The sequence below is a fragment of the Hirundo rustica genome, chromosome 1, assembly GCF_015227805.2.
Source record: "Hirundo rustica isolate bHirRus1 chromosome 1, bHirRus1.pri.v3, whole genome shotgun sequence".
Taxonomy (NCBI): Eukaryota; Metazoa; Chordata; class Aves; order Passeriformes; family Hirundinidae; genus Hirundo; species Hirundo rustica.
In genome coordinates, this window is record NC_053450.1 from 44,321,964 (window position 1) to 44,463,352 (window position 141,389).

The window sequence follows — 141,389 nt, forward strand, 5'->3', positions numbered from 1 at the left end:
TTCTTGGAAATTTCCATCACAGATTTGGTTTTGGAGAAGTTATCAGCATTTTCTGGGCCCAAACTCTGCAGTGATTATTATCTCATATAAACAGCCTTTACAGTCATGTTATTGATTTGCTAAATCAAACATGTAATGACTACAGAAGGACAGGAACATTCCCTATTGTTGCTATTTACTGCTATGCTACCCTCCTTATGAATAATAAAAGCAGATCTAAGAAGAATTGTATGTCATCTGAGGTAAAACCCACAAAAACCAGAATTGTGGCATGCATTGTTATAGAAATTGCAACAAACTATGTTCCAGCAAATGTGAAATCTTGTCAGTCAGAATCAAATCAGTGAATTTCCTCTGACAGCTACTGGTTTCCTTCAGTATCCAATAAATCATGAGGAAAATAGTCATACCATGCCACTGCCTGGACTCTAAATTTGTCTATTAGTGCATTACGGTTGGTGTCACTTGGTTAAGATTTAGATTTGAATTACACCCAAATTCAATTTCTTTGCATATGACTGCATTAATAATCTAATATGATAAAAGGTCATTAGCCACTCTAAGATAATTAAATGCAAAGATTATTAAAAAAATCAATCAGGGACTAAATCTGTAGGGTTTTTGTTCTGGTAAATCACACATGCATTTAAAAACTGACTTAATGTAAGAATGAATAATATATGGAAAGCATTAAATCAGTTAGGTTAAAAGTAAAGAGCTTTAAAAAGAAAAAATAAAAAGCAGACCAACAAACCAACATTAAAATACTCAGCAAATAAGCCCTTAAGTGCCTGCCAGTAATATGTGAAAACAGAAATGGCATTGTTATTGTTGACGTGAAGAATGGAAGAATGGAAGTCTCCTAAAGATAGCGGTAAAACTGCATTAGAGATTTCAGGGATTAATGATGATATTTTTCCAGTACTTAATGGATGGCACACATAGAAACCTGATCGTGGTGGGAAGGGCTGGAATGAGCACCAGGCTCCAAGATTGTGGTGGCCTGAAGACACAATGCTCACAACCAATTGCATCAAATGAGGTCACACGGAGAGCAGGCTCAGCCAAGCTCTGTTACATGTGTTTACAGTTGAGTAGGCATTTACGGAAGTGTTTGCATTTACTGGGATACACACATACAAATAAATTCTACATATGCCTGATTAAAAAAAAACAAACAAACAAACAAAAAAACCCCACACACACAAAAACAAACAAAAAAACCCAGTTAAAAAATAGTTAAGAAATAATGAAAACTGAGAATGTCTTAGATGAAAAAATTAACAATATTAATGAAAATTAGGTTGTATATCAGAAGACTTCAATATATGGTGTTAAGCAGTATTTTAAATATTAAAATGAACAATTTTATTTAAAGCCTTTTCTGGAAAAGGAAGGAAATACAACAAAAGTAGATAGCAAACATAAATAAAAATTACCACACAAATCCAAAGAAAATTCAAGCTGAGTAAAATGAGGGACAACAGAAGGAAATCTAAAGTAGAAACAAAGGAAGGTAAAACTGCAGGTAAGATTTGGTGCTAGACTGATAGGAGAGTGCTAATGTTAGCTACAGTATTTGGTAAGGAGCAATAGGATGTATTTACATCTGATCAGGGGACTGGATAATTTGCTAGGCCAAAATGGAAACTTAAGTTCTAAACTGCATTAATAAAAACTCTAAAAAGAAATAAATATTCTAAATGGAAGGACGAGAGAACTTTCATGCAATAACCCCAGATGAACTGGCTGAAGAGTATTCTGTCTTGCCGTTAACCATTGCTAATCATTCTGAGCATGCAATGGAAGTCCTCCAATCCTGGATTCAAACATGTTTGACTCTATCAAAAATGTAAAAGATGAAGTACCATCAATAGAAATATATTGAAATAATATGGTTTTAGAAACAGGACTCAGCAAGCTCAATTCTGGTTGAACTCTGATGAACTTCAGTTATAATTGGCTTTTGTAACTGTGCTGATGTAATACACTTCTGTAGGGTATTTAACTAAGTCTTTCATGGCCTTCAAACTAATATAAATTAACATTATATAATAGAAATGAGCTACTTGGGAAACAAGAAATGCTGTATGGCAGATCTTACAAAGTAGCATCAGAAACATACATACCTGACCTTACCATAGGTAATGTTTTTATGGACATTGTGGAAACAAATATACAACCACCAAGTGACTGTATTTGCAGATGCTAGAAGCAGAGATGAAGGGATAAATCATGATGGCAATGTAGATTGCACAGCACAATCTGGATTCCAGGATAAATTGGACCCATTCAGAGAAAGCAGATACTAAAATGTCAAGTGCAATCTCATATATCCGGGGGAAAAAAATGTGTGCTATACTTCTGGAAGATTAACTAGTGGGTGAACACAACCTGGCAGACAAGGTTGAGAAGTAGCTTGCACTTCCCTAGTAGCTCTGCTATCAATGAAGCCAAATGACTTCTGATGGGAAAAACAACAGTATAAGCTGAAAAACAGGATATTTATTCCATTGGATCCACTGCTCTTAAATGCAGAGCAAGTGAAAGAAACTCTGCTAGTGCAACTTGACTAATATTTTTTCTTACCCGAGGCATAGCATACATCAGATAACCTGTGCCCACAGATAATCTGCACAACAACAAGGGGATAATCGAAGGGGATGAAAAACAGGGTAATGTTTCCCAAGCAGAAGATCTGGGATACATTCTTCTGGTGTAAGCTGAGCATGCATTTGATGAATGCTACTGTTAAACCACAGGGCATTTTCCCAACCACACAGAAGCCATGGTTTTACAGTTGAGGATACATGTTGAAGTACAACAAGGGATGTTTGTTGATCGACCTGAAAAGATCACACCAAGTTGCCTTTCCTCTTTGTTCCCTTGTCCTAGTTGAAAATGCTAGGGTTGTAGAGGATTTCCTCATATGCGTTTCCTGTCATTTATGCAAGTCAGAAAGAGGCAAGGATTTCCTACTCCCAAAAAGGAGACGTTACAGCGTGCATGTATGTCAGGCAGCAGTGCTGTTGCCTGGAAATGTGAATTTTAATTTCATTGAGCTTATTTACATCATGACCCTTCATCTATTTACCTGATTTTAATGACACTATTATATGAGAAAGTAATCTCTGGTAATTATATTATTTGGTGTAACTTTCTAAAATCTTAATGTCTTAACCTTTGTTAGAGTGAGTCATACTTAAGTAATTGGGTAAGGTCAATTGAAGTAGACTCATGGTGCCTGGTGGAAGCATGTGTTGACATGAAACTGGTTTTATAAAATCATGGCGTAATTTCTAGCTTCTGCTTGTACCTTGAGAAACTATAGTTCCTCCAGGGAAAAACCTCTGTGAATAAGAAAAGATGGCCGAAAAGATTAGCCATGCAAGTACCGGTATCTTTAATGGCTAGGGTTTTAAGAGAAGGTTTAAAATCCTTTTGTTAGTTTATGAAATCATGTTTTTTTATGGCAAAGTGGCAATACAGTGCCCAAAATTTACTTTTTGGTATCAACATATAGGAAAATTTTGAAACTTACTTCGGTATTTTGATTTCCCCATTCCTTGTATTTGCCTCAAGCTCTGATCCTATCTGTAGCTGTGGCTTCCACACAGATTCATTGACCACCTCGCTGCAGTCATGAGGACCTTACCTCCTGACTGTCTTTCACTTACCCCCAGAGTATTGCTCTGTCATCCTCATCTAGCTGAGGTTTGAGGCCAATGTTTTTCCTTACAGTATAGTCCTTCCAAGTCCAGCTTTCTTTGTCGGTGTATTTTTTCCCCTACCCATGTTTCTTTGCAAGTTAGTAAGCCATGTCTGCTGGCTTAGCTTTCTAGATTTGTCTATTGTTTTGCCATGTAGTATTACCTGACCAGTAGCACTCACTACTTTTCTGATAAGTTTGAAGTAGAAATTACTTGCAGTGAGTAAATTATTTTCCTTCACGCAAGAATGCATGCTTGGGTGAATGTTCCAATTTTTCTCTTTACCTACCCTGAAGTTTCCTCCGAAGAAACTTTTCCTGGGAAGGAACCAGCAGGCCTGAGTTGGTGCCTAGCTGAGGGATCTGGGCGGTTCGATTGATCCACCAGGCTTGGCTTTTGGAAAGTGAACCAGAGTGAAAAGAGGCCCTGGGGAATCATGAATAGGAGGGAAAGGGGAAGCAAGCTATCACAAAAACTTCAAATTGCCTTACAAGGGCATAGCCACATCAATTACACTCAGATTAGTGCCATTACACCTCTTTGCCAGCCTCAGCTCAGAAGCATTTGATGACTGATGAAGTATAGTAGGTGTAGAACTAACAGTTAATTTCTGTTCCTCAAGAAATGATCTCATTAATTTTTCCCCCCTTAACCTGGAACAAGAGTTGAAATTTCGAAATCTCCTACCAGCTGGCATTTCGGAGGTAGAAAAAGTCAGGAATATGAAAAACTTTTCTGAATTAAATAGAATTTCTAAATGCAAAAGTTTAAGCAGGCTGTTTAGAAGTGGTTGGAAAGTCTGGATTTTACTTTGCCATGCCTAGTACAGGACACAAGACATGGAAGAAGAAGTGATTGTATCCTCTGGTCAGGGCTTTCCAATTTGGGAACCAGTATTGTCATCCCTAATCTACCACACTCCTTTCCTTCCTCTATTTCCATTTCCTTTCCAAACAGCAAAAATATAATTATGCATTCAGTTCTAGTTCTTAGTAGGGAGGATGGTTCTCTCATGTGCTGCATTATGCCGTCTGGAAGCTGCTGGAGTGGAGTGCTCTGATGTTTTATTCACTTTGACCCCCTTCTCTCCCCAAGCTGAGGTCTATATCCCTACAAAAAATTTAGGAGTAATCATGTCTTGTGCACTAAATCCAGTGGCTCCTGATATAATTCAGATCAGAATTAATTCATTTGTGCTTCAAATTATAAGCAGCAATTATGATGTTGAATAATATCATAGACTAAAATACACATGATGGCTTCTAAGATAAATAGTATTTTTTTAATGCTGATCTTATTCAGCAAGCACTATGGTTGAAAGCTATATTAAAATGAGGAAAACGTATAGATTTTACAGGCTATTTGGACAGTTTCATATTTCCCTAAGCTTCCCAGGCACAGAGAATATAAGGAAAATGTAACTTGAATTTTTCCCAAGAGCATTTTTGATAATGCTATTGGTAAAAAAATAATAAATCTCTTGAGTAGCATTTCTCATTTGCTTTTCCATTCTTTTTCAAACTTTTTTTTTTTTTTCCCAAAAATAATAATTTGCAGTGACAAAGAGTCTAAACAAGGCACTTTCTAGGAATACAGTGAATTCTATTAACTTGAACCCAAATAACAAATTATTTGTTTGGAAGTACTACTTCTCACACCTTTAAGCATACAGTAAAGATGGTTTTAAAAATTTCTGTCTATTCAATCCTCCTGTGATGTGATAGATGAATCACATCTACTTGACTATTGCAACTGGTAAACTCTGTCAAGCTCAAAATGGTCCTTCTATCCCTACCTATTGTTTCTAATGCATTGAAATACATTTTGCAGTGAAAATCTAAACTGCTGATTCAAAGACAAAATTTTCTTAAATGACAAGGAATATGTTTAGACTTTTTTATTTGTTGGTCTCTTAAATGTAGTAAAAGAAGTATGTTTGTGGAAGGACTGAGAGGTAATTCTAATCATAGGAAAGACAGGAAATCTCAAATTGGTTTTATCCCCTGGAGTAATATCTGGTGAACAATGGAAAACTGATGTTATCATCTCACAGCATTTTATTATTATTTTATGACTTTGCACTACGTAGCACTGTATCAAAAAAACTCAGAAAAAATACTTGTGAACCAGGAAAATACTGATTTCTAAGTGAGAAGCTACTCTGGTTCATTTTCATCTTCTGTCTCCAAGAGTAATTACTTAAATATGTTGAACATAGAAGAGAAAATCTGGTTGGATACAATAGTATTGTGCCATGACTCAGTTTTAAGGAAAAAGATAAGAAAAAACCGTAGTACTAAAATGTCTTGTCAAATTCCTCTGCATAAAGCACATTGCCATTTGAGTTAAAAAAAAAATTATGTGGATTCACCTCAGGTGAGCAGATGTAGTATATTCATGAAATCACATATACATTTGCATTTCCACATTCCCGGTTGTCATTTCTCTAATTATTGCTTCAGTGATGGCTTTTCCCCTTTATATTGCTCACATATAATATCACTCTGATAGCTAAGCACAATGAAAGCAGAGTGGAATCTGAGGAATCAGATTTAATTAATCAGTTTTAATTCATACTTTCAGTTATTCGTCTATATTTCTGTGTATGCATACTGTAACCAGTGCTTGCCTCCCATCCGCTAAAATGTACCTGCTTGCTTTGGATCACCTGCAAATCAAAGCTGCACACTTTACACACACACATACTGTCATGAATACTGCAGTAGATACCTTGTTATAGGGACACGTTACATGTAGGGCTTCTGCATGTGACCAGGACTGCAAAAATGGAAGTGCTTTGGAGAAATTGGTACAAATGCTGCCTACAAATGAAGAACTAGTTTGTTAATCCTTTGTTAGTTTAGTGACTCAGTTCCAGCAAGGGACAGGAATTTCCCTGACAAAGAGACCCCCGGAATCAGAAAGATTATCCGACTACAGTTGAATAGAAATGAGCAGCAAGGACGACAGACTCTAGGTAGAAATCTCTGAGATAATTAGGAAAAAGGAAGTACGAGAGTATGTGAGAGAGTGAGCATGAGAACTTCACTTCTTCTTACAAGGAGAGCGGCAATATTTATTTATATGTGCAAGGTTTTGTGGTGAATGGATCCAAGGACTGTGTTGCTGAGTTCTCTCTCTCTTTTGTTACGGGCAAAGAATAGAAGATTGCTGCTAATCCTGGGCTGAGTCAGGGGAGTGGTAGACTGCTGGTTCTGGGGAACAAAAGAGAGGTTATAGAGAATCATTACTTCGGAATTCCCAGTCAGAGCAGGGTCATCAGGAGCTACTCCTAGCTGTCTCTAAATACCAGGAGCTGTTCACTGGAAGAGCTGTATTATCATGCCTGGAAGGATTACTCCATGATCACCCATTCACATACCGTGCCCATCGATGGCATTGGAATCCCGAATAGCCAGGGGGAGTGTACCATTGATTCAGGAAAGCTGGAGTTTGACCCCAAGATGACTACCTCGAAACATGGCTGGGCAAACCTTTCCCGTTAATCCTCACAGCTTCAGATCTGACCTTCTGCTTCAGCCAGCAGACTCTGTCCAGAGGATCACCTGGACCATGGCCCAGGCACTCTGGCCTTGAGGTGCACACTCGAGGCCCCTGGAACAGTTCTTACTTCTTACTGCCTTGCTGTCTAAAATCTTCCTTCAGAACTGGGTTTTTTCCCTGTCTCTTGGGAAAACACAAAATGTGTTGATTCAGCTTAGGAGGAGTTCTTCTTTCTTCTGTGCACTTGTTGTTTTTCCTCTGTCTTGCAAGCTGCAGAAGGGCATTTCAAGAGTTTTTCCTGATCTGTGGAAGGCAGTGAAACTTAGAGGGCTAGTGATGCATGGCAGACTGCAGGAACCACAGCTTCACTCTGGCAGCAATTCATCTTCCATACCAGTGACTGCTGACACAGATGACCACATTGTTCAGGGCTGTGAAGGTCAGAAGCAAATCCGAAAGCTGAGAAAGCAGGGTCCGAGATTAACCTTGAGGAGTTACCACACAACACCTAACTGGTTGTAAATCTGTGTTGGTGCTGAATTTGAAATTATTTGTATTGCTGTGGTTTATTAAAAATAAACAACCCTTAACCAACCAGCTCCACCCTTCCAATAGACAACTTCTTGTATGATTTTAGCTAAATCTTAAAATTTTCATTTCAAGTTATGCTGCAGAGGGTTGCTGTGAAAGACATTAATTCTGCAACTCAGAAATTGGAACTGAGCATAAACTCAAATGTGCAGTTGAAGTTTGCAAGGAGCTGGGAGTCCATGTTGCAAACTTTCAAGGACATAGTTTAGTCTGCAACTGCCACAGGGAAACAACTACATCCCATATTTAAATGACTGCAAATGAAAGTATTGGATTCAACCTGAGATTGCAGCTCTTGCAATTCTATATTCTTTTCCTTCTGTTTTAAAGCTGCACAATAATACAAATATTTTATTAACAGATGGAAAAACCCTTTCAAGTGAACTTCCTCAGTAGCAGCTGAGTTCAGCAGAAAGATCTAGCTTGGTTATCTGCATAAAAGAATTGCAAAACGTACAAGTTCAGGAAGCTTCCAGTCCAAAGGACTACAAAAGCACAACTAGCAGCAGCAAAGAAATAGCAAAGGGTAGAGACCAAGCAGTTTCAGCTCCAAAATGTACAGTTCTGGCTATTCCTACAATTGAGGCAGTGGACTTATTTTTGTGTCTCAGTGATGTTTATGCTCTGATCTATTCATGACACTTCCTTACTATTTGTTCTCTTTTTCTATTCCCTGAATAGGCCTCCCCTTGTCCCTGTCCATCCTATACCCTCTGACTTCTGTTCAGATACCATTTCCTTTGATTCACTGCTTTCTCTGTAATAACAAGTATTTTCAGTTAAATAATTCAGATGGTTAAAACATGGATCCATGACATTTTATTATCCCTTTGTACTTCTGTACACTGTCTGTCCTATCTATTTGTGCATTGTCAGAATCTGAAAGCAAAATGTTATGAACACATTGCCAGACTTAGGGTGCTACAAGTCATTACTAATGATATATTCCTTCTAATGAATCTTCTGCCTTGTAAATAAAGGTATTTGAATCCTAATTGATTACCCCATTTTTTAGTAACAGATCTGGGATACAACACCCTGAACTGCTGTGTTCATTGAAGATGGGGTTGTTCATCCCTCCTCAGTACTCCAGGCAAGTCCAAGGCTGCATCAAAAGGTCCTCAGTCACCATCAGTGGAGGTGTTCAAGAAATGACTGGACATGGCACTTGGTGCTGTGGTTTAGTTGACAAGGTGGTGTTTTGTCAAAGGCTGGATTCAATGATCTCAGAGGTCTTTTCCAATGAACTCTGTGATTCTGTTACCTTGTCTTAGGAGAGCAGTCCATGAGATGGCAGAGCAGCATTAAACTAGCATGACAAAACCAGTCCTGTAGACAGAGACATTCTAGGCACAAAATTTTTAATACTGGGTAAAAAGGAGATGTGTACAACACGTTTGCATTCACAGAGAATAAATTCTGAACACACAAATATAAGTTTAGAGCTGCTATAATAAATAAAACCCTCCAATACAATTACAATTAAAATGAATGATTTGTCATTCTGTAGTAGCTATCCAATATTGATAATAGCCACATTGAATTTGAATCTCTGCCAGCAATTTAAATAAATAATTGCACCTCTGCCAGAAGGACATGATGATGGTCAGAATTTTAAAATAATTTTTAATCTCAAGTCATGCGTGCACAGGGACTTCTGATCCACTTCACTCCACTGGATATAACTCATGAAGTGTTCAGAAGTAATCTGATCAAGAGGAATGGGAGAGAAGCGCCATTCTCCCAAAGTGTCAGTGTGGAGGTCCTAGTTTAAAGTATCTGTGAAAACATGATATTGGAATAGCTCTGGGGAATTTCCAAATGTGGATAAGCCATAAATATTATGGAAATTTGCCTTCCCCTTGTTCTAATGATCTATCAAAGCAAAGAAACTTTTTTCTGCAATATTTAGTAGCTTTTAGATAACATTCCCAGGACCCAATCCTGAACCATAGCAACTTGTATGGCCTAGTAGATTTTTTTAGCTTACTGTTTACATTAAAAACTATCTTTTCATTCACTGAGGATCCTTTTTTTATTATGTGTGCAAGCCTTGTCCCAAGGACTGTCCCTGGCAGGGTGTCAAAAGTCAGCCCTACTACAGTACTCCTTTTTTTTTTGTAAATAACATGTTTAAAATTACTTATTTCATCATGGATGATCACTGTTGTCTTTCTTCCGCATGACTTCCTTACTCAGGTGACAAATGCAAAAGGACTTTGGATGATGATCCTGCTTTAACATGCAAATCTCAAAAAAAAAAAAAAAAAAAAAAAAAGAGAGAGAGAGAGAGAGAACAGAAGAAGAAAAGAAAAGAAAAGAAAAGAAAAGAAAAGAAAAGAAAAGAAAAGAAAAGAAAAGAAAAGAAAAGAAAAGAAAAGAAAAGAAAAGAAAAGAAAAGAAAAGAAAAGAGAGAGCTATTTCCCCCCATTTGAATTTCATGCATACAACTGAGTAAGCAGTGACAGGTCTGCCAGAGAACACCCAAACAGCTCCTTAATTTTAACAGAATCACAGAGTGGGACAGGTTGGAAAGGACCACAGTGGCCATCTGGTCCAACCTCCCTGCTCAAGTAGGATCACCCTGGAGCACAGGACACAGGATTGCATGCACACAGTTCTTGCATATTTCCCGTGAGGGAGACAGCAAACCTCTCTAAAAAAAAATCACACCAGATTCACCCACACAGTAAGGTTCTTCCTCATGTTCAAGTGGAGCCTCCTGTGCACCAGTTAAGCGTTGGGGGGGGGGGGGGGGTGTGTGTGTGCTTTGTGTAGCTTTTTGGTGGTTTTATTTGGGTTTTTTTTGGAGGGTTTTTTCCCCCTGCTTTTTTATTGCTTTGGGGCTGCCTTTTTTTTTTTTTTTTTTTTTTTTCCCTCTCCCTTTATTTTGTTTTGAGGTAATTTTTCGCCCTTTTTCGTTGGGATTCTTCCCCCCCCCCAATTTTCTTGTTCTGATTTGTTTCGTTATTTTGGCGCTTTTCTGAAGCTTCAGGCTTTTTTCCTCCCCTTTTTCTAATTTGGGGGCAATTTTGGCGCCTTTTATTGTTAATTTTGGGCTTTTTGTTTGTGGTTTGTGTTTGTTTTGTTGTGGTTTCGTCGTTGTTTTTTTTTTTAACTAAACGCGACAGCAAAGCTTTTCCCGTTCGGCGGCCAAACCCTCTTCCCGGCGCCAGGAATCCCCGGGAGCATCCCACGGCCCCGCGCCCCCACCCTCCCGGACCGCACCAACTGTGCCCGGGGGAGGGGGGAGCACAGAACCCTCCCCCCTCCGGCCGGCCACCGTCGCCTCCCCCTCCCCGGCCCGGCACCGCCCCTCTGGCCAATCACATGAGCGGGCGCGGGGGCCGCCGGGAGCGGGCGCTCCCCGAGGGGCTCGGCTGAGGAGGCGCAATATGGCGGCGCTCGGCGGGCGCTGAGCGGGGCCCGGGCGGGAGCCGTGGACAGGCGCCGGTCAGGGAGGGAATAATCCGGAGAATCGCGGAGAAGGGTGGCGGCGCCGTCTCGGGCGGCCCCGAGCGGCGGCGTCGGCGGCGGCGATGGCCCAGTGCGTGCAGTCGGTGCAGGAGTTCATCCAGGACTCGTTCGTGCCCTTGGTGGCCGCGCTGTGCAGCGAGGAGGCGGAGCGGCTCACCCGCAGGAACAACCTCAGCTTCGCCGAGCTGGTCAGGCCCTTCTGCCGCCTCACCTCGGAAGGTCGGTGCCGGGAGCGGAGCGCGTTGTTTACACGGGGCGGGGGAGGCGGCGCCGCCGCTCCCTTCCGCCCGCGGCCTCCGGGGGTCCCGCAAGGCTCTGCCTGCCGGGGCTGCGCCGGCGGGACGGGCCCGCACCCCTTCCCGGCGGCCGCCCGGTGTCACCGGGTGTCACCCGGAGCCGTGAGAGGCTTGGCGGGACACGCGTTTGCCGGGGTTGTCGCAGGTGACAGCTGTTAAGTCAGCTTAATTACGTTGGGTCTGCAGAACCTGGGAAGTTTGGCTTCTCCTGGAGACATCCCGCGTCTGAAGAGGAAGGTGTCTGTAAATTCAGCTCTTCCAGGCGGATTTTTGTCTTCCATTAAAATCACGTTGCTGTTGCCTCTCTAGTACTTGTACCTGACTCTTGCTGTAGTCTCTACTGGATTTCACACTTGCGGTAGCCAGGCGTTGAAAGTAGGGCCAGTCTTTCAGAAACATTAATCGTAATTTCAGTTGCAGGACTTTCCTTTCTCTCGCCTGTAGCTTTATTCTCTGCTTTATTTTTTTCTTTTTTTTTTTCCCGTTTCTTTTCCCGAGCTGTTTATGTGGCATCGATAAAATGACTACATGAAGCAGCAGGAAAACTGGAGATTGATCACTTAAGAGAAACAATAGAATTATTTAGCTGTGATGCTTTAACTTACTGTCCGAAATTTGTTTGTTTGTTTGTAATTTAGATAAGCTATGCATTTTAAGTTGCTGCTCATTACAGTGGCATGCAGTTTGCAGAGAGCTGCTTGTCAGAATAGTGATGCAATGACATTTGTCAGATTTGGGTTCTGATAGACATGTAGCTCAGACTGCAGCCTCTGCATGTCATGTGTTGAAAAAGGAGTGCAAGAAAATTAAGCCTGTACTGTCATTCTCGTTACATTTTTGCATTTCTCTCTTAAAAATGGCAACGGCTTAAAAGCTACTTTGTGTTAAAAATCTGCCTTAATTTTCAGGTAACTCTTAGTAACTTATCAGTTGTAACTTGTTTATAAATGTTTTTCATTTTGTTCAGCAATGCCCATGAACTATGTGAGAATGCAGCAGAGATAAAAATAGTAAATGCAGATGCTCACATCTTTAGAGTTCTGAAGTTAGTTATCTTTCTTTTAGTGAAAGACTCTCAAAATGCATCTAGCAAACAAAACCAGGCAGAGTATTCAAAATTAAGCATTCAGTTGGAAGGTTAATTGATTCACTTAATTGCACCTATTTTGGTCCAATTATTGTGACAGTTAAGGAACTTGAAAACCTGAATTATCCTCAGTGTTCCCTGAGTGAAACTTGGTACAGTGGGTTTTGTTGCTGCACTACTCTGTGTGTATTCTGACCTAGGAGGCCACAAGCCTGACTCCAGTTCCTCACTCCAAGAGTGACTTCCTTTTCCTGCTCCCTGGAAAAAATGTTACTGCATGCTGACTGTAAGTTCTTGTGTTAGAAGCAGCATGTGTAAGGGTAAGGACAGAGGGGAAGAAAGGCACGATTAAATTATCTGATTGTGGTACAGCAGAATGTCTGTACATGACATGCTGTGTGCTTTACTGCTTATGATTATAATAGTATTGTTCTCATATTATGTATAGTTTTGATATTGTGGTAATAGCTGTTTTGGGATTCTGTGAGGAGCAGTGGCCATAAGCTAAAATACAAGGAGTTCTGCTTCAACATGAGGAAAATCTTCTTTCCATTATGGGTAGCAGAGTGCTGGAACAGGCTGCTTAGGGAGGTTGTGGAGTTTCCCTCTCTGGGAGACATTCCAAACCCACCTGGACAGTTCCTGTTACCTGCTGGAGGTGATCCTCCTGCCTTGGCAGGGAGGTTGGAGTAGGTGATCTCCAGTGATCCCTTCCAACTATAATAATTGTGTGATTCTGTAAGTCTATTTTGGTGTCTTCCTTTCTAAGCACAGTTTTTCTTCAGGGAGTGTGAAATGCTGTCCATTTAAAATTAAATCATCTCTCTTTACTCGGTGTCTATTTAATTGAATTTCTAACATAAAACTGGCTAGATTAGTATTTCATCCCTTTAGAAATAAGCTGTCCCTTATGCAGAAATTTAAAGTACATGCATTGCTTCTTGAATTCTTCTGTATCTTGAAAAGCTCAGTCCTGGATTTGCTACTGCATTTTTGGAGTCCTGTTACAATACATACTTTTGTCTGAAATTAGGAGTTATGTGGCTTATGAACCAGCCGAAGACTCTGTGCTCATCAGCCTTCTTGCTTAGAGAAGCAGTGCAGTTATGGAATTCATTTACTGATACATGTGCAGAACAATTCTGTTAAACAGGAACTTACCTGAGCTCTCTGCTCTGCACATATCAGTCACCCTTCATGTGCTAACAGAGATGTGAAGGACCAGAACACGGTGTGGTAGTGTAAAACCACACACTGTTGAGGTTGCTCAGTCCAAGGAGGCCAGATTCTATCTAATTTCAAGTAGAACCCCACAAAAATATGCAATGTAAATGCAGTGGGCCCACCCTGTGCACAAATCAGTATTTAATCCCCTCATCAGCTTTGGTCTATCAGTGACTTGGTGGTTTAGCCAAAAATACCCTTGCAATATGCAGCAAAGTGCGATGGTAGGGTGTCCTGAGCACAGATTCGGGGTGTGCTGACTTGTAATTCTTAGCTGCTTGGCTTCTGTAAGTTAGTCCTGTTAGTGAAGGAGAAATGTTTAAAAAAGTGAAAGGACAGCTTTACTATCCCCATAAGTCTTAGAGAAAAACAACCCCAAAACTCTACCCAAAAGTATACTGAGGATTTTATACCTTCATATTTACTCTCAAAGTGGCTGCCTTCTGTTTTGTTTGTTAGTAACAACTGATGCCTGATTTGACAAGTGTATGCATTGTATATATTGGTAGGCATATATTGTGTCCTTTAAAATAGGATCCTGCTTTTAAGCATCTTTTAAAATACTCTATGAACTAATATTGTCTTTGTGGGAAGGAGAATTACAGTGTAGATGTCAATTAGCAAGTATCACTTTAAGATAGCATTGGTTACTCTTAAACCAAAGTGTTTGACCTTAAGAAAAAAAAAGGAGACCTTCTGATAATCTTATCTTATTCTAAGCCTTAAATATGTGCAAGATGTAAGGAAGTATAATGGGAACACTCTGCTAATTTGAGCTTAGTATGATGTTAGGAATTCCTTGTTCGTGGGTATCTTAGCATCTGATTGTTTTCAGCTTCTGATGAGAAAGATACTGTTCTAATACATGCTACCACTGCCACTTTCATCAAAGTACTTTCTGAAATGATCTTATGAACACTTGAAGGCAATATATAACACTAGACATGTTGTTTTTTGGTATTAAGACAAGCACTCTTTGGGGTTTCAAGTATGTCTGTTATTTCAGTCCTTAAAATTAAAGACGCCAGAGATGTCATCTGTGTTCTCTGTGGAAATGTGGTTGCTCATCATTGTTATGGCTATTACATATTTCAGGACAGACAGCAAGGATATGAGTTGTAGTGTTATAGCTGTGCTGGTGAAGGTAAACTAGTTTCCTAGTTGTTAGTTCCTGCACTTCCTTTACATTTCATAATTTCAGTAATTGCATGGCAGTAAGGTTGATAATTTACCAATATGATAAGATGGAAAAAGCCCCATGCAAAACAACTTCTTCAGCTTTCTGATAGAAATGCTGAACTGAAGTAAGTAAAGTTTAGCCAGCATAATTGCCCTTTCTGCCTTATGATGTATAAGTTCAATCTGAAACTTACAGCTGAAAAAACCCGCACATTTTTAGGTTGTTTTTGGCTGGATGAGTTTTCTAACCTGCTTTACTGTTTTCCCATGAGCTTGAGTGCTGGGTAAAGCTTGGGAGTGAATATGTGATTGAGGAAGGTAGAATTACACCAATCAAGATTTTGACAACATTAGAAATCTGTTTTAACATTTAAAATGGATTGTAAACAACTAGTGTGATCTGACTTTAGCTATGTACTTGCTACTTCCATAGAGGCTTGTGGAAAAGGTGTGGAGTGCTTTCCAGGCTGGAGCAGATTGAATACTCAGTTTCAGACCTTTACGGTGTGAGTCCTGTAGTTAGTTGAAAGATGAAGAAGACAGCAAGGAAAGAATTTTCCTTTGTGCTACCTTTTATATGCTATACAGTAATTTGTGAAAATAACATGCAGAGGAGTCAAGGGCTGTGCTGTGTGGCATGTGGTAGCACCACGTGGCTTAGGCAGCTGTAGTCAGTGTGTTGTACCTGCACTCACAGTCTGGCTTGCTTGGTGGTGGTTGTGGTTTGAAATAGGGTGAAATTACATGAAAAATCACAGCAGGCTCAGAATTGTAATGAGTGTTGAAAATGTGAATAGTTTTTTAAAATCAGATGGCTTTAGGGAGCAGTTTTCACAGAGATTCTACAAAGGAAGCTATAGTGTTAAAAACCATAGAATGGTTTAAGGGGACCTTCAAGAACATCTAGTTCTAACTTTACCCTGCCATGGTTAGGGTAACTTTTCATTATACCAGGTTGCTCGCATCCCCATCCAGCCAGGCCTTGAACTGTTACAATGTTGGGGCATCCACAGCTTTTTTGAGCAACCAAAATGCCTCACCATCCTCACAGTAAAGAATTTATTTGCAGTATCGCATCTAAATCTGCCCCCTTTCAGTTTTAAACCATTCCCCCTTGTCCTGTCACTACATGCCCTTGTACCTCTCCAGCTCTCTTGAAAGCCTGGTTTAGGTACTGGAATGCTGCTCTGAGGTCTTCCCTGCTACTCCAGGATGATCAACCCCAGCTCTCTCAGCTTGTTTTTTAGGATATGTTAATTTTGGATGAATGAATACTGTGTTATCCATGTCAAGTTTCTTAAATGCTATATATTTGTGTATGGGGAGGTTTCTTGGAAACTGGTGATTCCTTAAAACATGATGTATTGTGTGAAATCCATGCATGCTTCCTATGGCTTTTTTGTGAAAGTTCATATGTTCCACAAGGAGCATCAGTGTAGGATGTGCACATACTATGTTAGATGGAGTGGGTATTCTTACCAGCTAAGATCCTATGCTGTTCTTTAGTCACTCTGCCTAGATGAGCCTAATGTTGAACATGAAGTAATTTCTTGTTAAAATTCCCCCCTTCCCCCCGCCATTTTTCATAGTCAAGCATTATGGACTGTGATCTAGAATTGATGATGGAGAAGTTTAGTGGAGCAATCTTTAAAGAAAAAGTGTGTTGGAAAAAAACTAATTTATGACAACTGTTTTAACTGTCTATTATACGCCTCAACAAATCCTCTTATTTTTCCTTTTTAGTTCACATGAGAGATCCCAATAATCAGCTTCACATCATTAAAAATTTGAAGATCGCTGTCAACAACATCATTACTCATCCACCTCAGCCTGGTGCCATTCAGAAACTTTTGCATGACGTTGTGTCTGTCAGTCAGCCTGCTGAAGGACTGGTAGCTAATGTGATCACAGCTGGAGATTATGATCTCAATATCAGTGGTACGTAATGATATTGTATTTTTCATAATGTAAACTGGAATTGGCTGAGAAGTTTCTAGCCCTCATTTCATGGCAGAGTTTATCAGTTTTGAGACATTGCTTTTACTGAGACTTTGGATTTATCAAATAGTTTTGCCTTTATATTATGCTGAAAGAATGGTTGAGCTTTATTAATAATATTAATTTTCCTAATGTTGTAGTTCTTCTCAACTTGTGTTAAATCATTATTTTAATGTAGCAGTTACCAATGCTTTGGTTGTGTAATTTTCTTGTTACGAAACTGATCGGGTGACTTCTTGCACTTGGCTGAATAAATATCAGAACTTAGAGTGCTGGTACTAATGTACAGCTTTATCTTGAAGTTAGTTATCCTGGCTTCTTTTATTTTTTATGATCAAGTCATAAGAAGTTTAAAGAAAAAAGACTTTGAGGAAAGGTGTGTGACTCCTTTGATTCCTTCTCTTTTTATTTTTTTTATTCTGTGGAACTTGTTCTTCATATTTCACTGTCAAAATGACTAGAGGATTCTAAAAAAGATTTTTTTCTCAGAACTCCAAGGGATGAGGCATAGTGAATAATGCTAAGTGAGACCTGATCTTAGGAGCTGAGAAGATTAAACTCCTCCCAATTAAGACCCTAATCCATTAAAGCCTCTGAGCATGTACTTAGTTCAAAGCATGTATTCACTGCCCTATTTAAACATGCATAATTTACTGTATTTAAAGTTCAGCCTGCAGTGAAGAGTTTGGCTCTGCTATAGCAATAGACTGATAAAACTTCATGAGGATTAGTAACTGATGTTGCAGTAGTAAATTTTTTATGTTGATGATGGAAAGATGGCACAATTCTTACATCTTCGATACCTAATATATGAGTTATGTCTTCAGGTTGATGTCCCGTGTTGGTTATGAAGCAAAAGACCTGAGCCTGGAAACCGCTTGTTTTTGGGATGTGTTGAAAATCCCATGTATTTTTCAATTTCTGTGCCCTTGTTTATAGGTCACATTTGTGAATTGCCATTTTGGTATGAATTTTTTTTCAGATGGAATGTTTGCTTCAATTCTAGAGATGGAAAGACCTTGAGAAAACAGAATGGTTTCACTGAGGAGACTTTTCCGTGAGATTTCTAATGGCCTTAGTTTAGAAGCGTGGTATTGAAAGAAGGGAAGAAAAATAGTGGCTATATTAAGCAATGCTTTGTAGTTACAGAAGCAAGTATCTCTCCTTTTGTTTTCCATATTTGCTGCCAGAGCCTTGGATGTAGATATTACCATGTCTGACTATCTTTTGTCTGTCAGTGATTAGATTCTTATTTCCATTCAGACTGGCTATATGCTTATTTGACAGGAGGAGAGATGTATAAGCTGTTTAAGATCACACAGAAGGGCAAATTTTTGTTAAGTGGAACCCCATTTCAGGGGTTTATCACGTAACACTGACAGTGTTCTTGACGGAGGAACTTGTATCCCATTACAGTGCAAGAGAATATGAGGAAGTACCAAGTAAGGTTCCTTTATGCTTGGATGAATGAGTATTTACTAAGAAGTTTAGGGCTTTTTTTTCAACTTTCTTAGAGCATTTTATTCAAACCAGGGGATGCATTCATTCCTTACAGCAGAACATAATCATTTGGCATGTAAATGGAAAATAGTCTCATTAGTTCTTCAATTTGTTCTTTTTTGGGGGAGTGAATTAGTTTTCTAGGATAATGATATTAAAAGGTATTTTCTTAATTTTAATGATGGTCAAGTGCAGTCTATTTTGTAGAAAGATAAACATTAAGAGGCTGAGGTATGATTGTTTCTGGCACTGGGGTCATAATACTGCTCTTTTTTTGGGAAGAATTTTGGAACTGCTGTGTTGTATTGGTTTAATTGTCTGTAATCCTTCTTTGTTACAGTTTTGTTTAATATTCTTATAGTTCCATAATCTAGTGCTGAAAGACTCATTTGGTTGCTGAAAAGTTGCTTCTGTTCAGCCGTGCCTGCTTCTCCCACATACTGGTGCATGTAGAAAGTGAAGAAAAATAATCCCACTAAAAAATTAAGTTATTTGAGAAGTAAAATTATTTTTCAGCTAGATCAGTTCCCTGGCTATGTTTGTTCAGGGCTGCATGATATAAATGCTGGCCTGAGGCATCGGAGGAATATGATTGAAGTGAAGGAGAATGTTGGGGCAACCACCTCCACCAGCTAATGTATCAGCTACTTTTAATTAGTACTGTAGGCTGGGAAATCTCACAAGTTAGTGGCTTAGATTTTGAGTATCTCTCAGCTAGTAAAATAGAAATAACATCTAGATACAACTTAAATCTTTGCTACTTGGTAGAATTTCCATTTCTGTTGGAGCCTAGAATTTGGGCTGAACTAGAAATCAGTATTGATTTTTATTAAAGTATGCTGGCAAATGTTGAGAAGCCTGAAATATTCATTATTAAGGTTAGCTGGAGTCAAATCTTTTCAGTGCCCCTCATGGGCCTGCATGGTGTAGATTTAAAAACCAAGAGTGTTCTGCATCTGACCCTTTTTAGTATAATAATATCATGTTTTTTCTATCAGATCGCTCAGTTAAAGCTAGTGTTCCTTGGTACAGTAATTGGAAAGAGACACTGATGGAACTGAACACATCCACGTTTTATTCAGGTATTTTTTTTGTGGTTGGTGCTGATTTGCCAAATTGCCCTTTACTCCTTTTTCATGTGCCCCATCCACCTTTCCTTACCATCTGCTACAACTGTTCAGCACTTTTCTGGACGTAGATGTGTGTTCCTCCATTTTTTTCCCCCCCTAACTGAAAAATCGTTGGTGGTGGTTGTTTTAATTTTTCTTTGAATCACATTTCTACTCTTGTTAATCAAAATCATTTGGTCCTTCCATACAATCAATAAGGGTGGTGGTGGTGGTAGTAAATTACCTGATGCTGTTAAAAACGCTGGATTGTTTGATCCTATGGAACTGTATACTGTCACTGTGCTGTATTTCAAATGTACTTTCTGCTTCTTCAGAGAACTTCTTTCTCAGGGGATAGTAACACCTTTTAAGTTGGAACTCAAATGCTGACTGTGCTATATTTACATTCTTTCTGGAGTATGACCCTTAAAAAAAAAGAAAAAGCTTTCTAATACATTTTTATGTAGTTCATGGGACTTATTGCTGACTTATTGCTACCAAACCACATTGGTTATTGACCTCTCAAGGCTCTGCATTTGTGGTCTATAAGAGCCAGGTTTTGATATTTTTCAGTTTTATATATTAATATAGTTTGTGCCTTTGGTTAATACTAGCTATCCTTTCAGTAGTATCTGTTCAGATCCTGCTAAATGCCTTAAGGGTACAAAACTTCATGAAGTAGACTTTCCATTCTTTAGCTGTTAGGTACAAATGTTACTTTTTTTTTTTCTTAATAAGTTCTGAACATGTTAGCAAGTTTGCCAAAACTTCAGTTCTGTTCCAGCATACTGGGAAAATGCGAAACATACAGGTCTGGGTACCTAAATGACAATGTTGGTCTGCACTGCTGTAGCATGTTATGAGATGTTGCAGTTGCAGATTTTTTTTTTTAATAATGCTTTTGTTTTGAATATGATGTGTGTGTTTATCAAGTATCTATGATAAGTGATTACAGCTCTGTAAAATGCTCAAGTGAATCCTGTTAATGTTGTTGTGTAGAAGGAAACTAGTTGCCTTTGAGGCTGCTTCCAAGTTTTTTAATAGGCCTAATGAAAAATGAGGGCAGGGGAACCAATCCACAAAACAAAGTAGTACATCCATGTTTGTAACGGTCAGATTTTAAAAAGCACATGATTTCTTTTTTCTTTTGCTGTGATTCAGCTGTGAAACAGAAGTGAAAATTTGAAAACAGTGCTTGAAAGTACAATGCAGTTGACAATTTTGCCTTAGGTTATTTAGCAGTGTTTACCAGAGTTACTGCATGGCTTGTTATACTTGTGAAAAATGTGTACGAGTCACTTTCTTATGGCTTGTTTTTAATAATAACAGGCTGTGTTTTCCTTAATTTAAATAGTTGGCATGTTTGCATGTAGGACTCAGTAAAGCCAAGAGCTTTTTATATCCTAGATGAGTACTCAGAGAGCAGTTTCTAGAAAGGCTGTAATCAAAAACTGGAAGTTTGTCTCCTGTTAGGCTTTTTATTTTATGTGACATGTGCTGACTGCTAGACTGAATTCAAGTGTAGCTATATCTGACTTCTTTGTGTCTGAAGCCAATCTAAGATGGCTTGACAATGTAGGATTAAACAAAAATGCATTAAATGGATGCCCTACAAGAAATTCCAGTGTAAAAGTGAACATGTTTCCTAAAGTTAGCTTCAGAAATCAAGGTGATGCTTTGGCTTGGTTTTTATGAGGAGGTGCATGAGAGCTTTACAAAGCATTAGAAATTTTTATTTACTTTTATTTTTATTTACTCAAGTCTAGCAATGTGGGGGTTTTAGGGTCATATAAAGAAAATACCTTCACATTTTCTTGATAATTTTTTTCTCCACTAGTCACTGTTTTCTAGTTTGCAGGTAAGATGACACTGGATTCCAGTTACTTCACTGTAAAATCAGGTTATTGAAAGTGGATTTTGCTATGGGGTCTGTTTGCCACTCAAGGGAAAGGAGTTGGAGAATTAATTTGACCTATAGCTGGAGTGGAAAGAAATGGACGACATTAAGTTCATATTTTTTTTTTTATGTCACAGACATCCTTGGTTTCCCTTTATTTGTTACTCTTAGGAAAATGAAATCCCTATTGAAAAGGGGCATTGAATTTGGCAGGTTAAAATTATTAGGCATTAATGGTACAACTTGGATCTTTGCCAGCTGAACTGTGTATTTTAGAAAGGCATGGGAAGGGGACTGCTGTCAAGCCAAGTCAACACTTGTAGAAAAAAGGCAGCGTATGGTTTTGGTAATCCTTAGCTCTTCTACATACTCAAAAATGAATTTTGTTTCTTGGTCAATTCTTATATCCCTAGCCCAGAAATTCAATGACTGTTAGAAGAATTTATTTATTTCTTTGCCAAGTGTATGGATGTTTAAAGGGGTGGAAAAGAGTAGTCTGTTTAACAAGGTCTGAACACATGAGCCTTCACTGGTGAGAAATGTGGTGCTTAAGGTGCTATTCAGTTTCACGGGATTTGATTCAAGTGTTACTGTTTCTCCTACTTGTGTAGCATCTAAAATACTTTCTCCTTGGACTGTTCCCCCTTCTTTCCCCTGCCATACAAACCTTGTCAGTTTGCAGGCTTCACTTTCAGGTGTAGTCTTTCATGCTTCCTTTTCATTAATGAGTAAACAAATTTCACTGAATAGTCTAATTTGTCCTGTTTTATTGTGTATTTCAGCTACTACTCCTTGGTTTGAGTCTTACAGAGAGTGCTTTCTTCAGTCCATGCCTGCGTCTGACCATGAATTCTTAAACCACTATGTTGCCTGTATCCTTTGAATGTTACAGACTGCTCCGGGGAGGGCTGTTACAAAATGTAATGTAGGAGACACTGAAATTTTGCAGTAACACTTTTGCAACTATGATTTGAAGCCTATATATTTTTCCACTATATCTGACTATGCAGATTTATTTCATAAGGCTGTCAGGGTTTTCTTTGTGACTGTTTGGCCTGAATTTTTTGTGGTGTCCATATTGGGGTTTTTTCCCCTTCTCCACACACCTTTTGTGTCAAAGTGAGCTCATAGCCAGTACCTGTAAACAAAACTCCCATCATCCTAAGACACTTTCTGCTGTAGCTCTTAAGGACAGTCTGTTGACTGTCCCTCATCTGCAATGGAGGAATGTGTGTTTGGGATGTGTCTGCTGCTTTTTAATAGCTTTTTGTAAGTAAATGGAATGGTGGAGGTTGGGGAGAAGTTGTTATGGAAATAACTTTGAGCTATGCTGGACAAAAAGTCTGGAAAGACTGGAATGATGCCTGAATGCTTTCACCTTTTTCTTTTTTTTTTCCCTACCAAAGCTTAGGCACAATATGCTTGTCTACAGGGAAATTGAAAATGATCTGTGTTTCATGATGTAGCTGGTGTTTAGCTTTACAGTAATTACGATGCTGCAGGTTTTATGACACTATATTCCTAATTCTGTACTGAACATTAGAATTTCAGTATAGTGGAAAGGTATGTTAATGGCCACACTTGTGCAGAATTAACTTTGCAAAATACTGATTCTGACTTCTGAACTTTAATAACATTTAAAGTATAATTTTGCTCTCTGGCGTCTCTGTATTAATATCTTTTGATTTGGTGAGTTGATGTAGCAGAGTGGGATGTTTCTTATAAATGATTGTGTAGTTGCATTGAGGTAAAAATCTGAACACTTCTGCATTTTACTCAGGCAGTGTTGCTGTGTTTATGAATGCTGGTCATCACTGTTGTTCAAGTGATAATTTAAAGCCCCAGCTCTCCTTGGAAGCTGAAAGCTAAAATACAGTGGGGATGAATTTCAGCTACATGTTTGCTGTGAACATCTGGTCTCTATCTAAAATCTTAAATGAGCTATCATGTAGCAGCTTAAACTTAGAGTCACTGTCAGAATAGGAGCAAACTCCTGTTGGGTCTCATTTTACAGATATTAGTTAACTGATTGGGGTTTTTTTGAGACTTAAGGCCAAATTGTAGTTGCATATACTTTTGTGGTAGCATGTTTTACATGCTTAAGTATGGTACTCACCTCTTCTTTACATTTTATACACTTCCTAATTTATTCTATGATCAGTGATTGTCCCTGTGTTCTTTGGGTGTGTGTCCTTAATAGTGAATTCAGGTATGCTGGTAGTTTCTTCTAGTGAACCTGACCCTGTGGAGCAGTTCCTGAAGCTGTCCCAAGAACAACATCGGATTCAGCACAGTAGTGAATACTCATATCCCAAGTGGTTTATACCAAACACGCTCAAATATTATGTCTTACTGCATGATGTAAGCACAGGAGAGGAGCAAAGGTGGGTCATCTGCCTTCACTGAGCTTACAGATGAGCTCTTTCACTGAAGTGTTTGTGCTGATAAATTCTGTTGAGATTAGACATGCAACAGGATCCATTAGTCAGTATGCTGTTATCGAGGCAGATATTTGAAAGTACTATTTTTAGATCATCTTGTGTTCCTGCAAAATGAAATTAATTTGTCCCAGATTTTGGGGTAGATGCTTTCTTTGCTAGTTGCTGATTAATTTTCGAAGATTCTTAATTTTACTCGCGCATAACAGATTGTTTTAAAAATAGGAGAATTTTCCTTTTAAGCACTATGGATAATAACCTAAAATAGTTTGTTGCATGACACGCTCTAAAGTTAGTTTGATATCAAGATAGGATAAATGTTGTTTTACTGTTTCAGAGCTGACTCCATTTATGAAGAGATGAAACAGAGATATGGAACTCAGGGTTGCTATTTGCTGAAAATAAATTCTCGGGTGTCTAATAGAGGAGCAGATGAACAGATACCAGATCCTTGGAGTCAGTACCTTCAGAAAAGCACTATTCAGAACCAGGTACTGTACTATCCTAAAAACCGTTTTTAAGGGGTGTATGGAAATCCATTTTAGTTGCATCAAGTTTCACCTTAGTGTTATATGTTTGTGCTTCTACAGAATGAGCTAACAGGCAGTCAGGGCACTTCAGACACAGCTGTGACTTTGTATGAGGGCATGAGTCCTCGAGTAGGAACCATCCTCTGTGCTACTTAAGTTGACAGTAGGGAGCATTGAAATACTGGACTGTCTGAAATAGACTCATGGGAGTAGTACAGAAATAATAGACCTGTGCCTTAAGAGCTGTAAGAGGAAGTAACCTCAGAAGTGTCCTGTTCATAGCAACTTTCTATCTGCATTTTTATTTGTCGTCTTCAGTCTTAAATTTTGTTTTTTTTCCTGGGTCTTCTGTACTTCACTATGTAGTGTGGGTGTGTTGTTTTGTGGGAGTATGTGTGGTTTTTGTGATAACTTCTTGTGGTCTACTCTGGTCTGTCATCTGCTAAGATTGCAAGTGATAATGTGTTTTGAGTTTGCCATAAATAACTGTTTTTGGCTTTAGAACCAAAAATATTCTTTTTTGAGTTTGCTTTTGACTGACCTGCAGTTATAACTCTGTATGATTAAAAGGTTCCTGGAATCTTATTTCTTTACCAAATGTAGCTGGTATTGGAAAGTCAAAACATTTCATATTCTGTAAGCTAAGAGGACCAGTGAGTTATAGCTCACCATAAACTAATCAGATATTTTTCTTTTTCTCTGTTCCATGTCAACTGTGCAATATAGATTTTTGTATGTGTGAGCTTGTTCAGGAGTTGCTTTAGGGAATATATTTCTGCTGCTGTAGGCACTGCTGGGTAAGAGTTGGAATTGCTCTGCTTGACAGGGAAGCTAGTTGAGCAAGTCAGAAGGTACTTGTTTCATTTGGTGAATATAATTCTCATCATTAAAGTAAGACAGTTTCTTAAATCCTCAGAAACTACTTAGAAAAATTAATATATATGAACAAACATGCTACTGTAGTAATTTAGTTAAGTTATTGAAGTTGACAACTACTGCTTACTGACTTTTGTATGTGGTTGAGTAGTATTAAAGTTCTGACTTTTTTCCCCCTTTTCTGACAGGATTCTTATGAAGATTATACTGTTTCAAACAAGAATACTGATCACTTGATATCAGATGGCATAGACAGTGAAATTAAAGGTATTTTTGTCATTATGAAAACCTTGATGTTATATAGCATTTAACGCAACTTTCTTTTGTCTTGAACAGTAATTAATTAGATAATTTGTTAAGGAACTCAGAGTAATGGTTTTCTACATGCTCTAAGTTTCCTCCAGGAAAAATGCTGTGGTGCTCTCCTACTGGATTGGTGGCATCTCCTTAATGAGATGTCCAATGATGTATTGGGCTCATAGTTTAGGCATATTGTCTGCAGACTCTGATAATTAGTAAAAATAGCATAGGATTAAACAGTCAGTTTTCATAATAATGGAAGTTTTGGGTTGTGTGCTTTGCTATAACTTGGAAGCTGAGGTTTTGGAGGGTTTTTGTCCTGGGTTTTTGTATTAAATCTGTAAATGTCAGGGAAGTGCTTAGATTGTAAGTTGTTTGGAAGCACTTGCCTTAGAACTCAGCCTGTGGATGGGAGAGAGAAGTAAATGAAATTGAGTGTAAATTAATGCACCCTCAAAAAATAATTAAGATAGCTGTGTGGGATTCAGATGAGAGACATCATCAAGTAGGGAGCAAGTAGGGAATCTCAGCCCAGATCCTCCATACCTCACCTGAAAGGCATGTGGAGACCTGGCATGTGTGGGAGAGCCTACAGTTGCTGTCTTTCTAGGGTCTTGCAGCCCAAATGTGGTTTGGGAGCAGCCAGTTGAACTTTACAAACTCAGCTTTACGTTTAATGATTCAAATCCATTAAGGATTTGCTTTCACAGTTCAGCATTGCTCAGTGCCAGATAGGGCAAACAGATTTTCTTATAAATAAGAGAGCTGCTTAGGTCTTAGAGTGAAGCAGTGTCTCGGTCTGTTTTAGAGAGCTAAATGAGATAGTGGTCAGCAGCCCTTCTCACTGAACAAAAAGGAATTTGGAGGAAATTGTTTTACATCATGATTGCTTGGAAGGACATGGAAAATTAGTTTGGTGGGTTTTTTTTGTTGTGGGGGTTTTTTTGAAACTGTAAAACATAAGCAGAAAAAAAGAGAATGGACCCAATGGAGCCAGTGTAGTAATTGCTGTGTTTCCAACTTTCATGAATGTTTTATTTGGATTTTAATGTTTCCATAGTTTTCCTTCAATGTTGTTGATATTAGGCAGCATATTGGAAGATTTTTTTGCACTGTGGTTGAGAACCAAAACTGTGCATATTTAGCCATGTTGTAATTCTTGAGATTCTCTGAGCTTTCTGAGAATTCCAGGAATGATGCAATACTCAGTGCTCTGCTGCTGCCTGCTCAGCATTAATCTGTAGTACAGAACAGTTGGTGAATTTCTTTGCTTTCCAGAGTTCTGAGTAAGTAAGTAAGTTAGTAAAAATGACCTTTAAAACCTAAAACGTTTAAGTAACGTTATACTTGCTGGGGTTTTTGTTTCAATCTTTCAACAGATGGCTTGTCAAATAACTTTAAGACTCACCCCCTTCAACTGGATCATCCCAGTGGCAGTTTGGATAGCACTGATTACATGAAGGCTTCTACATCACTGCAAGACTCAAAGAAGTCAAATTCTGGGACACCTCATGGTGCTTGTTTAACTCTCACAGATCACGATCGAATTAGGCAGTTCATACAGGAATTCACATTTCGGGGACTTTTGCCACACATAGAGAAAACAATTCGACAGCTCAATGATCAGGTCAGTTTACCCTTAAAAACACTTTGTGCTCTAATAAGGAAAAATGGTTGGGATATAAATCCAGTTATCCAGAAATCTCTTTTGATGGTATTACTTCCTTCTGCATCTAATGATTCAGCTGTCTTCTGAAAACTGTAAGTAGATTTAAGAGAAATAACTGAAGTTCTTATTATTGCTTAATTTGTCTTTTAAAAAAGCAAGAACTGATTTGTATCAACAGCTCCAGTGCAAGGTGGCTTCTTGGTGAAAGCCTGTCTGAACTGTTTGTAGGGAAACCTGTTCTTTACCCTAAATCTTGTATTTAATCTATAATCATCTACAAAAAAAGCTGCATTCTTCAGTTACTACTTGACAGGGAAGAAATGCAGGGACACCCTGAATCATGTAATTCTGTTGCTCTTAGCAGTTTTTTTGCAGGTAACATGCTGCTCTCAAGCTAGGCTTTTTTGGAGGTGTGATTAATATCATATCCATGTTAAAGGCATGTATTAAAGTTGTTTGCATCACACTGAAGTCCTTTTACAAGTGTTTCACCCTTACATGCTCTTAAATAGCTGTAGAGATGGATTGACTTACATTAGTGCAATCAAATGACTGTATTTAACATAAAGTCTTGGACCCAAATATCAATCTCTTGTCTGAACTCTGATTTTATTTTGATTGGATTGTCTATTCAAGTTATAGCTTGAAGTATGAGGGCTTTTCATCCTAAGGATCATGTCCTGTATGGAATGCTCACTCCCTGAATTGGCTGAGTTGAATTGAATATGCTGACCCTGTTTATGCCTAGTAAGCTTTATTAAAAAAAACATTAAAAAGGAGTGGTTATATGAAGTGTAGTAAACAGGAATGCAGTGATACATTCCTAGTCCTGGTAAGAAAAGAGAGATGGTCTGGTTTTTAAAGAGCAATGTAGTTTGCCTTATAGGATGGGAGTAGTAATTTCCTGCAGAAGTTTCCTTCTAAGTGGAAATTATCTGGAAGAATCAAGTTGTGTAGCTTTGCTTGCCTTGTACCTTTGACACTTGAAATTGATGTTCATGGTGTGATAATGCTTTACATGGGTGACAGAGAGAAGGTTCTTTGTTATAGTATGTATTTGGTCCAGATTTTAGGTTGGACTAATACCCAAAATTAGATATTCTAATTATTTAGGATTTAGATTTTAATCGGATGTATATAGTGTTCAAGTTCTTAAGATGGATGTTTCTCCAGTTTACAGAAAGAATAGTGAAGCTCAACTGTCTGAGAGAAAAAAAAACCATAAGAATTATGAATATATGAAAATAAATAAATTAACTTCTGTCTCAGTGTCAGAGATTAATTCTAAGAAAGCGTGTTCTTAGTTATTTTAATACTTTTATTTATTTCTGTTTTATGGAAGAAAAATCAATTTACGAAGCCGTAACAAAGCTTGGCTTTTTGTATTAGTTTAACTTACATCTTTTGCAGATTTGGTGGTCTAATTCAATGTATTTCTCCAGTTAATATCCAGGAAAGGCTTGAGCCGATCACTGTTTTCTGCTACTAAAAAATGGTTTAGTGGCAGCAAGGTTCCAGAGAAAAGTATAAATGAACTCAAGAATACTTCTGGTTTGCTGTAAGTAATCTCAGTCATTATTTTTATATTTAAACTGCAAGTGTACCTTTTCTAGGGGTAGGAGGGAAAGCACGTGCTTGTTTGATGGTGTTCTGCAAAGTGAACTAAGCCAGCAATGTTGTGAATGGTTTCAGTTAGAAAAATCATGAAAAGTATGAACACATGTTTTTAAGAGTAATAGTAATAAAAAGAAAGTATGACTTGCCATGAGGGATTTTTTTTTTTAATTTATATAAGCTTTTTCACCTGTCATCACAGCTAAACCCCCATATATATGTGTTTTGCTTATGTAACTATGCAATCTGCTCCAGCAGAGTATTGAGTATATTGCTTTTGCAATGTGTTCAAGAGCTAAACTAAAGGGAATTTCATACTTAGTGCACATGTATCTTAGTATACACTAAACCCAGGTTTTAAGTGTTAACCAAAATACAAATTCTGTATGCTTTGGTAACTTCCCTCTGTGAATTAGAATGTATAATCACAAAAATCACTCTCCAGCTGTCTTTACCACAGAAGTCTAAATAATTTTGGTCATTATCTAGTCAAGGTTAATGTCCTTGACATGCACATACTGCTTCAAATGTCAATTTTGCATGTCTTTGGATTTATAATCAAAATGTTGCTAATTCCAGCTTTCGTTTTGAAAGTGTAAGTATAGTTCACTTCCTACAGCATTTGACATACAAGTATTTGTGAAAATGTACTTGATTATTACTGAAATGAACCATATATATGTTACCTACAGGTAAAGATATTATAAAAGAAAGGCCCTATAAAACATTTAGTCCCTGCTACTCTAGCTAAATTAACAACTAGCTTGTAGGTTCCCATATGGAAGAATTAGAAGAATAAGAAGCAGCATAACAAACTATTCTTGTAGAGAAAAATAAGTTGCACCTATAATTTATAACAAAAAATCTGTCCCATAAGAATCCATGAAGAAGTATTTAAACTCCTATTTAAGAGTCGTAGCATGTACACATAAAAACACCTTTTAACCAGTGAATTGGGTGGCAAGAAACTACTAGCCAATTAGTTAAACATGAAGTCTGTGAAAACTGTATAAAAATGAGTTATGTGAATGAAGAATTAACTTTTCCTGCCTAAAGAGACTAAGTCCTGTCTGCTTTACTACAACATACATATATTGGATTAACCAAAAATTAGATTGATGCTTGCAGAGACAGGAACTTGCACAGTGTTTTGGCATAAGGCATAATTTTTTAGTAGACTTCTTACAAGAGTAATGTTGAAAAATAACAACTTACAGCCAAGTGAACAGTCAATGTCTTACATTTTTTTGTTTTCATACAGCTCTGTTTAGCTCTAATGTTTAATCCTACTGAGCAGTTTCAGTGGTCATTATAAACTCAATTCAGTATTTCTTGACTAAGAGGAGTGTGTGCTTTGAATGTTACTGGAACAGTGAATCTCGCTAATCAGAAAGCAGGATGTGAAACGAAGTGACATGTAGCAGAAAGGAAACAGATTCACTTTTCTTAGCTGTTTTTGGGCGAGGCTGAAGTAATGCAGGTTTTTTTACTACTTTGTGGATATATATTAAGATGAGAGAGGATGACTTTGAATTTAAATATTTATATTTATAGGTATCCACCAGAAGCACCGGAGCTTCAAATCCGGAAAATGGCAGACTTGTGCTTTTTGGTGCAACACTATGAACTTGCATATAGCTGTTACCATACAGCAAAGAAAGACTTCTTAAATGATCAGGCAATGCTTTATGCAGCTGGAGCACTGGTTGGTACTTCACATAACATGAACATTCTGTGAACTTTTTCTAATAATCTCTAATATTTGTCTGAAGGTAACAAAATGCAGTCCTTAGGGAATTCTTTTGGGCTTGTAAGACTGAGTCAGTGCTTCTGCACAATGTTGGGGGTACTGTGAATTGCGAACACTTCTGTGTGCAACTCTCTGGCTGATTATAAGCAGAGCCATAAATAGGCTATTGTATTAAACCTTTTGTCAGTTACAGTGTATTAAATACTTTTATATGTCTGTAACTGATTATATGAAGATCTTGAATCTAGTAGCTATTGCAACATGTTCCTCAGTCTTTTGAGGTTTATGATTTGTTGAAGAATCTACAGTGACAGTACTGAATTTCTCTTGTAGGAAATGGCAGCGGTATCAGCTTTTCTTCAGCCTGGAGCTCCTAGGCCATATCCTGCTCATTATATGGAGACAGCAATTCAGACCTATCGAGATACCTGCAAGTATGTTGTTTACTTTTGAACTGATCCAGTTAAAGTTGAAGTATCTGGTGACTTAACTTTCTTGCCCTGCACAGTAGTAGTATCAAAAGATCACAGAGTGATGGTAACTTTTTCAGGAGGAAGATAAACTCACGTGTCTAGGATAGCATGAGAGGAGGTCTGGGCTGTTCTTAACACAGTGCCTATTGAACTTGTGTATTGAATTCACATGGTAGATTTTTAGGTAGTAGGGTGGCTGGAAGGAAGATTTCTGTGAGAAGACAAGCAGGAGCTGCCTGTGGCAGAGTCAGTTTTCACTCAGCTCCACAATGGACCTGCTGCTGCCCTAACTGGCCATGCTGCTGTTGCCTCTGTGATAACACATTTAAGAAAGGGTAAAAATAGCTGTGCAACAGCTGTGAGAAAGGAGTGAGAAAATGAGAGGAACAGCCCTGCTGATACCAAGATCAGGAGAAGGTGGTGCTTCCCTGCAGCCTGTGGTAAAGACCGTGCTGAAACAGATTTTCCCTTGCAGTCCACAGAGGTGCATGGGGAAACAGGGATCTACCCTGCAGCCTGTCCCAATGCCAGAGCAGGTGGATGTACCCTGAAGGTGGCTGTAGCCTGTACAGAGTCTGTGCCACACCCAGTTCCTGTCAGGAGCTGTGACCTGTGGGGAAACCACACTGAAACAGTCAGTTCCTGAAGGACTGTACACTGCAGAAAGGATGCATACTGGAGCAATTCTTGAGAAACTGCATGGAGAAATGTTCTGAAGTGGCCACAGCTCCTTTTCCCTGCTCCCCTGGCCTGCTTGTGGGGAAGAGGAGATAGAAGAGTTGGGAGTGAACTTGAGCCTGGGAAGGAGGATCTGTTAGGAGAAGGTGTTTTATTTATGCTTTTATTTATCACTGTGCTATTCAGTTATTAATTGCCAATAAATTAATTCCATCTTCCCCAAAACAAGTCTGTTTTGTCCATGGTGCATCACTCACTAACTGGTGTGTGATCTCTCTGTCCCTTTCTTGGTACATGAGGTTTTTAGTCTGATCTTCCTCTGTGTTGCTAAACAGGGTGTGTGACAGAACAGCTTGGTGAGCACCTGCTACCCAGGTACAATTTGCCAGTACAACCTGCTTCTAACTGTTGGACTTTTTGTTTATCAGATCATTTTAGTTGGTATTTTTATAAATACAATACTGTTCTCAAAAATGCTCTCCAGCTTTGTCTTTCTTAAAGCTCCTGTTATAGCAGGATTGGACACCTAATGTGTCAATCTGTATGTGGTTGTTTTGTGGTGAGTGAACTTCCATATATTTTGCTTTAAGAACAATAAGCAACCAAACCTCAGTCTGATGCCGTGCATAGAAGATAAGTAAGATTTGAGATAAAAAGTTTTCTGAGGTTTATTTCTGAGGTTTATTTATTTGTTAATATATATATATGTTTTTACTTTAGGAACATGGTTCTGGCTGAACGCTGTGTACTGCTTAGTGCTGAAATCTTAAAAAGTCAAAGCAAATATTCAGAGGCAGCTGCTCTTCTCATTCGTTTAACCAGTGAGGTAAAACTTAGTAGCTTTTTCCATTTCTGCCCTCTCACTATTTGTTTTCTTACCCAAACACTTCTAGGTTACCTTCTGATTCTTGTCCTACAATATTTTCTAACCAAAGGTAGCAAATGAGCAGGTATAGAGCATGAAGTGAAGAAAACTGTTTACACTGTAAGTGAAGGAACTAGTACAGTTATTCTCTTTCTAGTCAAATGACTTGCTTGACTTCCTTAACCATGCTAAATATGTTATCTTTGGCCTTATAACTAATTTTCTTTGACATGTGCTTAGCTCTTGTATGGTGTAGCTTACAAACTCATGTGTTAAAAGTATTAGCATGGCTTGCCATAGCCGTAATGGATGATATCCCATATATAAACAGAAATTCTCTATAGATTAAGCAACTAAGGCATTACTGTAGCTCAGCTGGTACGAATCATTAGAACCTTACTGTGTAAATGAAATCCTATGCTTCTGTGGTATTTATTGGCGGAAATTAAGCAGAGAATCAGCTTCTAACCCAGGAACTGTCTTCCCTGAAAATGAGTGAAGAAAAATCTAATTCCAGTAATAATGTAGCTTCTCCTTTAAAGCTTGTGGGGAAGTCTAACTTGTAATTCTGACTTCATGGCCAGCAGCACCAAATGCTATGCTTCTGAGACTTTCCTGGGAGAGGTTCAGCATGGAATAAATTTATTTAGTTCTGTAATTTTCTTTCTCAAGTGTCTTTGTACCTTCATTCTTGCTCTTCCAACTTAAGCTTGCTACCAATGTTTACAAGAGCAGCCTAAGGTACTTAAGCAAGGAATTTAAATACTAGTAGCTCTGCATGGTCATTTTACAACTTAAAATTACACGTAGTATGCTTGTGGAGCATTTTGTTAGTTCCAAAGAAAGTCTTCGCAGGTTATTATATTGGTGTCTCAGAGTATATTTGTAGTCAAGATGTATGCTTGAACATCACTGATAGTGTGGAGTTCAGCTGTGGTAAAATCAAGTAGATTCTGTTCTGATTGGTTGAAGTAATATAGCTGTGTCTTGGCAGGACAAGAGAAGGGTATAATAGTAAAAAATTGTACATTAAGAAATCAATAGGTTCAAAAGGTTGATGTGATAAAAAATCACCACGTTTCATTGCTCCCTGTATTTTTCAGTCATCCTGGCAGAGGTCTAGTTTTTTGGTTCTAGCCTTAATATCTGCAGGGGGAGGGAGGGGAAAAGGTAGGAGAGTGCTTCAGAGGTAATGGTGTTTGGAACTGTAGCCTGAGTAACTGAAAAAGCGGATAAATATTTATTTTGTTACTCATACTGAAACAGGTTTATATATTCTTCACTAGAAGAACTAAGAACATGATGGTATTGAACACTATTGAAAAATACTTTTAAGTCATATTTTTAGGTGCCCACATAAGTGTATAATGTTTACATACTCTTACAACTTACTGTCCCTCTTAGCATTAAAACAAGGCCACTGTTACCTTTATGGTTTTATACAACTCAGGCTAATTCTTTTTTCCTTTTAAACAGGATTCAGATCTTCGCAGTGCACTCCTGTTGGAGCAGGCAGCCCATTGTTTTATAAACATGAAAAGTCCCATGGTTAGAAAGTTTGCATTTCATATGATATTGGCGGGCCACAGATTTAGTAAAGCAGGCCAGGTACGTATTATCTTTCCACATGGAAAATATCCCCGGTATTAGATACTTTGAAAAATATGTTAAGTGTGTCATTAGTCTGGAAAAAGATGCTTGGCTTCTGACACTTGGGTGTTAGTCTATAGTATTCTGTTCTATAATCTTCTGAAAATGACTTGGATTGATCACCCAGCCTTTTACTTCTGTTTCTGAAGTAATGCTGAAGATCACTGACTTAAAACTTAAGTATGTTTTCATTTCTGAGTCTCATTTTAGACACAGTAATTTTCAAGGCTTTTTTGGGCAAAGGAATATTTTCATTCTTGAGATAAGAGTGAATTGTGGGAGATAATTATTTGTTAAACTCAGTTTCTTAGAATAATAGCAAAATTTAGATTTGTTTTTCCTGGTGCCTTAAATGCATGTTCTTTGTTGGAGGTGCAGGTGCATGAACAGTTACTACCTGACAAACCAAAGCATCTCTGTGGCTGTTAGACTTAAGTGGCAGTTAAACCAATACAGATCAGATTGTTTTTACTCCCGTTCACATTCCTTTGCAGCAACTCTAACTGTGGTAGATAAATTTTATTGGATAGAACTTTTGTGCTTTGTTTCTGCATTACTTGTGGGATACATTCTGTAAAGATAGCTTGTGCTTGTTTCCTGCTGAGGTTGTTACTGCAGGACAACAATACAGGAGAACCAAGGCATCAAAATTCTGTTTGGAACAAAGCACTGTGGGCTTGGCTGGGGATTTTCTCCCACCCTACCCAATCTGAGCCTCACTGTCCTGGTAAGGACTAAAAGAAGTATTGTTGAATAGTTGGCTTCTACGATGTGAGGAATAGGAGTACTTCTCCCTCTCCTTGGTTTTCTTCATTCTTTTGTCTGTTGTTATGACAGAACAGTACAGAAAGGAAGCTGTTGATCGGTTTTTCATGTATTCATTCTTTTGTATCTTGTTTCTTCATCTGGGAAACTGAATACATTTTGTAAAGTTTTGACTTTGTGTAACAGCTCTCTTTGTTGTTTGTGTCTAATAATTGTAGGGATTCTGGTTTCCAAGAAATACCTTTTCAGTGTTACAGGAAATGTAGCTATTTTTTCCATATCCTTAGAGGTATCAAAATATAAATTGCTACTGAAGAGAAATCAGCCAGGCTGTTTAGCTGCAGACCATAATACCATATTTTAAAGTGTCACTAGTACATGCTATAACATTAAGGATTTTCTGCCTGTACTCTGCTGTTGGCACCATACCAATATGAACATATATTAGATTTTTTCCCCATCAGTGCCATAAGTAAGGGAATGCTGTTGCCATTTTTTAGAAGCTGAGACTTAGCTGTATAGTGAAGAGCTGTTCAGTACCTAGACTTGAGATTCAATGCCTGGGTCCTGATGTAATGTACAAGAAAGGAACTGTGGAGCTGACTGGGATCAGGCCATCTGTCTCCCAGTGGCTGATAGGATGATTGCTAATTTTTATTGTATGTACTGTAGGGCTGTGTTTTGTTGATTTTCTTGGCATGGATTTTTGTCCAAGGTATGTATACTGAACAACAGTAGCTGAAAGTAGCACACTGAAAGTTCAGTTTGAGTGGAATGAAATGTGTTAAATGCAGTTTATGTCCTGAGGGTTGGCAGTAGAGCTCTGTAGACTTTAGCAGTCAGTCCTAAAGGAACTTCCAATACTGTTCTAAAAGTAGTATTTTCTTATTTGCTTTTTTAACTTACTGCCTGTTACTATAGTCTTTGGAAACTTGAACTTAATCTGGAAACCAGGCTCTGTACTGTAGGAACAAACACTTCTGTTCTTAGATTAGTATTGACCAGATTCTATGAGGCACAGTTCTGAAACATTGCACTTCTCATAGTGGTGGGGATCTAGTATAAACTGCTTTCCTGACTTACTGTCAGACTTTATAATGTTATGATTACAGTCTGTGGATAATGGGATTATTTGAGAAATTTCCTTTTTTCTTGCAGAAGAAACATGCCTTACGTTGCTACTGTCAAGCCATGCAGGTTTACAAAGGGAAAGGCTGGTCTCTTGCAGAAGACCACATTAACTTCACCATCGGTCGTCAGTCCTTTACACTTCGACAGCTGGACAATGCTGTGTCTGCCTTCAGGCATATTTTGATCAATGACAGTAAACAACCTCCAGCTCAGCAAGGAGCTTTTTTAAGAGAGTATCTTTATGTCTATAAGGTAAATGACTTCCTTGTCTCTGTTTCTTGACTAATAAGTAATTTTATTACCACCAGTTTTCTATTAAATCATTAAATGATTTTCTGTTTTACCTGCTTTGTTCCAGGGTTGTGTTTTTTGTTGGGTTTTTTTTTTTTTTTTTAATCAGGTTAATGTGTTCGATTTTTTTTACTTCAGACTTCAAAAAAAAACCCCTTCATATGCTGCATCTCATGTGTGTAGATGGGTATAAGTATGGGTTATCACAGTAATGTATGTGTTTTTATTACAATAAAGTCTTCTTTTTGAGGGTCATGGCTGAATTGTAGTTGTGATAAGTCATGTTTTTTAGAGGAAATGGATCTGTTCTCTTTTGATCAATTTATAATGATTTGGGGGGTTTTTGATAAGACATGTTTAATAAAGACTAGGTAGCTCTGTCATCATCCATATAGTGAATTTCATTCTTTACAAGAATACAATTTGATGGATCAAGTGACTCACTGAGTTGTGTTTAAGTTCATGGGTGATTTCAGGATTGCAGTGTACCATATATACATTATGGGGTGTTTAGTGCTGATATTGCCACACAATGTGCAGCCATGTAGATACTGTCTTTTAGAGCTTGTGGACAGAATTTCTGTGGTGTTTGAGTTATGGCAGACCTTACTCAAAGGCTGGTGTTTGAGTCCACAGTTCAGCTTGGTCAGTCTTGTTTAATGGTGGTGGGATAGTGAATGTATTTCATCAAATTCTGAGTTAGTGAGTCAAGCTTTGCATCAAATAAAGCTTGTAGCAGCAATGCAGCCACAGTAGTGATTAGACTTCAGGGTTAAAATAATTATTCTCCTTTTCCCATAAAGATTTCACAAACTATACTCCTATTAAAGGAAAAAAAAAAGTCAAACAGTTAATTGAAATTATTTATTCCATCTTAAAGGTACTCCCTGTTCAAATATTAGGTGTTTTTAACTTGGCTATATTAGGTGTTTTTAACTTGGCTTCCTTATCATTCAACCATTGGTAATGTATTTGACGCACTGTTTTCTTGCTCCTTTGCTCCAGAATGCAACTCAGCTGTCACCTGATGGTCCCTTACCACAACTTCCTTTACCATATATTAACAGCTCAGCAACTCGTGTTTTCTTTGGCCATGATCGACGACCAGCAGAAGGTTAGAAAATTTTAAGTAAACAGTTTCAAGTCCCTTTTTTTAAGGAACCAAAATACATACAAGAGTTGGTACCATTTAAAAGAAATCTGTCATTATGTAAAACTAAAGTGACTGAGTAACTTAAAAATATTTCAAAATAAAAACTTGAGCTTAATATCTGCTTGCTGGATGTTTTCAGACTTCCTGTGTAAATATGAAATCTGTGTATGTGGTTGTGCTGACTATCAATGTTTTTCACACCTGGAAAGCTTCAGTGTACGTCTGTAATGAACTACATGAAAGGGGTTATTATTGCTGTAGCAAAATCTGGACGCTAGTGGCAATCAACAGATTAGCTTTACAGTTAACTTCCTCTAGGATGAAATATTTGAAACACTCTGATTCCTGAATGTAAAGAAAGCTGAGTGGAAATTCTTACATAAAGCAGGGCTATACTGTGGGGTTGTAATCTTCAATAAAGTAAAAATTGTGTGTAGCCTGAGTATACCATGTAGCATGCCAAAATCTTGGAATGTCATGGTATCCAAATTGAACTATATTCATACTGTTCTCAGTATTGTCTTCCATGGGTTTATTTCAAAATGTTCTGCAAGTCACTTTTTTAAATCAATTGTAGCATAAGAATGATAGTGACCTAGAGCTTAAAATATTTAAGGATAGTTACCAAAGTGCCAATGCAACCCTCTGATGCAGTTGTTGTACATTGCTGTTCTCACCTTGTAAGAGCGCCTCTCTCTCCCCAGGCGAAAAGCAGGCAGCTACGCACGTTAGCCTGGATCAGGAATATGACTCAGAATCATCACAACAGTGGAAGGAGCTCGAGGAGCAGGTTGTGTCTGTGATAAATAAAGGAACAATACCTTCAAACTTTCAACCAACGCAGTTCTGTTTAAATCGCTACTCAGATAACTCCAAGTTTCCTCTTGCTGTGATAGAAGGTAAAGTCAAGATTTTTACACTTCAGAAATAAACTGAGTTAGGTAAATTTGTATTAATGTTTCCAGTCTTATTATAGATTTGAGCTGACATTCTTGTGCAGGTTGTTTGTATGTGAATACTCTGAGATAGATGAGTCTTCAGATTGTGATGGGGAAAGGCTATTGTCATTATTTTCTTACACTTTTTTAATAGAACCAATAACGGTAGAAGTGTCCTTCCGAAACCCTCTGAAAGTTCCACTTCTTTTGACTGACCTTTCATTGCTGTGGAAGTTTCAACCTAAAGACTTCAGTGCAAAGCATGATGGAGAAACAAAAGAGCAGGTAAGGGAAGCTTCATCCTTTTCCAACCCAAACAGCTTCATGTATGGAGTATATGTTTAGTATTCAAAATTCTGTTAGTATGAAAACATTGAAGCATAAACATTAAGCAGAAAGGTGTAAGTGTAAACTAAGAAGAAAGGCAAGAAAAAAAGTAGCTACTGCTACTATTTTTATATTAGCTAAATTTTCTTAGATCTATAGGGCACAAGGCAGCCAAGTCAACAAACAAATTGTAGTGTGTATTGTAAAACTGAATGCAAAACAAAATGTTTCCAAGATTTCATTGTATGTGTACTACATCTGTTTTGAGTCACACTAGCCCTGACCTGCAAATATGAGTGTCAGTAGGTAGACAACCAAATACCCTTTTCTTATTGGAGCTATTGTACATAGTGAAATGTGTGATCTGAAAAATTGCTCATATAACATAGGAACATCATGGTATCTTGATTAGAAGAGAAATGAAAATTTGTTGTATTGAAAGTTAATGTTTTGAATACTTTAGATGACCTATTGTACTACCATTTAACTTAATACTTCCACTACTGCTGCCAAAAGCTCTGATGGACTGTTGTCACATCTAGGTTTTAAAGGCTTTAATTTGTTCTCATACTGAATAGTACAGTAAATTCCTAAATAAATTGTTTTCCTGGCAAAAACATTTTGAGCACATGATCTCTAAAGGTGGTGTAAGTGTTTAGCAGAGTTGTAAACATGGTTCTACATAGTTTAAGTCTCAAGGCTTACCATACACTTTTCCTACTGTTCTGATCTGAACTGCTACTTTAATGGTGTGGTAAATATTTCTGTGAATATCAGTGAAACAGACTGGGAATGGTTCTAATTTATAATGCTAGATCTTAAGTTTCTCTTAAATAAATGTTTACTGAGCTCTCAAGCTGCTTTTTTACTTCATAAATGCTGAGAAGCTGAGCATGCAGCGGTTGTTTTTCCTAATTGTTTGGAAATTTGTATGATTTTTTTCTTAGAACACTTTAGGAAGGGGATTGGAAATATTATTTATGACACTTTCTGCCTAGGAGTAATAGAATCTAAACAGCTGTTTCTTCTTTCCAGGGTACATGTGATGAAAGTATGGTAGGAACTGAAGCAATAGCAGAATTTTTAATTAACAGTGAGGAGACAAAAGTGGTAAGTCCTGTACTTTGTTTTAAAAATAGTCTTTTTGAACTTTAGTGTTCATTTCAGACTTGTTGTGATCTGAACTTAATGCTAAACTGGCAGAACACATGACTGAATCAGAAATTCCAGTACCTCATATATCTTACCACTTTGTACGAATGTGACAGGACCAGAGACAGTGGGCACAAGAGGCTCCTCCTGAACATCAGGAAACATTTATAACTTCATTTATAATGCTTACTTATTTTGTAAATGTGATGGTGCTTGAGCACTTGGTACAGGCTGCCCAGAGAGATTGTGGAGTGTCCATCTTTGGAGATGTTAAGAGCTCTTTGGCTGAGGTCCTGGGCAACTGAGCAGGCAAGCTGGGCACAATGACCTCCAGAAGTCCATTCCAGCTTCAATCATTCTGTGATTCTGCCCCTGTTAATCACAGTAAAAGTTAAAGTTTAGGATTTTTTCTTAATGTAATGAGCATTTCTCAGCTGTGAACTGGTTTGGTGAATTCTATGTGTACGAAATTTTGAATCTAGTAAATGATCTGTATTTACTGTTGCAGTTATATCTGACACAGCTATAAAGTAAATGTGTCTGTGAGTATGTTTAGCAATTGGACATTTAACTGTAATAATACTTCTTTCTAGTAGCAACAACAACAAAAATTTAACATATCTCCACAGGCAAGACTAAAGCTCTTTCCCCATCAAACAGGGGAGCTACATATTCTGGGAGTCGTTTATAATCTTGGCAGTGTTCAAGGTGCTGTGTCATTAGATGGGATAGATCCTTCTATTGGATTACAGACAGGTAAGTGTATTATTACCTTAAATTGTGTGTTTCTGGAAGAAGGAGAGATGGCTTCTGGAGAGTAGAACTAAATTATATTATAATGCTTAGTGTTTGACTACTATGATACAAGGCCTTCCATCAGGTAGGGATGTAGAACTAAGAGAAACAACTGAAATAGGAAAAGAACAAATTGGCTCTTGTAGGTATCCCAAAAGGAAGGATGCCAGATCCATCCGTTATTGCTCCTTTTAAATCTATTGAATTTTTGAAACTGCTAAAAGTCAAAATGTAAATATTCCATCTATGCCATGTTGAATCCATAACTTCCATTGACTCTCCTGCTGTTAACGCAAAAAGACGCAGAATAAAAGTTAACTTTCAGTTTTTGTCCAAATGGTGCACTAAGGTCCTTTTTATAGATTCCTAAATTTAAATTTGCCTGATACAGTTCTTTTTAGCATCTTGAATTCTCTTTCCTTTACATTAATATATAATGGACAATTAATTGCATGCTACTTGGTCTGTTTTGTTGAGTCATTCATCTGAAATTGTCTCTCACATGGAGAATTTAGTTGTTAGATGAAATGGAGATTAAAATGTGTGAAAGTGTCAAGAGGCTTAAAATCTTTTGAATAAAAAGCATTTGGGGAGTGGTGGCTGTCTTTAAAGGAAGTAATCCTCTAAGTGACTTTTCCGACCTGGCAGAAATTGGGAAGGGAAATAAATGCATCAGCTTCATTCACTATGTCTGCTGCTTCCCTTCCAGTTGTAGTTAAACTGTTGAAGGGCAAAGTCCACAGCAATGGATAACTGGCTGTTGGAACTTGAACTAGCCATATGTTACGTGACTGTAAGCTTTGGAATAGTTCTTTGTTGGTGATGCTGCTTAATCAATGAGCGCCACTTGTGCCCAATAATAAAAACTAAAACAACTTTTGAGATTGGATTGGGAGCTTTGGATCATTTCCTAGAGACAACGTAAGGAATTACTTAAAAAAACCCGAACTAAAGAAAAGTTTTAAAATTTTTTTCAGGAAAGTTTGTTTCCAATGGGTTATCTGTACGAGGGCGACAAGATTTAGAAATCCAAGGACCTCGACTTAATAACACAAAAGAGGAAAAAACATCAATTAAATATGGACCCGATCGACGTTTAGATCCCATTATTACAGAAGAAATGCCTTTGTTAGAGGTATGCAGCTACTTCCTTATTGGCAGTTTTGAAAAAATAGCTGAATGCAGTTTATAGATGTAATTCTAACAAGGGCAGCTTGGATTTTGTTAATGCCTAAATCTTTCCAGGTAATTTTTGATCTGTCAGTGACAAACTTGTGTGGGTTTTTTCAATTGAAACTTGAAGCCTCAAAATTAGTATTCTCATGAAATTGCTATATTCCCTTTAGAATTTTAGTTGGTAACAGGTTTGGTAGCAAGATTTTAGGGTGAGTGGGGAACAGGCAAAGGAGCTTTTTCTGTTTGCTTGCCATTCATCTAGAAAAGTTATTCCAGCTGATTAATTCAAATACGGTGCTTTTCCTTTCTAGGGCTATTAAAATGGTTCTAGGTAATGGTTAATGACAGGGTCCTATAGAGTGGGATGGATCAGCTAGAAGAGGCTACAGTGATCATCCCATCCAGCTGCCTGACCAAGTTAGTCTGTTAATGGCTTTATCCAAGTGCCTCTTGAACAGTGACAGGCTTGGGGCATTGACTGCATCTCTAGGAAGCCTATTCCACTGTTTGACTACCCTCTCCATACAGAAATGCAACTTAATGTCCAGTCTAAACCTCCCTTGGTGCAGCTTTGAGCCATTCCCACATGTCTGAACTCTGGATTTCAGGGTGAAGAGATCTGCACCTCCTTCTTCACTTCCCCTCAGGAAGCTCTAGGCAGCAGTATAGTTTGTGTTAATGGTTTTCATGGCATTCCCAACTTGGCTCAGTGTTCAGGTTTTTATTTTCTCATTTTCTCTCCCATACAGGTGTTCTTTATAAATTTTCCTACGGGGCTTCTCTGTGGAGAAATCAGAAAAGCATATGTAGAATTTGTGAATGTAAGCAAGTGTCCTCTTACTGCACTGAAGGTTGTGTCTAAGCATCCAGAATTTTTCACATTTGGTGGAAATACTGCTGTTCTAACGCCACTAAGTCCTTCAGCCTCTGAGAACTGTAGTGCTTACAAGACTGTTGTGACAGATCCTACCTCTGTGCGAACAGCACTGCTGTCTTCAGCTTCTTCTGCAGACTTTGGGGTTGGCACGGGAGGTTCACCTGAAGTAATACAGGTTCCACTTCCTGATGCTGTTCTTCTTCCTGGGGCTTCAGTGCAGCTGCCAATGTGGTTACGGGGACCAGATGAAGAAGGCGTTCATGAAATTAACTTCTTGTTTTACTATGAAAGTATTAGAAAGCACTCAAAAATGTGGTAAGTTTTTTTAATCTACTTTTTCTGTCATACTTATTAGACAGATTAGATTCTGTGATTGTAATGGTAAAAGTAAATATTACTGAATTTCTCTCAGTTGCTGTGATGATGTGAAACTGGCCTGTTATCTGCTATTCTAAGCAATATTTTTTCTACTATATGATCAAATTTCCATAGGAAATTGTATAGCCTACACTGCTTTTATTAAAGTAGTAAATACTAAATTATTAAAATAACTTAATAGAAGGAAGTTTAATAGAATTCTGTTAAAACAAACTTTATTTGTGTTTAGTTCCTCTGGAACCACATCTTTCTGAGGCATAGGGTGCAAAAATCATAACCTAATTTGTTTCTACATTTTATAAAACAAATTCTTGTCTACCTTGGATGAAGGATTTTGTTCTTAGTTAAAATTTGGTTAGTAATTATATTGTGATGAAATATCTTCTCTTTGGAGGGGTTAAATACCAAGTTTGACTTGCATGCTATTGTATAGTTCCTTTTTGGTTCACAGTCAAGTTTGACACGGAAAGCTAAAACAACCCCAAGAAATTAATTCACCGCTTCCTGTGGGCAGGCAGAAAAGGGGGGCTCCATGTGTAATGATGACTTTAGAAGACATCATCAGGCCCTGCTTTCTTCTTCTCCCTAGTTTTATTGCTGACTGTGGCGCCACATGGTACAGAATATCCTGTTGGTCAGCTGGGGGTCAGTGTGTCCCCTCCCACCCTTTTGTGCAACCCCAGCCTGTTTGCTGGTGGGGTGGGGTGAGGAGCAGAAAAGGCCTTGATCCTGTGCAAGCCCTGCTCAGCAATAACAAAAACCGTCCTGTGTCAACGCTATTTCTAGCACAAATCCAAAACATGGCCACTTACCAGCTACTGTGAAGAAAATTAACTATCCCAGCCTAAAACTGCCCACTTTGTATCTGTACCAGGGTTACTTCAGATAAGCTCTGGTAAGATGGACTGAATATCTTCTTGTGGTTGAAGCTTGTTTTCTAGGCTAATTTCTGAGAGAGAAACAAAGTTCATGTGCTGTGAGACTAGTTTGTAGTGTAAATCAAAGCAGAGTAAGCTGAAGATGGTTGAGAGAGTGGATCAGTAGCATATTCTCAAAACTGAAGTCATGAAATGCACTGTGGTTTAGATTTTTCAGTAGCTTCTGAAATACCAAAGTTAGCATTTCATTTGGCTCTAAGCTAGTCTGTAGGAATAGGGAATTGGTCCCTCTAAAACTCATAGTACTCAGAAACAGAGGTGTTTGAGAGATGGAAGAGCGTCATTTTTTAGTAATGTACTTGTTCCGTACTGTGCTGAAGTTTTGAGGGGAATTAAGGGAGCTGCTCTGGTTTAACAGTACACTTTGTAGACTGAGCATAGCTTTTGAGTGTTCAAAAAATGATGTAATTTGTGCCGCTTGAAAGGTATACAGGTATCTGTATATCTGAATATTAACTGCAAAACTTAAAAGTTTCTTCTGTAATTGTTACATTGTGAAGTAGAGTTTAGGAAGCCACTGATTTTTTCCCTGCAAAAACCAAGTGTCACATGACGTTTCAGCATATTTAGTAGGTAATGCGTATCAAACTTTCATGTGCTTCTAAAATGTTTTCAAGTGGAAGTTATGGTAACTAAAAAGCTTCTACATAGGAAGTACTCATGTGTTTTGATGGTGTCTAAGAATGGAATTTAGAAAAGCAGGAAGATAACTTTCACAAGGGAGCTGCTGTCCTGGAGGTTGAGCATGTCTGGTAAAAAGGCAGGATAGAAGTGGTTTGAGGGTTCTTGATATTCTCTTTTCAGGAGAATTTATTGAATGTAATGGTATTCTAAGTGCTTTTTAGTAAATATTTATGGCAAGAGATGTGGCTAAGTAATGGTCTTTCTCTGGCTTATTTTCTCAGAAGAACACTTTCCCAGAGCATTTGATGACATTAGATGGCTTAATGATATCTGTGTGCCAATACCTGTGTGCTTTCACTCTACCAGTTGTCTTACATCTGAAACATTTCTGAAGTATTTTTCCTCATAGTAACACCTGAACATTTTTCTTCAGCATTTCATACTGTCTGAGACTGCTTGTTTAAAGAGCACCTACCCATGCACCAAGATGGTTAAAAATAAAGTAGGTTTCATAGGGTATCTTTGGTGATTGGAATGAACAAATTGTCTAATGGCCTTAATACTGACAAACATAAAAGGTAAATTTCTTGATGTCATGTTCTGGGCAGTCCTGATTGTTCAAAATGTTGGCTTTTTTTCCTTTTCTCTTCTCTCCTCCCCTTTCCTCCCTTTCCTAGTCATAGAGTACTAAGGCACACTGCAGTTATTTGTACCAGCCGGTCTCTGCACATTCGGGCTACTGTCTGCAGAAGTAATGCACTTGGGGACGAAGAAGGCAGAGGGGACAACATGTTGCTCTTTGTGGATGTAGAAAATATTAATACTGTAAGTTCTTATTTGTTTTAATAATAATACTGTCCTGAAGATCAGCAGATATGAACCAAGACTCAAGTTTTTCTACAGTAACTTTGCAAACAAAAAAAAATAAACCTTGCATATTTGATCATTCAATTACTGTTGGAAAGAGTATTAATGTGAAGTTGTATCCTAATTCTCTGGAAGTCTCCTATACTATATTTCATAGTGTTTTTAGGAAGATTTGTTCCAAATTGATGAATGTTCTTGATCGCAGCTTCCAAGGTTGTCTCATTCAGAACTGTTTGTGTCCCCTGCAGCTTTTCAGTGAAAACACTGGTAGAATTAGTGGTAATGTCAAAGTCAAAATTTAAGCTCCAGTTTGAAGGAAGTTTCTATGTTTACATTTGTCACCAAACTATAAAGACATTTTTGCTAATATAATCCAAATACAGATATGCCTGTTGTGATCTGTTGACTTACTAAAGCAGATGAATATACTCAGTTTTTCAAACCATGCTAATTTAAATTTACTCATTTTTTTGGTGAAGCTGCTCCCATTTTTTCAATCACAAAGCAAGGTAACTGAATTGTCTGTTTGTAGAATTCATAGATGCTTAGTTGGTAATGGAACCACTGAGCTGATTTGTTGTTTTCTTTTAAAGGTGTGTACACTGGTTTTTTTTCTTCATTTACTGAATATTGTCCACTCCTTTAAGGAGGGAGGAATGTTTTTATAAAGGACTTACCAAGTTAACAATGTGACTTTTTTTCCACTACCACCTCACTATTTACAAGAAAGGAAGCCAATTCCAAAAGCTACATTTTATTGTGTATATATGTAATCCCAAAATAGATCTTGAGTTTCTAGGATATAGCAATGATCTTAAAGTAATCCTAGAAATTAAGTAGCCTTGTGGACAGTGTTCTGCATTGGAGTTAAAAAGCCTAGTTTTTGTTCAAGTTCTCCTTAGTATGAAATACTAGCTTGTGGGTCTTTTTCTGGGGGATCCTTGTTTCTTCTTTGTGTGGCTTTGTTTACTGGAATTGGAAGTTGCTGTGATCTAGGACTGTTGCTTTATAGTGGGTTTTAAATCTCTCATTGTCTCTAAGTACTGTGTGTTATGAGTGCTGTGAATAATGAGTTAAATTAAGATTCTAACAGTGCCACCTTGCAGTGAACACTTATTGTGCAATGTAGCACATCACAGTTGTGATGAGTTTTCTTTGACATAACTTTTGTCTGTTCCTTAGAGTGAGACGGGTGTTAAGGAATTTCATATAGTGCAAGTTTCAAGCAACAGCAAGCACTGGAAGCTTCAAAAATCTGTTAACATCTCTGGAGACAAAGGTGTGTATCTTTATCAACAAAAAGATGGCAAGTCTAGCTTCTGGCTGATAAAAACATTTAAAAGAATCTTACAAGGAGCTGAATTTGGCTTCCAGAATACTTAGTTTCCAAAAACTTTGTCCATTTCAAACATGCTAAAGCCCTCCTTTGGTTAGATTTCAAGAAATGTATATTTACAGATAACTTATTTAGACTTAATTTTAAAAACAAGCTTAATTTACAGGTGGATTATTTCTGTGATGTAGAGAAATCCATGTCTGGGGTGGCTGATAACTTCCCTCAAAAGAAATATGGTTGTGTTGTGTGCCTTTGCTGTGCCTGATTAGCTGTGCTTGTTGAGTGTCATCAGTGTATTTCTTGTTTGTGAATGTTCAAGATATGTGACTTTTGTCTAAGGGACTCTGATTATGCCACCTTTTTCTTTCAGATACTAAACTGGCGAGCAGAGAGAGAGCAAAGTTGTGTTTTAAAGCAGTGAGATGCAAAAACTCAGAAGGTAGGTTCTTTCCTGAATGTGGTAACCTTTTGAAAAAAATACTCCTTTGGCTACTGTATGGTAAAGTTTTGACTTCTCATGATGCTAAAACAGTGCTTTCTCTTTTTATCCCTTAGAAAATTACACATTTGCAGATATTGTCTTTGGAAATGAACAGGTAGGTGGATGGGTACAACTGCATATTTTGACTTGGGTAAGTTGTCCCTGTCATGTGAAATGACAAAGAGGTGGTAAGGTAACCTAGGCTAGTGTATAGTCAGGAATATTAGGATCCCAGCTCCACAGTTGAACTACTTTAAAATCACATTACAGTGCTGGGGTTTTTTGCTAATGCTTTTCCTTCCTTTTCAGCTCTTCAGAGTAGTTACTTTAAGTAAATCCCATGCCTCTAGTTTTCTAGTAGAGGCCTGCAGATATCAGATTCTTGCTCTTAATTATACTTTGACTAAGGCTAAAAATTCCAATTACAGCTTACTTGAAAAACTGGAAAACTAATGGATGTTGGTCCTAGAATCTCAAAACTACTACAAGAAGTTACAGTGGGTTCAAGGAGTCTGATTTTTCTAGAAGTTTAGGATTCTAGACTAACATGCTCTTCTAATCTTTTTTAAACTTCCAGATATTGAATAATCCTTTCAGTAAATCATTTTGGTACTACAAATGCTTTTCCAAAACCTAAAGAAAGTAGGCCACTTGTGTTAGGTTAGAAATCTACATAGTGGATTTAGTCAGTTGAATGTCAGAATGCTTATTTTATGCTGAACATACATTTTTCCTGTATGTATTCAGCTTTTAAAGCCAAAGAAAACTTATTCACTGCCATTTTAATTTCATAGGCATGTAAATTGAAGTTAGGGCTAAAAATCTGAGGTAGATGATCCCTCTGTATTTTTAGAGTTGGAATCTGAGCTACAGGAACTTTAGCTTTCCTTGAGAATAATTTATTACAGTGGGGAGATGAGGAGGGTTCAGTTGCTCTAGATATGAATTTTCTCCCTGGGTATCAGCATTCTGCTAGTGCAATAATTAGCAGCTCTGCAACAGCATATTTTGGAAAAGCTGGCATTTTTGAAAGGGGCAAGATTGCTAAGCTAGAGTTGCTTGCTTATCCTGTTGACTCCAACAGGACACAGTATCGTTGCTGTTGTTCTTAAAAACGAGTTTCCTTACCAGGGTTTTGGTGTTGAAAGAGCTTGGTACACATGACAGCGCAGTGCTTCTGTTTGTGCCATGTATCTGTGGGGATGTGCTGTGCAATCTGTTATCTCCGCTGTTGCTAGCAAAGTGTATGTTCCTAGCTTACATAAATAATTCTAGCTGAGCTGAGGAAAATATTAGTAAGCAAAAATGACGTTTGTGTGACTTAGTTGGATGCTTCAACTCTCTCTTATAGACTCGATATATCACAGTAGGCTGCTTTGTGATAATAATCAAAGCTCCAATTTCCAAGTTTGGTATTTGTAGTTCTAAACTAGCAAGTTATAGCTCTGTTTTCCCTGTATTAACTTTAGCAGCCCTTTAGATAGGGCTGATCTCTAACAGGTCAAGCATGGAAACCAAGGTGTCTGGCATTCTGTAATTTTGCAAAGGGAGGCTGGCAGGGATAATGGAACTGAAATGCTACAGTGATGAGCTCTGTTAGAGCAAATTGAGTCAGCTCACATCCTGTTCTGAACACTTTCTTCCTTTTTTTCTCTTGTAGATAATAAGTTCAGCCAGTCCTTGTGCAGACTTCTTTTTCCAAAGCTTATCCTCTGAATTTAAAAGAACACATGTGCAATCTCATACTCATGCATCTCAAAGGGCAGTGAAACAATCATTTGATGAAACAGTCAGATTGATACAAAGATGCAGTGAAGTTGATTTGAACATTGTGGTACTGTGGAAGGTATGTATGGTTGTGGCCTTTGTGGCAATTTGGGCATGAAACATTACAGTTAGAAAATAATGTACCATTCTGAACTTTCAGGCATCTGCCTATGAAATTTATGGGTCAATTTTTTTTTTTTTTCTGAAAACAATCAAAAGAACTATAATTTGCAAGAAGCAAAGATAGTCCTAGTATCTGTTACTGTAATAAGTTTCCTTGAGTGGTTTTACTACTCTGGATGCACCCAGTTCTTGTAAGTTCTCTTTTAAAAGAGAAAATTATGAAACCTTACCCTAAGATTTTCAATGCTTGATCTTACAGAGCTGTAAGAGTGACCCAGTCTGCTTTGACAAAAAGAGTCTCATTTGAAGCAGTGGAAATTGGCATAAATATGTCATGCTAGCCTCTCAGTTTTTGATCAGTACAGCATGTTCCGCCTAAGTTAGGGAGCAGTCAGTAATTTTGTGTTATGAATCTTATGATAGTTTCTGGTCTGCAGATGTCTTTGTATTATGTTCTGTAGGCATATGTTGTGGAAGACAGCAAGCAGCTTATTTTGGAGGGCCAGCATCATGTTGCCCTTAACACAATTGGGAAGGAGGCCTTTTCATTTCCTCAGAAGCAGGTAATCAATCCACTGTGAAGTTTTCCTTTAGAATTACTTTTTTCTCTAAGTGGACTTAATGAATTCTCTAGTATATAAGTGGAAGCTTTTGTAGAACCTTGACATCAGTTATATGTTATTACTAAGTAATTCAGGCTGGCTAAATCCATGTTTGCTTAGTTTTCTGTGTTGAACTAGCCAGGCCCAGTTGAAACATGAGAAAAGCAATATGCAGGTAAGCATGTTGATGAGCAGTTGTTGAAGTAAACTGTTCTATGGTGTTTCAAGTAGAACTAGAAACTTGTTAATGGTATGAAAGGTAACGATTATTTCATAAAAAAGTTAACAGTAAAATGGTGAAGTTTTTAGTTGTTTTGGTTGATGAAACTTGTGGCTGTCATATGGAACATGAATTGATAACTATGAAAGTTACATATAAGGTTCTATAAAAACATCTATACTAAATTGAGTTTATGTGGAAGAAGAAGACTAATGTGCAGAATAAGAGGAAGTAAGTCTTGTGCTTGTTTAGTCTTCTCCTGAGCAGCACATTGTTATTCCTTCTTGTTTTGGTGCCATTCTTAATTCTTTTACCAATATTACAAACATATTATATAGCTTTTTGTGAGCTCTTAAAGTTGCAGCCAAGAGTACTATGTATTAATTTTGTCTAGAAAACAATACAGGACAAACGTCTTTCTATAAATACCATGCTATAATACAAGTAGTGAATTACTCTGAAGCTATGCGTTTGGCTTTGGTTCATAAGCCTTTAAGTATTTGTACGTTGCTAAGATATTTTTTTCCATTTAGTTCTTTGTGCTATGAAATAAATGGGAATTTGCGCACTTGGGGTCTAGCTATGTTGAGCAATACAAGTACTGTATTAACCAAATGACAACTGCCCCCTCAAGTATTACTTTCCCTATCTTAGTATGTATGTAGAACAGTAGATCACACTTCAGGCATCTAAGGTTGGGAGACAAAATAGTGTGAACTTGTGATCTCATTAAGTTCTGGTTCTCAAAAATGAATTGGAAGAGGAAATAGAAATTAATCACATCTGCATTCTAAAATAAACAAATGACTGAATAAGGTATGGGTAGAAATTTGCATTTTCTTATTCACTGGAATTTTATTTGTCTGTATCATAATCAATTTCAAACTAAAGAAATTAATCCTGCCACCAGCAACAATGAGGATCTATACGTACTCAGGGGTTTTTTTGAGAAATATATGCTACTATATTACCATTTTCTGGCTAAAGTCTGTTTCTCTTCAGGTTTTATTACAACTATCTTCATATAGATTCTACATTGATTATTGTATTCACTTCCTTAAGCATGAGGAACACACTTCCTTTGAATCATTCTATATCTTGGTTGGAAGCAAAATGTATCTGCATTGTCATGCAGTTGAAATCTGCTATGACTAATTGGGTGTTGGGGTTTTTTTAAAGAAACATCTAAATTCTGTGTCCTTGTGATAACCAAAGCCCAGAGTTAACTTGAATTTTAAGAACCTGTGATCTCAAGACTGCCAAGAGTTAATCCTGATAATCCTGCATATCCTGATGTGTACTATTTTTTTAAAAATTGGCACATAATACTGTGAGGAGACCAGATAAACGGCTCTGAGGTAGGAGGTAAGGTATAACAAATTAAATTATTTGAGACTTTTCAGCAGTTTACTTCATTCAGTCCACATTTCAGAATTAAAAGAACCCCCAAAATAGATTTAAATTAGGCTAGATAGAGAAAACAATATACTTAATCTATTAAGAATTGCATGTTGTCTGTGAATTATCTTGCTTTTGCATTGAAGTATCACAACCAGTGGAAAGCTGGGGAGGAGCAGTGGTATAAAATCCCAGACCCAGACTTTACTTCTGATTTAATATTTTCAGTATATAGTTTTCTTTTCTGTATTTATTCTAAGTCACAAACATGGTTGGTAGACTACCAACAGAAGTACGCTAGACTGCCCTGAGTTGCCTTGAGCAGACAGTATTGAAGTTGGTTGTTTTCTGAGGACTCAACAGCAGAGGGAGGTGGAGGTGCATGCTTTATACCAACACATGTGGGTTACCAGTTCATAAAAGATAGAGGGCTTTCTGGGGAAAAAAAAAAATTAATTACAGATTCTGAACAGGGTGTCACCTAGGATGCAAGAGTTCTCTGCATTTATTGCTGAGTTTTATTTGTTGCTCCTTTACAGTGATTTTCTTCTTGACTTCTTTTGCTTCATGCTGTTGTATTCAGCAGAGGAGTTTTTATGTGTCTGGCAGACATAGACAGCCATCCCCAGCCAAAGAACAGTCTCAAATGGACATAGAGGAAACATGAACAAAATTTCTGTCTGCATCCCCTTCCCCCGCCCCCCTTATTTCTTTTAGTCCTCTGAGAAATGGCTCAAATCTTAGCAAAATTAATCAAATAACTCTGTTGAACAAAATGAGATAGCTTACTTTATATTTTGGTTAAATTCTCTGTACTCGTTGGCTTCTGCTACGTTGTCAATTGTGGTGTATCTTAGATTAACTCTTTGCCAGTTTCTAAATATGTAGTTTGGGTTCTCAGATGCTGCTACTACTTCAGGGAAACAAAGCTTCAGTAAAGCACTGTGAAGTGCTAGTGAAGAACAGGAGATTGATATTCTTCAGCACTGTTATGTTTGTTGTTGCAGCAGTTGCTGGTAGATTGGTAGTTGGGCGAACTGACAAATTCATCCTCATGTATGTAAGCTGTTAAGACTGCTGACTGAGCCACAGGGATGGGTGGTTACTTCTGCTTGGTTCCTTGTGGGACATGTAATGCACAACAGGGATGTGGAATAGACAACAGGGTACAATTATTCCTATATTGCAGTAGCTTAACTTGCTGTACTATTTGATAAAATCAAGATATAACCTCTTGTTACAGTGGGGCTTGGGGAAAGGCTAAAATGTTTTTCTGGGTAAAATTTCTGTATGTACCAACATATTCAAAAGTAAGTAGCAGTAAAATTCTATACAAGTTTGATGTTCAGATTCACATGCTCCATTCTCTTCCCACATTTGTTCAAAACAGAAGTAGAAATATTAATCCTTTTTCATTCCAAGCACTGCAATAACTATGGTTATTTAACACTGGTTTTCTGTCACTGAGTAGAGATGGTTTTTGTTGTTGTCTACACTAGAGATTTTTTTTTTTTGTATAACAAAATAGCACTGCTTTTGAGCCTAGGCTTCTGGACACGGTAGGCCTACCAGGAGATGTGATGATCTCTGTACTTACACTTTTATGCTTTAGATGTTTGGAGCCATAACGTGTAGCGTGCTGGAGGAACACTTACAGAATATTGACTTTGTTAAAGCGTTTATTTGTTTCATATATAAATCTCTCTGGGTTATATGGAAAACACTTATCTTCTTATCTTTCTTTTCATTTGTATTTTTGAAAATAATATCCTTTGGCTAAAGGTAGGGGAAAAAATGCTAAGTATAGTTTGTTGCCTTGAATCAGAAGTGCCACAAAGTGGTATCTTAATAGTCACAAGCAACAATATATGAAGAGAAAAATCACATAAGGCGTAAGTAAAGTGAAAGGCTTTGAATAGATTCATTTCAGGCCAAGTAATAAAAGCATCACTTAAAAATTCAGCTGCGTATTTGCAAGTTGTTTCATAGTTTTTTCAGTATTTCATAGTTTTTTCAACAATGATACTGCTATAGGTTCTATACCTCTTCTGAAACACGCTTTTTGGAATCAGGTGGTTTCAACTGAAGGTCAGCTTAAGATTGTGCCTGAAATACAGCTATTCTGTTTCTTCTTCTTGACCTCTCTACCTTAATTTAGTGAAAGGACAAAAACTTCAAATGCATTAAACATCCAGTCACAGTAAGGGCTGTTGATTAATATTATTTATTACTGCTCTCTTCCCTGTTTCTCTAATCTGGTGAATTCAATCCAAAAGATTACAAAAGAAAAGTGCAGTGTAATATGGTGGGATGGGAATAATAGTGGAAGTAATAGGGTGTTTGACACACTTCACAGTGATTTCAAAAACGTCACACCAATGGAAAGTGGGAAGTGGCCTAGAGGTTTGTCATTTGAATGTTGGCATGTTGGGAATAGCATCCATCCTTCCCAGGTGTGCTTCAGGACTACACATGATGTTCTTCTGGGCTGCACATTTAGTCCTGTGAATTAGACCAGTGTTAGCCCAAAAATCCATAAAATGTGTCTAGGATGGACGCAGGCTTTTTGGCAGTATTTCACTTCGGAGAGGATAATTTTTGGTAAGACTGCTTCTTAAAATACATGCAGCTTAATGAGTCAGCAACAGTTTGGTTAGAAGCAGGAATTCTTGAAATGTAGGAGAGGATAGGGTTTAAATAACTATTTTTCCTATTACTGGAAGTGACATCTTTTGCTAGTTCAGGAGGTTTTCTACAGAATAGTGGGAGGAGATGCTTGAATAAAACAGATCGTTGGAATGGTTTTAAGACTTTCCTTAAACAACCTCAGCAGAGAAAAAGCAAAGTTCTTAAGGGTAAATCAACATCAAGAGCTGAAATACACATTTTTCACTCTGTTGTATCAATTAATGGAGCAGATACAGTACTGGTTTGGGAGGATTGGCATATATTACTGTCATGAATGAAATATTCTAAATAGCTGCAGTATTTGATCTGCTGCTTTACCCATTATGGACTGCAGAGGTGATGGTATCTGTTTTCAAATGTATTATTCTTGGTGTCAGTAAAATACTATTCCTGGAGCTGTCATTTCTCTAGTTGGGAGCTAGAATGAATATAGATGAGTCAATGTTGAAGGAAGCAACTTAAAACTGAGATTTTAAAATGGAAATTCTCACATCTAAAATGAGAAGGGGAGAGAAGCACATCACTTAGATGTCTCACTCTTATTGTACTGCTTTCATATATTCTGTTTTTATTGTGCCTAGCTCCATTCAAGAGTTTCTGGTTTAGGTTTTCTTCTGTGCTGGGCATACTGGTCCCTCCTATTTGACTGAGCACATCAATAATCCTTTTGGCTTTGTGTGACTTGTGGTTTATGGGCGAATATGCTGATTTTCTGTACAACTTGGATATCAAATTGCAGTGCTTACCTTTTTCTGGTGTGCCTAAGAACACATTGACCTAGTCTCTAAGAATATTGTTTATGAAACTTAAAACTTTAAGTTGTGTAATATTAAGTACAAAAATCTTTGAAAGTGACTGTATGTGAATATACCATCACTTCTGTTGATCTGATGGTAAAGAAGAACTTTTCAATTTGAAAATGCATTTTAAGATATTAGGGAATCTATTATGGGTAGATCTGTCTGTTACCTCTATTAAAATGTGCTTTGAGTTGTTAAAATGTTGCTTTTTCAACCTTTAGATAAATAAAATTGCAGGAAAAATCTGAAACTGTGTGAATGACTAAAGCACCATTTCAGAAGTGTATATAAAGATGATTTATAGCTATTTCAAATGAGCAAAATACCAGACTCTAATGGCTGGGACTTTGTTTTAATACAAATAAGTGAAGATGTTGAGATTATTCTACTTGATTCAGAAATCTTGTATCTAGATTTTAATGTATTTGTTTGAAGCTGGCCTTTGTAGATGGCTTTGGGCAACAAGAAGCTTTCTAAAAATAGGGAACAACTTTCCAAGCACCAGTTGTGCAGTTTGTAGCTCTTGGAATCTAACTGAGGGAGCACTGTTGTACTAATGCTAATGCCTATTTGGTGTTTTTAGGCAAAACAAAAAAAAATCTTTAAAATGCAGCTATAAAATGTAAAACAATAACAAAAGCACTTCCCCTTCCAATTTCTTAGAAAGTCTCTTCCAGTCAAGTCTCTCTACCTCTACCAGTTTGTATAGATGAGAGACTCAAATTACACCATAGCTGTTGTTTTAAAGGGACAATCCTAACCATTGATGTGGCTTTCTTATGTGCAGTTTATGCTGGTTACTGGAGCTTATGACACTTCTGTAGGTTTTGCAAAGGACCACACTGGGACAGCAAGCAGATTTCAGGTGTCAGAATTTCTTTTAATTTTTTTTTTCCCTTTTAAAAGGCAGTACTTCACTTGGGCTGATAATCTAGGAGTTCAGCAATGAAATATCACCTGTTCAGTTCTTGATTTTTCTCTTGCTTTGTTTCTTGGTATAAGGCTGTTACTGCTTGGTGTATATTCTTGAAGGGTGGGTACAGATGCCAAGTAGATATGGGCTTTTGGTTTGGGTTTTTTAAGCCTTGATCCAATTTCACAAGCTCCCAAGTAGGGCAGGAGTTTAATGCATCCTTAAGCTTAGCATGTATTGGCTATCTCTAGGTAGCTTTCTGATATGTATGCATCGTTTGGAAGTGCTTAATTCTTTCTTGAACCATTTGTTAGGTAAGAGAATCATGGGCTAAAATGTTGTATCTTAGCCTTTGTTCTAGGTGCACAATCACAAAAAGCCTAAAGTTTGAGCAGCTAAACTTGGAGAGGCAGATATCTTTTCTGACTCTGACACTCAGAAGCTGGCTGGAAGCAAGGTCTAGCTCTGCTGGAAAATGATTAATTTTGCTGCTTTCCAGTCCTTCGACAGAGGTGTAATACTAGAACTAAAAGTTTGAAGTATTAACAGCACTATGCACTTTCACCAGTAAATGTTTCTGCTGCATTTCATGATGTTCTTGTCTACTTGTAGAGGTAAATATTCGTATTTGTCTTTTGTAGGGTTTTAAAAAAATACTCGGGAATTCTGATTGGGAGGACTTGGAACAGGTAATTGACTCTAGGGCAAACTACAGTATGTAGGATATTGCTGTGTGGTTGAAGGCAGCCTTGAAAATTGGTTGGACTGTTAATTGAGGGGAGAGAATAAATTAAATGAAAACCTATAATCTGCTGTGTTTTGTGTTTCAAATACTGTCAGTTTGCATTGTTAGGGTAGGATGGAAACACCAAATTCATTCAACACTTAAAATATATTTTATTGTTACTATGGAATATCCTTTTTTCTTCTCAAATTACTTGTTGGGAAAACTAATCTTCCTTTTGAAGGAGAGTCTTACAGACCTGTTAGAACATTTGGTGTCTTCCTGGTATCACAGTACAGTGATTAAGGTGTTGATGCATGTTTCCAAATGCCCAGTGTGTTTGATTTTTAAATCAGGTTTCATTGCCTGTAGTGTTTCTTTTCAACTTGGAAGGTACAGTCTATCACCTTTTAATGAAAAATACTAACTTCATTATACTGTACCAACTTAGTGGTGGCTTTTTAAAAGTTGTGTTTCATGTGTTTCTAGTAGGCAGACACATTTACTGCTGCAAATTCTTTTTTTTTTTTTCTCCTTTTAAAGATGGATTTTCTGCAGAATAAGTTCATAAGGAAATACTAAAGGCAGCCCCTTCCTGAATAAATCCTGCTCACAAACCCCAGATTAGATGATGTTGGACAGAATGCTGCACCAAATGCAGGCTGGTTGCGGCTTTCTGTATCCCTTCAGAGACTTATTCCATGGAAAGGGGTAGGGGGAATCCCTAAGTAGTGTGTTAGAGCTTGTCTTGGGCTTTCAGCTGGGGACAAAAGTAACTTTCATATCTGCAAGTGCTTGTTATGCAGTTTCAAAGATACTATGTTGTTAAATCCTTCTGTCAGTGTTCACATGTTCCTGTAAATTTGTTTGCTTTACTTTGGATCTGCTCTGGGAAACTTGTGCATTGGCTTTCCTGTTTTGACCTTCCTAGGGCAGGTGATGAATTTTTTTGTTAGGTACAGCTGCTGAACAGGGAACAGTGTAAATGCTGTCCCTTTTCCCTAGAAGCCAAACCCCAACACTAGCAAACCACTGCAACAATAGCGTGCTTTAGTGAAACTTGCACAGATAATGTTGTTTCATAAGCAACTGTGAAATATGTTTCTAAAGAAGGTAATAGATAAATCATACCAGTTCCTCATCCAGCATGCTTAGATACCAACCACATTGGAAAAAAATGTGAGCTTCATGGTGCTGTAAACGTGTTTTCCTTATGAGCTATAGGTCATAATGGAAAATTGTAACTCTGTGACTGGATATCTTGTACCTTATGTTACTATTTTCAGTGTTATTCTGAATTTGTTTCAGGAGCTGCCAGAAACAGTTCTCTTAAAGTTTTTTCGACCAGAAAACACACCAGTACCTGCAAGACCAACACCAGAGCAGCTTTCTAATCTTATTAAGACAAGTCTTCATTATCCAGAGTCTTTCAATCATTCTTTTCATCAAAAAAGGTTAGTGGAACGTTATCTTTAGAAGCTTCAGAAACATTAACTGGACATAAATCCTTTTGAGAGATGCCATGTGGGTTATGATATAAAAGTGTGGTATGCAAGTGTGAAATCTTGTTCAATTTTTAAACTCACTGCTTTGGAATTTTATAGGTAAAATGAAAGTTTCATGTAAGAAAAGAAAAGGGTGTAATACCATAGCTCACAGTTTTAATGTTAATAAGTAATGTTATCAAACTTAGTATAAAAAAAATAGTCTGTCCACTTTGTGTTTATTTTTGTTGTCAGAGTGTGATTTATTTGAGAAGCCAGACAGAAAGAAAGATGTACTTTTAGCTCAAAGGAACTGTTATGTGTACAGCATCTCACTTGCCAAGATTAGCTGTACATGGTTCTGACTTACGTCAAAAAGAAAGGTGGTAACTGTTCAGATCACTGGGGCTTGTCTCCTGGAAGTATATCAGTATTAACCTCTGTCAAAAAGCCTGCTGCTAGAGTGAATTGTTGGAGCCTGTAAAATCCATGAGTCTTTCTAAATGGTAATGATATGAACAACCCCCCAGGCTTAAGTTCTGAACATTAAATGGATTGTACTTGAAACATGAAGGTATCTATTTAGGTTTGAGTTGTTTTATCTGAAAGCTCTACTACGTTAGTTTTGTGTAACAGTTAATGTAAGTTGTCAAACGAAAGGGATTTGTTTCTAAAATCTAACATTAAATGTTTTAAGGTACTGTATTTTAATGACAGAGGTAGAGCGTGCATTATCCCTGTAAGACATTTACCTCTTATGGTTGTAGTCTAATTGCTCTTTTCTTACAATTCAATTTTAGGACATTTAGACTGTTAAGCAATGCTGAGGAATTCCAATGACACAAATCACTTGCTGAGTACATAGAGCTGTTTCAGCTGCAGTAGTTTGTGTTCCTGCCTGTCAGTATCTTGGGGTCAATATCTTGCTGCAGCAGCATTATTTATAGGAACAATAATAGTCACTGTGAACAAGCAGAATATCAACTAACTGTTAGTTTTATTGAGGATAAAGGCTTGCATTAAATCCAGATGTGCATGTGCTGTCTGTTCTGTTTGGAACACTGTTCAGACCTAATGCCAGCAATTCTTGTGCAGGAGGTAGTGCAGAAGAAAAGTATCCAGTCAAGGTGTGCCAACCAGAAATTCAGAAAATAGCATACTGGACCATTTTACCCCATTCTGAAATGTCTCTTGTCACACAAGCAGATTTCCTGTAAACTTTGGTGGTAGCTATGCTTTTGCTGCCCTTTGTAGGGAGATGGTAACTTTATTTGGCCCAAATGAGCCAATGCTGTTTGCTTTAATTGACAACTTTTATTATAAGTAACTCTAGTCACTGTAAGTGATTATATTGCTGTCTACACTGTTGTGACTTCGGTGTAATTGGCAACTACATATAAATTCCATGTTACTGGAATTCATTTTAACTATTTAAGAGTATAATTTAGACAATCCAGAATAAGATTTCTTTTTTCCTTTAATGTGGAACTGTTTCTCTTTGCAGCCTCTGTCTGGTACCTGTGACTCTCCTGCTTTCCAATTGTTCCCAGGCTGTTGTAGACGTGATGATTGATTTGCGGCATAAACCAACAAGGTAGTGTGCAAATGTTAATAAAATAATATTTTTTAAGAACCCATCCTAGCTTGAGGAGTCTTGTAATATTTTAACTATATTGAATATCTAGAATAGGATTTTTTTCAACAGTGGCTTCTTTGAAAGAATGGAAGTTGATAAAGGGCTCATACAGTTAACTGTGAGTCTTCAGTCTCTGCGAAGACAGGGCCTTTAATTGTGACTCTTGAACAGCGAAGACTCTGCAGATCTTTTCTAGAAACGGGAAATGCTTTTCCACTAGATAAATAGGAGCTGTTCTATTTAACTTAAGTTGTTCGGGTTTAATTTTTAAAATACTGAGTAATTAGTAGATAATAACTTCCTCCTGCAATTTAGCTTACTGTAAAATTTGTAGAACTTTGGCTATTTTTTAGAACTTCCTCTAGGTTTAGCAGCTGATTCTTATGACTGGCTTTTTGCTTAGAACTGTAGTTGTATGTGGGAAAATACTAGCTTTGAGAAAGTGTTCATGAATTGCTTCTAAAAGTTTTCCTGAAGATCTTTTGGATCTGGGATAGAGAATTCAGTACCATGATATCTATATTATTTTACTTCTGCCAATTCTGTTCAAACAAGGCGACTTCAACTCATAGGTAATGCAGGTGACAGCTCCCCTTCCTCCCTTCTGCCCTCTTAAATATAATATTACCTGGTTTGTTTGCTACCAGGGAGGGGAGAAAGATTGTGAAGACATTGTGGGGGGCTTCTTGCTGACAGTCCATGGAGCCAAGTAAGATATTAAAAGCCCTAATACACAGGTTCAGAAATGGAAGGCTGAAGATTTAAGTGTGGTTTACTTTTCAGTAAATTTACTTTTTCACTATTAGGAAGCCTTTCACTGATCTGTTGGTTTTTCACAAGGTGGTCATGTGTTACATTGTGAGACATGTCTTTGGAAGGATAGTGTACTCATGTACCTTGAAACTGCTTAAAAAGAAAGCACACACTCTCTCCTAATGTATTAGTGCAGTGTCTCTAAAGCAGTGTATATCTGTGTTGGCTATTCCTGTGTGACATGCAGTTTGATTTAACTCTAGTTCATGTGACAGGCTTGAGAATGCTTTAAATAGGAATTCTTTAAATCTGATAGTTTGGATCTTGTTACTACATTTAGTATTAGAGTTATGTGCCAGTTATGTAGAAAGCTGAGAATACACTGAGTTCTTAATTATACATCTATATGTAATTAATGTCATGTGTACAGTACATTAGGAACCAAAGAAATGCTTTAAAGGTTTGTAATGATTCACGTGAGCTAAGGGGAGAGCCCATCTAAGGATTTTTAAGTGAGCGAGAGAGCATTAAAAAGTATTTGGTAAGACCCAGAGTTAAACTGAGCAGATGGATGGACATAAGCATCCCTAAATTTACCCGAGGGTACTCTTGAGTCTGCATGTATTTGTGGGAACACATGTGTGAATATGGATGTAGTAGGAAAGAAGACAGACATGTGATTTTCTTGTTGTTGTTTTTGAAGCTGTATTATAGTATCTCAATGAAATGTTGAGTGGAGTTCTGTCTGTAGCTATGATGGCAACTGTTAATCCTTGCAAAGTTGATCTTTATCTTGCTAGATAAACCTAAATCTCTTAAAGAGGGTTCCAGAACAAAGAAAGCAGTATGCATTTGGGGAAGACAGTGATTTAAGGGTAGTGATTGTAGCAGTCAAAGCAGTCAAAAAGACTCAGCAGCTTCGAAGACATCAAAGACAGATGGCTATGGGCACTCATCCAAGGAGAGGTAGAATAGAAATATAAGTTCCCTACTCCTGCCTTCTGAAAAGTTTTTAGAAAGTATAAATCTTTGTAAGGGCCTGGTTGAGGGCGGGACAGTGCATTCTGATATTTTGGAAAAACTTGAAGTTGGAGGGAGTCCTGTAAATTGGTAATATGTGCTTCAAGTGCAGAGAATTAACATTTTGATTTTTTTTCTTTTCAGCTCTGAAGCACTAGAAATACACGGATCTTTTACGTGGCTTGGCCAAACACAGTACAAGCTTCAACTTAAAGGCCAGGAGGTCTATAGCTTGCAGCTCAAAGCTTGCTTTGTTCATACAGGTGTCTATAACCTTGGAACCCCCAGAGTATTTGCCAAGCTCGTGGACCAAGCTACTTTGTTTGAAACAAGTCAGCAGAACTCCATGCCTGCACTGATTATTATCAATAATATCTGACCACTTCCTGGGAAAAAAAAAGAAGGCACTAAAAGACAAAATAAATGGGATTCTTTTCTTACATTGCTGGTTGACACTTTGCTGCAGTTTTTTTTTTTTTTTTTTTTTTAAATAGCACCTCGAACATCTAACTTGTTACTAAAGATCGTGTAGAAAAGAAAATAGCAAAATATTCAGATGACTTGTCAGTTTGTTTCTTGATGCAAGGCACGTTGGACTGAAAACATGTTTATCCTTTTATAATGTATTTCTTCTCTGGTAATTAAGATACTCATAACATAAAATACTCTAACTGCAGATCTGAACATACTTGTATGTCCAATGCCCTGTCAAAAATGCAGCTTGACTGCTGTTACAACTTCCAGCATGGTGTGTTTAATATTTGTGGCTGTATTAGGATATGGTTCAGGAAGAAAACCTCATTGGCTTTTTCCTGTCTGAAGCCATTAGTCATGGTAAATCCCAACCTTACTGTGAAGTTCAATAAGGTCTCTCAAATCCATTTCTGATTCTCGGTTCTTTAGTTTAAAATTTTGGTTTCATATTTATGGAAACTGGTGGCTTTTCAAGGTTTACATAAAAATCCACCTAGGGTGTTTAAAAAATAATTCGAAACCAGTTTGGGTATTTTCTCATTCATCTCAAAACAGAATGCACTATTTCACAACCATGAGATTGTCATTTAAATTGTGACTTACTTTATTATGTAACTATAACAACTGATCTGTTTAAAAAAATCTACTCAAGATTTTCAAGAAATGTATTATATTTATAACAAATGTACTGTAAATAGAATAAAGCATACACCATATTCACTGTATGGACTGGTGGCCTTTTTGCTTCTCTTTGCATACAGCTGTAGCAATCCACAGGTGCTGCTGCTATCACGGGATAACGCTGGTGTATGAGACAGTGCATCTACCTTCTGATGCATTTTTTTCTTTTTAGGTAAGGTTTCCAATTTTACTCCTGTTTGGTGCTATTTTATGACTGTCTCCAGGACTTTAGACTTCCTGATAGTCTTGGAACCTGCTCACAGCACATAACCTTTCATAGTCAAACTTAATAGGACTGTGGGTCATGTTGCTAAATCAATAGAATACTGAAATATTCTCTAACAAATGAGTATGTTGCTTCAGGCCTCGAGTCATTTTCTGCTGGTGTGCATCTTGAAAGAATAATCTAAAAGTTTCTTGGCACTGTCACCTTAAGCTGTGTCATACTGCTTTTTCTGTCTCACACCCGTTTAGGGAAGGAAAAGTCATTATTGATGCCATTCAGCTGTGCACTGTAGGCCACAACGTTCTAAGTCACAGTTGGTGTATATTTTAAGACAGCCTGTCCAAATTGGGCTGTCAAGACCATCATGTTTAGAAACTGTGGATGAAAAGAAGAGGGAACTAGGCTTGTCTGATGGAGACTGGAGATGGTATAAGTGGCAATTCACAGTGAGATCCACCCGTTGAGCAGTGGCTGGTGGGTAAAAAGCAGGTGAGGATTTGAGAGTCTCTGAATGACAGAGCATTCTGTCATTCATCATGTGAGATGAGATGAGATGATGCAGGGCAAAGCAGCTCCTGGAGTTCTCAGCACTCCAGACCCAAATGCGTAAGCTCTGACCTGTGTGTCTGAGCAGTCTGTGATTCATCAGGCTGAAGCCCTTCAAGAGCTGTGGGTGTTTGGGGGACCTTGGCAACCTGCTTTTCTGGATTTCAAATATAACAGTCGAGCTTTTTCTGTCTTGGAATTGCAGTAGCAATGGTTAGCTGGAGACATGCTCTGTCTCTATTGGTGTGTCATTAGAAATTCTAAGTGTGTCTTTGGGAGCACTAAAAATCAGATTTTTACTATATGTTTGCTTAGGAAAGGAGTTAGCATTGAAGTAGAGCTAAACATGCCTCCTTAGTGGATTCTAGCATTGGAAACTCTGTGTCTACAGTGTGAACTCCCAGCAATAATGGAAAACAATTCTGTTGAAGTGAAAATTCATCTTGTCTTGCTATTGCATAAATATATCTGCAAAGGTGTGCTTGTGCTTCTGTCACAGCAATGTTGCAGCTCACAGTAGATCATAATATCACATCTTTGAGATAGCTAGAAAAAGCTCTCAGAGACTATGCAATCCAAGGAATCTTTTTCTGTACTAGGAATCTACTGAATTTTCCTTTCTTGCTACCTCTGTAGCATAAAACCATGAAATTTGCCAAGCTGGAGATTTTGGTGAAAAATAAAATGCCCTGTTTCAATCTGGGGAATTTGGGAACGATTTTATCTTGTGTTACTTATTACTTAAAATACAGAAATAATTCCATATACTAATGGACATAAAATTTTCATTTGAGCTGAGTAACCAATAAACCTATTCCTGAGATGAGGTGAATTCTGCCGTCCCTTCCATACTTCATGGCATGCGTTGCTCCATCCTTTGCTAGGGGAGTTCAGGCAGCTTTGCGAACAATTGCTGAAATGCTGCATTGAGAGATTACTGTTTTGTGCAATGCAAGTCTGGAGTTGGTAGGGTTTTATAGAGCCAGTCAGAGTCTGTGAATCCTGTAGGAGATGACTGTGATAACATAGCAAGTTCTTGTGCTTTTACTTGTCTCAAGCAGCAATCCCCATCTACTTCCTTAAAAATACTAGAAATCATTCTAAATGGAGTATTCCCCTTATGTTTTTAATATTGTGTGCTTGTCTTGGCTGAATCTAGGACAGTATTCTATTCTAAAAGTTTATTTTGGAACGAATGGTTATGCTGATAAAGCTATGGAATTTTCTGAATTTGTTGCCTTGTCTTGTAACCTAAAGTTTTCTATACTTCAAAATAGAAAAAACTATTATAACTAAATTAATACTTACTTATGACAGAAACTCACTTTGTTTCTATCTGAAACTGCATTATTAAAATCCTGTCTAAGTACTAGTAATGGAATAATGACTTAATTAGCAATGTGTCTAAAAGTTTGTAGCAAAAGCAGTATTAATTGCTTGACTTTTAAACAAAATGGCCATTTACTTACTTCTGTGGTTGGTGTAGTTTTAATTTATTATTGCTGTCTTGCTAGAAAAGTGTCTGGCAAATTACATAAAAAGTCCATTTGTACCATGGTTTAAGACAGGTAATACTCTCCTGATAACTCAGCATGTGTGAAAAACTGTGCTCTCTGCAGGAGTTGGTTACAGTTCCAGGTTTGGAAGTTTGAAGATAATTGTTCTTTGCCACACAGCCTGGATTGATACCAATTAATACAAAATCCACTGAAGTCCCCTTCATTTAAATAGTTTTATAAAGTTTAAAATCTGCCAGGTTTCTAAAATCATTTGCTTGTCCTGGAAAGACTGTCTGTCAGTGAAACGTAGGACTAGAAACATAGGGTCAGTGAAAAACTTAGAATGAAAGATGAGGGGGAAAAGGAAGTAAAATTATCGGGTTTGATTTCAAAGTAATAAGGCATTAATTTTCTAAGTAGAAAAAGGACAGCGCACCAGTTTCTCCAATGCATTTTTATAACAATTTTTTCCTAAATGGAAGGGAATTTCTCTTATATATTCTAGTGGCTTCCAAAAATTCCACTCAAAATAACTCCTTCCATGCGGTGATAAATGAGATAGGGCGTATGTAAAAAATCAAAAGCAAAATCAGAAACTCTGACTGTGATGCCTAGAAATGTTGGTCGTTATTGGAAAAAGCACCACAGACAGGCACTGGGAAAGTTATGGATAAATTGCAATAACTGTAAGATGTACCACTACAATGGCTTTAAATATATAGACTATTATAGGGTGGGAAAATTAATTTATTATTATATCTATCAAGAATTTGATACTTGGCTGAGGACAGATTCAGCAACTCCTAACTTCCTTTTGGGTATCATTCAAAGATTCAGGTAAAAATAGCAAGGGGGAAAATGTGAGGAGAGGTCAGTTCCGTATTTAGAAACTTCTCAATCGAGGATTTGGAGGTCTGTTTCTCTCCTACTGAGTCCTTACACAAAAAGCCAAATAGTATTCCTTATTATCCCTCATGTCATAGGTCATTGAAAATTATTACTGACACTCAGGATCCAAGACTTGAAGCTAACAAAGGAAATAAGCACCAATTCATTTCCAGTTCTGACAGTAACAAGTTTTTGTTCAGATACAAATGCTCTAGAGACCTGTGCCTTGAAACATCAGCTTCCCCCCCCCAAAAAAAAATTTTAATTCTGTTTACTAAATAACTTTGGACCCTTTCTGGAGTTGTATTTCTTCCCTCTGGACAGGAAGAGTACCTAAGCTATTAAGTACAATTTCACGATGTTTTTGAAAAAGTTCTTAGTATTAGGAAATTCTACTATTTCTTGAAGCATAAACTCAGCTGCACTTTAATTTCATTTTTGTGATAGGATTTTGCCAAGTCCAGTAACAGAATAGAGAGGTTCAAAGTAACTGTTCTTTGGCAGTCACTCCAATTGTGTGCTGCTCCAGAAGAAATGCTTAAGGTTCCAAGATAAAAATAGAAGAATTTCATGTTTGGGTTCACTGACATAGTGAATTTCAGCAGAAATAATACTTGATACCAATGGCCAGTGTTTGAGCTGTTGCCACATTTCTTTCTCTGTGTAACACAGAGACATACATGTATAGCATGTTTGTTATCATAAAAAGATAATATAATTAAATTGGGAGAAAAAATCTGTCAAAGCGCTAGAGTGACTGGAAAATGCCTTGGGAAGGAGGATAGTGTATAAACCGAATAATGAAGAGAAAAAAAGGAAAGAAAGAAAGGTTGTTTTTCATTATTTGAACCCAAGGTCACATTAACTACATAATGTAAAGAATCTTGATAAAATACCAAAGCTTTCGTACTGATCTAAAGTTAAAAAATTCCCTCCTCCGACTAAACAACAGAATCAACATTTTCATTATTCTTAAACTGTAAAGTGTAAGCTGCCTTACTGAAAAGCCATCACCCTGCCTGTGAGATCGCCTGGAGAGTGCAACCATGTGGTGCAATGACAGCCACAGTCAGATTAATGTGGGAAGAACTTTAATATTAAAGGTTGTCTTTTAATGAGACTCTACTGTGATACAGAGCTGTCTACACCAAAAGTGTCACCCAGCCCAGGTGGATCAGAAGTGAAGTCGCTGAATTGCAATGAATACAGTAGAGACTCCTGGATGTTTTTCACTTTTTACACTCTTGCTCCAGTGAGATAAGGGATTATTTCTGAGTACACTAAAATATAAAGATGTCTGCAGTAATGGAAATCCACTGAGAGAACTTAAGTCTTTCTTCATATGCACATTGCCTTTTCTTCAGCCCCTTAAAATCTTAATGTTTGCTGTCTTTTCAAAATTACCCTTGAACAATTTCATGGAAAAAAAGACTTACAGAGTAAAAGCTAGGCTGGAACAGAAGATAATTTTTTTCAATACTTCTGTTTTAAAACTGTGAATACAGATTAAACACTGAGTGTTTCCTATTTAACTCAAGATTTATTTACTACACATTTCTAGTTTATAGGAGTAAATCATTAATTTGTAAAATGTCACTTGGCTAATGAGTTCTGCTAATTGCTTAGTGGTAGCTGAAGAAGTGGAAAAATGAACACAGTTTAAAAATTGTTGCTTATAGACTACAGCAGTGTATAAATCAATTCAGCTGATGCTTGCATGTGATATTCTTCTGGATTTTCCTCTTTGTAAGTTAGAATAGATGTGGTGTTCTCCTCCTGATTATTGTGGCATTGTTCCTTACCCTTTTTCCTCCAGCATGATGAAAATTCTGCTTAAAAAGGAAACAAGAAAACAAGACTCGAGATTTTTACTTACTGAGGTAAATAATTTAGTGATGATCTTTAAATAGCTTCCCCATGATCCCCAGGTACTTTGAAGTCCTAGGATGAAGGAGGTCTTTCTGTATATTGAGGAGTCTGTAGAGGAAGTAAGAACCCCTTCTTACCAAGAGCAGAAATATTTCTTCTGACCCTTGTGAAGAAAGCATCAGTGATAGACCCAGCTTTCCTTAGTTCTTGGTGCAGATGCTGTTGTTGGGGGCATGCCAGAGGGAGGGACAAAAGTGTGCTCAGGACATGGCCTCCACTTCTAGTTGCTGACACCAGGGTTGTATTAGGGGCATTTCATCTTAGTGGCAGTTAACCCTAAGCTCTTGAACCCAGGAGGTGCTTTGAAAATATCAGGTATTTTTGTAATATGCACTGGCAGATCTCATGATGTTGGGGAAATACTTGAAAACATGATATGCATGTTCCAAGAGTTCAGCAGCCACAAGACAAGTTTAAAAAATGGACCAACAAACAAATCCCCCCAAAAGCAACAAAAATCCCCTTCATGAATACCTCTCCCAACTGCAATGCCATGGGCAACTGAAGGGAGCTGCCAGGGAGAGGAAAGGGCAGTAGCAGTTCAAAGGACTTCTGGCTCTGCTTGGGAGGAGCAGTGGGAGGCATATGAGAGAAGACTATCCCTGAAAGTTTTCCTGCTGTGACACAACTGATTGAACATGTCAGTCAGGTTATGAGGACAAGACTCAGGAATCACAGCTAATACTGTTTTTCATTTTAGTATCTGTCCTCAAGGATCTCAGCTTTTATTCTCCAGATCACAGAAGGGAAATGTCACTGCCTTAGAGGTTCATATTCTCTTTCTGGCTGCTTTTCAAATTCACTCTCTTCATCTGTGGGTCACATGAGTGCTAAGCATTCTGGATGAAGTGTATCCTTGGATGTACTAAAAACTGTTAAATTTATTTGTTCTGTTTTAGACGAAAATTAGAGCAGAGCATTTAGTTAACTTATTGAAATGCCACTTGGAAGTGTATATATATTTAGAGTAATATCTGTAACTTTTTCAATGATGGATCTGTAAAAGATTGCGAGGAGATAGGGAATAATTTATTGCTGTTTGTCATCACATTTTTTCCTACCAGATAAGACTTTTTTTTTTTTACTCCGAAAGGCAGAGTTCAGCAAATATGTGTGGGTGTTGAACGTACTCCTGAGAAAAGTTTCCTTTTGTTCAGTCTTTTATGCAACTGGTTATGGGCTAGAATTTCTCAGAAGGCTTGGTAGGTATTTTCAGCATTTTATAATATAATTTATGAGTGTGTGAAACTTGACATTGATGAAGGTTGCCATGAAAACATTGACTTCCTTAGCATGGAGAAATACCAATTAAAAATAGGATGTTTAAGTCCCTTTCAGTGGAGGTCTTTCCACAGTGGTATGCCTGTTACACAAGATTAACAAGAATGCGTGCACTGGGATGACAGTGGAAGGGCAGATATGTATGGAAACCTTCACTGTGCTATCATCCTCTTCCTCACTTTGGCTGCTGTAAGTTTTGGTGGAAATAAGAAGCAGCTTTGTGGCTTTGGTTTAATTTTTTTTTTTTTTTTTTTTTCCCCTGTTTGGGATCTTTACGATGAAAACTTGTACGTTTAAGCATGTTGGTTTAAAACTAATATTCTTTCTGTGAGTTAATGCTCTGCCTGAACTGTTAGTGCTCTGTATCTCAGTGAGAGTGAGGAGAGTTTGACGGGAAGGTTCCAGCCTTGTGGAATTCCTGCAGTGCCAAGCAGCTCTGGAGAAAGAGTATGGAAACAAGAGCTCAAGCACCTGCTCTTTGGCTGATCACATGAACAATCCTAGAGTGAGCTGTGAGACCAATGCACCTGCATTAGCATCTTTGGGGCAGATGAGACAGCAATCCAGAAACTCCTGCTTGCAAAAATAATTTAGAAGAAACTTAGCAACTAAAAGCAAGTTGCTAAATTCCAACACTTTGGTGGTAAATGAAATGAGGACTTTGTCATCCATATCCTTAATCAGGGCAGTTTACCAAATAGAATTGTCTGCTGTGTGTGTAGTTGGTCCTGCTCATTATGCATGCCCTGGATCAACTATCTTATTAAAAACCCTGTATACTGCTGTAGACAGTTAAGTTTGTTAAATATTCCTGTCAGGGATGTTTAGTCACAGGTTATCATTGCACAGTCAGGTCTGGTGTTCCTTATACAGTTCCTTATACAGTATGATGGATGATGCATTGCTCAATGCAACATTTCCAAAGACACAGAAATGAGAAATGACAGCACTGGCTCCTGACTGAGGAGAAAAAAGTCAATGTCTTAATTTCAAAATCCTGCTTTTACACATTAATAGTACAAAACCAACTGTTTGGCACACTACTGTTGCTTGGAAACCAATGAATAATAGAATATCTGTGTCTATGAAATTAATTGAAGTTTGCTATATTTCTTTAGGAGCAAGGACAAAAATCCCCAAGTCCGTATACTCATCTTAAATCTAAAGCAGAGCTACTAAGAAAAAATGAGCTCTATCTCATCTGCAAGTAGGACAGCCACTAGGCAACTAAAACGGGTCAGAGGGGGGAAAAAAATCCAAATAAATACTTAATCCCAATTAAATTTATTCTGTCCTGATACTAAAACAGCTAAAACAAAGTGATAGGGTAAATGAGTACTCTGAGCAGGTGTTGCACCCGTGGTCAAGTGAAGGAAGAGGGTGGAAAATGATATCTGAAAAGTTGTGTAAGTTCACTATTAGAAATTGCCTGTTCTCAGTTCATTAGCAGAATGGAAGAATGAAAGAAATAACCATCATTCCTCATCTTGGATGGGAAAAGGAGATAAGCATAAAAGCCATAACCTCCTTCTCCCTCAGATTCCTGTAGAAATATCAGGAAACACCAGCAGGGGCAGATATACTCTGGTGGCGATTTCTGGCAAAACCCAAAGAATATGCTGATAGATCTTTTCATTTTTCACATGAGACTTGTGTCCTATAATAGAGAACTTTTCTTAAGCTGGTTTTTTTTTTTGAGATTAAATCTATATTATCCTTTATACTGCTTTAAAGAATGTTAGGCTGGGGGTTAGAAGGATTTGATGGATCATCACAGACCTCTCTAAAATTGCTGCTCATGACAACTGTCTTCTGCAAAAGCAAAATGAAACTGGCAAAACAAACCTAAAAATGACAAAAGGAGAGGTATTTGTATTGTGGCCCAGACAGAAATCTGAGGCAGGAAGTTTTTGGGCAGAGCTTCAAAATGCAAACGAGCTGTTTAAGAACCGGGGGAGGTAGTGACTTTCAGGATTCCTGGTGTTCTCTCTTTGCATTCCATCAAAGTATTGCTTCACTTTAATCATCAGTGCAAATCAATTCAAATTCCCTGACTACTGATTTTTCAGGTCAAAAATGACAAGGTTATACTGCTTCCTAAGGAACCCATTTTTAAAGAATTACTTTTTGTGAGGGAAGGGAATGTTTCTGTACATATTGCTACTTTGCCTCCTATTCTGTGAATTCAGAGACTGGTGATACTTTGGGGGCCTGTTGTTAAAGTCAGAACAGTCTCCAGGTGGGCATTAGCTTTGAAAGCAAGATTTAAGTTTTCTGGGAGATGTGCTTATATTGGGAATTGTATACTATGCCATAATTTTGCTTGTATCATCAACAGCCTATGTGACTTCTTGATTTGCAGAACTGGAATAAATCAAAATCAAGGCATATCTCAGTGAAGGGAAAATAAAATACGGCAAGAAGGCCTTGATTTGCATTCCCCTCTGTTCCATTATCATGTTTTCATGGGAATAAAATAGAACCTTAAGGAAAATAATTCCTTTTTTTTTTTTTTTTTTTTTTTTGGCACAAATATCAGTGTAACAATTGTTTTAAATACAGGTGCTTTTGATTGGGTTTTTTTTAACTTTTTTGAAAATGACAAAATACAACTATTCAGGAGCAAGAATTTCAATTCACACAGTGCCTGTGTGTCGTGGCTTAGAGAACCCTCGGAAATGATGCTGTGTGGTTGGTGGTGTGGCCTCAGCACCATGCTCTTTTGGGGACGATTTCTATTTTCAGAGCCATTTTAGGTTCAGGTTGTGCTAAAAGCATGACAAACCCATCTGTGTTTCTTGCCAGATGTGGGTGTGGATGTGTGTGTGCTACTTTAATGGCTTTCTTGTGTTTGACCCGGTGGCCTCCTGTGACCCCTGGGAAGGATAGAAGAGGTTGGCTCCAGTAGCCCCTGGATGCTTGTGGAGAGCTGGGTCCCTGCAGAGACCGTGGAGCAGCGCTGGTTCCTCTGCACCAGCCATGATGAGATGTGAGCCCCAGAGCCCAACAGGGACAGCCAAAGTCCAAATTAAGTTTGCTCTAGAGCTCTCGGGAGTTTTTTCCAAGATTTAGGTGGTTTTAGAGTCTTTTTGCCTTCTGCAAAGCTCTGAGCCAAACGCAAGAAAGAGACGGAGTTTTCAGGTTCTGATTTTTCAAGGTTCTGCGCATCGTTTATTGTTTCTTATCTTACAGATTTTCTCAGTGCCTAACAAAGGTCTGTGCAGCTGCTCGGGCATCTGGTCACTCCTCGACTCCTCCCGCGCAGGGCTGTCTCTATCTTTTATACTAATTGCTACGTATTCTTTATTTATCATTATTTGCCAATACCTATCATTTATACTAAAGAGGTCATCCCTACTTTGACTCAATCTCTTTAAACTACTTTGTGCCACCGTCACTGCAGAAAGTGGAGTGAGGGAAGAAGAAAGAAGAAGCAGGAGACAACGCCCCAAATCCTCCATCTTGCCCCCATTCACTTCAATGCTAAAAACTTAAATCTACTGTTTCCTCACCCTGTGATAAGCTAAACCACTATCTTTCACACTCTTGTGGCCGGCAATCCTTCCTGCAGTGCAGGAAGCCTTTCTCGTGGACTGAGATCAAAACCAATGTCCCTCTGGGCTCTGGGCCAGGGTCCTAGAACCCCCTGTCCAAGTCTCTGACCCTCCAAGGCAGCCAAAGGAATGCCCTAGACTCCAACATAGAGCTGCTTTGGTTAATCAGATAGGCTGCCCCTTCACCTCTCTGTACGCAGAAATAGCTTTTAAGGGATGGGCTTTTAATTGGTGAGAACGCAGCAGATTTTATGGTGGAGTTAAAGGGTGTTCGGTTTGGGTTTTGTTTTGTTTTTTTTTTTTTTTACCCTGGTGCTGTAGAGATTGGCGGAGATTTTTCCCGGCGAGACAGGAACAGCTACAATTCTGTGCTGTGTCACATCTAGGGGTCCCGGGGGCCGGGTTCGCGTTCGCAGCGGCTGCCGGCTCCCGGCCGGGATGCTCCGGTGCTCCCTGGGGCTGTCCGGCTCCCCAGCCCGCCGAGCGCGGCCGGGGCGAACCGGGCTCGCAGGGCTCGGGTGCTTGCCAGCGGCTGCAGGGCACGGGGACCGGCTCCCCATAAGGCTCCATCCCTTCCTCGGCCCGTCCGTGAACGCCTCGCAGACCCGCGGACGGCTGACAGCGGCACAGCCGGCGCAGCGCGTCCTTTCACCGGCACTTCGGAGGGACGGGATGGTCAAACACGGCCGGCTGCAGGCCGGGCTCTGGCTGTCAGAGCATCTGGGTGTGCCCAGGTCAGGGTTGCAGAGGAGCGGAGCCCCCTCCTTGTCCTCTGTCACCTGCCTGGTGGCAGCTCTGGCAGGTGCCCCTGCTGCAGAGATGTCCCGGAACACCGGCTGATGCATCATGAGAGGCGTTACGTCTGTAATGTATTTATGGAATCTATAGAGCTTTGAACAGATATTCATGCCACCCATCTTCTCCATTTGTGAATTGTTTCTTCCGTGTGGCCTCATTGTCATGGTTGGAGTGCTGGTTCTGGGACCCAGGGAATCACAGGAAATCTCTAGATTCACAGTAGGCTACTATCCAATGAGCTAAAAGCTTGAAGGCATTACTTAGTCCCTCAAAATGTTAGGCAAAGAATGGAAATTTGGAATGTACTCTCATAAAATCCCGCGATCTATAAAAAAATTAAATTATTCTCTGGAGCCACACAGCATGAGTTTAATGCTCCTGAGGTTAGTAGAAGGGCCAATATAATTTGTTACTCTTGCAGTGCTTTTACATAGAGATATTTTTAATGTATCCTTGCCTGTGACAGCTTAGAAAATTATTTCTCCGGGTCCTTAAATATTTTTTGGGAAGTTGAGAGGTGATTAGTGAAAGCACAGGAGATGGATTTGTTCCTCATTTTTTCAACACCTCGTAAACTGGTTGTACTTCAACCTGAAACAAAAAAAAAAATGTTTTTCTCAGGTATTAAACACATCTCAGCTGTGAGTTTCCTACTAGCTTTTTGTGAATGATGAATATAAATTCAATTCAGACAAGTTCATTTGAGGAGAAATTTAAACACCAGAAAGTGTGGTTTTATTCCCATGTGGTAATAGAAAACTGGATTTGACATTTTTCTATAGGTCATCGTCAGTTTTCCCCTAATAGTCTGTCATATGGTGAAAGGATAACACAATTTCTTAGAGCGATGTGTACTAACCTTTTCCTACAGAGGGAGGCAAGATCTGTTGTGTAAGAGCAGGAAATGTGAGCAGCTGTATCCAAACACCTGCACACTTGGGCAGGTTTTCTCAGAGCTCCGAACCAGATGATAGGGAGTCAAACAAAATTGTGTAACCACCATCAGAGAGTTTCAAAAATTTTCACGGCCATGTGTAGGGTGTGCCTGGCCTCAGGTTCAGGTTGCTGCAAGGATGTTCTATAAACAGTATTTTTCTTTTAGATTAGGGAGTTGCAAATTAATTGTTCTGGGAGAGAGACCAGCCTGCAAGGCAGAATATGAATGGAAACCACTTAATAAAGTTAGCTGAAGCGGCTGAAGGCATTGACTGAGGAGCCAAAACTCAGAGTTAAGCTATTCCCTTCTTTGCCTCACCGTCCTCCTCTTCCCAAAGCTGAGGAAGTAATTTGAGGATTGGTTATCATTGAATCACAGAGTATTCTGAGATGGAAGGGACACACAATGATCATCAAAGTGCAACTCCTGGCCCTGCACAGAACAGCCCCACGAATCACAGCATGTGCCTGAGAGCATCCTGGGGAAATTCCTGGGAGAAGGTATAATCTAGGTGACATTAATTGTGCTGCAAATGTATTACACGTTTTTGCATAGGTCTATGCCAGGTTCCTTTAGCACCCCGTAATGTTTCTGCACCTGCATGTATATGGCACTTTACCTAGAATTACTGAAGTTTCAAAAGCTTCTCAGAACTCTTGAGAAAAACCTTGAAGCAGCTTTCCAAGCATCCATCAAGACCTCGGGGCTTGCAGAAATATCATGTGAGACATAGGAAATGTTCCTTTAAGTCACAGGGAATTAAGACTCCACATAGAAGGGATTCTTCAGGCAGTGAATGACTAAGCCTGATGCCATGAAGATGATTTGGGGGCTCTGTCACAGCTGTCCTGGCAGAAGGTCACAGAAGGAGAGCTCTTTATAATTTTTTCCTGTGACATGATGGAAGTTCTATACTGCCAAGATACTGCAGCCAATAAAAAATGTTTAAAAAGGAATATGAGGAAAAAGGCTAAAAAGATGTGTAATCTTCAAACCTGCGTTTAAAGTACAACAGGGTGCCAACTGAAAAAAAAAAAAAAAGCAAAATATATTTGGTGCGCAAGAGGGTAGAGTAAGGGACAGCAAAGAGAAACAGGCGAGGACAATGACAAATGCAGAAATGATGCAGTGAGGTGAAAGTATTGTACCTGTCCTTTTGAGAAGCTGGACAAAGTAATCCTTGAATACCTAAGTAGAGGGTTTGAGGGAGAAAACTGCATGTCTTAAGTATTTGGTGCAAAGCAAAGTCATTTGAAGGGCTGATGGACTTTGTGTGGGAGCAGTTGTTACTCAATTACAGATGGGGAGTTCCACAATATATTGGTATTATCTGTGGCTGTAGCCTCTGCATCCCCACAACTATGGAGCAGGGTGAGAAAAGGCACAGTGAATACCAATGGTGTAGAAAAAAATTCCTACAAGAAGGAGTTTGCTTGTAACTGCACTCCACTATTTTATGTCTACCATTACTTTTTGTAATGTCGAAAAATGAAGCTTCTGAAGAGAATCATCCTTTATGATCTGCTGCTTTGAGGTTGTGAACCACTGAGCTGGGCCAGTGAGTTAATTGCCCATTTAGACAGGAATTTAAAACAAACCAAACCAAGCCCAAAACCCAAACCCTTGCTGTTCAGAGAAAAAGGGCTTGTTCTGTGGGGCCATAGGCATCTGTTCTGTCTGTTCCCTGAGCTCTGTGGAGTGTTTGTCTGTCAGCAGAGTAACTGCAGGAAGGGATGGCAATGTGATCAGGCCATGAGGTACTAACATTTATAACCCGCTGTGTTCCTAATGATCTCTGTTAAACAGGGGAATAAACTTCTGATGCAAAAATGGAAAATCTATAAAACTACCCATTTCCAAACCCACCAGTGACTGCAGAGGGATTCCAGCTTTTATAAACTGAATAAAAAAGCGAGCAGAACTTCTTCCAAATTTGTGCCTGGTTAAGGAGCCACAGATACGTGCCTATGGGTTGTAGAAGTCGTGGCAGCATCTTTGAGGCTGTAGACTGAAGGTTGACTCTGGAGTGCATAAGAACAATGGGAGTTTAAAGAAAAGACTACCTAAAAGAAAAGCATGAAAAATATTGGAAAAGGAGTTTAGTTCAGAAGAAGAAGAAGCAGGATGGGAAAATAACAGCATTTTATCTATTATTCAAGGCTGCTGCAAAGGGATAATTTATTTTGGGTAGCCATCCTGGATAGATCAGTAATAACTAGGACAAGCTTTCTAACAGTGAAGTATTTCTGAGCTTGTAGAACACCAACACTGCCATAAGGGGACCATACAGTCTCCCTCATGTGACACTCTTAAAAAATGCTCCACAGAAGTATCTATCAGGAAGAGCAAACTAGAACTGGCCATGTTTTGTCACCCCGTGGATGAGCTCCACACTGAACAACCAGAAATTAGAACTGTTTCTACAAAAACCAGGCAAGGCCAAATCTTGAGGTTCTGTGTGTGGAATGGGGTGGGTGGTGGCCTTCCCACAAAAATACGTGTTCACTGCATTGCACATGGGTTTTATTTGGGTGTGCAGAAAGACCTTAGTTGCCTGAGCACGTTGACCTCATATCATACTTTTCTACTTACCTGTTTTCTGTAAAGTGAAAGATCTTTACCTTTGTTTCTGATCAGTGCCAACTTCAAGGAATGCTCTTAGCTCTCAATGAGGGTTCAAAGCCTTTCTGCCTCTTTCAAAAGACTTTCTTACACAGAAGTGAGGGAAGAGCAGAACGGATGCTTAAAAATGGCTATCAGTGAAGATATCCTCCCTGGGAGACATACGTATATGACATTTGTATGTGGGTATGTCTATATAAATAAAAATTTAAAACTTACATTAAACCTGTATTCTCTATTGTTAAAGAATAGCTTTACTTTAGAACATTTTAAAAATAAATGAAGAAGGGAAGTGGGAAAACAGAGAGTGAGGTTCTTTCAGGCCTTGGGAACCTACCCTGCTCACCATGACATTTCAAAAATAGGGTGTGACCTCTCGGTAACATCTGCCAACTCACTTGGCACTCAGGGTTGTGTTGGATCAGAAGCCGTAGGCTTGTGTATGCTCAGTTTGTATAAATGTTCCTTAACCTGCTCCTGCTCCATGGAGGGCAAGCTTTCCTTTATTCCAATCCTCCCTGCAGCACAGAGCCTCAGGGGAAGAATCAGTTGCAGGCTGATGGCTTGCTGAATGCAAGCTAAAAGCTAATTTGGGTTGATGAGCTTTGGCTCCTTATGTCTGTTCTTTGAAAGAAACATGGGATGTGCTGGATCACCTCTCCTCTGGACACTGATCAATAGAGACAGCCCATCTGCCCTGGCAACTGGGAGCAGAGGAGCACATGATCTGCCTCTAATCAGACACAGAGGAACAGCAAGTGAGACACGAGAATCTGCAACATTCAACAGTTTTTCAAAGGACTGAGCTGTGGAGAGCCGACTTTGGGTTTTTTCCTCTCTCTTGTATCTCAGCTACCAAGATATTGATCTGGGGATATACTGAGAGACACGAGATCTCAGGTACAGCACAGCACTGGACCATGTCTTCCCTGCAGATAAACCAAGGGGCTGTGAATGTGTGAGGTCCTAAGAAGGGCCATAAGAGACTGGAGGAGCAGGCGCTGGCAGAATGTGTCTCATGCCAAGAGCTCTTGTCTTTTTGCTTGAGATGCTGCTTCTCCAGCTGAGAGGCATTTTTGGCTTGCATGAGAAGAATTGCTGTCAGAGCTGACCAAAGGAGGTTCTTTTTTAATTAAACAAGAAAACACTTCTTTTAAACAGAAAAAGAAAAAAAATGTCTTTCCATTGAAAGATAATAAAGATAAAAAAAGATAAAGTTCTGACTAACTATTATGCAAACAGGGGGTTCTGTGTCAGAATGAACTGAAGCTTAAAAGAGGGTGTTATGTGACTGGACATATAAATCTTCTGGGCTGCATGCAGGGACTATTACGACATTGAGGAACGTTTGGCCAGCCTTTAGTATCTATCTTCCCAAACTGAAAGGTGTTGCTGTTTACAGAGGAATGTTGGAATGAATGGGGGGGATCATCGACACACATCATATGGTGGTTGTGCCACCTCTTGGAAATGAGTAACGACTAAAACAATTTGTGTTTCAGAGGATTGCTCATAGCTAAATGATGCTGGCATTTTCTATATTATAATGTTCAAGAGTGAGGTTTTTGCCTTTTGCCTCTCAGATTTAAATACAGAAATGCTGCAAATAAGTATTAGGGCTGTCAGGAGCAGTTCTTGTTGGTAGCAATCAGGATTCATGCATGGCACATATGATTTCTGGCATCTTTCAAACCCCAATAACAAATTCTTGCTGATAGCCAAGATATTTCATGACTGAAATACAGTTTTTCTTTAAAATCCAGCCTTCTGTCAGACATAGAACCTTTATACAACTGGGATTTTCTAAGTAGCTGTAGGTTGTGATTCTGACTGTCACAGGAAGAAAAAGAACTTTGTGCTCTTTTCCCTTGGCCGAATGGGAGATAGAGGCTCTGGACTTGATGATGTCCGTGTCCCATGGCAGAGGAACTGAGATTTTTTGCCTATATATTCAGCCTGGAAGATGCTTCTGGGATTTGAAGATTGCTTCTGAGCAGGATGTTTCCCTAGTAAAATAGATGCTTGATGCTAATCCTGTGAGTCTTCCCATTTCTTGGTCCAAGGAAAGGATAGTGTTATGGAAGTGAATAAGCATTACACTTCCCGGTCTTCTGAATCAAGTGGGAGGGCTGAAGGTCCTTCTCTTGTCATTCTTTTCTATTTGAGCTGCTCAGGATTGAAGAAATCTACTTATTATCATCTGCCAAGCCTGAGGGAAGCCATAGACCAGACAATTCTAAGTTACGATGTATTTTCTCTTGCTTCCAGAGAGGAGTGATACAGCTCCTTCGTTGGCATTATAATTGAGCTGGAAGATCATGCCCAGCCCCTAAGGAGAAGGCAATTTTAGTTCTCTTCCATAAAAACAATTTCAGAGTTATGGTCTCATATCCTTCAGGAATGAGGAATCCATTTCACTTGAAGAGCTCCCTCTGCACATCGCTGGGTATTCTCTTTTTCTGGTTAATTGTTGTTTATTCCCCTTTTCTGTTTGGTTTCTTTCCCCCAAGGAGTCATTCTAAACACTCACAAGAATTTGGAGCAATAAAAAATCCTGGAAAATACTCTAGCTTTTGTTCTTTGTTGTGTGGCAAAATCCAACAGCTATGTAAACTTTTTGAACAGAACTGTGGCATTAAAATATTTTAGAATCTCTTTGGCATGAGTCAGGAAATCATGTCTAGTCTCACCATGTAGTTCTGAAAGTCTTGATACCTACATACTTTCTGTTTGTGCACTGAAGAATTTTTCATGATTCATATTCCTAGGAAAACTTTCCCCTTTCCTCCAAGCTTGACCAGTAGGTTAGCTTAGAACAATAATATTTCCTGGAGGTTGTACATAAACATTGACTTTAAATTCTTCCTCTGACCTAGACTCAGGGCCCCACTCTCATAAACATGCAGACTTTCCTAGCTGCTAGAAAAATTCTGTCACAATTTCTAGTCCAAAATACTTCCAAAGTGTTTAGAGATATGTAAATCTTACTCCTGCTGACTTAGAAAAATAGCACCTACAAGGCTGCCCTACTCTACTTTAATCTTTCAAGGAAGAAGATGAAACAACAGTGAGGAGATATTTCCCATTCATTATTCATTGCCAGTTTATCACTGGCAACTGGGAGGATTATGGAAATTAGCAGCACTTCTGAAGAAATAGTTTGGATTTATTCTGAGCTAATTCTAATCTGAAAAGACTAAAATCCTTCCATGGGTCTGTCAAAAGATCATCTGCATCAGGGAGCAGGGAGCGAGGAGCAGTGTCAGTCTGTAAAGCAGCAGCCAGCACGAGTGCTTGATCTTTGTGGTGTCAGTGTCAAAGCACTCGCATACAGAAAGGGCCTTTTTGGTTCAGAGCTGGCAAGCATGGCTTGTTCTGGAGCCCCTCATTCCAGGATCATGTTTGCTCTTTGTTGGGGTGTTTTTCCCCTTCAGTCATCACTCCCTTCTTCTTGTTCGTTCTCTAGCCTGGTCTGGTGTACTTGATCACATCACTTTGGCTGTCTTGGATGTAAAGCTGAAGTGATGCAACTTCTTTCTCACAAGAGAGGGACTGACAGCATGACATCAAAGAAGAGATTCCCACATCTATTTCAGACCTTCATTTCTAAGAAGTCTTTTGCCACCTCCTGTGAGGATGTACACGTGCATCATGTGCATATTGGAGTGAGGTGTCACTGGGTGGTGTAAGCTGTGAAGTACAAGAGATGTGGGATTTTCATGAAGAAAGCAGTGCTTGTGTTATTAACTGGTAGCTTGGAGGACATTTTCAGGGTAGATATTTTTTTCTATTTGGCAATTAACTTCCAATACCGGCTGTATTTGTATAGAAATCTTAGTTGAGAATGTTCCATTAGTAGTAGACCGACAAGTCTCTCCAAGCGCCTGCCATCTGTGATTCTAAGAGGGTGTTGTGACAGTAGAAGAATAACTTCAGAAGAGCCTGCAGCACAGACAGAAAATGAGAAATTCCTGGTGTATTTTTCCTACTTACAATAAAAAAGGAAATTGAAGCAATAGTTTCCCGCAGGGATAACAAAGCATCATATTTCCACCTCTTTCTTATTGTTACCTCTGGCATTTAGTCATTTTCTCAGGACTGACTTTCTCTCACTGAAATTCCTGGCCTCAAGGAAGTTCCTATGGTAGCACCTGATCCTGACACACAACTTCATTACTAAATTCTTCTTGAGTGGGAAAACTGCCTGCTCTCAGCTTTTCCTGCAGGCCTGACTCTTATTTTGATGTAGGGCTCCGTTAAATCTACAGTGTGGAAGTAAGTTGTATTTCAAGTCACTCATTATCTGGTTTTGTTTTGGCAAGGATTCTCTAAACCAAATAAGGGCTCTTATACAGGACTTTTTTTAAGATCAAAACAAGGAAAATAGCTGTTTCCCAAAGGCATTGTAGCAAATTACTAAATGGAAAGTAGAAAATTTGACTGTCTTTTTTCACCTTACAAATGGGATAGGAAATAGAGTACTTGAGAGCATTTAGAAATTTATATAAAATATGGAGTCTCGTTACTGCTTCAGTTATTGAAACAAGTAGAACAAAAGTATAAATACTCTAGCAATTACTCTGGATAAATTGGAAGCCTTGGTAAGAATATTCAGTTAACTGAAGAAACTAGAACTGTGTGATGGAAATGTTTTCTCATTTGCTGGATGTCTCCTTTCCCATCTCTTCCTGGTCAAAACTACAGTTATGGATCCAATTAATAAGACCAGCAGTGATAACCAGCCAAAGTAGGGGAACTTTGGCTGTTCAGAGGACTATCTGTCATGTTGTCCTGCCATGATCAGCTCTGCACCTTTGGGCCCACATAGTCTCTGTTCTTGCCATTCTGCCTTTATTTTGAGAATTCCTGAGAGAATTGCTATTGAAAATGAAGGTAATGTAAAAAGCACTGTAGAAATAAGGGATATAAAGCTGAAGAATGCCTTTTTGAGGAGATATTAGAAGTTAAGGGCAGTGCTGTGACAAGGTGTTCTCAAGGTACTCAAATCCCCTTCCAGTACTTCACTTCCCTTGCTGTCAGCACTGCTGTCAGAGTGAGTGTGGTACCCTCTTGGAATGTATGAAAGTGCCAGTCTGAAATTTAATTCAACACATATTTTAGAACCTTTTGACCTTTTATATCTTTTTAAAAGCAGGTAAGACAAGAATTTTTACATTCATTTTTCTTTCTTTGTTTTTTTTTTTTTTTTTTTTTAATGTAATCCACTCAGAGATGTTGCCTCCTAATGTGCAAAATTACTCACTGTACTTAACTCTAAAACTATTACAAATGTCTGCAAAAGGGGAGATTCTTGGAAACTGCGTATATGACAGGTTCCTGGAGATTTAGCAGCTTGGGAATTCAAGGTTAAAATGGCTTTACTGGTCCTGAGAAAGGGAAATTTTAGATTAACATTTACTGTAAAAGAAAAAGAAGAAATATTTGCAGAGCTCAGAAGAATGTGGATTTCCAAACACTGCAAATAAGAACAATTGGAAATGACTGCTCAGACGATTCTCAAAATGTTGTTTAATGGACATTTAATGAGTTTATTTTCATCAGTTTATGAGTTTTATTTTTTTATTTACTTGATCTTTAAGATTCCTATATCTGTTTTTATTTTCTTACTTTGATATCACACAGAAGGTTGACACAGTTAGTCTCACCATTTTTACACAAGACATGGCACTGGAAATATGACAGGGGGGAGCTGGGTAGAATAGGAGGTCTAGAGTTTCCATAACAGAAAGAATTAACGAAGCTACAACAACCTTGAAATGCTTTTCATTTAGAGTGGCAAGAGAAAACTGGGAAAAAGCAGATGAATGTCCTGTCTCTATCTTTGTTGCTGTCTCTTGAGAGCAGTCACATGCTGCAGCACTGGCCGCCAGGAAAGTGGTAGGGCTGAGGCTTTTGATGTGAAGCCTGATTGCTGCTGCATTTGCTTAATGAATGGAACAAATACTGGCAAAACCAAAATGTCATGAACATTACTAGTGTTATGCACGAGGCTTCTCCCTGAATGAACTCCTGGTGAATGAACACCAGGTTCATTGGTTTCATTGGAGGCATCGTGGATTACAGAATCTGAGAAGACTTCATGTAGAACCAAGTGATGGGCTACAGTGAGAATAAGCAGCTTGTAGGAAGCTATAGGGAAGATGGCAAGCTGAATTTAGATACTCTCTCTTATTACACTGAAGGAAAGAAATGCAGCTACAAGGTCACTATTTAGTGTTGGTACCCAGCAGTGAGTTAAAATGCAGTGCTGTGTGAACTGTGAGCTTTAGCTGTTTCCTGACATGTCTTAAATTCTCCGGGTGCCTTTTCTTTTCACATACCCCAGATCTCCCTCAAGTCAAACATGTAAAGCTGTGCTGCCACTTCATTATGAGCTGCTGTCAGTGGAGCAAGAGCCAGCTCTGACCAGCTCACAGTGATCAAGCAGGAAACAAGAGATTTCCCTTTGCAAACAAAAGCTCAATGGAAGTAAAGAGAAAGTGAGAAATGACCAACAATGGAAATATATTATCTCAAACAAGGGCCTGAAAATCTGGAGGATTTTGCTGAGCTTTCATCATCATATTTTTGGCGTAACTTCCATTTGCCAAGAACAGCTTCAGATGATCTCTCCAATACTGGTTAATACATCTGTGAGAGAATAAACCAAAGAAATAAAAGGAATGGCCTTTTCTAGACTTCTTTTTGTCCGACTATGGTAGAAGAAAGCTGCACCTTAAATTGTGTGTTGTTAACCTGTTGCCCTTAAATTGTGTGCTGTGCCAAACCCTGTGTGTGGGAGATTTTCCATATCTGCTCTAGCAGCCCTATTGACAATTTTTTCACATGTCAGCATCCTCATTTTGCTCCTGCACTCACATACATGGCAGTGAGGTCTCAGGGAGGTGTTCCCATAGCAGGAAAGCAAGAGGCATTTTGGAGTTGTGTCACTATATTTCAGAACAACATGAAGACAGCTGACAGAAGCTCTTTTTCACTACTTTACTCACAACAGATCTTTCTAGGAAAAGCTATATCCCTCCTGCCTTAACTTTATACGAGCACCTGCAGTTATGTTCAAAGCTGACACATAGGATATCTGAAATACAGACTCTCCTAAATTTAATAACCCCCTTCCTGAAATTGGAGGGTTCAATCTGTTGTAGTTTAAGGGTACATTAAGAAATGTCCAAGCTTTATATTCTTAGCTAAAGTCAGAAAATAACTTGGGCACTTAAAATGGGACTTTTACAATTGTGACTGAGCCCAGAAATATGACTGTGGAAGCTCTTGCTTGGAGGCTGCCTATGCTTTGAGGCTCCATGAAAGTGCCTTTGTAAGCATAAAGGCTTCCCAAGTTCCTGCAGTCTTCTTTAATCTGTCTTGCCATGTGCATTAAGTGGCTATCACTTTCCTAAAACAGATTAACATAACCACACTCTAGCATTCAATTTAAGCTCACTTTAATCAATTTGTTTATTGGCAACTGAATATTTTTACTAAAAAAGTACGATAAAACACAGATAACATTATGATTAATCCACTTCCCATGTTAAAAAGACTGTCTGTAGTGTTTTTTTCTGTGCTGTTTTAGAATGACAATTGCAAGGCCTTTAAAAGGTGTAATGGGAGCTGTGTAGTGCTATTGGTGCTTGTGAATTTGCAAGGTTGGATAACTGAAATTGCTTTTATTATTATATAGTTCCATAAAAATCAATTATAATACATACAGAGGACTTGATTGTTCTCATGTGACCTCTCCACTGATGCATAGGTTTGACAGCTTCTGGAGAAAACATGATCTGAGCATAATAGAAAATACAGATAAATATTATGAATGTGAGCAGAGATGTAGAAAATTGCCTCTTCCCCAGGAGTTCCTTGGGATGAAACTGTTTCAGAAACAGAGCTTAGTTCTCCCTAGACATTTCAAGATATCTCATCAAACATTTTTCCAAGTACCATCTCTGAATTGTCTGCAGTACATTCCATTTAAATCATGAGAGCTTTGGTCTGGGGGATTGTGTTCAGTTTTTATTCTGATTCAGACTTTGAGTATGACCTTGGACAAAATTCCTGGTATTCAACTTGTGTTTATTTCTTTGTGTATGTAATCTGAGATACTTCTGAAGCACCTGATTTAAAACACTGATGAATCACTTGCCTAAAAAGGAAAACGTTGAATAATTCACATCTTTCTCCTAATATTATTTATTGGAGAAACTGATTTTCTTCGTTTTTGGAATGCAATAATTTCCAGATTAATAACCCTGACCTGCACACCATGGAGGTTAATTTATCTTAAATTGTTTTGGGGGCGTTTTTTTTTTTTTTTTTTTTTTTTAAATTTGGTTTGGTTGTGTGTTTTTTTTTTGTTTTTGTTTTTTTTTGTTTGTTTGTTTGTTTTTGTTTTTTGGTTTTTTTTACAATGCATAGAGATAGTGATTGTGACTTTTTAATCCTTGTTTATATATATATATGTATATATATGTATATTTAAATTAATAGAAATTTTACCACAAACATTAATGGAACGTGTCATACTCCTCTGAAACTGGAAGTATTATACATGCACTGGTACAGGCAGTCTTGAAAACTGTGGCTAATTACAGGTGGGAAAATCTATGAGCATAGAAGGAAATATAATGTAAATCAAATAAGATAAATGTTACTCTTCACAGAAGAACCTCAGCTTAGGATATAGGATGCTAAATCTCAGTAATTCATTATAATGTGTAAATCTACTCATGATGTAAAAGAAGAATCACACCCATTTAATGCCTTTTAAAAAATTTTGTCCACTTTAAACATATGCTTCATTTGTAAAGCAAAGCAGTGTTGTGATTTTCTGCAGGCATTTCAAAGCTGTTTGGGGATTAGTGGTCAGTGTGTTGTTTCTAACTGCATGTGAAGGGAAAGAATCTGCATGAATACACAAGTAGTCTTAATGCCAAACTTGCACTATTGACTTCATATTTTTTATTGGTTAGAGGTGGAGTTAGTAAGGTTTTTGGCAAGGGTACGAGAGAACTGATAAAGAACATGTTGAATGTGTGTTACAGTCAAGGCTTGTTACGGAAGAACACATAGGCTTCATCTGGCCAGAATATGAAATTGAGATTCCTTTATTTTAATACAGATGATCACTTTCAAGACTGACTTTTATTTTTGAGTAGCAGAAACATTTTTAACACTGAATCTTGAAAGAAGTGCTTTCAGATCCTTATTTGAGCATTGTTCAGGTGAAAATCCCTCTTCCACTATGCCTCAGACCTTTCAGGAAAGCTGCCTTCATTTTTACGTGTTCTCTTTGGACTGGTTCATTTATAGTGATCACTGCTGCATGTATAAAAACCCAAGGCTTTCCAGGTGTTCAGGTCCTGCAAAGCTGCCAGACATCTTGGGAAGAAGTACACTTCTAGATTTTTTTTTAAACCTGTAAAAGGATTACAGAAGTATAAGAGGACAGAATCAAGAGCGTGAGACATCTCTAGTCATGCCAAGTTCATTGGACTTCTGTTACAGCCTGATGAATACCATTTTAATCCCTTTCATCCCAGTGCAGGAATAATAGTATCAGTTGTTTCTTATCTGTTGCTTTTCAGACTTTGCCGTAATTGCTTTGGAATATTTTACAAGACACAATTTCAATATGCCTTAGCTTTACATGCTAGCAAACTACCATTCTGTGGAATGTTTAGCTGGCTAGTTTCATGATTTCTATGCACAATGAAACTCTTCAAGATGGGAAATCATGGCAAATATTTCCGTTACTGATGAGAACTTGAGAACATGGTCGAACTACCATGCCCGGACCACCAGTGTAGTCATAATCAAATTTGGAAATTATTCTTGCTTTGCCTGGTGCTTAGCCTGTTGGCTTCTCCCTCTTGCATATTTCTGTCTCCAGGCTTTGGTATGGTGCTTAGGGTGAGGTGATTCTCAGCAAAGTTTGCACAGAGAGAGCCTGCACTTTCCTGTAGAGTCTATGGGATCAAGCTATGGGTCTTCCTGAACACATTAGAAGGCAAGCCCATTTCTGTATACTTTTTGTAAAGTATGCATGATCATAGGACTCACTTAAAAAAACAATAAACAGCTACCAAAATATTTGCGGCAATAGTAATTAGAGAGCCATATGTTAGCAAGAGAGTTGAAGAGGAATTGTCTTCACCTTGTACAAGTCAGCAGCACTAATTTAAACTCTAAGTATGTACACAAGAATAATTGAACAAAATAATGCCAGGTTGTTTGAAAAAAGTGCTGTCAAAGGTCCGTTTTAAGGGGGGGAGAAACGATTGGAAAGTGTCTCATTGAATTGCTTTGGAGTAGACACCGAAATGAATCAAGGTTTATTTTCCTGACCCATAGTATTGTAGTGGTATTTTACTGTTTTCACTCTTTTTACTATATTGTGCTTTCTTGAATGGAGAAGTAAAATCCATTACATGAACTCTCAAAGCTTCGTCTGTGATTTTCTAATTTATTTCACTTCTTCCTCTATTTTAGCATTGCATTGACTCACTGGCTTGGTATTTTGCAGAAGAAAACAAAATAGAGGTTGCAATAGTCCCTTGAGGCATAAAAATATCAGTGGAATTAATTTGCTGCTTATAAGCATTCATTTGGACTAAGTCTTACAGAAGTTGAAAATAGATGCACTTAGCCTGTCAGAAACAATTTGTAGGAAAAACTTTCTTTTCTCAGCAGAAAAGTCTCACCCATGGCAATTCCTTTAGAAATGAAAGGAAAGATGAAAGTATAGTTTTATTGGCTTTGTCATACCCTTATCTAATTACTTTCTGAGAGCACATTTCCCTATCTTTGTAGCCTCCAGGAATTCAGAATCCTTTAAGGCTCTGCTACAGTAAGCACATCACATAAATAAATTGACAATAGTTAAGCATCCCCTGCAAATATTCTTTCTGTTTTACAGACAAGAATTAATTTGGCTGCTGAGATAAGCAAAAGGTTCTACAGAAGAGATGAATGATGAGCTATTCATGATTCACAGGAAGGACAGTATGCAATCCTCTTGATTTAGATTACACAAGCTTAGGCATGATTCTTCTAACTCATTTATGCTCAAGGCTTCTCTCTTGGTTTGGAAAGACAGGCATCTGCTAGGGAAAGGCGGAGCTCCCCTTGGAATGGAGAATGTAAACCCCCTCCCTCCAAATTATTATAATTTTGCAATTAGGGGCTTTCAGGCAAAGCTATGGGAATAGGAATAACATGTTTTTACTAGGAATATTAAAAATACAAATGTAGTAATACAAAGAAAACAAACAAAAAACCCCCAACACTCCCCAAAAAACAAGCAAAAAAACAAACAGAAATCCTAGAAACCCTGACAGAGTCAGAATACAATCTGACACCCTGGTGGTCAGGGTGCTGGAAGCAGTCCAAATAAATCCTCCTGGAGTAAGGGATGTGGTTCTGTTGGAGTAGAGATGATCCTGTAGAAGGGTCCAGTGGTGGTGAGATGGGTCCAGTCTTCCTCTGGAATCCAGTGGAAAACAGGCTGCCTTGGAGTTTCTGACTCTCAGTACAGGTCAAAATGCTTGACTCCACCCACTGGGCAGAGCATCTCACAATGGGGTGATGTAATTTTATCAGTCGTGTGGTGAGCCTTAATGGCCCATTAACAGCAGATATCCCCCTGGAGGGAGGATGGGCTGTGGAAGAGTTGAGGAACATTTCTCCACTTGATTTTAACAGCTGGCCCCATTAACAGAAAGACACTCTCTCCCTTCTCCCCAGAGTTATGAGGAATGGGTTATACAAGAGATAGAGAAAACTTCTCCCCAACCAGTTTCAACAGATGGAAAATAGAGTAGTCATTTTTGGTTACATATTGCAAACCAAGACAGCTTCTTATTCAACTGTGGTGGTGTGAGAATTGTTTTATTAGGTTTTTATAAGAAGTTTATGTTATGGTTCATTTCACTGTATCCCCAATTCTGTAACCCTTTTGTGTTTTCTGTATAATAAGGTGTTTTGTGTCAATTATCCCAACCCCCGCCTATGTGTGTCCATCCCCTCTGCCCCCCCCTCTCTAGGGCAGCCTGTCTGTCACTCCAGGAACCCTCCCAGATTGCAAAATCTCAGGGAGAGGGCTTCAGGTGATAGGTAGCCTGGAGGGAATTCCTTTGGCTCTGGATTTTAGTGGTCCGAGGCTTGGGGGTGGACACACCTTGTTACCCCCTGAATCCCCTGATTTGTTGTCTTGTTGTAACCCCCCCTGAACCCCTCCCCCGCTTATAAGGTGGAGGAGGAAGATTCAAACTCTCTTCAGCTCTGCTCTCCTCTCTCGCTTGCTGGCCCCCCTGGCCTGAGGCTTGGACCGGCTGCGGACTTCCCGCAGCTGGGCCTGAATAAACATCTTTTAACCTGCTAAGCTGAGAGCCTTCCTTTTCTTCTACTGCCACTGCTGTCACGACACTACTTGGTCCAGCTGCTGCTGAGAAGCTGACCAGCAGGTAAAGATAACCTGCGTGCCCATCCGAACTGGGAATATCTTGTAGCTGTGCTGACCAGAGCTAGCTGGAGGTCAGCTCCCGCCCTGTGTGGGGACAGAACCAGCCACATTCAACAGCTCTTAGAAATTTCTTTTTTACAAAGCAGAAGAACTACTTTTAAGTTTCTATTGTAAACTTTATTATTATAACGAATTATCCTTTCTTTCTTTCTTTTTTTTTTTTTTTTTTTTTTTTTTTTTTTTTTTTTTTTTTTTTTTTTTTTTTTTACCAAAAGTATCTGCATGCTGACAGGGTTCTCTGTAGTATGTAGAGATACTCAGAGCCAAGGCATAAAAGATGCTGAATACATCTAAGTTCTACTTCCCTGCCTATTCCTGGTGCTGGCCTCAGATGCATGGGCTGGACTGTCTCTGACGGCATGCAAGTTTACCTCATCTGCGCCTACAGGGTCCAATCACTTCCTAAAAGATCCGTAGGAGCACAGGGTTTTACAACTCCATGACCTAATTTAAAAGTATCTTTCTTGAACTTGACCAAAACCTCTCCTTTCCTTGTCTTCTGTACATTGCTTATTCTTCCGTTATCCCTGATCATCCTGCCAGTTTAAGCAATTATGTCAGAATCCCCATAAAGGTATATAACAATCAGTTGAAAATGAAGGTTTTTAAAAGGGTTCATGATTTAGATGATTCACATATCTTCTTTAATATAGTGAGTACACTGATACACCAAACAATTATGCAAGTCCTAAGAGAGTTCATTAGAATAATGGTGGAGTGTAGTGAAAATATATTATAAAACTCTCACAATTTAGTCTCAAAAAGTGTGCATATTTCTAGACAATATAGTTATTTTACAAATGGAATTTTTAAACATAGAATATGACTGCTACGTTGAAGCTGCTGTATTTGGAGACCTAATGTTCTTCAGGCAGCTTGAAGATCAGCAGCTTGTACTAATTTAGTGGAATTTGCAGCTAATTGACATACACATAGCTGTCAAGTCTGGAACTGTAGGCAGGTGCTAAAATAGGGATATATGTGCTGAGATCTAGGTACCAAGGACAGAGTGATCTCAAGCAGCTACACGGTTTCCATTAGAACTTGCTGAAATTAAATGCCACATGACAGATACATATGTAATTCAGTATTTATAGATTTTATAATTAAAATGCAAGCCTGCTATGTAATGGTTGTACTGATAACTAAACATGACACCTAATAGCAGCTTGCAGTTACCGCTCCATGCTGGGCTGGGATGAGGAAAGAAAGTGACTTTTAATATTCCAGTATTCGTATTTTGTACCTATATTGAATCACCATTTCCTGTGTGAAATACCGGTGATATAAACCAGTCCTTGGGGCAGCCTAGCATCACAGGTATAAGCATTTTAAAGTAAATGGAATATATTTTGTTGAGGAAATAAATGTCACTAGAATACAAAGGAGCTTGTAGTCTTAACTGTTTTATGGGTGCAGACACAGAAAACTGGCAATGCAAATGTCTGGGAAGCTAATGGCAGCAGATAAAAGAGGACAGATCTGAGGATCCGTAGCTGGAAGTTATGGTAATTTCTGCTCCCACCCCTTTTCTAATATGGCTGGAGTGCTGGGAGGGTTCTGGGGGTTAATTTTTATTTGTCAACAGCTTCTGGCTAAGTAGCACATGCAGGAAAAATCTTTATGTCTTCATAATTTAAGCAAGAAAACGAGCGGTAACACCACCATTTTTCTAGCAAGAGAACTGCCAATGCCAGGCAGCCTATTTATCTGATGCCACCTCTATCGTGACAGTGCCCAGTCCTGTCTCCAGGCCTGCAGTGTGGGCTGGTACTACAAGAATGGTGATGGAAATTAGATGGACATGCTGATGCTCTTATACCCTACATAACAGAATCTCAGTGTGTTCTCCTGATCATCAGCCTGAATTCCTCTGCTGAGTCTCTGAGATGCCAAACGTCTTTGCTCTACTAAGGACAATATTTTGCCCAGTCAGATTTCTGGCTTCTGATTAAATCTGGAGTGGTGGGCTGCAGTTTGGGCAGAAATTATTATTTTGAAAGGTCCTATGATTTTCTTGTGGCCCAAGAAACCAATCACATCCTGGGCTGCATCAGAAACAGGGTTGCTAACAATTCAAGAGGTGATTTTCTTCCTTTGCTCCACTCACTTGAGGCCCTACTTTGAGTACTGCATTCGACAGTTCTGGATTTCATGTTACCTAATGTAAGCAGTCCACCCTGCTAAGATAATTCCTGAGGATACCAAAATGCATGAGGCTCGGGGTGACACTCACTGATGTCACCTTCGCAGCAAGCATGCTTTACATCTGTTTATAATGGCCAGAACACAGTGGACCAAATCTGTGGGGTCTGTTCTGAGAAAAATTAGGTCATGCTGACCATTTCATAGTAGGACTATCTAGAAGGATTTAAAAATCCCCTCAGTCAAAATGAGTTGCTAAACCCTGTCTGGAACATAACTTTGAAATAAGGCTTTGCACCGGTTATTGAATGTATAGACAAACAGACCTTTTGCAATGCATGTGTTCTCTTCCCTCATGTAATTTCTCTTAACTGAGTAATGTTTTACAGTGGATAGTTTAATGCAAATTACCTTATTGAGTGTATTAAGGGAAAGATGGGAGCTAAAAATGAGGAGAATAACTGGTGCACCGTGCTGATTCCTGTACAGCAGAAGTAAGAATCTGGAAATCTGTGTGTAGGTGTTGGTAGTTCTCCTTAGGAGAGAAGATATTGGGGTTTTTTGGAAACAGATTGGATGTGAATAATACTTTATGTGATGGGTCATGGAAAAGCATGGGTAGTTTCAGAATTTGAAATATTGAATATATCAAGCATGGTTGCTGTGGTGCATTTCTAGTTCTAATTTTTATAAGTCTGATGGACAGATTGAAAAATATGGATTGGACAAGCAAAATCAAACACACGCATGATGAAAGATGTGTGAAAAAAAAGGCTTTCACTCTCTCTCTTTTTTTTCTTTTTAAATCAGTTGAGATACATGTAGAAGTCTAGCGCATATAGTAATGTATATGTTTCAAATATCTATAGCTGGATGGTCATGAAGCCAACCAAAGTTTACTAGTAAGAATGTGCTGTAAAAAAAACCCAGGATGATGCTAGAGCCAGGACTGGTAATTCATTCATCCATTCTCTCTCTCCCCCAAATTAATTTTTTCGTTTTTTTGCAGACCCTCTGACTTTTGTTGTTCCTTTTCAATGATGGACATCTATGAATCTTGGGTGTTCTTTTTCTCTTAAGGATATGATGTCACAATACTCAGAGGATGTTGCATGTACAATTACAGGATTTATATGGATAGCTTGAGAATATATGTACATAATGGCATATATGCTTTTTTATGGAGAATTCAGTCATTTTCTGTTGAAAACATGTGAAACCCCACAAGTCAGACATTTAAAAGTTAGAAATAGAAGTCAGACAATGATATTCCTGTTGTAATTTTTTTTTTAGTAAAAAATGCAATGATCAAGTGCTTAGTGTTTTTCAATTAATTTTCAATATGTATCATTTGATAAAATCTGTCTTCCACTAGAAGTCAGTATCTTTTCCAAGCATTGTGCATTGTTACTAAAGAAACCTACTGTAATCTCCACAGGGAAGCTGTGAAAGATTTTAATGTGCACATGGTTTCCACTTCTTTCACGGAAACAAGTGACTTAGTTTCTGGTAGGCTTGACAGCAGGGTACTGCTGCCTCTGTGCCTGGGTGGCTGGCTGAGTGTCACTGCACCAGGGACGTTCTTACCGGTAGCTCTGTCCTGTAGAGCATCATTTACTCAAATGTGACAACAAGCTGAATCCACTGTGTCTTACTCAATATATACTCCAATAAATGTCTGTTTTGAAGCAGCTGAATCAGCTTGTGCCAACAACCAGGGTTTGTTCCAGTCTGCATGAGTGAACTGACATATACCAGCTGAAGATTTAACTACAAACACGACTTAATGCTGCAGGTGTAGAACATGTGTTTTCTTTTTCTATTTACCCATAATGTAAAAATATCCTTTGTAACTTGTGGTTTTTGTTGTGAAGCTTTCCTTATACACCACAAGGTTTTCCCCAAATTCCTGCTCAATCATAATTCCCCAAGAGAGATTTTTTGACGATAAATTTCTGAGAGGTGTCATCTACCAATATATTTGGTATGTGGAATATATCTTGTGCTTGATTTACAGCCACAAAGAATTTTTTTTTTCACTTGTAATTATGTTGCTTCTCCATGAGATATTTTGAAGAAGGCTTTTGTACAGAAGATTTTCCTACATGTGAAGGATAAGTTTAAAAGTTTTTTGGGAAATTCCTCTCTGCCAAATCATACTGTTCACAAGCTGTGATCAAGTACTGCCTGGGCTAAGAGGCAGGGCAAGGGTGACTCACTTCTTGCCTTACCTTAGGAAATTGTTCTATGGCTACCGGCCCAGATTGTATGAATTTTTAGATTTTATGTAATGATTTATGCTTGGCAAACTCGATGAGTTATGTCAAACATCCAAGCAGGTACTGGGTGCATGGGGGATGCTGTGTGTACTGTTTTAGCATTTTTCTTATATCCCTATATGACAAACAGGACTACAGGGATTCTTCTGATCAGTGAGATCTATGAGTGGAAATACAATTAATTAAAATGAAAATCTGGCTGGCTTGCAAGATATAGGAAGAAGGCATTGCTTTTTTTTTCACACAGCAGAGCAGCAATAGGATGCTTGATGGCCCCTTTATTATCAAAGGATGTCAGAAATTTCCATGATTACGTCTAACTATGAAACGATAACTCAAAAAGCTGAAGCTGTTTTTCTCTCTATTTCTATGAAAAAGACATAACAGAGTCCATTTTAATTTATTTAATTCATCTTCTTACTAACACTGAGGAATTTTGGATTCTAAATCTTTGTTTGTACCTGCTATAAACGGCAATGAGCAAGAGCCTTTTCTAATAGTTTCCATAACAACTAAATTTTTAATGTCTTTTTATAAGTCCTACACATAATTTTTTAAGTCACATCATCACATTGTGCCTTAACCAGCCACCCAACCTTATGCCAGATTTCCCCGTGTTCTGTAAAGTCTCAGATTACTGTTTCTGAAGTCTTAGCATCTGTGTACTATAGGCTGAGCATAAAATTAAGCAATATGTCTCTTCTTTGCTTCAATGAGAGGCTAAGTCTAGAGCAAGATGATGAGAACACTTGGATGGAATCCAGCATGCCTGCCGTCCTCCTTGTGTCTCATTGTGTGGTGAAGCACAGGGAATTGCTGCCTCAGGTGATACCACCTCCACAGAGGAAAATCAAAGTCTAGAGCTGACATCTGTCAAGGGTAGCATAAATTTTGCACCATGTTTTATGTGGTCGGATAGTGATAGGAAAATGCTTATAAACAAAAAGAGGAGAGATTTAGATTAGATGTTAGGAAGAAGTTATTTACTCAGAAGGTCATAAGACACAAGAAAGGTTGCCCAGAGAAGTTGTGGAAACCCTGTCCCTGGAAGTGCTCAAGACCAGGTTGAATGGGGCTCTAGGTACCTGATCTAGTGGATGCTCTGGTGGGAGGTTTAAAGTAGATGATCTTTAGGGTCCATTCCCACCCCAATCATTCTCTGATTCAATGATTCTGTGATAATTGAACCCATCACACGCTGATGTAAGGAAATGAGGTAGTAGATCTATCTCCCAGCGTGAAAGTCACATTCACATTCACTTATGAACAGTTCTCCTTGGTGTACATAGTTGATATGTGGCTTTTGTGAGTTAATGTGATGAAATAAAAAGACAAATGTACAAATCAGCTGTTCTCGACAATGGTTTCTGGGGTAACACGAACTCATCGTTGGAAACAACCTACGTGAGACAGAAGTAGCTTTTTTCCTGGCATAGTCATAGAATTCTAGTTAGTTATTGGGGCTTGAATTACAGAATTTTTGAATAGTTAAAATTATGCAAGCTGAATCCCCTCCTTGCTCTAAACCCTGCATTCATGCAGTTCAAGAAGTTGACTGAGAGCTCCTTGAAAATATGTGGGCCAAGTGTCTTTTCATGGGAAGAATATAAAGGCTATGTCAACCTCAAAGACTAATTGCAAATCAGCTCCCTACTTAGATCACGGCCAGAGAAGGTCAGCAAAGCTGATGAAATAAGCCTTCTGTGAAATGCAACAATTGATTCTAACATATTTTTCCTTCTTTTTATAAAGGCCTATTAAAGCTTTCTTCATAGAGTTTATTAGGACAAAAAATGTGCATTACAAGTGTCCTTAAATTCATTAATTTGATTCATCCTCAGAACTAATCAAGTTTGCAGCCATCTGACGAATGTGTGTGGCTACATTAGATCACCAACAATTAAATTATGGAAGACATTCTGTAGCAAGAAAACCAGTATTAGTCATGGATAACCCTTTGTCCTTGGGTGATGTGTGGTAGCTGAGAGTGCTTGGAAGGGCGGCAGGCACTGCTGTGTGGCTGTCCCACCATCCAGAGCCCGACAGCCCGCTCCACACCTGGGGCCAGGGTGTGCGGTGAGGCTGGAAGGCTTAAAACTGCACTGTCTGCTGCACGACCCCTCCTCCACAGGGCGCCTCATAGACCCTGAGACCAGAGTTAGCCATAGCCTCCACCAGGGAGCTGAGGAATGCCCCGGTAAAGTCCTTTGCTGTTGCGGCTCTCTCTCCCCCTCGGAGCTGTGCTCCGTTTTGGCTAGCTTGAGAGAGAAACCAGTTCAGAAGAAATCTTCCTTCCAGGGTAAAAGCTACCCAGAGGCAAACTTTGGTTCTTTAGAGAGAACAGGCATCTGTCGATGGCAAAAGGAAAGAGTCTGCTCTTTGTCTGGGGGGGTTCAGGGCTTTATTTAGGGGTCCTGCCCCCACCGAGTCCGGAACCCAGTCAGGTCCCTCTCTCCATCCTGGTGCCAAAGAGGGCTCCCCTCCTCCTTCCAGGGCTTTTACCCAGGGGGAAGGGGCTAGAGGCAGGGACAAGCCACTACCAAATCAGGGACAAGGTGTGAGTGGAACAGAGTTGGGGTACATTCCAGTGTGCGAGGATGGGCAGGGTGGAGCAGGGACAAACCTCTTTATACCAGTTTCCAGGGAACAGAAGAAACATTACAAAACCTGATATAAAATTGAAATACTATATAAACCTAATTAATGCACTACAACACTTTGCTAAGACCCCTGGAGATCATTTTGCCTCTGGAGATGAAGAGGAGATGCCCCTCTGCTGAGCGGTTGCTCTGCCCGCATGGCAGCCTGGAGGAGAAGCAGGCAGATGCCTCAGCCAGTAGAGTGCAGGAGCCAGCTGGTGATCTGGACTTCTCCCTGTCCATGGTCTTGGTACATTTTGGACGTATTTTGTTACAGGTGTAAAATATCTGGGCCCAATTCCGTCCTTCTTGCACTGTGGTGATTGCATCGTTATTGCCAATTACACTTTGCAGTTGCTCATGGATTTTCATCTCATTGTTTTATGAACTGCAACTAATTAATCCTCTCATTCCTCTCAGCTCAACAGACGCTATTGAAAATCATCTGCATTTTTGTTTCAGATGAAGAACCACAGCAGAGATTTCAGGAGGCTTGTCAGTGTAATTAGAGGAGTCAAGGTGGTGGAAATTGGTCTCCCATCACTTGGAATCTGGGCACAGCTCTGGCTATGCGTTTGTTATTTGGAGGAGTCACACCGTAAAATTAATAGCTGTGAGATGAAATGAGGATGAGTCTTGTTGCCTTTTGTTTGATGTGTCTCAATTTCTGAAGAGGGTCAGGGCCAACCTATTCCATTGACAGAGAGACACTGGCAGACACTGTCTGCCAGTCAGTTGTTGAGATTTAGTTCAGAGAGACTGGCAGAAGTCGTCCTGAGTGCTAAAACATTTTCCTTTTCAATTATCTTATTTCTTTGCTTCCCATCAGGCTTCATGCTGAGACAAGGCAGTTGCTGAATGTTGATTACCTTCTGCTGGAGGAAAACGATATTTTTTCTACAGGCAATTTTTCCAGTTCTACATGCATGAACACACCCTCTCCATGGACTGTGGTCACAGGCAGTGTACTCTCTGATGTACATCAATGACTATGCTTTTTTAAAATACTAGCTATGTCCACAGTTTGAAAATACTGCGCTTTTCATTCACTGTCCAACGCACAGTTCCCCCATTGCAAATAACCACATTTGTCTTCTAAACACCTTTTTGTATCAGACCAACCCTAAACAATCTCAATACCTGGGGATGAGGTTCCTTCAGTGTGTCCCAGCTGCACCCCCAGTAGAGAGGCAGGGCCAGAGAGCTGAAGGACCAGAGTGCTGCCTGCTCAGCAGATCAAATAAACAGCACTCCCAGCTAAACCAAATTTGACCAGTCCAATGAAACCAACTTGGTAAACAAACCTTAAGGAGGAGTGATTTCTCAGAAGGTACACAATTAGGCCGTTCCTATTTTCACTCTTGTCCCTGACCAGTTCAGCTGAAATGCAACTGATGTTGTTTTGCTTGTCTCAGCTATCATCCCAGTACTTAGATCATGTCCAGAGAAGGTCAGCAAAGCTGGTGAAGGGTCTGGAGCACAAATCTTATGAGGAGCCCCTGAGGGAGCTGAGCTTGTTTAGCCTGGAGAAGAGGAGGCTTAGGGGAGACATTATTGTTCTCTACAACTACCTGAAAGGAGTCTGTAATGGGGTGGGGGTTGATCTCTTCTCCTAGGTAACAAGTGACAGGATGAGAAAAAATGGACTCAAGTTGCGCAGGAGAGGATAAGATTGGTATTAGGAAAAAATTCTTCACTAAAAGGGTAATCAAGCACTGGAACAGGCTACCCAAAGAAGTAGTGGAGTCACCATCCCTGAAAGCATTTAAAAGACATGCAGATGTGGCTTTTGGGGACATGGTTTAGGGATGGACTCGGCAGTACTGTGTTAATAGTTGGGCTCAGTGATTTTAAAGTTCTTTTCTAACCTAACTGATTCCATGATTCTCTCTATCATGCTCTTGCAGCACACGTTGCACTGGCAGATTGGTCCAAATGCATTCATTGGTTCCAGCTTTCTGGTATCAGTATTCCCTGGATTCAGCTAAAAAAAGTTAAAACCTGAACAGAAATAAAGGAAAGAAGTTCTTACTGTACAGACTGTACTGCCTGACATAGGACAGACTCATTATTGCATATGCTAGGAAATGTCTGTTTCCTTTTGTTGTAACACTGTGCATCTTTTAAACGTTTCCATTGTGAACAAAGCTACCACCTCATTTTAAAAAGCTGTGTAGGCTATGTAGGGGGGTGATGACAGCTGTTCAGAAAGGTGATGCAAAATGTAGAGCTGCCGAGTGATCTGAACTGCACCGACACTAAAAACGTCAACAGTGAAAAAAGAAAAACCATTTTAGTTGTGTACTCACAATTTACCTAGTCTTAAAAGGAGGAAAAGCATGCTTTCCCCCAGGGAATCCTCTTGGAAATACAGCTCACTATTCAGGTTTTGCTAGATATGTGAAGACAATGTCTTTTTTTCAGCACGGAATGTCTTTTTTTCAGCACCATTGTGTTAGGTGGGCTGTTGTGTAAAAGGAAGGAACACGTGAGATCTGCAAGGAGGTCAACAGGAATTTTGTCTTGGCAAGGACTGCAGACTTTGCCCTAGCTGAGGAGCTCCTGATCTGCTGCAAAAGCTATATTCAACCCTTCTGTTTGTTGCCTGACCATTTCCCTTCCCCTGTCCTCCTAAAACAGGAGAGAAGAAAGACTAACAGCGCGGAAAGGCAAAGAGAAATTGGTAATCAAATCCTTGAATGTTTTTTGAAAAGACAATTTCATAAAAAGCTGTGTACATATCATTGCCAAAAGAAGAAAACTTAATTTTTAAAATTTTAAGGTTTTTCAGAAGTTAGAATTTTTTTCCTGTGATATTTTTTGCAGTTTGACAAAGGAATGTTGCATAAATGAACTCTGGAGATATTTTCTTCTGTGATCAGCAAGGACAACCCATGAGCCTGCTGCCAGAGAGGAACTGTGGTAACTCCGTACACAGTATGGCCTGCATGACGCAGGGCTGAAAATTCTCCAGTCATTTCTGCAGCGTGGGAGTGTATTTACACCAGGTGGGCTCTTATTCTAAGTGGGGCAGCCGAAACCCCACTTAGAATATGAATGGCTCTGAAAGGCCATTTTCTGTACACATCAGTCTTTGGGAAAGCTGGTGGGCTCCCTCTGCCACTGCAGGGTGCCCTGAGCCCTATTAAAAAGAAAAGAACAGGTAAGAGGGGAAGCAAAAATTGTTAAAGGATCCAATTCTTTTCTTTGCTTCAGTCTTCACAAAAATTTAAGACCATAGGATAGTTTTAATGAAGTAGTTACAGAATTTTGATTTGCAAGTTCATAAAATGTGTTTATTAAGAACAGAGCATAATAGTCTAGTTTTCTGGCAGGCTTGTCTGGCCAGGTGAATCAAAAAAAAAAAAAAGTGACTGATGAACCATGAACTAAGTCAGTAGAATTTTTGGCAGTGTCTCCCAGCATATTCTCAGAAGAGGCATTCTTAAAAGCAGGCAACACATATAAAAAAGGTAACCACCAAAACTTAAAATTACTGTGTGAAAGAATACAGCTTTCAAAGAGAAATGGTGAATTCTTAGTCAGTTTGGGAAGATATTTCAAATAGAGAAAGACCTGTCAGCATATTTTGACATTTAGAGTATATTCTGGTTGTACAAGCATTACAGGTGATAAGGTGTTGGGAAAGCTATTGGCCATACACTGAGTTTGTGATTACACTGAACTTTGAAAGAAAAATAAATTGGTATTATGCCATCTGCAGGAGATGTTCTTTCCCAGTTAAATTGCCTCATTATCTTTATAAAATACATGCATTACTGTTTTAAAATATCACAGCTGGATCCAGAGGCCACTGATTAATTTCTATGGTAAAACTTCTACTTCTCCTCCATCTTGGTCAAGAAAGAAACACAGATTCTTTCATATCCTCTAAAACATAATGCATCCAAAGGGTCAGTGGCCATGAATATAATTTCCAGTCCAGGACACTTGCATAACAATCAGTCTGAACTGAGTTTTGATCTAATTGCTTTTGGCTAATTATTCTTTTTCCTTATGGTTAATGATCCCATATAGCATGGTTTTAATGGACTGCCCTTCAAATGAAGAGCTTTTTTCTTATGGGTTTCTGTTGTGTTTTTTTAAAAAAACCAATCACTTTACTTTTATATATATTTTTGACATCCTGAAAACAGCCTTTCTACCTCTTTAACATTCTGTTGGGTAGTTTGAAACAGATTATAGCTTGATACCTAACATTAAAATATAAGAGGATGTGGTGAGCTAGCCCTGGTTGGATGCCAGGTGCCCACCAAAGTCCTTCTATCTCTCCCCTCCTCAGCTGGACAGGGGACAGAAAATATAATGAAGGGCTCATGGGAGGACATAAGAACAGGAATAGATAACTCAGCAGTTGCTTTCACAGGACACAGACTCATCTTGGGGAAATTGACTTAGTTTATTATCAATCAAATCAGAGTATGATAATAAGAAATAAAACCAAATCTTAAAACTCCATCCCTCCCTTCTTCCCAGGCTTAACTTCACTCTTGGTTTTCCTATGTCTCCTCCAATGGCACAGGGGGAACAGGGAATGGGAGCTACAGTCAGTTCATCACACACAGTCTCTGCCACTCCTCCCTGCTCAGGGGGAGGACTCCTCACTCTTCTGCTCCAGCTTGGAGTTCCTCCCACGGGGCACAGTTCTTTGTGAACTTCCACAGTGTGAGTCCTTCCCACTGCAGTCCTTCATTAACTGCTCCAGTGTGCATCCCTTTCACAGGGCACAGCATTTCAGGAACAGACTGTTCCATGGGTGGATCCCTCATGGATCCTGCCAGAGTCCTTTCAGAAATCCTGCACCAGCCTGGGCTCTTCTCTCCATGGGTCCACAGGTCCTGCCAAGAGCCTGCTCCAGCATGGGTTTCCCACGGGCTCACCATCTCCTCAGGGCATCCATCTGCTCTGGCATGGGCCTCTTCCATGGGCTGCAGGTGCATCTCTGCATCCCTGTGATCCTCCATGAGCTGCACCATGGGCTACAGGGGATCCTCAGCTCCAGTGTCTGGAGCACCTCCTGTCCTTTATTCTGCACTGACCTTGGTGTCTGCAGAGTTGGTGCTCTCACATATTCTCACTCTTTTCTCCAGCTGAAATTGCACAGGTTTTTCCTTGTCTTCCTAGCTCTCCTAGGAGACACCATCTACCTGCTACCACCACTGCTGGTGGACTCAAACTTTTCCAGCAGCAGGTTGGTTTTGGAGCCAATTGGCACTGACAGCATTGGAAAAGGGAAAATCTTCTAGCTGTGTCTCACAGAATCCACTCCCATAGCTCCCCTCACTACCAAAACCCGGCCATGCAAACCCAGTGCACAGGCCTGCAGATGGCTTATTCAAGAACAGATATTCATACTGGAGATGAAAATGAGACGTGATGCAGGTGGGATGTTCATCACCCTTCATGTCGAATTTCCAGAATGCGTTCCCAATAACTGTAATTTTCAGTGAAATAAAATTGCTCATTTTTCCTGGAGTTAGGGACTAGAAAATTTTGATGGATTTACATCTAAGGCAGTTAGTTCATCTGTTGGTTTACCTGGAAATAAAAGATTGGAAAGCTTCCAGCTTCAGCAGTTCATTACCCTGCCAAGTACATTGGCAGGAAAGAAGGTGAAGTATAATAGATGACTGGAAAATGTTTTTTGATGGTAACCTGCCTGGCTTTTATCCTTGAAGTCAATCAAAGTTGATACTATTCCTTAAAGTACTTTGATTTAAGAAATATACAACTGTAGATAGAATATCTATTTGGAATTCTCCAAAACAGTGACAACTGCCAAAGAACATAGAAAATCTTTTCATCTCCATTTGATTTGTTGCACTATGCCTTTGTCTGAGACTTCTGATGTACAAGCTGAAATGAATAATCAGTTAATCTTAAGGCCTCTTCTCACTGTGCCAGGAGTGAGAAATTTTAGGAGTCAGACTCTACTGGAAGCATAGTAAGCAGACACATTACACAGAGACTTCTAAAATTCTAAAAATCAGGTGTAAAAGCAAGCCTTTCCTGGGCAAGAGAGTTATCAAACTAAATATTGGGTGCATTCTTTTCCTTTACCATGTCCCATATAAATTTTAGAGAATTTTTAAAAGATGGGTGCCTAGGTCCTTCTTCCATACCAGAATTTTTAATGTGAGAAGTACAACATGTTCTATCACAGAACCACAGCGCCTGGTGCAAGGCAATAGGAGAGAGTAAACTGCATGGGACAAGGCAGACCTTCTTTTATGTGACTTTCTGCCCATGGATTAATAAAGTCAAAACAGCTGAGTCCTGAAGATGAAAGGAGCTGTCCAGCTTGATTTAAGGCTGTTTATTTTATGAGAAAAGAAATTTTACTAAGCTGTCCTGAAACTCCCCTGCAGTGATGTTAAGTGACTTAGCAGAAACACATTTGAGGAGAAAAGGCAGCTCTTTGCTGTTGTAACCCTGGAGGCTGAAAATTTCAGACTTTCTGTGCTAAAACATGCTGACCATCGAGCAAGCACTGCATTTGACTTGAAGCCTTGGAACAGGCTTCTGAAGTTGAGTGATAGTGCTGGGGTTGTGGGTGTGTCATTTGAATAACATTGTGTGATCTCACCGTGTGAAAAACTTAGATTTAAGATTTCAGTATATAGTAATACATGTGAGACAAGATGGAGGACTTTGGGTGTTGTCTGGGTCCTTCTTCTTCATCTTCTTCTTCCTTCTTCATGGGTTTGGGTGGTTTTCTGTAATTGGTTGATGGAGTCTGCATTGCGGACTTCAAGTAGATAGTGGGTTTAAAGTAAAAATAATTTAGGTGGCATTTCATAATTGGACAGATTGTCCTTGAAAAGACCTTGTAGAGGTAGAGAGGTACTCCATTTTACCTGCATCCTCTAACTTGCTAGTTAGAGATCACGGCTCATGAGTCTGTAAACAGAGAAGAAATAATGAACATCCAAGCCTGAACACGAAACCTGCAACTCCAGTGCATTAATCCTGACCTTGGTGGAGAAAAAATGCCAGAACCATCACACTTTGCCTGAATCTTTCCTAACTAATCAGAGTGCTTGCAAGTGACGGGAGAGATTCCAGCAAAAGCTGGAAGATTGGTTATAAAGGATTTTATTTTATTTATAGCAAGCTGAAAAAGACAAGAAAAGTGCAATCAATTACCTTCCCCCTCCCTTTCACCTCAGATTTTTTATGAGGCTGAAGAGTCAGAGCAAGGCCAATTTGGCACAGTAAAATTTTCCAAACTTCATTTTTTTCTGGTTTAGCTAAAAGATTAAAAAGGATGGTGGTGTTTTGTATGAAAGCTATTTTCCTTTGTCTTTTTTTTTTTCCATCGGATTTTCTAAGAGATAAAAAAAACCACAAAACCACCCACTAAACCACCCCTCGAGATCTATTCTGGATAACAGACTCTGCATGCTAACTCAGGTATAAAATAAAATGTTGAGTATACATGCAGAGTATTTGTAAAGCTTGCAGAAACTCACTTTTACTTTAATGAATGGAAATTTCCAGTTTTAACAAGTGAATATTCCATTATGTGACTCAACTGTGCATGACCAGAGGCACCCAATGATTTCGGTTTTTACCATTTTCTCACAAACTTTCTTCCCTTTTCTTATTAGATTTAAGGTAGCAGCTTCCCAGACTGTCTTCCCCATGATTCTTTGATGATTGGGCTGGGTTTTTTTGCCCAAGAATAAATATATTCCTGATTTGAAACAACAGACCCTTTTCCTTAATATCAGCAAGTGTCTGTTTGTAAATCAGGTCAAATTAGTTCTGTCAGCTGTATTTGTACTGTTATTTCACTTCTCAATATTTTGCCACATAAAGTCTACAAAAATTGCTTCAATTTAAACATTCATTAGTGGATATCGGTAGCATAATAGTTGGATTACTATCTTAAGCCTGAGAAGGTATCAAAAGCTAATTCATTAAAAACTTTAAAATCTACCTAGACACAAGGACAAACCTGCAGGAAGTTATACATTCACAGGCAAGCGTTGTGATGGAGTACATGTGCCTGGGATCAAGGGACATACTCTGATTTTAGTGCTTTAGCATTTATCATGCTGTGTATCACACAGAGGGGCACTGAGTTCTCAGAATTATAACAAAACACTGCTCTCCTCTCATCACTTGTCTGTGTTGTCCATCATTTACACCAAAGACAAACAAGGCCTTTTTTATTATTCTCTTTAAAACTTTAAAAGACTCAAAAATATTCAAAATAATTTTAAGGACAGAGCCTGCTGGGAAACTGCTTGGGAGACATCAGTCGCTAATCAAGTACGAGGCTTCACAGAAGTTCTGGAATCTGATTTCATAGTAATAGAAAAGAAACTGTCCATATTTGCAAAATGGAATAATTAGGACTGAGTTCCCTAGTGTCCTATAAACACAGTTACACATCTTGAGCAGATCAACAAATTAATAAAGATTTAACTCTGAGGTTTGCTTCTGGAGGCAGGGACATCAACTATTATAACACCAATCTTTCTGAGGATCTTGGATGCTTCTCTAGGGTTGCTGGCATGTAATTGTGGTGTTGGTATCTGAAAAAGGGTGGGCGTAACCTTTCCCCAAACAGGAATCCAGCATCTCAGTCAGTCTTTTGGATATTTGATGCATCACAAAAGTGGAGCAATAGGGTATTTTCCTTGTAGTACTAGTAGCAGAGCCTGTAGTACAGGTTCTGATGCAATGGATGCTGTCAGGTTTCACAGTACCGCTCTGTTACTCTTCCTACCCAGAGAAAATTCTGGTAAAAGTGTGGGGAAGGTGCCCTGAAATCTGTTCCAGGAAGAAATAAGTCAGTGATTATGGTGAACACTCTTTCTGTCTCAGCAAAAGAAATACATAATGTCCTTTTTTATTTAATATCTGGCTGCATGTCTTAGTAATTACTAGAAATTTGACCCCATCTGCCTATCTTGCCGGGGGAATATTTAGTCAACTATATTTGTATTAAACTCCCAAGTGTTTCTTTCCTTCTGGTTTTACATTCAAGTGACACTAATTTTGCAGACAGCACTGTCAGGAAGAGAAGAACACTATTCAAGAATGGCATTCCCATTCACTATTTTGGGGCAGTGAACATGAGAAAATTGCATCTCTGCAGATGTGGTTCATCTGCCTGAAGCTTGAGGCGTGAGCAGTCAGCAGTGAACTCCAGCTAACAACTGCATGCATTGTTCTGCTGAGGGTAGAAGGAGGATGGAAACCTGCATGCCAGCTTTACAAAGTGATGTTTTCGCAAAGAAATCTGAGCAGTGAAACCCTGAGCCCAGCCCAAGTGCAATAGTGTGGTAATAATACAATAAATAGGAAAATAATATGGAAACCCTAGAGCTGGGGAAAATAGGATTTTTTTTTGCATGTATGCATAGATATATTTCTGAGAAAGAAAATTCATATGGGTGTTCAGATACCTGAAAGCGTGGTGGAAGTGCTTTTCTGTCTCTTGGACTGGTATTTCACTATTGGTTCTGTGCATTTACACTTGAAATATCAAGTCAGAAGATTTTAATTCCAGTATTTTTAAAGCAAAATTAATTTACTGATTCAGAACACCATGGAGGAGAAGGGAAAGGATGAGTGAGAGAAGGTACACAGGATGGAGGTATTGTTTGGTCCACACCTTCACGTGAGGTACCTTTCATGAGATGCTGATTTTGACGCTCTGCAGTTAAAGAGTGGATGAATTATTTTAGGTCTGTGTGCAACCAATATGTGTGACACAGCCGCTTCATGGTTTTACCACTGTATTATACTAGGAAGCCAGTTCTTAAGATGTGTTGGTATTAAAAATTATGCCTGCCAGAATTAACACAGTGTGACTAAGCCTCCAACCAAACTCCTAGAGAAAACACCCATGAATGTAATGACTTCCTACACTGTCACTCATCCTGAAATAGAGTCTATCCCACCATCAATCAAGTGGAAGCTGGCAGAGATGATAGGCTGAGATGCTCTCTTCAAATCTGCAGTGACAAAACTGCAGTCTTTGTTCTGGCTAAAGCTGACGGAATGACCGAATAGTGCTTTGCTGCCAACGAGAGCTGTTAATCTGTGCAAAAGCACACTTCAGGCAAGTCAGGTTAGTCCTGTCAGAATGCCCCCAGTGTTGCTACTCTAGTTACACAGAGCTCCTCCTGGCCTATACTTGAGCAATAGAAAAATCTTGTAAGATTTTCCTCTGAGAGATGCTGCGCTATCTTAGGCAGCAAACTGCCTGGCACATTCATCAAATATATACATAGTGACTGATTCAGAAAGAGGGCAGCGACTGACTGAGAAAGAGGTGAAGAAACTATGCTGCCTTACTTCATTTTACTGCACGAAATTCAGATCAGAAAAAAATAGTGTGTTCGTTTCTGCACCAGTCCATGCTCTCTTCCACAGTCTCATGGAAAATGTTAGCTACAAAAGCCAACAGTCTAGTATATCTTCCTGTCTTCATTCCTCAGAATTTAATTTCACCTTGAATACGACAAAAGTTTTAGAAAACTAGCAAGTCTCAAGTTCCCAAAATTCTATCAAGCATATCAGAGCACAGTAGGGAAGTATTTCCACTGAGCTAAGTAATTGGACATAAAATGTGAGATCAGAATCATACCTAACACCTCTAGCAGCAAGAAAATCCTCCAGTAGAGATATGATTAAAGATGTGACAGAAAGATCAAGAGACACAATTTGTTGCTACTGAAGTTTCAAGATTAGATGGAATCTAATTTGTCTGTCTTTAAATAAAAAGTTGATGAATTACATATTCTGCCTAATTGTTCTGTTATAAACAATTACAAGTCAGGAGGGATGCTTTCAGTTTTGTCCTGCAGCAGTGATAACCTTTTTCGTTAGCAATAACAATATCTAACTAATCTCTTTGGTAATCATAACTTATTTTTCAATATTGTCAAGTTACTCTTGGCACACCTGTTTCAATATTTTATAATGCGTTGACCTTTCTCTTCAAGGAATTTGGAATCTTATTTTTTGTTCTCAGTTACAGCAATATCTTAGAATATACAGTATCTGCAAGGTGCTTGACAAGGGATGAACCTTTCCTTGCGTGCTTGCTTGGTCATCACCTAAGATGGGGGGATCCAGCTGCTACAGGAATACAGATCTGTAACAATAATGGAGTCTTTGTTCTCTCCAGTGTTATGAAGATTCATGGTGGATCCTTTTAAACTGACGCCGTGTTGCTGGAGTTGAGTGGGCTCAGTTCCAGCAGCTTAGACTCTAACTCCCTGCTAATGCTGCTCAGCAGACAAAGCTAGTTATTACTGTGCTCTGTTCTAGTGACTGCCACCAGATTAAATACTCAGGAGAAACTCAGTAGCATCCTTATGGCTTTGCCAGCCTGAGAGGCTGCAGGCTGGTGTAAACCTGCAGGCTGCACCACGAGCAGCTCTAAGCTGTAATGCCAGGGCTTGAGACACCCTGGTGTTGAGCCGGAGCTGCTAACTCCAGGCAAGGTCTATGATCTCAGGCTGTGCTGTGCTATGCTATCACCACAGGGTTGTTCATCCTAGACAAAAGAAGGTTAAGGAGGGCAGTCATCATGGATCTGGGGAGGGATTATAGTGAAGACAGACTCTTCTTGAAAGTATACAGTGAAAAGACAAAGATCAATGAGCACACATTGCAGCAAGGGACAAGTAATTCCTGGTGGTTGTAAGGAAGAAAATTACTCACTGTTAAAGAGCCTCAGCACTGAAAGGCGTTGAGTAAAAGGTCCCTGGAACCTCTGCCCTTGGAAACATTCAGTGCTGGACTGGACAAGGTGTGAGCTCACAACCTGCTCACAACTTAGGAACTGGTCCTGTTTGAAATAAGTTTGGGCTCTAGGACCTCAGATGTCCCAGTCTCAAGAGTTCAGTGGGAAAGGGGCATATCCTACACATCTCTCCCTCTATCTCCTTCTGACAAACTGATATCTATGTAAAAATACATTTTCCAGCACAACAGGATTTCATTTAGGGATTGTTTTTTAGTGGTAACTTCTTGATGGCTGTTACAGTATGAATGCAAAATACCACTGTAATCCTTAGGAAAACAAATTTGTGAGGAAAAATGTTCTTGACCCTCCAGTCATGCCACAGGATTTCCACTGAACTGAAAAATAGCATGTCTTTCTTTGCCACCTGTAACCTGACGTGACAGAAGCATGTCCAGTCCCCTGGTTCCTCAACTTCAAGCTAGTGTTGTAGCACAGAATTTACAGAAGAGCTCAGGCCACTCTTCCAGCATACCAATGTACACATCCTGGCCTCCTGCTCTGGCTTGGGAACAGAGGAATTATCCAAACACAGGAAGAAGACTGTCATTCCTGCATTTTTATTATCTAAACCTTGTGGAGATCTCAAATTCTCTCTTCACAGTCAAGATGCACATTGACATCAAGGAAGGAACAGCAGGAAGACGCTTCTAACTTCACTTCAGCCATCACCCCAAGTCACGTCTGATGGTGCATTCCCCTCTTCAGGCTGCACTGTGATCTGAGAATTAACTAGAGAAGCAGAGAAAATCTGGAGAACTTAATTGAGACAGAAAGCACCGGGAATGGAGGGAGTCACTCTACTCCCTTGCCAAAGCGGAAGTTCTTCAGTGCAACTCAGAAGCACTTCCTGACCTAAGTATTATGGTGTTGACAGTGTTCAGGAGAAGATACTTTGAAAAAAAAACCCTGACAAGGCATATGTACCTATCTATCTGTCTATCTATCTGTCTGTCTATCTGTCTATCTATCCACACGTACTTCTGCTTTTCCAGTCTGTTTCAATTTCTCTGTCTCTAAGGCACTTCCTAAGACAGAGAATTATATCATAGATTTATATCAGACTTTCACAGCTTTTGATGGACTCTTCTTCCTTGAATTTGTCTAGTCCCTCTGGGACACTGTATCAGTAGAAGCAACAAGCTTGCGGTAGGAAATCTTGTAGGAAAACATAATTTCCTTTGGTTTATTTTAAATCTGTTACCCAATAAAATGAGCTTCTGCAATAAACTCATGTTTCAAAGAATTGACTGGGTTGCAAACCACCTTTTGTGTCTCCCATGCAGGGAGACATGCATTTGGTTTTCTTAAATGAGTTGCTGGACTTATTTAGGAAGGCCAACCCTAAGTTCCTCATTAAAATGACAAAAATAGTAAACATTTTCAGGACTCTCTCATATCAGCAGTTCCATGGCAGTTTCATGCAATGCATTTTCTTAACATGCTGAATTTTTCACTGTTTGTCGTTAGTCCACAGTGGTTTCTGGGATGAGTAGAACAATTATGCCAGTCCCAAAACACTCATACACATGAGAAATACTTGAATTCAGCAGTATTTGACTGATAGTCTTAATTGAATTTCCGTTGACAGAAGGTGGTATAAATTCTTTACATTTTCCATTCTTTCAATGAAAGAGGCACCAAAATGGAGATTATTTTTGTTCTTTTCATTTTGACTCCATCTAGCTCAAGAATGACCATCTTCTAGGAAAAGTGTCAGAGAAATAATTCCTTTTTTTTTTTTTTTTTCAACTTTCATGTAACAGTAGGAAAAAATGAATGGGGAAGGGATCCTTGTACATATCCTCTTACCCAAGAAGTGCAGTTCTCAGTTCTCCAGAGCTGAATGCCTACTCTAACAGACTGAAATTACTACCACAACTCTTTAAAAAATCCACTGAGCTTTTCAGGACATGGGATCATGAAACAAATTCTCATTTTCTTGTCTCTGCCTCCCTGTAGGGCTGCAATTCATTCATGAATCAAGAATCAATGTGGATCTACTTCCTTGATGAAGGGTAAGCTCTTCCATGCAACTCTGATGCCACTCCTGACCTAAGCACCGTGTTATTGACAGTGGAAATGGAGACAGCTTATGGCTGGCTATTATGAGAGCAATGCTTGTACACACTGTTTTCCTCTTGACTTTCAAGCTTAAGAATGCTCACATTATTACTCAGTGAAGTAATTATGTGTAATAGCATAATTACCCGTTACAGCTGTTTGACTTACTGGCACTCAAATTTATTAAACTAATGTGATGCACAGCCACAAGTTAACTTAAAATAAGGAAACCTTAGGATGGTCCCCCTTAAGGGTGTCTATGCAGGCATTGATACTGTGGTTGAAGAAAAACTGAAATGTAGATCCTACATATTTTCTTGTACCTAGAGCTTCTACACAGTTTACTTTTAACTGGTGATGAGACATGGAATTAAATTATAAACTCTGTAATAATCTTAAACAAAACAAAATACAAGGCTCTGAAATGAAAATAATCTCTTGCTCAAGAATATTTGCCATGCTACAAGTAGTAGGAAATAAAATTTCTTGCAGGCAAATAATCATACATTTGTTTATGATAAATATTTCTCAGTGGTGGCCAAAGCTAAACTTGGATTTAGCTCAGTACCTGCTGGTATATTTCATTTTTCTCTAGTTTAAAATTCAGTATTTGAGTCTTGTGCTCAGTCAACTATTCTGATATGCAAAAGACTTTAATGGATTGACTTTCTTCCTCCTACAGTGAACTCCCAAAGAATAGGAAAAGGCATAAGATTCAGAATACGAACTTTAATAAAGAAAATGGAAGGATTAACATAATGAATAACAAACAGAATTCTGTCTTTAAATCTACAGTTTTGGAGACATTAATAATCCTACAATTAGTTTACTGAAAAGAATGTGCTACTTAGTTTTGACTCAGAAAAGCGCTATTTATGTACTTACTGTCTTCATCTGAAATTCAGTCTATGCATTTCTTCAAAGAAAAATGTCAAAATCTGCTCTTGCTGCAACAGATGAACAAAGCCTTCATTCTGTTCCCCCACCCCCCCCAGTCCCTGCATGCTATTGAATTTTGTTACTATAAATAGGGGGTCTGGTTACTGTGAGGCATTTTACTTGTAATAGGGAAAAGCAGAGAAGTTCCTGTCTGCTCTGCGTTCTGAAAATCTGAAAGCAGTTCCTGTAGTGAACAATGATGGAAGCCTAAATACTTTTCTATGAAGGAGAAAGTTTTCTGAGTTCCTACAGACTTCTGTCCTCGGAAGCTGAATCTGGGGAAGCTTATCACTTTGTTCATTGAGGAAAGAGCTTACCTGGGTAGAAGTCTCTCCTTTTGAGAAAACTGCAAGAGAAACAGAAGCACTTGACTTCCTCAGGGGAGAAACCCTATGACCTCTAGCAATGTTTTCCATTCTTGACAAGCAGCAGCTCAAATAGGTCACTTAGAAAGTAAGAAAAGACAGAGATGTCCTTGAGACTGAAGCTGCTTGTGCAAGCTGAGAGTTGCTTGGAGAAGATGCCAGCCACAAAAAGGAAGAGGCACCTACTATTTTATGATTGTTATGCATTATTTCATATTAATTGATTTTTTTTATATCTTAAAACATTTGCATGGAATTAGCTGATAACCACAAGAGTGTCTATTAATCCAATAAGGTATTACAGTGTGTAATATTGCATGCAGTGCTTTTCTCCCAAGGTTTTACCTATTCTCCAAATTTTCTTTCACTCTCCTAAGGGGTAATTTCAGGCATGCTGCTACACTTGTGTGCCTCAGATGACGAGGAGGTTTTAATGCTTCCTTTGCTGACACAAACCAACTGTTTTAATAGACTGCTTCATTCTGCTGTTTAATGCTGAGACATTGTAAGGTGCATGCCTGTTACCCTGGTTTTTCTGAGCCTTTTGATTTTCTTAAATGGAGTCAGATCTTTTTAGTTATTGTACAATATTAAGAGCAGTTTTCTGCCTTTCCCACAGATGTAATATAAACAAATCCTTTGTTTTTCATTCTCTGTCCTTTGTTTGCATATTTCTAACCTGAAAACAATTGTAACTGACAATTGGTCTGGCCACTGAGGCTGAGGGGTGGAAACCCCAAAAAGCCAATCTTCTGCTAGACCCACAAATGTATAAAAAGTAAGAAATAAACAAAGGGTCTCTTCTCTCCGCTCTCTTAGCTGGGAGCTGGATCGGAAGGACCTCTGCGAAAATCTCTTGTCTGCGTGTGACTGCTTTGTGTGTCTTGGTGACACATGTCAATACCTTTTGTCAGTTACCTGCCTAATGCTCTATAAATTAGGGGTTTTTTATTAGCTATGTGCTGATAGTGAAGTGTGTGGGGTTTTTTTCAGTGTGTTTGAAAAATTAACAGAAATAGTTCTGAAAGAATCACAATTTAAGATATTTTTTAGCATCACAATATTAAGATATTTGCTAAGATAGCAAAATGAGGCAAGACTCCTGATCTCTGAAAGAGATCATCAGCAAATGAGAATAGCAAAATCATTCTACTTTGTGCAGCAAATGAAACTGGAGGAACCGCTACAGTAAGAATCAAAGTGTTTCACTGAAGCTGGATGAGTCAATCTTTCTTTTTTATGATGAGGCATTTAGATATTACATGTGCTCTATAAGAGTTGTCCTTTGCAGATTATGAATCAAGAGATAATAATTTATATATATATATATATATATACACACATATATATATACACATATATATACACACTACTCTGATTTTCCACCAATGACGCTGTTTGGTAAGTTAACCAGAAATTTAATGTTTACTTCCCAGTAACATAGAGGCTCCTGTGGCACTGGGCAGAGAAGATTGTTTTAGTTTAGTGCATGAAAATACAAAAAACCCCCCTCTAGAGATCAGTATTTTTCTTATCAGATCCAGGGTTTTCCATTGTCAAAATAAAATAATTGAATTGACTAGAGGTCTCTGTAAAATTCTAAAATATGCCAATAAACTATTATGTATGCCTGGATTCAAATATCTTGAAGTGGATTTCAGTCAACACCATAAAGCTTCTTTTAAAAAAAAATTACAGCTGGGACTCAGATTTTTATCAATGGCACTTCTTACTAGAAAAGCAGTATTTCTACAGCAATAAAGAAAACTCAATAAAAACTGCTGGTATGATGCATCAAAATATTTTATCTTTTTTTAATAACAGTGCTGACTTTTTCAACTCAGGAAAGCTAGGTGTGTGGTCTTTCAATATGAGGCCAGTAAAGGTAATACACTGAGAAAATGTGATTATCAGCTTTAAAGAAATGGGCACAATTTTGGCTGTGTTACAACCTTTTGGTTTTCCATTCGGTCTTTATAAATTAGCCAGCTTTTGTTAGACCCCTCATACTGAACACATAGCTGGGATGCTGTTAATGTGCTTTTAAAATCAAATATGTGAGTCTCCAGGCAGAGATCCTAAACTGTTCTTTGGCTTCTTTGCACTGAGTGATTGCTGCCATACAGACTGAGTTCAGGCTGGTTTATGGTACACTTGGGCCATTAGAGACACTTGAATGCCTTCTATCCTAGCTTTTAAAATGGAGAATCTCCATTAATCCTTCATGGTCTGCTGGGGCAAGGCTCAGGGACTAGTTATGTGATTGCTGGGAGATCTAACCACAGCAAAAGTACCTCTCAGTCACTGACTGCACAGATCCACTCTGGACTGCACTGCACTGCTCTGTTGTTTTCTCGTAGCTGAAGGCTGGATCTGTGAATCAATTGACAAAGACTATCTTAAAATTCTCCCCAAGAGCATGATTTTGGCTGCTTCCATGCTGGGAGCTTGTCTCTAACTAGAGATTGAAAAGCTTGCTTCTATTGTGCGGGTGAGCTCTTCATCTTGATACTGAGCAGACAGCCCAGAGAGTTCACAAAGGGAATCATGATCTTGTTCTTCTCATCCGTGATAGAACAGAGGAAAGAACTACTTTAAACCCAGAAACTGCTTGAGGATGAAAAGAAGAGCTGCACACAAAGGATTAGAGGGTTTCTTTGGTCAAAGGATTTCTTTTTTCGCAGAGCTTCTCCTACTTTGTGGGTTAAACACCATTCAGGGTGCCAGCCTGCTTTACTGCTGATGTACAGTTGTGCACATTTTTGAATATGCGACCATCCATCACAAATGTGGAAGAAAAATTTCCATCAACTTTGAGAAATTAGCTCTTCTGAAAGAGCCCAGTGCTTGCTTCACCATGTTACCAGCAGGGATTCACCTCAGCTTGGCCACACGGAATGTAGTTGCTGCTCCCTTGGCCAACCTCCAGTCTCACCATTAGTTCAGGACATTTTACCTGTGTGCACTTTCTGCATTAGGAAGAGATAAGCAAATATCAAAAGAGAGAACACATTGATGAGCTGTCCCAATGGCATATGCTTGTCCAAAATTTTCACCCTCTTGCACTGTGGTTATTGCAAGCTAATTAATGCATTCCAGAAAGCAATGAATGTTCTCCTGAGAAAATACTGGCACCCTAAACCACTGTATCACACCCAAACCTGAAATCAGAACAACAAAAAAAAAACCAAAACGCGAGACTTTTTTGTAAAGCTCTTACAGCAGGTTATGCATCAGGAAGTTCCAGAGCTGGCACACCTACTTAAAAGCTCCTCTTTTAACACATTCTTGATAAAGAAACCCTTTTCTTGGAAATGTCAGAGATTGACTGGTTGTTAGAGTACTCCAGTGCTGCTCAAGAAGCTCAAACAGAAGCTGGATCACCTCTATTGGAAACCCATAGAGGTAACAAGCAGTCAAATATGTAAAAATTGAACTTGCCAATATCTTAAGCTGAGACCAATTGTGCTAGTATCATTAAAATATTTTCTTGCATAAATGCTATTGTCAGAGCATCTGCAAATCTAATGCAAACTTCTCTGTAAATATTCAGGGCTGGATTTGTACATTTTGAGCTTCTAGAAATTTTTGTGGGTTGCAGGGATAGCAATGGCAAAGCAATACAAAAAGGATATCAAGCCCTGCCACTTAACACTGGTTTTAATAGCAATCATGCAGTTCAGCTCTTGATATGATACCAAAATATTTTGCACAGTTGTCTCCTGATTTTGACTATGCAGTGCATTTTCCAGACCGCTGGGCAAAGGACACTACATTTTAAATGTTCCTTTACATGCAGTTAAATTTTAACAATGCATGCTGAAACTAATTACCATTAAAGCATCAATTTATTCACATTAAAGCCCTTATTAACAATGCATTCCCATATAAACTAGGAATTTCCTTCTTGCCATTAAATTTCACGTTACTGGTATCCTTTTATATTTTTCCTCAAATGATGTGGAACACATGGTCTTAATGGGACTGTAATTAGCCATTGGATTTAGCTGTACATACTAACAATGAATATTTTCTACCAATCTGTAACCCTCTATAGTTTGATGAACACAGTAATTTTTGCTCGAGAAAATGCAAACAACTGGCTTTTTAAAGGCACCTTATATGTCTTTCTGCAAGTGACAGATTTACATCTTAAAGCACTTTATTATTCATATGATGTTTAAGCATGAGAATAATTCTATTAGAGTCATTACCTAAATTAGCACTTGCTCAAGTGTTTGTCTGAATGTCTTTCATCAGGAGAGCATTGCATTTAGGAGGTAGGTGACATACACAGTTTGCCTTCCCACTAGCCTCTCATTTCTTCCTCATCTCTTTGCCTAAGGGCTGGGCTTTGTGTTGGCCTATGGCTCTTTAAAACATCTGAAATGGCCTGTGTGTACTAAGTGCCAGCACGCAGGAAGGGAGGTTACTCTCCTGGCTGGCATCAGTTCTATCAGATAGGGAGATGATGTGAATGAGGCCACTTTTTCTTCTTCACTTGTGAAACTCTTGAAGTTTACAAATTTCTTGAAAACAAAATACTGGTAGGGGTTTGTCATGGGTTAGTACAGTTTGGTTTTTTAGTTATAGAAAAATGTAGAATAATTCTCCAGGTCAAGACCTGGGAATTGCTTTGGAAGAGACAGGGACCTATCAGAGAGTTAGTTAGAATATTGGCATCTGTTTTAACCACTGAGAATTACTAGCTGCGACTTTGGGAAGTACCATATAAAACCCCTTGATTTCCTGTAGGTGGGTCCTTTCTCTTCTTCCTTTGGCCAGAGACAGGTAACATCGAGCTGGGCCTGCTGCTCCCCCCTTTTTGGGGGGAGCTGGCCTGAGGCCTGGCCGGATTCCATCGGCTCTTGGGTGAGGGGGGATTGGAAGGAGAGGTTGCTGTTTTGCAACAGCTACTTTCTTCAGGCTTCCCTAGAGCAGGGAGAAATCTCTGCTGGGCCCCTGATAAGAGCTATGGGCACCATTTGAGCCGAGGCCACCCCAATTTACACCGAGAGGTGGGCTGAGAAGGCATTTATGATCCTGCCTGTTTTTTTTTTTTTGAGATTCCGGACTGCCTGAGTGCTCCAATCTCTGATGTTTCTGTGAGTTCTTCCTCCCTCACCAGTGTGGCCTTGAACATCTAACACCACGAGCTACAGAGAGAGAGGGGCAAAGACTCTGGGCAGATTTAACTCTTTCTTAGCAACATGAAGCTTCCAGAGCTTAGCCCTTCTCTGAGGGAGTAAGGAAAGACAGAGTGAACATAAAGAACAACAGCATGAAGTCAGTAAAGCAAGAGTGAAAAGACTATTAGGACAGAGGGTTGAAGAGTTAGTTCTATTCTTACTTGAGCCATGGAAATGAACTCTATATTTAGGTCATTCCTTTAAATCATGAGAAAGATATGCATTTAAGGAGATGATTGTTTTACTTTGTGTATAGATTTAAGCAAAGGTGTTTGTGATGAACTAAGTAATATCCTGTAAGATGCTTGAACAGAGATAAAGATGAGAAACGCTCTCTGTGCCAGTGAAGAAGTGAGAAGATATCTCTGTGCCTTGAAGTGAAGAATCCTTTGCTTTAGAGTTATTCATCTTTAAAAGGTGACACCCCAGTATGCAAAAGTCTAAGACCCATGACCCATAAGCAGCTTGGGAACCTGCTCCTGGGAGGGTCACAAAGGCGGGTTTCTCCGGGCGGTTGTTTTTGTGACAGTTTAAAACCCACAAGAGAACTGTTCTAAGTTATCAGTGGGATCCATGACTCAAAAAGATACTCTTCCCCTAATAAATTAATGAAAGACTATTATCAGATAGTGAAACTGACTGAAAATTACAAGTTTTGTCTCTTTATGTTGTTTTGTAAGAAAGTGACCAGTTTGTAAGGGGAGGGAAGAGTGTTTTTGAAGTTTCATTCTGGTTTAGATTTTTTTCAACTTTCTTTTTTTTCTATTCTTTTAGTGTATGTTAATAAACTATTTGTTAATTTTAAGGTTAAGCCTGCTTTGTTTTTCTCCTAGTCTCTCTCCCACAAAAAAAGTACCAAGACCAAAATTTAGTGAATGTGAAACTACTACAGGGTTCCAGAATATATTTCTTTTACAGTTACTAGCTTTAAGTTTTACACATACCTTAATTTTCAGAATAATATTCTGTTCTCCTTAGAAATCAGAGGAGATAGGCTAATGGCTTCAAAAGGGCTAGGATCTCACCTGTACTACTCCAAATCCTGTTCAAATAGAAATACTTCTGTGCTTCAATATTTAATATATTGAAAATAGCTTTCAGTAATAGCATATTAAAATAAGTCTAACATTTTAGTCCTCTTTGTAGAAGAAATTAATTAAAGAACAAGAAAAATGTGAGTTTCTACTTTTTTAATACATAATTTTATATCAGTCAGAATATTAAAAATAGTTTTTCTCATATTTGCAGATGCCTTGTGAGCATGTGCTCCTCATGGCAATCTTGTGAATACATTTTTCTCTGAGGTTCTACTCCTGAAGTTTTAATGTATCACCAAAAATACTTTTCCCCTTAAATTTGCCTTCAAGCTCCAGATGTCATGTGTGCCTATTGGCAAGCATTTCTTTTGTTATGCCCACCAACTGTAACAGGCTTATTTGTGGATTAGCTGTGTCTCAGCTGTAAAATTAATTCAGGAGCACAGCCTGCTGGAAGCCGTAACAGAAGGAAATGTTGTTTCGATGGGTTTGTCTTTTAAAGATTTGTATAATTGGTTAATGCGGTTTTGTCTTTTTGTTTTTTGGAGACAATTAATCAATACTTTGTCATGTGTAACTTTTATTTTCTATTTTCAGTACATTGCAATATACAAACAGCAAAGTCAAATGATCGTGTCCTCTAGTATGCAAGGAACCAGAGAGCCCTAATTAACTGATCTTATTGTATAGCAGATTTAGCAATTAATTTTGAGTCACACACCCATGAACCGAAGACTTCGGTTTTCAGCTTTCCGGATTTTAAAAAATTTAAATCAGTTTTTGCAGAATAAATGTATATTTTCATTTTTTTTTTGCCACTCTCAGTAAAATAGAAGGCAGATGGCTCAGTGCCTAAAGCCCTGCTCTTGCACTCAGGTGCTGCGGGCTCTGTTCTTTGGCCAGCATTTCTGCCTGAATGTGCAAAGACACCTCAAGATGTAGGGAGAAAATTGAGACTTCCTTTATGGATGTTTTCTTAATGCACCAAATATATTGTTTGGGGCACCCCAAACCTGTCCTCAGTTTTGCCAGGTACTGCTCTTAGCTGGAAAAAAGCCTCCCTGCTAAAAGCAGTGAGGAACCTTTGAGCTGTAACAAGCTGTGCAGGCACCCAGAGCCAATTCCAGTGCAAAACACAAGAGATGAGTTTAAAGTACTTTGGACTTGTATAGTTGAACGATTTTGTGCTCTGGACACCACCAAGCTGCATCAAGGTGCTGTACCCACAGTGTTGATGGCCCTCCCTGTCTGGAAGGAAATGCTGCAAGTCAGCCTGTGTGCACACAGGGCTTTGCTTTCAGCCTGCTCAGCTGCACAACACAACCTAGTGACAGAGAGCAAATGCTTTCCTCCAGCTGAAGCAGTGGAAAGCTAAGCTTTGAACACAAACAGGACTGACTGTTGCCAGAGCCAATTTGGTGCTGAATTAAAGCAGCTCCAAGGCTTTAAATGGCTGAAGATTGCCACTGGGTAAATTGCTTCACTTCTTTTCCTTCCGACAGTGCTCAAGCCAGTTCCTCATGCAAGTTTTTAGGAAAATAGAAAGGGGAAAGTAGCTGAACTGTGAAGATTCTTTCTATTTGTTATGACAGGGATCATTTTTGCACACACAAAAAGCAAAATGGATGATACTTGCTTTTAGAGGCACTTCCCCAATTATTAAGTAAGTTTTACTTTGCTCAGCTAACAAGTGCTGTATTTTTTTCCTACGGTTCTTCCTCCATTTGTCATATAGCTTGTATTAGGGCAGAAGGCTGGCACCAGCACACTCCCGGAGTGAACCTCACCTTCTAATCACTATTCTGTTGTGATGTGATGTGAAGGCCCTTTTAGTACGCTGGGTCTTTGTCTTAAACCAAAAGCAACCATTTTTGGAAAAGCTGCTCTCGCTTTTGACCAATCCAGCCTGACTACGTTTATGCCTGCATAGTCTTGAGCAGTAATCTCCATTAGGAATAGTCCACATCACTTTTCCCTGATGTTCTGTGGAAAGAAAAGAGCACTGAGTAGCTACTCTATGTCTTCTTTAACTGAGTTGCTGCAAATAATCACTTGAAAGAAAACTGGTGAACCTATAGATTGCCCTCCAGAAGTAGCTCCAATAAAGTACAGAATTGCAGAAGACTGCATGGGGCTGTCTAATATATGTGTAGTGGGGCATATCCACCTGATGGAGCTTGGGGGATGGAGGTTAATTATGTGGAGGGACAGGGGATACTCAAAGCTCTTCATGCTTCACGAGGCAGGAATTGAGGGAGGAAACAGAGTGGAGCGGAGGAAGGAGTATAAGAGAAACTTCCAGCAGAACACAAAGGAGTGGAAAGAACTGCTAGTTTCTTATTAAAAAAAAAAAGGAAAAAAAAAAAGATGAATGGCTGTCCAGGTGATAGTGATAATCTAATGGAAGCTAGCAACTTCATGAAGAAATCTTCATGGTATAGCCAAAGTATGAGCTAAACTTCCACCCCATCCTTACTATTTTGTGCTGTCTTGCAATTTCCTCTTAAATAACTTTTTTTTTTTTCAATCTCCTCATGTTCAGTCAGGGTATATTTAACACTGTGAGTTAATAAAATGAAAACATACTCTTAGTCTAGTTCAGATTCCTGATACTCAAGTACACCCCGGTCCCCTGGGCTACAACAATTGTATAATGACCATTGACAGCACAGGGTAAGAGTTATTAGAACCAAGCATCTTTTCAGGTGCTCATTAAGCATAAATAACAATAATTTTGGCAATTATACATGTAGCTCGAGAGACTTGACTGGGTCTCACTTGCACAGGAGGAAAAGTCCTAAAGCTTTCACACAGATGTATTCACACAGTCTTTACATAACATAAACCAGTGAAAACTGATTTATACTCTAGAGTGTCCCTCAGGCCCTGACCCAGGTCTTTAAACCACATGTCACAACAACAAAAGCTTCACTTTATCTGACTAGCATTGGCAAAATGAGAAACTCTTGCCTATGATAAAAGCCGGAATTTCTGTTCTCAGTATGAGGACTCTGGTGACACGGCTGTGTCTGCCAGGAGAGGAGAGAAATGCTGCTTCTGTCTACAGTGCTCAGGCTGGGTGGTGTTGGACTAAACCCCAGACTTCTGTCAGCTGGCCACTAAAATAATGTCACTGTCTTTGCACATTGCACAGTGCAAGGTGTAGCTGCTTGCAGATCTTCAAGATGTAGAAGAGCTAAATGGGTGAAAAATCTTTATTTTTCTACAAATATTGCGTCTTCCCAACACAACTGTGTGGGTACAGCTAAATCACAAACATCTCTGTAACAGGGGTATTAAATGGCTCAAATCATTGAACACATTGAAGGATCTCATGTATGTGTCAGAATTTCATTTGTGGCCTCGGTTTTGACTATATGTATGTAGAAAGAAAAATACATTTTGTAGGCTTCTACATTCTAAATTCTTCTACATTCTAAATTAAACTAACAGAGGTCCTGTTCCACAAAAGAATGAAGCTTTTCCTCTGACAATGTCATGATTATTTCTTGAAATAATTACCGTCTCCATAGTGATGGGTTTTGTAAATTCACCATGCATTACTTTTGACATACATTCTATAAATTTGCTGAGATTGAAGTGTCCAGGGCATAATGATTTTGCCGCCAACATTAAATTGACAAAGGGCAACAAATAAAAACGTGAAACTACACAACAATTCTGCAGTCTTCCATTGTAAAAATATGCAATCCATCTCTTTTATTCCTGTTTAGCTTCTGATAACTGCTGCTAGGAGGAGAATTTAATCCCAGGATATATGAAAGGTATATCAAAGAGAAGCTATAACTTTAAAGAGTAATTTAAGACAGGTTGGATGACTTCAAACTGCATTAGGAGGAGCCATTTAGGCTAGGACAAAGGCTCTATGTTTCCTCAGTGAAAGGCTGGAAAACAAAAGCATTTCACCATATCTGAAGGACTCATTTTACTTCTTTGCAGTTCTTGCATTCAGACTTTCTGTTCTTCTGTCCTCTTTGCAAAGAGCACAAGAAATGTTTTTATGTAACAGAATCTTATTTCTATAACTCTTCCAGTTACAACCCTTAAATATTTCAGTGGATCAGCCAAGATAATTTCATGCAGAACTGGACAAGGTCTATTCCTGGGCAGTCTATTTTCTAGCATATGCAACAAAAATTATAATGTGGGTTTTAAAGTCAGCCCCAGCTCCCCCTTTGACCTGCTCAGAGAACTGTTCCAGAAAGTATGGAGACACCTCCCTCCAGAAAGACTGAGTCCCACATCAAGAAGGAAAAATTAAGACTGCGTCTTCCAGAGGTTAAGCAGGACTATACATTACCATCATGTTGTTTTAGAACCTGCAGCAGTTACCTCACATCCATCAGAGGAAATCCACAGAGGTGAACAAGATAAAAGGAAACATCGTACTCCATTTTTCGATCACTAGAATTAACTTTCAACACTGCAGGTAGTCTGGGAGAACTCTGTGTCCAACAAGATTTTAAATATAAATTATTGAAATCAAGAATTAGCTGCATGCATGAATTGCATTGCACCTCTCTGGTTTGAGACAAATCTACCAGAGACATCTACCAGTTAGGTGCCCTCTAAGGTAAATTTGTGCTTATTTCTATTAGAAAAATAATGATTAAGCTACCAGGCTTTAGTTTCCACATAAAATATGATTAAATTAGGAGTTCACTTTTCCTTACTGCAAAAGTTTTTGCTCCTTCCCTCTCCTTTATCTTGTGTCAACAATTCACTCTTAACAATATCATTCTCCTGGGAAAGGACAGGTTGCACAAATTAAGAACTAGATAGCAATTCAAAGCTTTAATTTGCTGGCAGGTTTTCCACTAAAGAAAACGATAAGTAACTTCCAGAGTAAACATTGTTCTGCAGCAAACTAATTTAATGGACCTTCTAGGTAGCTGTAAATCATCAGATGTCACACTGTAGGTGTGCAATCTGCTATAAATGTATCTGCATACATATACAGATCTACCTAAATTGTCAATTAAAAAATTGCACTGATACAAAGGTACCATATAAACTTTAAATACTTAATAATAAACTAAATAAAACATAATGAAGCATAAGCTTCTTTGTCTTTATTATATAATATCCATTATATATTTTAAAATTAATTGCTTTGGTCTTTGATAGGTAAAAATTATGTTTACTTGTAGACCAATATGCAATATAAAACCTTACAAATTAATTGCATAGGAACAATTTTTCATGAGACTCTACCCATAGATTAACATTTTTGCTACTCTTTTCTCTACAATGGTCCATGAATTATGAGAAAGAAGATTTAATCTGTCATAAGATTGACCAGGAACAAAATATGAAGAAAGAAACAAGCTCTCAATGTGTGAATTTCTCATTGTGTTTAATTTGGTTCACTTTTGGTGGATGTAGCAAGCGGGAATTCTCTAAATTAAGTTGAATTCTACTAATATTTTTATACTAAAGTTTTCTCTAAAACTTTTGTTTGTTTGTTTGTTTTTGTTTTTTGTTTTTGTTTGTTTAAACTGCATTTTCTGTGGGTGGATGGTCCCTTCTTGATCCATATCAGATGGAACCTTTATTACCCTCAGCTGTTACTTGCTTTTCCTTGCTACTCCCCACCTCTCTGCTGAAAAGCTTCTAGGAACCCAGCCTGGGTTACCTCAGTCAAATGCAGCTGGATTTACAGAAACTTCTTTCATCGATTACTTGATTTAAAGTAACTGTCTTTGGTCATCATGAGCTGGGAATTCACACATTTTCTTTTACTGGGTGGGGGAGCAAGGGGTAATCTACAGTAAAGGGCACTGAACAACCAAAAGTGGAAATTTCTTCAGCAAATACATCAGCTCCTGATCTGAAAATCAGAGTATCCAGACACATGCAGGAGCTTAGAGTCATGTTTCAACATTGAATCAACATTCAGAATTGGTCTAGCTGGGAAACAGCCATCTTAAACCACCGGGGCTTCAAGTGAAGGAGGATTGGAAGGAAGAGCAAGAACATAAGAAAATAAAGGCAAAAGATTAGAACAACAGGCTGACCTTGTCCCTGTCTTCATTCTCTTCAGTCTTGAATATCTGGGTACACACTGAGCTCCTTCAGTAAGGTTCATGTTTTAGCCATGACACATGAAAATACCAACAATCATCGGGATCAAAGGACAAAAGGACACAGGGGAAGGCAGTGAGTTAAAGCTCCATAGTGCCTTGCTATTATCTCCCTGGCAGTGGCCAGTTTTCCTCTACTGCACAATGATAGCACAACATAAGGGTGTTTAATTCCTCTGACAGGCATATTTTGAAAAGAGATTTATCATAATTTTCACTGAAAAATATTGTGTAAGAGTGTTGTTTCCTTGACTACTCACTCAAACAGCAAAATGGTCACCAAAGCTGCATAATATTGCTCTTTCCTGGGTCAGCTGATACAATGAAATGAAAATGAATAATACATTTTCAGTGTGAATTTTAGGCAACATTCAAACATACTAGAATTAATGAAATCTTTGAAATATTTTGAACTCAGAAGTGGCTGATTATTTAATGAGACTCAGAAGACAAATCAATGTGATGTAACAATTGCTGATGATATTAATAATTTAGCTCAAACAATCCAGTAGGTTTTGTGGTCAGAACATTGAAACAATGAGTTGCAACTCCAATGAGTAGGAATTGCAGTAAAGTAAGCATTCACCTTTAAATGGAAATTCAAGAGAAAGGTAACATTTGTAGTAGAACACTGCCTAATTTCAAAGAAATTATTTGGTGTGTTAGAATGACATCTAGTGACTAGTTCAGGATCTAATGCTGAATTATAAAAATAGAAACAAAGAATTAATTTAATCTTCTGATTCTTTCTTTGCTGACTCCTAATGGAAGACATAAATACAATGAACAGTAAATCTATCCAGAGACAGTAAAACTTGAAAGAAAATCAAGTTCAATTAGAGTTAAAGGCAAACAGTGCCGTAATGTAAAGGGGAAAAGCAATAAAAAGATTTCATGTTTCTGAGATCTTAGGAATTCAAAATTATGATTGCATCCCACTCTACAATCTGAATTTATTCTTCAGGAAATAATCATGTTTATTTTGTATGGAACAAATCCAGTGAAAAAATGGTTAAAAGCCCTTTAAAATAAGTTCTTGATAAGAAATGTAAATTCACCTGCTTTGTGAAAAAGGTTTGTCAGAAGCCCCAAACATCCCTTTGGAATTACAATCTGCAGCCTTCTCTCATTCAACAAAGTCCAGCTACTGACTCACAGAGCACTGTGCAACAGGAAAAGAGTTCAGAATGTATCTTATGTTCATTTAATATTCACATATTTGATCAATCCTAACAATATACAAACTTTTTTTCCCCCCATGTCTAATACTACAACTACAACCTCTTAAGAATGGAAATTTTAGAGACAAATTGAATAGTAGTGAGATAAAAAACAATTTCTATGGCTAAAAGTGGAGACTGAAAGTAATTTTAAACCTTATTGCTGATTTTTATTTTTTCATTAAGTATATAATTGCCTGAAAAAGATTGAACTGTGTTCTTTTCACTTAAAAATGTGACTAAATTCATTAGATTAAGTTTATTTTCTTCCTCTGAATATACATCAGATCAGTGTTTCTAAATAAGGAGAATGTTTCCTCCATAGGATAGGACACCTTCCAGAGCCAGTTTTCCTCTGACAGTAAGCTTCATTTTAAAAGTAAAGTTAACTCTCTAATATCAGTGTTTCAAAGCAAACTGTGAGAATACAATGGACATAGAATCTGTACACATATATCTGTCCCAGTCTGTAAAGAACTGAAACAATAGTGGTGAGGCACAAATGTCAGTCATGATATTCTAAAGGTCACTGTTACATGTTTTAGTGCTCATGACAGTACAAGGGAAAGAATATGCAAGAGAAGGGTTGTTTTCAAGAGTGCTTGTACTCTGATTCATAATGAAAATGTCTTGGGGGTAAGTTTATAATACATAGGAAAATGTGCTGAAATTATAAAAGACCATGGGGACTGGTTTTGTGTTCCTCAGACAGTTTATCGTAATTTTAGGTAATGTTGTACTAACTTCAAACTTGGAAGCACTCAATTATACAGCTACACCTGATGTTGCTAAATTAACTAAACTAAAGTTTAGTACTTTGCCCTGATATTGGTAAACTCACTAGCATCCAGATTTTACCTGGGATCTTTCTTAGTGAGTGAAATACGTGTTCTGCTCTGGATCTCCCAAGATTTTTGATAATGCATTGCTGCTCTTGTCCTACGATAAATTTCAACCTCTCATTATTTGTTTAAGATGTGGAGATATTTCCAGCTGCTGCAGTGGTTTTGGTACTGGATTTCCTGTAGCTTTGCATCTGACGTGGCTCAGCAATCAAGACTATCCTCACTATTCCCAGCACTTTCTGGTTACATTTATCTGTGAAAAATTTGTGGAACCAAACATATAAAGACCTTGGAGAAACATGCAATTTCTGAACCTCATTTTGTTTCAATATCCTAGCTACTAGGCACTGGAAAGGGTTAGATGATTTAGGGCATCCTCAGGAAAACTTGGTTACACATCTATTGACCTTCATAGTGAAAAATTAGTTATTTAGGGACGTCATGTGTTCTAGGATTAAGCAGTGGGTGAATTGAGATTCTAAATTCTCATCATGTTTACATGCTGGAACATTATAATATCAAGTTCCTTTGGCAGATCCAACCTCTATTATTTCTATACCTCAAATTTCCATCTATGCAGGAGGGAGAGTTGTAAAATATAGGGCTACCAAGGATAAATATATTGAATAACAGGATACACTTATGTACAGCAAGTCTGGAGAGACAATATGTGCTAGATAGAGGGCATTCTGCACAGTCAGTGCACACAAAACTTTTTTTCACCCTTATTAATTTCCTAATGGACAGCATTGAACACTGCAATGTATGAGAGACAAAGAATTTACAAATGAATAGGCAGGAACAGAGAAAATGAGATTTAAACTGGAAGCCTGGAAATAATATATTGCTATTGTGTGCATTTTAATGTTTGGTTTGATTCACTTTGTGCTAGAATTTCTTGCAAGGGAACCAGTGACAGAAAAGGTCAGAAAATGTCAGTGTCAGATAGTAAGGGTCTGATCTGACAGGCTTTTGGAGAAAAAATAGTGTTCTGTTTTAATGCGTGGGAAGAAAACCCCTTAAAGTTTCAGTGAAGTTTCCTTCACTCCTAGGTGAGTTTCTGTTCAGCAAACCTAAAACTGAACTTAATGGAAATTATTTCCCATGGGATATTAAAACTTCATGATATGGATACTGATGAAATCAAGAGTTTTTGTAAAGTTTTTTTAATATTTACTACACACCACTTACCAAACAGCTTGTTCCATAGCCCAATATGTCTACACAAATTCTAAAACGCATTTTCAGCTGGGTATTTGCATGCACTGGCTGGCTTCTGTAGGGGTTTCATTTGGATAATGAACAAAAATAAATTAGTATAGTAACGCTACAAAAACACAGAAGCAAAAGAGCACCACAATATTTTGCTCCTCTACCCACCTCACTGCATGACAGGCTGATCCTTCAGCTCACTGCAGTGCTCAGCATCGTGCTGATAATCAACCCAACAGTGCATCACGCTCCATTTTACAGTAAAAAATGTTTTAAATAAAAATTACTCTTGGATATATGTGCAGTTGGTAGAATGTCTTTTGAGGAAATAATCTGGCTAATCACCATGTCTGGAAAACGCACTGACAAAAAGTGTGCTGTGTTATTGCTGCGTCTAGAAGAACTCCGTGAAGGTCTCTGGTTCCTCAGCTAATCCTTTCCTGCAGTACAAGCAAGAGCATATGAAGAAGCTTGACTTTTACCCAATTTCAATCCCGTGGTGATGGCATCAGAAGGAGATGAGGAAACACCTGCAACACAGATCGCACTTGGGAACGTGCCAAGGCCCCTTCGAGTGCAAACCTTTCCTACGACACGTCGGCTGTGCGTATTCCCCCCCTTAACTCAGGGCACTGACCTGTTTCTCCCGAGAGGCAGGAGTGCTCAGGGACATCACCCATCTGCTGCACCTTGCTAGGTGAGAGCAGCAGGGAGCTGCAGCCCTGCGCAGCGCTGCGGCAACATGCGCTGAGGTGCAGGCGTGGGCAGAGGGGAATCTACGAATACAGACAGCACTGAAGCTTTCTTTAAGCTTCTGAAGCCTGGCAAGTCTTCAGCAGCCAGAGAGAACTGATTCTTTATTTCAGCCACGATCCCTTCTTTAGAAAGAACGCTGGAGTTAATCACAGAATTATAGGATTGTTTAGGTTGAAAAAGACTTCTAAGATGATTGCACACAACCGCTAACCCAGCGCTGCCAAGTCCACCACTAAAACATGTCTCCAAGGGCCTCATCCACACGTCTTTTAAACATCTGCAGGAATGATGACTCCAACACTTCCCTGGACATCGTGTTCTGATGCTTGACCACCCTTTCAGTGTAGAAATACCTAGTTCTAAACCTTTCTTGGTGCAACTTGAGGCCACTCCTTCTCACTCTATTGCTTGCTACTTGAGACAAGAGGCTGACCCCCACCTCACTACAGACTCCCTTCAGGTACTTACAAAGAGTGATAAAACACTTTAGAAAAAAAGTTTCTGAGAGTAGTTACTAGAAAACATGCACATGTGACTTATAAGAGATTCTATATTTATCTGTTTTGATTTTATGTTGTTTGTTTTCCTGTGACAGATGCAAAATATGGAGTTACTGAGGTCTGAAGAGAGTAGAGTATAATCCAGAGGGTTCATGTTAATAAATCCTGAGTTGACAGTCTAGTGCTGGCATACTGTGTGGGTCTCTGCTCTCTGCAGTGCCTTGCTGAAATCAGCTAGACTGCGTGTGGGTGTATAAAGCTAAAATTAGGGGGTTTTGACTGCCACAAAAAGCAAAGTGAGTGAGTGGGTTTATCCCAGTTGCCTGCCGATAATTCATTATGAGTATTTACTTGCTTTAACCAAGGTCTGAGTAAGTGTAGGATTTTATTGGAATTTTTTCTGACAGTTCATGTGAAGCACTGTTTTATTGTATATGTTGGTCTTCTTACATTGCTAGATTTTTTTTTAATAAGCTGAAGGGAAATTAATGACCTGAATCATTTTTATTCTCTGACCATGGAAAATGTTTATTGCAAGAACATTGCACTAAAGTAAAAGATTGCTAATATCCTGGGTTTATATATATTAGAGAGATCTGCATATTCTTCATATTTTACAAGAGAACAAGATCAGCTCCATACCACCACAGTACTGCTAAGCTACTCTGCTTTACAGGCAGGCAAGCTACTTAGCTGCAGCTGTTTTAAATCACGACTTTACAGATTCTTAACTCAGGTGGGAGCCGTTTGAAAACCTGCACAAAGTGAAATAAGGTAATAAGCATCACATGCTCAGCATGTGTTCAGCATCTCAAACAGTTTGAAGCAAGTAATATGTGATTTTTTTACTTCCCATGTCAAGTAAAAATACCGTAATTGAATCTTCTTCGAAAACACCTGTCTTCATTAATTTCAGTCAGCATATGTAGATTTGTCAATTATCTGCAAGCATACTCTAATCAGAATTACATTGAGTGGCTTCCTGAGATTCTTCGTGTTTTCAGTTCTTGATCCATGCACAAATGTGGTTTTGGACAGATTTTCTGTGACTGTGGTTCAGGGTTCCTCAGTGTGTTTATACCTGTAGCTACAACAAATATATCTCTCCTATTTTTTTCTCCTTTAATCTGTCTAGGTTAGTTGTGGCATTTCTTAACTGACATACAGGTGTAGGACCTGTCACTCTCCATGAAGTGTGTTCATGTCCTAGGGTAACTTTATGATGCCTGTATCCCCAATCGTCTGTTCTGTTTGTGCTGTATATTGAGTCCTGTGCCTTTAAGACTGGTTCTAAGAGCAAGGAGAAGCGCGGAGTTTGTTTTGAGAAAACTACCTGACTCCTCCACATTCTTCTGCGGACGGCGTGTCTGGCGGAGGCTTGGAGAGACTGCAGGACAGAGATTTTTTTTTCCTTTGCTTTTAGTTAGTTTCAGCTAGCTAGGGCAGAGAATTTCCCTGGACTGTTTTTTTTTCCTTTTCCTTGGAACTGTTTAAACCTGCTCTGGACTGAAAACCCAGGGGAGCACTGGGGGCTGCACCTGCGGCCCACCGGGGCCTGGACCTCGGCATTTTCCAGCAGCGCCGGAGGGACTGGGACTGAGGAGAGACTGAGAGAGAGAGCCGAGCTACACCCACGGCAAGGACTTTCTCAGTTTGCCATCTCACTTCAGAAGGAGAGGTTTTATTGTTTCATACTATTCATTCTTTATACTTGTATGCACTTCATTTGTTTAGTAAAATAGTTTTTTCCACTTTTCTCCAAAGAGGGTTTTGGTTTTTTTCCGGACCGGTTGGAGGGAGGGGCCACGTGGGTTTGCTTCCTTAGAGGGATCCTATAGTGGGGTTTTCTCCCAAATTTGTCCCAAACCAGGACATATTTCTAACTGGCGCCCAACGTGGGGCAGAAGAAACACGCTATGCTCTTTTCACTGACGGTTCCTGCCGCATTGTAGGGATGAACCGGAAGTGGGAAGCAGCTGTATGGAGTCCCACAAGACAGGTTGCACAAGCTACTGAAGGAGAAGGTGGGTCAAGCCAACTCGCTGAGCTCAAAGCTGTTCAACTGGCTCTGGACATTGCTGAAAGAGAGAAATGGCCAAAGCTCTACCTCTACACTGATTCGTGGATGGTAGCCAATGCTCTGTGGGGATGGCTGGAGAAGTGGAAAAAGGCCAACTGGCAGCGTAGGGGAAAGCCAATCTGGGCTGCAGATGAGTGGAAGGACATTGCCACTCGGGTAGAGAAGCTACCTGTCAAAGTCCGTCATGTAGATGCCCATGTCCCCAAGAGTCGGGCTAATGAGGAGCACCGAAACAACAAGCAGGTAGATCAGGCTGCTAAGATAGAGGTGTCAAAGATAGACTTAGATTGGCAACACAAGGGAGAGTTGTTTCTAGCTCGATGGGCCCATGATGCCTCAGGCCATCAGGGCAGAGATGCCACCTATAAGTGGGCCCGAGACCGAGGGGTGGATCTAACCATGGACAGTATTTCTCAGGTTATCCATGACTGTGAGACGTGTGCTGCCATCAAGCAGGCCAAGCGGGTGAAGCCCCTGTGGTATGGCGGGCGATGGTCCAAGTATAAGTACGGGGAAGCCTGGCAGATTGACTACATCACCCTTCCCCAAACCCGCCAAGGCAAGCGCTACGTGCTCACAATGGTAGAGGCCACCACTGGATGGCTGGAGACCTACCCTGTGCCTCACGCTACGGCCCGTAACACCATTCTAGGCCTTGAAAAACAAGTTCTTTGGAGGCATGGTACCCCCGAGAGAATTGAGTCAGACAATGGAACTCATTTCAAGAACAGCCTCATCAACAACTGGGCTAGGGAACATGGCATTGAGTGGGTGTACCATATCCCCTATCATGCACCAGCTTCAGGGAAAATAGAAAGATATAATGGACTGCTAAAAACCACCCTGAAAGCACTGGGTCTGGGATCATTCAAAAACTGGGAGCAGCATCTAGCAAAGGCCACCTGGTTAGTTAACACCCGAGGTTCCACCAACAGAGCAGGCCCTGCCCAATCTGAGTCCCTACATACAGTAGATGGAGAGAAAGTCCCAGTAGTACATGTAAGAGGTTTGTTAGGGAAGAGAGTTTGGATCAATTCTGCTTCAAGTACAGAGGATCCCATCCGTGGGATTGTCTTTGCTCAGGGACCAGGCTGCACATGGTGGGTAATGCAGAAAGATGGAACCACACGATGTGTACCCCAGGGAGATCTGATTGTTGGGTGAGAACTGTGTGTAATTATCACTGTGTGCTGAATGGTACTGCCACTGTATGTAGCTGTATATTGCATATTGTTTTTTATATAGATGTATGTGTGTGTAGAGCTGGAATATATATTAGTTTTAGTAAATTGGACGATATGGGGATACAAGGGGTGGAATGTCCTAGGGTAACTTTATGATGCCTGTATCCCCAATCGTCTGTTCTGTTTGTGCTGTATATTGAGTCCTGTGCCTTTAAGACTGGTTCTAAGAGCAAGGAGAAGCGCGGAGTTTGTTTTGAGAAAACTACCTGACTCCTCCACATTCTTCTGCGGACGGCGTGTCTGGCGGAGGCTTGGAGAGACTGCAGGACAGAGATTTTTTTTTCCTTTGCTTTTAGTTAGTTTCAGCTAGCTAGGGCAGAGAATTTCCCTGGACTGTTTTTTTTTCCTTTTCCTTGGAACTGTTTAAACCTGCTCTGGACTGAAAACCCAGGGGAGCACTGGGGGCTGCACCTGCGGCCCACCGGGGCCTGGAGCTCGGCATTTTCCAGCAGCGCCGGAGGGACTGGGACTGGAGATGCTGAGAGAGAGCCGAGCTCCACCCACGGCAAGGACTTTCTCAATTTGCCATCTCACTTCAGAAGGAGAGGTTTTATTGTTTCATACTATTCATTCTTTATACTTGTATGCACTTCATTTGTTTAGTAAAATAGTTTTTTCCACTTTTCTCCAAAGAGGGTTTTGGTTTTTTTCCGGACCGGTTGGAGGGAGGGGCCACGTGGGTTTGCTTCCTTAGAGGGATCCTATAGTGGGGTTTTCTCCCAAATTTGTCCCAAACCAGGACAGTTCATCATTCCATATGTGATTTTTTAAGTCAGATTGGTTTTATTGAAAAATAGTGGGATCCAAAGTGACTGGGAATTGATAGTGTTTTATTTCCATATAATGACTAAGAGCAATCCTTGTGCAAGGTTTTGTCATTTAGATACAATCAAGATCTGTGAACTCCTTCAAGAGAATCACCAGAGCTGGCAGCTTTCCTTAAATCTGATAATGGATTTGTACTCTTGTACAAATTTGCAGCCCTTGTACTGCCTTTGACAGGTGACAGATACTAAACGAGAAAACTTCATCTGGGAAATATTGATTCTCTTTGTACTATGGATGTAATGGAGGTAAGGATAAATTCCCTTGCTTTGGTAAATGGAGTGAACTGCTCTAAATTTAATATTCCCACTTTCCATGGCAAAGAGAAATGTATTTTAGTAAAGCAAGCAACACCTTGCACTACTACTGGTATCTCATATCTACCCTGCTATGTCAGATGGAATTGGAAGATGTTTCCCTGCAGAGCATGAGCAGGAGCACTTCTCTAGCTCACTCCCTGCTCTAATGGAGAGCAAGCGAAGGGAGGATGTATTCTTCTTTTCTTTGGCATTGGAAGTAATTCCATAGAAATTAATGGAGCTTCCCAGCACAAGATTGATATGAAAGAACCTGGCCTAGAGGTTGTAAATTAAGTGTAAGTGAAATTCAGAGAGAGAGAGGTTTGTGCCATCAGAGCCAAATAAAATGTATTCCACTCGACTGGCTGAGAACAAAAATGAATCAAAATATTAATGAATACTGCAGACCAAGAAATAAGTTCTGCTTCGGTGCCTCTTCCTTTTCTCTTCCTCTGCTGTTTTCATACTGAGATTATTGAGAAATCTACCTCATATGATCTTCTTCTTCATGCAAGTGATTAGGAGAGTCCTTTCAGACACAAATTATAATATCTGTAACCTGGAAGGAAAGAACATACTAAATACTTACTTAAAATAAGCTTCAAATTAGGAGTCTAATTCATTAAAAAGAAACCACAACATTGTAATTAAAAACATGTGTCTTTTTGTTCTAGAAAATTTCTAAGGTAATTTCAGGTGATGCTGAAAGTCTGAACGTTGTTGGAGTGTATGCCAGACATTGTACTCCACTAATAACCAACACTCAGCCCAATGGGAATAGGGAAACATAAAAGACCATGAATCAGTGTTTCTAAAAATAGCCCTGGCTACCCCTTTTCTCCTCAAAAGCAATATAAAACCTTGAAAAAGATGAGACAGTGAACAAGGTGAAGAAGATGAATGGAGAAAAGCAGCTTTTGCAAAAACACACCATTTTTCTAGAAAGTGGTTCTTTTCTGCCTGCCTCGCTTGCAATAAAATAAGTGCCCTGTGCTGATTTAATTGCTGGAGTAGTGTTGAGATGGTAAGAGAAGTCATATAAACCTAGAAAGATGTAGAAAAACAGAAAATCAGAAATTTTGTTTCATTGAAATTGATTTTTATAGAAAATTTCTCTCCAGTGAACTGCTGCTCTCCTCTAAGAGATAATCCTGAGGAACAACTCTTGCTCCAGAGTGGGCATCTGGAGCTGAAGTTCATTTTTGGTCTCATACACATTGAGGGTTGATTACTATGGGGTATACTTCTCCTGAGTGATTGTTCAAGCTCGGGAGACACTGAAATTTTAAGTTCCCTATAAACAGATGGGCATATATAATTTTGTTTAAGAGCTTGCACTGTGGGACTGTCTTAAAATGCATCTTATAAAATTTTTCAGTTAAAAAACCTCTATTTTCTCTTTTATTTCAAGGCTACAGTTGATCAGTCTTTTATGTAAATTGATTTTCCTCTTCCTAATACATGAGGGTGTGTTTGTCCATATACCAATCAACTTGTGCAGTACTTCCTCTTCATTCCATGTGTGGCCTGACTGCTCACTGGCTACTGACTGAAGAGAGGAGGAAGATTGTGCAAGCAGGGTAACAGAACCTAGTTCCCTTCCCAAAGGCAGCTGAAACGGACTTTGCTTCAGAGGTTAAATATATCCACTTCACTTGGAGGGAGTTATTATTACTTCTCTGCAGCTCCTTTTGCTGATTCACACTTGGAAATTACAAAAGAGTAGGAATATATCTTTTCATGGAACCTAATTTCATATCTATTTAGGTAATTTGAAAATGCCCTCAAGCAAGCACGTTAAAAACCCCCAATTTTCCTAATGCCCCAGTTGTGTAACCAGTGTGTCATCTTTTGCTATGTGCAATACCTTTGTAAAAATGTTTTGAACTAGAGGCTAGCAAGTTCCTTTATAAGTAAAGCTCAATCTTTTAAGCAGGCAGAATTCTTCCTGAATTTTCAGAAAGGGTAACCAAATTAACCAAATTAAGCACATTGAGAAATGGTATTGCTGGTCTTCTCAGAGTTTCCATGGATGAGTAGAGAAGAGTTATCTGATCCCTTTCACAGCTGGAAAATGCTAGAAATGCTAGTGTTATACTTTTGTTAGAGGGTTAATCTGAATAACTGGTTAAACTGAGTGGAAACCAGGTTTATGACTTCAGTGATCTTCTGAACTATTCACAGATTCACCCAGCCCATTGCCCAGGGCAGTACTGGGGGCCCTGAACCTGAAGGAGTTTATGGATTGGTTTGGAGGACTGTTGCCTCCTCACAAATTCTACACCTTCAAAACAGGCAGCACTCTAACCTGGGGACCCAGGTAGTCTAATTCAGAAGCTTTTCAGTGCCCAGTAGCCAAGTTTTGGACAACATGCAAGCAACATCCCCTATTAACTTCCTAGACAAGAAAGGTATTAGAACATTTGGCACAGTGCCTTAAAATCACAGAGGGATTTTCTCAATTACTAGAATTGTTCTATGCTGCTGGAACATTAATTGCACATTCCACTTTCATATAATAACCAATGTTTTTGCTGTTCATTACCTTGGCCATCAAAGTTTATGTGGCATTTTGAAATCTCTCTTATACCCGTTGTGTTACACATTTCAGTAGTGCTGGGGGCTCAGGCTAAGCATTGCACCCTCACTACCTTTCAACAGCTTCATTTAATAACAAAAGTCTGAAAAAAATATTGCACCTACTTGAACCAGTGCTTTTCTTCATCTGTAGTCCCAATGCCAGAGGTGAATTGTTTTCACAAGAATTCACCTGCCCAGAGGTTTTTGCCACCCTTTCCACATTTGGGCATACTCCTTACCTACTTTTAAATTAAAAGTTTACTTGTGTCCTCTTTGAAGCTGAGAGAAACTCAATTCTTGTAAAACTCAAGCATGCAGCAACTTTAAAAAAAAAAAAAAAGGTCTCACCTGTCAGAAAAATATAACAATTACCTGAAAAGCAGGGAATTCATTTGTAGTACTACTGCTTTTGCATTTAAAGAGTTCACACACAGCATGGAACATCTATGTTTTGGAACAATGAAACCCAGAAATCATTTATCAGATGACCAAATTATTTGTATTTTAGGAATTTCCTCCAATCTATTTTTTTGTGGAAAAAGGAGCAAGCCCCATTTATTTGAAAAGGAGATTGTACAGTATTGAGAACATTATACTTTGTCATTTATAGCATTTTTTTAAAGCAATAAAAAGGAAGAATTAACTGATGTGTGGGCTATTTTTTGAATATTTCATATATTTCTGATCTGCTCTGCCTTTTCTATTTGTAAAATAGAAACAACATTCCTTTGGTTTTCAGCTGTTTACTATGGTGTAAATGACAGAATTCTGCTGAACAATTTTTGGGAGATTTTCCTCCCTCTGAATGGTGCAGAAAAGTGGGGGTTTTGTGGTGGTGTTTTTTTTGTTTTTTTTTTTTTTTTTTTTTTTTTTAACTCAAAAGATAGACAAGAGAAAATACAGTACAGTATTGTATCATTCTTTTCTTAGAGAAAAAGAAAGTTACAAGATTTGGGACTTAATTAAGTTCATTTTGACACTGAAAGGCATCAATAAGGTCCTTCATATTACACAAAAATTTCTTCAAACAAATTCTATTTCCTGCACTGCATATGAAAATGACTACTGCAACGAGAATTCAATTTCCTTTTAATAATAATGTAATAAACATGATAAGCCTGAGAAATTGGTCATTTACTTCCTCAACACTGTGAAGTACAAAAAAGCAGACTTGTAGATTTGGGGCTAACCTAGGGAATTTTCTCTCTTGCTTACTTCTCAGCGTACTCAGTATCTCCAGTGACTTACTTGATTTTTGCTAAAAACAAACATACATGGGGGTGGATGTAGAAGCACATTTTAATGCAATGACAGTCAAGTGGCAAATAAGGTAAGTGTTCTAAAAGTTGCATAAGGATCCATGGAGCTAGGATTAGCAATGTGATTCTAATAAATATTGATGAGGTATAATTTTTCAGTAAGCCTACAAGGCAACCTGCATCACTCCCTTGTAATTGAATTCAAATGACATCCTTTCCTACTGTCTTAATAAACTACAATATTTCAAAGGACTCCAGCCGTCCAAACCATGTATTTGATATTTTTAAAGAAAAAAAAACCCGGCCTATATCTTATTCAATAAAATAAGAAAAAGCCTAGTCCTGCAATTTTAACTGATGATGTATCCATTATCTCTTAATAATTTTCCTTTGCGGCATTTCTTTTCCATGGATTATAATAAGGACAGACTACAAAAGGATATTTGACATATAACTAAAGTAGATGGTCCAAACTTTTAGGTGAGCTGTCTGTTATTGGAATGAATAGATAAGTTTTTGGTTGGTATATTGCTCATAACACCAACTTTCTGGTTAATTTTAAAGACTGGAACTTCTGTTCTAGGCAGTGCAATTAAAATGAGTTACGTGGGTTACAATGGATCATTAATACATGGAATCAAAACGACATTTGGTGTCAAGTCATTAACAGCTGAGGCGTGCTGTAAATAACTGCCATAGAGTGCTTTAAGTGTGTCTTTCGTGCTTTAGTCACCTTGTAGTTTATTAAAGAGTGTGTTGAGGCTGTGACCTGTGACAACGAACTCAATGTCCTTTCACAGGATCTCTTCAACATGAAATGCAACCAAATACACGTGGCAAACAAAACATGCTTTTAGAAATGGTTCTGCAGTATGGGAATAAGTGGTAAATGCCATCTGAACGCAAACAATGGAGATTTTGGGAAGAGATGAAGATGCTGTGAAAGAAAATCCTCATTCTATTGATAGGACTGGCTCTACAATGAACTCCTGTCCATGTGCGGCCATTGCCAACTATTATACATAAAAGTTATTTTGCCCGATTTTAGTCTCCTTTGATCCTTACCTTGGTCTTTCAGAAGGGTCTGATATTCTCTGACCATTTATTATAAAAGTGAAACTTTCAGATGTAAAAATCTTAAACTCTGAAGGTAAGATTAAATTCCTAATGTTTTAATAAGTTGTCTGGGCTTTGCAATGTGCAGAAAGACAGAGAGAGAGAAAAATCCAAAATATTTTTGAAGGCTACTTATTCATTCTAAGTTAGATATTTAAAATGTTTCAAGATTCTAAAGGGAGAAATATGAATCTTCATTTCCCTGTTCATGGAAGAGGCAAATAGCATACATATGATTTGCATTTATGCAAGCTGAATGAAAATAATCTTTAATTTCAATACTTCTCTCTCTCTGTCTGTCTCTCCTCTTGACCTACATGGCATAAGGTAATAGAGATAGACTGCTGGCTTGACACTGATTATTCACTACTAAATAATTTCTAGCTTTAGCCTTAGCATCCTGGAGAAATGAGGTACTTCTCTCTCCTTCAATGCTATTTTCAGCTCTCCAGTAAAAAGAGGGCTTTATTTTCTATATTTTTGCTGGTTGTGTACTTATCATGCAATATTTCAATCTAAGAACACAGTCTCTTTCCACAGATTGAAAGCTGGATATCTTATTTATCTTTGCAGGAAAATGCTCTTTTTATCTCTGCTGGAAAATACAGCAGTATGTTAACAAGACGCTACTTCAGAATCCACCCTCATTTTGCTCCACAATACCTTTTTTCTCCTTTTCTTTTCCTAATATGTGTAGTTTCTATCACAGGTTTTGTTCTTTCTCACTGGGAAGCATTCTGTAATAAAGACTATTAATTTTGCTACTTCCCTCTTTTTATTTTCAAAGGTTATTCCCTTCTGTTCAGACCCTATGACATTTTATCATTTTACAAACCGAGGCAACAGCAAATATTGACCTTCGATAAAGAGGGAATTTCTGTTTGTCTTCTATAATCTGCTGAATAGTATGATTGATCTTTGTGTTACTGGAACTCTGACACTGCACAGCAGCCAAGACATTCTCCACAGTGGTTTCTGGTTTCCTGTCAGGAAAGCTAATGCCATATGTCTAGGAAATGTCCCAAAATGCAATGTTTTCAGAAAATAACTCAACACTTCTCATATAATTTAGGAAATGGCAGCTAAACAGCATGCAATAAAGCATTTAGAAATATAACTTAATGCCATGCCCATGTCCACATGTGTTATAGCAATACCATTTTGCAGGCCAGAAACTGGTGGCCTGCAAAAGGACCCAGTGAAGGCTAAATTATCTATTCAAGGATTAAGTAATTACCCTATAATTACTGTCTGAGGAACAGATTTAAAGCTTTGTTGAATCATGAAGATGTGACAGTTGTAATTCAAACTTTGATTTTCACAGTTTCACAGCACTTCAAATTTGCTTATTGGAACACAAGTCCAGATTTTTTTTTTTTTTTTTTTTTTTTTTTTTTTTTTTTTTTTTTTTTTTTTTAAAGAAAAAAATCACAGTTGAATTCTGCCCGGGGTTTATTTTAATAAAATAAAATTTTAATAAAATAAAAATCTTGGTTAATTTTTTTACTTTTTGGTGGGATGGTGGTGAAATCAATAAAGCAGAACACTTAAGCGCTTCTTAGTTCTGAAAATTTTTATGAATAAGAATTAAGGGATAACTTTTAGAAGTAGTAGCCTCTCTGATGCTCACTGCTGCAGATAACATTGCATTTCTGGCAGGAAAAATAGGGTAGTAAGATTAAAAAGGAAAAAGATAATAATCTGAGATCAATATGTTTGTTTCTTCTGCTCTGACACATGCCCTTTAATGACTGGAATATAACCTCGCCAGAGAACAAACACTTGAATCTGAGAGACTGAGATGTTTGTAGACATTTCAACCATTATCTGAGACCTAAAGTCTATCCACTATAAAGGCAATGGACTGAATGAACACTCACTATCACCTAACTGCTCCTGCAGCAACAAAAATTGTTTCCTGGAAAAAGAAAATTCAGAAAGGAAAAGCACATGCGGGAAAAAAATCTGCTGTCTTTCTACTTCCCACCACGGAAATATCTGAAGCCATCTGTCCTTCTCTTGCCTGGACAGGCCATCTGGAGCAGAATAGATGAGACTTAAATCACCAGCAAGTCTGACATGCTCACTTTGTACCCTTGTAAGGAAACCCTGAAAGCATTACAAATGAAATTTGAGAGCTGCTAATTCTAAGAATGATAAAACCCCCCCTCCCTTATTGTCAGTTTATTTCAGTGACAACCTTTTCATTTCCCCACTAGTGTAACACAATCCTGTTTTGAAAGAGAGATAGCAGTATAGAAGTTTTTATAGCAATCGATATCTGAATAAAGATTTGGAAACATGGTCAAGACTAATGAACAAGCAGGATGGGATCAGAAAGAGTAAAGGGGAGGAAGGTCTTCTCTTGTCTGTGATGCTCCTAGAGCAACCACCTTACAGCACGCTATTCTAACCAGAAATCTTAAGCACAAACAAAAACATACTATCAAAAGAGTCAGGAGATCTTTCTGAATTAAAAAGTAGCCATTGAAAAACTATTTTTTTAAAAATTTAATTTTTAATTTTAATGATGTAAGTATTTCATGCCACCGTATCATTGGCATTTCTGTATCAGGTACGGGAAGTTCCTCTGTTATTTTATGGAAGTTTGGAAAACTAACCAGAGTTTTGTCTGAAAAGTCATTGTACTTCTTCAGACTCAGGCAAAAGATGATTGCATCTGCAGCAGCTTAGCAGAATTGTTACCTAGATGCTGTAGATACCTGCATCCTATTACTATGCATGGCTCTCATAAAAGTGATTTAGCAGACCTGAAAATCTATAGGAAAGAAGTGCCAAGGAACTGTGTTAATGGGAGAGGCACGTCTAAACTTTTTTTTTTTTCTTCATAATAGAGAAAAGAAAATAATTGGAAGTGGAGAGGAACAAACTCTTTTGTGACAAGGATTCGGAGGTTTTCTTTTGCTGCTCCTCATTCTTTAGAAAAAACAGACACCACTTTTCTTTCTCTGTATCACTCCAACAGGCAGATTTTGGTACACCTACAGACCTGGAAGAAGGAACAGTCTTTCGACACAAAGGTGACCCAAGAATAAGAGGGAATTCATGAATTTGAACTTTGGCACCCTAAATAATTTCTGAACAACAGAAAGCATGGACATTGCTGGGATTTTTTTTCAGCTGCCCAGAACA

At 38.7% G+C, this 141,389-nt stretch overlaps 1 protein-coding gene across 4 annotated transcripts; it reads left to right on the plus strand.

The window, feature by feature from the left end:
* Positions 1–11,197: 11,197 nt before the first annotated feature.
* Positions 11,198–62,971, plus strand: TRAPPC8 (trafficking protein particle complex subunit 8). Of its 4 annotated transcripts, XM_040062150.2 has the most exons (31): positions 11,198–11,501; positions 16,812–17,006; positions 19,565–19,648; positions 22,355–22,444; positions 23,782–23,956; positions 24,348–24,501; positions 25,605–25,683; positions 27,096–27,343; positions 28,828–28,943; positions 30,554–30,704; positions 31,083–31,183; positions 32,621–32,726; positions 34,242–34,373; positions 36,339–36,563; positions 37,608–37,716; positions 38,460–38,654; positions 38,848–38,978; positions 40,056–40,130; positions 40,802–40,928; positions 41,945–42,102; positions 42,893–43,335; positions 45,638–45,785; positions 47,010–47,106; positions 47,534–47,602; positions 47,719–47,759; positions 49,305–49,490; positions 49,996–50,097; positions 56,797–56,844; positions 58,188–58,333; positions 59,868–59,957; positions 61,917–62,971. In XM_040062150.2, exons 1-31 carry the CDS (start codon positions 11,345–11,347, stop codon positions 62,149–62,151), a joined length of 4,413 nt encoding a protein of 1,470 aa, XP_039918084.1. In that variant the 5' UTR covers positions 11,198–11,344; the 3' UTR covers positions 62,152–62,971. The 4 variants fall into 4 exon arrangements, with proteins under 4 accessions (XP_039918084.1, XP_039918094.1, XP_039918104.1 ...); XM_040062160.2 differs by lacking the exon at positions 56,797–56,844; XM_040062170.2 differs by lacking the exon at positions 19,565–19,648.
* Positions 62,972–141,389: the final 78,418 nt, after the last annotated feature.

What these genes read in the sequence shown, in the direction of transcription:
- TRAPPC8 (XM_040062150.2), top strand. Translation starts at nt 11,345, where the DNA reads ATGGCCCAGTGCGTGCAGTCGGTGCAGGAGTTCATCCAGGACTCGTTC. An exon ending in CTGCCGCCTCACCTCGGAAG is followed by an intron (nt 11,502 to 16,811) that starts GTCGGTGCCGGG and finishes TTTCCTTTTTAG; the next exon opens with TTCACATGAGAGATCCCAAT. An exon ending in TTTCATTTCCTCAGAAGCAG is followed by an intron (nt 50,098 to 56,796) that starts GTAATCAATCCA and finishes TGTCTTTTGTAG; the next exon opens with GGTTTTAAAAAAATACTCGG.